Raw genomic sequence first — 144,179 nt, 5'->3', positions numbered from 1 at the left:
TCAGAAGTTATCAAAACGTTCAATAACTTGCCAAAACATAATCAAAACAAATGAAAGCAAACCAAAACACTCCAAATACACGCCAAAATATTTTAAAACCCGCCAAAAGGAATCCAAACGTTCCACAACCTGCCAAGACAATAAAAACAACACAAGAGAAAACAAAACATTCTAAAACACCACCAAAATATTCCGAAAACCCGCCAAAACATCATAAAAACAAATCAAAACAAACCAAACAATAAGAGGAACACGGCAACATATTGGCACACAAGAGACGGAGAGCGCGGCACCTTCTAGGAGGCCAAGAAGGAAGCCGCATAACACTTGCACTGTGTCTGCAACTTTCTGCTCAAAGCTAGTGGCTTGCCACTGGCCTGCCTCTTCAATTGCCATTAGCATTCCAATGGAAGGTATTCTTGGACAACTTTGCTCTGCTTGCTGCTAGTTCTGCCCCAGCCTACCATAGATAACCTTGCTCTTCCCTTGAGGCTCTGAGATGCCAAGAACTCGTCAACTTCAAAGGGCGGGCCGGGCTACATCTACTCAGCTGCCACAGTTTCTCCTTGCTAGACCTAGTGGCAAAGCATTTTGCTGAGATGCAGAAGGCAAGAAATGCAGAATACGGAGACGCGGAGCTGTCCCAAGTGCCGCTGCCAGGCGTCTTTCCGCAGAAGGAGCGCCCCGGAGCGCACCGCAACCGGCACCGTCATCTCTGCGCAAAGAGCCAAAATATTTTCAAATCCGCCAAAACTAATCCAAAAATATTTTCAAACCTGCCAAAATAGAAAACCAGACAGAAGTGATCAATACATTCGAAAAAACCTGACAAAACATGATCAAGCCCACCAAAGCTAATCCAAACACACCAAAAACTGGGCTAAACAGAATCAAAACAAATCAAACCAAATCTAAACATTCTAAAAACCGGCCAAAATATTTCAAAACCCGTCAAAAATAATCACAACATTCTAAACAACCGCCAAAACATTCCAAATACCCGCCAAAATATTTTAAAACCCGCCAAAACGAATCCAAACGTTCCAAAACCTGCCAACACAATAAAAACAACTCAAGAGAATACAAAACATTCTAAAACCCAACCAAAACGTTCCGAAAACCCGCCAAAACATCATAAAAGCAAATCAAAACCAACCAAAACAATCCAAAAACCAGCCAAAATATTCCGAAATCCGGCCAAAATATCATACAAACAAATCAAAACCAAGCCAAACATTCCAAAAACCCGACAAAATAGTTTAGAACCTGCCAAAACTGATCAAAACATTCTGAAAAGATGCCAAAATACTAGAAAACCAGTCAGAAGTTATCAAAACGTTCAATAACTTGCCAAAACATAATCAAAACAAATGAAAGCAAACCAAAACACTCCAAATACACGCCAAAATATTTTAAAACCCGCCAAAAGGAATCCAAACGTTCCACAACCTGCCAAGACAATAAAAACAACACAAGAGAAAACAAAACATTCTAAAACACCACCAAAATATTCCGAAAACCCGCCAAAACATCATAAAAACAAATCAAAACAAACCAAACAATAAGAGGAACACGGCAACATATTGGCACACAAGAGACGGAGAGCGCGGCACCTTCTAGGAGGCCAAGAAGGAAGCCGCATAACACTTGCACTGTGTCTGCAACTTTCTGCTCAAAGCTAGTGGCTTGCCACTGGCCTGCCTCTTCAATTGCCATTAGCATTCCAATGGAAGGTATTCTTGGACAACTTTGCTCTGCTTGCTGCTAGTTCTGCCCCAGCCTACCATAGATAACCTTGCTCTTCCCTTGAGGCTCTGAGATGCCAAGAACTCGTCAACTTCAAAGGGCGGGCCGGGCTACATCTACTCAGCTGCCACAGTTTCTCCTTGCTAGACCTAGTGGCAAAGCATTTTGCTGAGATGCAGAAGGCAAGAAATGCAGAATACGGAGACGCGGAGCTGTCCCAAGTGCCGCTGCCAGGCGTCTTTCCGCAGAAGGAGCGCCCCGGAGCGCACCGCCACCGGCACCGTCATCTCTGCGCAAAGAGCCAAAATATTTTCAAATCCGCCAAAACTAATCCAAAAATATTTTCAAACCTGCCAAAATAGAAAACCAGACAGAAGTGATCAAAACATGCAAAAAAACCTGCCAAAACATGATCAAGCCCACCAAAGCTAATCCAAACACACCAAAAACTGGGCTAATCATAATCAAAACAAATCAAACCAAATCTAAACATTCTAAAAACCGGCCAAAATATTTCAAAACCCGTCAAAAATAATCACAACATTCTAAACACCCGCCAAAACATTCCAAATACCCGCCAAAATATTTTAAAACCCGCCAAAACGAATCCAAACGTTCCAAAACCTGCCAACACAAGAAAAACAACTCAAGAGAATACAAAACATTCTAAAACCCAACCAAAACGTTCCGAAAACCCGCCAAAACATCATAAAAGCAAATCAAAACCAACCAAAACAATCCAAAAACCAGCCAAAATATTCCGAAATCCGGCCAAAATATCATACAAACAAATCAAAACCAAGCCAAACATTCCAAAAACCCGACAAAATAGTTTAGAACCTGCCAAAACTGATCAAAACATTCTGAAAAGATGCCAAAATACTAGAAAACCAGTCAGAAGTGATCAAAACGTTCAATAACTTGCCAAAACATAATCAAAACAAATGAAAGCAAACCAAAACACTCCAAATACACGCCAAAATATTTTAAAACCCGCCAAAAGGAATCCAAACGTTCCACAACCTGCCAACACAATAAAAACAACACAAGAGAAAACAAAACATTCTAAAACACCACCAAAATATTCCGAAAACCCGCCAAAACATCATAAAAACAAATCAAAACAAACCAAACAATAAGAGGAACACGGCAACATATTGGCACACAAGAGACGGAGAGCGCGGCACCTTCTAGGAGGCCAAGAAGGAAGCCGCATAACACTTGCACTGTGTCTGCAACTTTCAAACTGCTAGAAGCTAGTGGCTTGCCACTGGCCTGCCTCTTCAATTGCCATTAGCATTCCAATGGAAGGTATTCTTGGACAACTTTGCTCTGCTTGCTGCTAGTTCTGCCCCAGCCTACCATAGATAACCTTGCTCTTCCCTTGAGGCTCTGAGATGCCAAGAACTCGTCAACTTCAAAGGGCGGGCCGGGCTACATCTACTCAGCTGCCACAGTTTCTCCTTGCTAGACCTAGTGGGAAAGCATTTTGCTGAGATGCAGAAGGCAAGAAATGCAGAATACGGAGACGCGGAGCTGTCCCAAGTGCCGCTGCCAGGCGTCTTTCCGCAGAAGGAGCGCCCCGGAGCGCACCGCAACCGGCACCGTCATCTCTGCGCAAAGAGCCAAAATATTTTCAAATCCGCCAAAACTAATCCAAAAATATTTTCAAACCTGCCAAAATAGAAAACCAGACAGAAGTGATCAATACATTCGAAAAAACCTGACAAAACATGATCAAGCCCACCAAAGCTAATCCAAACACACCAAAAACTGGGCTAAACATAATCAAAACAAATCAAACCAAATCTAAACATTCTAAAAACCGGCCAAAATATTTCAAAACCCGTCAAAAATAATCACAGCATTCTAAACACCCGCCAAAACATTCCAAATACCCGCCAAAATATTTTAAAACCCGCCAAAACGAATCCAAACGTTCCAAAACCTGCCAACACAATAAAAACAACTCAAGAGAATACAAAACATTCTAAAACCCAACCAAAACATTCCAAAAACCTGCCAAAACATCATAAAAACAAATCAAAACCAACCAAAATATTCCAAAAACCCGCCAAAATAATTTAGACCCACAAAACTCATCAAAACATTCTGAAAAGATGCCAAAACATTAGAAAACCAGTCAGAACTGATCAAAACATTCAAAAAACTTGGCAAAACATCATAAAAACAAATCAAATCCAACCAAAACATTCCAAAAACCCGCCAAAATACTTTAGAACCTGCCAAACCTGATCAAAACATTCTGAAAAGATGCCAAAATACTAGAAAACCAGTCAGAAGTGATCAAAACGTTCAATAACTTGCCAAAACATAATCAAAACAAATGAAAGCAAACCAAAACATTCCAAATACCCGCCAAAATATTTTAAAACCTGCCAAAAGGAATCCAAACGTTCCACAACCTGCCAACACAATAAAAACAACACAAGAGAAAACAAAACATTCTAAAACACCACCAAAATATTCCGAAAACCCACCAAAACATCATAAAAACAAATCAAAAGAAACCAAACAATAAGAGGAACACGGCAACATATTGGCACGCAAGAGATGGAGAACGCGGCACCTTCTAGGAGGCCAAGAAGGAAGCCGCACAACACCTGCACTGTGTCTGCAACTTTCAAACTGCTAGAAGATAGTGGCTTGCCACTGGCCTGCCTCTTCAATTGCCATTAGCATTCCAATGGAAGGTATTCTTGGACAACTTTGCTCTGCTTGCTGCTAGTTCTGCCCCAGCCTACCATAGATAACCTTGCTCTTCCCTTGAGGCTCTGAGATGCCAAGAACTCGTCAACTTCAAAGGGCGGGCCGGGCTACATCTACTCAGCTGCCACAGTTTCTCCTTGCTAGACCTAGTGGGAAAGCATTTTGCTGAGATGCAGAAGGCAAGAAATGCACAATACGGAGACGCGGAGCTGTCCCAAGTGCCGCTGCCAGGCGTCTTTCCGCAGAAGGAGCGCCCCGGAGCGCACCGCCACCGGCACCGTCATCTCTGCGCAAAGAGCCAAAATATTTTCAAATCCGCCAAAACTAATCCAAAAATATTTTCAAACCTGCCAAAATAGAAAACCAGACAGAAGTGATCAAAACATGCAAAAAAACCTGCCAAAACATGATCAAGCCCACCAAAGCTAATCCAAACACACCAAAAACTGGGCTAATCATAATCAAAACAAATCAAACCAAATCTAAACATTCTAAAAACCGGCCAAAATATTTCAAAACCCGTCAAAAATAATCACAACATTCTAAACAACCGCCAAAACATTCCAAATACCCGCCAAAATATTTTAAAACCCGCCAAAACGAATCCAAACGTTCCAAAACCTGCCAACACAATAAAAACAACTCAAGAGAATACAAAACATTCTAAAACCCAACCAAAACGTTCCGAAAACCCGCCAAAACATCATAAAAGCAAATCAAAACCAACCAAAACAATCCAAAAACCAGCCAAAATATTCCGAAATCCGGCCAAAATATCATACAAACAAATCAAAACCAAGCCAAACATTCCAAAAACCCGACAAAATAGTTTAGAACCTGCCAAAACTGATCAAAACATTCTGAAAAGATGCCAAAATACTAGAAAACCAGTCAGAAGTTATCAAAACGTTCAATAACTTGCCAAAACATAATCAAAACAAATGAAAGCAAACCAAAACACTCCAAATACACGCCAAAATATTTTAAAACCCGCCAAAAGGAATCCAAACGTTCCACAACCTGCCAAGACAATAAAAACAACACAAGAGAAAACAAAACATTCTAAAACACCACCAAAATATTCCGAAAACCCGCCAAAACATCATAAAAACAAATCAAAACAAACCAAACAATAAGAGGAACACGGCAACATATTGGCACACAAGAGACGGAGAGCGCGGCACCTTCTAGGAGGCCAAGAAGGAAGCCGCATAACACTTGCACTGTGTCTGCAACTTTCTGCTCAAAGCTAGTGGCTTGCCACTGGCCTGCCTCTTCAATTGCCATTAGCATTCCAATGGAAGGTATTCTTGGACAACTTTGCTCTGCTTGCTGCTAGTTCTGCCCCAGCCTACCATAGATAACCTTGCTCTTCCCTTGAGGCTCTGAGATGCCAAGAACTCGTCAACTTCAAAGGGCGGGCCGGGCTACATCTACTCAGCTGCCACAGTTTCTCCTTGCTAGACCTAGTGGCAAAGCATTTTGCTGAGATGCAGAAGGCAAGAAATGCAGAATACGGAGACGCGGAGCTGTCCCAAGTGCCGCTGCCAGGCGTCTTTCCGCAGAAGGAGCGCCCCGGAGCGCACCGCCACCGGCACCGTCATCTCTGCGCAAAGAGCCAAAATATTTTCAAATCCGCCAAAACTAATCCAAAAATATTTTCAAACCTGCCAAAATAGAAAACCAGACAGAAGTGATCAAAACATGCAAAAAAACCTGCCAAAACATGATCAAGCCCACCAAAGCTAATCCAAACACACCAAAAACTGGGCTAATCATAATCAAAACAAATCAAACCAAATCTAAACATTCTAAAAACCGGCCAAAATATTTCAAAACCCGTCAAAAATAATCACAACATTCTAAACAACCGCCAAAACATTCCAAATACCCGCCAAAATATTTTAAAACCCGCCAAAACGAATCCAAACGTTCCAAAACCTGCCAACACAATAAAAACAACTCAAGAGAATACAAAACATTCTAAAACCCAACCAAAACGTTCCGAAAACCCGCCAAAACATCATAAAAGCAAATCAAAACCAACCAAAACAATCCAAAAACCAGCCAAAATATTCCGAAATCCGGCCAAAATATCATACAAACAAATCAAAACCAAGCCAAACATTCCAAAAACCCGACAAAATAGTTTAGAACCTGCCAAAACTGATCAAAACATTCTGAAAAGATGCCAAAATACTAGAAAACCAGTCAGAAGTTATCAAAACGTTCAATAACTTGCCAAAACATAATCAAAACAAATGAAAGCAAACCAAAACACTCCAAATACACGCCAAAATATTTTAAAACCCGCCAAAAGGAATCCAAACGTTCCACAACCTGCCAAGACAATAAAAACAACACAAGAGAAAACAAAACATTCTAAAACACCACCAAAATATTCCGAAAACCCGCCAAAACATCATAAAAACAAATCAAAACAAACCAAACAATAAGAGGAACACGGCAACATATTGGCACACAAGAGACGGAGAGCGCGGCACCTTCTAGGAGGCCAAGAAGGAAGCCGCATAACACTTGCACTGTGTCTGCAACTTTCTGCTCAAAGCTAGTGGCTTGCCACTGGCCTGCCTCTTCAATTGCCATTAGCATTCCAATGGAAGGTATTCTTGGACAACTTTGCTCTGCTTGCTGCTAGTTCTGCCCCAGCCTACCATAGATAACCTTGCTCTTCCCTTGAGGCTCTGAGATGCCAAGAACTCGTCAACTTCAAAGGGCGGGCCGGGCTACATCTACTCAGCTGCCACAGTTTCTCCTTGCTAGACCTAGTGGCAAAGCATTTTGCTGAGATGCAGAAGGCAAGAAATGCAGAATACGGAGACGCGGAGCTGTCCCAAGTGCCGCTGCCAGGCGTCTTTCCGCAGAAGGAGCGCCCCGGAGCGCACCGCAACCGGCACCGTCATCTCTGCGCAAAGAGCCAAAATATTTTCAAATCCGCCAAAACTAATCCAAAAATATTTTCAAACCTGCCAAAATAGAAAACCAGACAGAAGTGATCAATACATTCGAAAAAACCTGACAAAACATGATCAAGCCCACCAAAGCTAATCCAAACACACCAAAAACTGGGCTAAACAGAATCAAAACAAATCAAACCAAATCTAAACATTCTAAAAACCGGCCAAAATATTTCAAAACCCGTCAAAAATAATCACAACATTCTAAACACCCGCCAAAACATTCCAAATACCCGCCAAAATATTTTAAAACCCGCCAAAACGAATCCAAACGTTCCAAAACCTGCCAACACAATAAAAACAACTCAAGAGAATACAAAACATTCTAAAACCCAACCAAAACATTCCAAAAACCTGCCAAAACATCATAAAAACAAATCAAAACCAACCAAAATATTCCAAAAACCCGCCAAAATAATTTAGACCCACAAAACTCATCAAAACATTCTGAAAAGATGCCAAAACATTAGAAAACCAGTCAGAACTGATCAAAACATTCAAAAAACTTGGCAAAACATCATAAAAACAAATCAAAACCAACCAAAACATTCCAAAAACCCGCCAAAATACTTTAGAACCTGCCAAACCTGATCAAAACATTCTGAAAAGATGCCAAAATACTAGAAAACCAGTCAGAAGTGATCAAAACGTTCAATAACTTGCCAAAACATAATCAAAACAAATGAAAGCAAACCAAAACATTCCAAATACCCGCCAAAATATTTTAAAACCTGCCAAAAGGAATCCAAACGTTCCACAACCTGCCAACACAATAAAAACAACACAAGAGAAAACAAAACATTCTAAAACACCACCAAAATATTCCGAAAACCCACCAAAACATCATAAAAACAAATCAAAACAAACCAAACAATAAGAGGAACACGGCAACATATTGGCACGCAAGAGATGGAGAACGCGGCACCTTCTAGGAGGCCAAGAAGGAAGCCGCACAACACCTGCACTGTGTCTGCAACTTTCAAACTGCTAGAAGCTAGTGGCTTGCCACTGGCCTGCCTCTTCAATTGCCATTAGCATTCCAATGGAAGGTATTCTTGGACAACTGTGCTCTGCTTGCTGCTAGTTCTGCCCCAGCCTACCATAGATAACCTTGCTCTTCCCTTGAGGCTCTGAGATGCCAAGAACTCGTCAACTTCAAAGGGCGGGCCGGGCTACATCTACTCAGCTGCCACAGTTTCTCCTTGCTAGACCTAGTGGGAAAGCATTTTGCTGAGATGCAGAAGGCAAGAAATGCAGAATACGGAGACGCGGAGCTGTCCCAAGTGCCGCTGCCAGGCGTCTTTCCGCAGAAGGAGCGCCCCGGAGCGCACCGCCACCGGCACCGTCATCTCTGCGCAAAGAGCCAAAATATTTTCAAATCCGCCAAAACTAATCCAAAAATATTTTCAAACCTGCCAAAATAGAAAACCAGACAGAAGTGATCAATACATTCGAAAAAACCTGACAAAACATGATCAAGCCCACCAAAGCTAATCCAAACACACCAAAAACTGGGCTAAACATAATCAAAACAAATCAAACCAAATCTAAACATTCTAAAAACCGGCCAAAATATTTCAAAACCCGTCAAAAATAATCACAACATTCTAAACACCCGCCAAAACATTCCAAATACCCGCCAAAATATTTTAAAACCCGCCAAAACGAATCCAAACGTTCCAAAACCTGCCAACACAAGAAAAACAACTCAAGAGAATACAAAACATTCTAAAACCCAACCAAAACATTCCGAAAACCCACCAAAACATCATAAAAGCAAATCAAAACCAACCAAAACAATCCAAAAACCAGCCAAAATATTCCGAAATCCGGCCAAAATATCATACAAACAAATCAAAACCAAGCCAAACATTCCAAAAACCCGACAAAATAGTTTAGAACCTGCCAAAACTGATCAAAACCTTCTGAAAAGATGCCAAAATACTAGAAAACCAGTCAGAAGTGATCAAAACGTTCAATAACTTGCCAAAACATAATCAAAACAAATGAAAGCAAACCAAAACACTCCAAATACACGCCAAAATATTTTAAAACCCGCCAAAAGGAATCCAAACGTTCCACAACCTGCCAAGACAATAAAAACAACACAAGAGAAAACAAAACATTCTAAAACACCACCAAAATATTCCGAAAACCCGCCAAAACATCATAAAAACAAATCAAAACAAACCAAACAATAAGAGGAACACGGCAACATATTGGCACACAAGAGACGGAGATCGCGGCACCTTCTAGGAGGCCAAGAAGGAAGCCGCACAACACCTGCACTGTGTCTGCAACATTCTGCTCAAAGCTAGTGGCTTGCCACTGGCCTGCCTCTTCAATTGCCATTAGCATTCCAATGGAAGCTATTCTTGGACAACTTTGCTCTGCTTGCTGCTAGTTCTGCCCCAGCCTACCATAGATAACCTTGCTCTTCCCTTGAGGCTCTGAGATGCCAAGAACTCGTCAACTTCAAAGGGCGGGCCGGGCTACATCTACTCAGCTGCCACAGTTTCTCCTTGCTAGACCTAGTGGGAAAGCATTTTGCTGAGATGCAGAAGGCAAGAAACGCACAATACGGAGACGCGGAGCTGTCCCAAGTGCCGCTGCCAGGCGTCTTTCCGCAGAAGGAGCGCCCCGGAGCGCACCGCAACCGGCACCGTCATCTCTGCGCAAAGAGCCAAAATATTTGAAAACCCGCCAAAACTAATCCAAAAATATTTTCAAACCCGCCAAAATAGAAAACCAGACAGAAGTGATAAATACATTCGAAAAAACCTGACAAAACATGATCAAGCCCACCAAAGCTAATCCAAACACACCAAAAACTGGGCTAAACAGAATCAAAACAAATCAAAACCTTCTAAAAACCGGCCAAAATATTTCAAAACCCGCCAAAACTAAAAAAAATATTCCAAATACCCGCCAAAATATTTTAAAACCCGCCAAAAGGAATCCAAACATTTCAAAACCTGCCAACACAATAAAAACAACTCAAGAGAATACAAAACATTCTAAAACCCAACCAAAACATTCCAAAAACCTGCCAAAACATCATAAAAACAAATCAAAACCAACCAAAACATTCCAAAAACCCGACAAAATACTTTAGAACCTGCCAAAACTCATCAAAACATTCTGAAAAGATGCCAAAATACTAGAAAGCCAGTCAGAAGTGATCGAAACATTCAATAACTTGCCAAAACATAATCAAAACAAATGAAAGCAAACCAAAACATTCCAAATACACGCCAAAATATTTTAAAACCCGCCAAAACGAATCCAAACGTTCCACAACCTGCCAACACAAGAAAAACAACACAAGAGAAAACAAAACATTTTAAAACACCACTAAAACATTCCAAAAACCCGCCAAAACATCATAAAAACAAATGAAAAGAAACCAAACAATAGGAGGAACACGGCAACCTATTGGCAAGCAAGAGACGGAGAGCGCGGCACCTTCTAGGAGGCCAAGAAGGAAGCCGCACAACACCTGCACTGTGTCTGCAACTTTCAAACTGCTAGAAGATAGTGGCCTGCCTCTTCAATTGCCATTAGCATTCCAATGGAAGCTATTCTTGGACAACTTTGCTGTGCTTGTACCATCGATAACCTTGCTCTTCCCTTGAGGCTCTGCCATGCCAAGAACTTGTCAACTTCAAAGGGCGGGCCGGGCTACATCTACTCAGCTGGCACAGTTTCTCCTTGCTAGACCTAGTGGGAAAGCATTTTGCTGAGATGCAGAAGGCAAGAAACGCACAATACGGAGACGCGGAGCTGTCCCAAGTGCCGCTGCCAGGCGTCTTTCCGCAGAAGGAGCGCCCCGGAGCGCACCGCAACCGGCACCATCATCTCTGCGCAAAGAGCCAAAATATTTTAAATCCCGCCAAAACTAATCCAAAAATATTTTCAAACCTGCCAAAATAGAAAACCAGACAGAAGTGATCAATACATTCGAAAAAACCTGACAAAACATGATCAAGCCCACCAAAGCTAATCCAAACACACCAAAAACTGGGCTAAACAGAATCAAAACTCATCAAAACCTTCTAAAAACCGGCCAAAATATTTCAAAACCCGCCAAAACTAAACAAAATATTCCAAATACCCGCCAAAATATTTTAAAACCCGCCAAAACGAATCCAAACATTTCAAAACCTGCCAACACAATAAAAACAACTCAAGAGAATACAAAACATTCTAAAACCCAACCAAAACATTCCAAAAACCTGCCAAAACATCATAAAAACAAATCAAAACCAACCAAAATATTCCAAAAACCCGCCAAAATAATTTAGACCCACAAAACTCATCAAAACATTCTGAAAAGATGCCAAAACATTAGAAAACCAGTCAGAACTGATCAAAACATTCAAAAAACTTGGCAAAACATCATAAAAACAAATCAAAACCAACCAAAACATTCCAAAAACCCGCCAAAATACTTTAGAACCTGCCAAACCTGATCAAAACATTCTGAAAAGATGCCAAAATACTAGAAAACCAGTCAGAAGTGATCAAAACGTTCAATAACTTGCCAAAACATAATCAAAACAAATGAAAGCAAACCAAAACATTCCAAATACCCGCCAAAATATTTTAAAACCTGCCAAAAGGAATCCAAACGTTCCACAACCTGCCAACACAAGAAAAACAACACAAGAGAAAACAAAACATTCTAAAACACCACCAAAATATTCCGAAAACCCACCAAAACATCATAAAAACAAATCAAAACAAACCAAACAATAAGAGGAACACGGCAACATATTGGCACGCAAGAGATGGAGAACGCGGCACCTTCTAGGAGGCCAAGAAGGAAGCCGCACAACACCTGCACTGTGTCTGCAACTTTCAAACTGCTAGAAGCTAGTGGCTTGCCACTGGCCTGCCTCTTCAATTGCCATTAGCATTCCAATGGAAGGTATTCTTGGACAACTTTGCTCTGCTTGCTGCTAGTTCTGCCCCAGCCTACCATAGATAACCTTGCTCTTCCCTTGAGGCTCTGAGATGCCAAGAACTCCTCAACTTCAAAGGGCGGGCCGGGCTACATCTACTCAGCTGCCACAGTTTCTCCTTGCTAGACCTAGTGGCAAAGCATTTTGCTGAGATGCAGAAGGCAAGAAATGCAGAATACGGAGACGCGGAGCTGTCCCAAGTGCCGCTGCCAGGCGTCTTTCCGCAGAAGGAGCGCCCCGGAGCGCACCGCAACCGGCACCGTCATCTCTGCGCAAAGAGCCAAAATATTTGAAAACCCGCCAAAACTAATCCAAAAATATTTTCAAACCTGCCAAAATAGAAAACCAGACAGAAGTGATCAATACATTCGAAAAAACCTGACAAAACATGATCAAGCCCACCAAAGCTAATCCATACACACCAAAAACTGGGCTAATCATAATCAAAACAAATCAAACCAAATCTAAACATTCTAAAAACCGGCCAAAATATTTCAAAACCCGTCAAAAATAATCACAACATTCTAAACACCCGCCAAAACATTCCAAATACCCGCCAAAATATTTTAAAACCCGCCAAAACGAATCCAAACGTTCCAAAACCTGCCAACACAATAAAAACAACTCAAGAGAATACAAAACATCCTAAAACCCAACCAAAACGTTCCGAAAACCCACCAAAACATCATAAAAGCAAATCAAAACCAACCAAAACATTCCAAAAACCAGCCAAAATATTCCGAAATCCGGCCAAAATATCATACAAACAAATCAAAACCAAGCCAAACATTCCAAAAACCCGACAAAATACTTTAGAACCTGCCAAAACTGATCAAAACATTCTGAAAAGATGCCAAAATACTAGAAAACCAGTCAGAAGTGATCAAAACGTTCAATAACTTGCCAAAACATAATCAAAACAAATGAAAGCAAACCAAAACACTCCAAATACACGCCAAAATATTTTAAAACCCGCCAAAAGGAATCCAAACATTCCACAACCTGCCAAGACAATAAAAACAACACAAGAGAAAACAAAACATTCTAAAACACCACCAAAATATTCCAAAAACCCGCCAAAACATCATAAAAACAAATCAAAACAAACCAAACAATAAGAGGAACACGGCAACATATTGGCACACAAGAGACGGAGAGCGCGGCACCTTCTAGGAGGCCAAGAAGGAAGCCGCATAACACTTGCACTGTGTCTGCAACTTTCTGCTCAAAGCTAGTGGCTTGCCACTGGCCTGCCTCTTCAATTGCCATTAGCATTCCAATGGAAGGTATTCTTGGACAACTTTGCTCTGCTTGCTGCTAGTTCTGCCCCAGCCTACCATAGATAACCTTGCTCTTCCCTTGAGGCTCTGAGATGCCAAGAACTCGTCAACTTCAAAGGGCGGGCCGGGCTACATCTACTCAGCTGGCACAGTTTCTCCTTGCTAGACCTAGTGGGAAAGCATTTTGCTGAGATGCAGAAGGCAAGAAACGCAGAATACGGAGACGCGGAGCTGTCCCAAGTGCCGCTGCCAGGCGTCTTTCCGTAGAAGGAGCGCCCCGGAGCGCACCGCAACCGGCACCGTCATCTCTGTGCAAAGAGCCAAAATATTTGAAAACCCGCCAAAACTAATCCAAAAATATTTTCAAACCTGCCAAAATAGAAAACCAGACAGAAGTGATCAATACATTCGAAAAAACCTGACAAAACATGATCAAGCCCACCAAAGCTAATCCAAACACACCAAAAACTGGGCTAAACATAATCAAAACTCATCAAAACCTTCTAAAAACCGGCCAAAATATTTCAAAACCCGTCAAAAATAATCAAAATATTCCAAATACCCGCCAAAATATTTTAAAACCCGCCTAAACGAATCCAAACGTTCCACAACCTGCCAACACAAGAAAAACAACTCAAGAGAATACAAAACATTCTAAAACCCAAACAAAACATTCCGAAATCCCGCCAAAACATCATAAAAACAAATCAAAACCAACCAAAATATTCCAAAAACCCGCCAAAATAATTTAGACCCACAAAACTCATCAAAACATTCTGAAAAGATGCCAAAACATTAGAAAACCAGTCTGAACTGATCAAAACATTCAAAAAACTTGGCAAAACATCATAAAAACAAATCAAAACCAACCAAAACATTCCAAAAACCCGCCAAAATACATTAGAACCTGCCAAAACTGATCAAAACATTCTGAAAAGATGCCAAAATACTAGAAAACCAGTCAGAAGTGATCAAAACGTTCAATAACTTGCCAAAACATAATCAAAAGAAATGAAAGCAAACCAAAACACTCCAAATACACGCCAAAATATTTTAAAACCCGCCAAAAGGAATCCAAACGTTCCACAACCTGCCAACACAAGAAAAACAACACAAGAGAAAACAAAACATTCTAAAACACCACCAAAATATTCCAAAAACCCGCCAAAACATCATAAAAACAAATCAAAACAAACCAAACAATAAGAGGAACACGGCAACATATTGGCACACAAGAGACGGAGAGCGCGGCACCTTCTAGGAGGCCAAGAAGGAAGCCGCATAACACTTGCACTGTGTCTGCAACTTTCTGCTCAAAGCTAGTGGCTTGCCACTGGCCTGCCTCTTCAATTGCCATTAGCATTCCAATGGAAGGTATTCTTGGACAACTTTGCTCTGCTTGCTGCTAGTTCTGCCCCAGCCTACCATAGATAACCTTGCTCTTCCCTTGAGGCTCTGAGATGCCAAGAACTCGTCAACTTCAAAGGGCGGGCCGGGCTACATCTACTCAGCTGCCACAGTTTCTCCTTGCTAGACCTAGTGGCAAAGCATTTTGCTGAGATGCAGAAGGCAAGAAACGCAGAATACGGAGACGCGGAGCTGTCCCAAGTGCCGCTGCCAGGCGTCTTTCCGCAGAAGGAGCGCCCCGGAGCGCACCGCAACCGGCACCGTCATCTCTGCGCAAAGAGCCAAAATATTTGAAAACCCGCCAAAACTAATCCAAAAATATTTTCAAACCTGCCAAAATAGAAAACCAGACAGAAGTGATCAATACATTCGAAAAAACCTGACAAAACATGATCAAGCCCACCAAAGCTAATCCAAACACACCAAAAACTGGGCTAAACATAATCAAAACTCATCAAAACCTTCTAAAAACCGGCCAAAATATTTCAAAACCCGTCAAAAATAATCAAAATATTCCAAATACACGCCAAAATATTTTAAAACCCGCCTAAACGAATCCAAACATTCCAAAACCTGCCAACACAATAAAAACAACTCAAGAGAATACAAAACATTCTAAAACCCAAACAAAACATTCCGAAATCCCGCCAAAACATCATAAAAACAAATCAAAACCAACCAAAATATTCCAAAAACCCGCCAAAATAATTTAGACCCACAAAACTCATCAAAACATTCTGAAAAGATGCCAAAACATTAGAAAACCAGTCTGAACTGATCAAAACATTCAAAAAACTTGGCAAAACATCATAAAAACAAATCAAAACCAACCAAAACATTCCAAAAACCCGCCAAAATACTTTAGAACCTGCCAAAACTGATCAAAACATTCTGAAAAGATGCCAAAATACTAGAAAACCAGTCAGAAGTGATCAAAACATTCAATAACTTGCCAAAACATAATCAAAAGAAATGAAAGCAAACCAAAACATTCCAAATACCCGCCAAAATATTTTAAAACCTGCCAAAAGGAATCCAAACGTTCCACAACCTGCCAACACAAGAAAAACAACACAAGAGAAAACAAAACATTCTAAAACACCACCAAAATATTCCGAAAACCCACCAAAACATCATAAAAACAAATCAAAACAAACCAAACAATAAGAGGAACACGGCAACATATTGGCACGCAAGAGATGGAGAACGCGGCACCTTCTAGGAGGCCAAGAAGGAAGCCGCACAACACCTGCACTGTGTCTGCAACTTTCAAACTGCTAGAAGCTAGTGGCTTGCCACTGGCCTGCCTCTTCAATTGCCATTAGCATTCCAATGGAAGGTATTCTTGGACAACTTTGCTCTGCTTGCTGCTAGTTCTGCCCCAGCCTACCATAGATAACCTTGCTCTTCCCTTGAGGCTCTGAGATGCCAAGAACTCGTCAACTTCAAAGGGCGGGCCGGGCTACATCTACTCAGCTGCCACAGTTTCTCCTTGCTAGACCTAGTGGGAAAGCATTTTGCTGAGATGCAGAAGGCAAGAAATGCAGAATACGGAGACGCGGAGCTGTCCCAAGTGCCGCTGCCAGGCGTCTTTCCGCAGAAGGAGCGCCCCGGAGCGCACCGCAACCGGCACCGTCATCTCTGCGCAAAGAGCCAAAATATTTTCAAACCCGCCAAAACTAATCCAAAAATATTTTCAAACCTGCCAAAATAGAAAACCAGACAGAAGTGATCAATACATTCGAAAAAACCTGACAAAACATGATCAAGCCCACCAAAGCTAATCCAAACACACCAAAAACTGGGCTAATCATAATCAAAACAAATCAAACCAAATCTAAACATTCTAAAAACCGGCCAAAATATTTCAAAACCCGTCAAAAATAATCACAACATTCTAAACACCCGCCAAAACATTCCAAATACCCGCCAAAATATTTTAAAACCCGCCAAAACGAATCCAAACGTTCCAAAACCTGCCAACACAATAAAAACAACTCAAGAGAATACAAAACATTCTAAAACCCAACCAAAACGTTCTGAAAACCCGCCAAAACATCATAAAAGCAAATCAAAACCAACCAAAACAATCCAAAAACCAGCCAAAATATTCCGAAATCCGGCCAAAATATCATACAAACAAATCAAAACCAAGCCAAACATTCCAAAAACCCGACAAAATACTTTAGAACCTGCCAAAACTGATCAAAACATTCTGAAAAGATGCCAAAATACTAGAAAACCAGTCAGAAGTGATCAAAACGTTCAATAACTTGCCAAAACATAATCAAAACAAATGAAAGCAAACCAAAACACTCCAAATACACGCCAAAATATTTTAAAACCCGCCAAAAGGAATCCAAACGTTCCACAACCTGCCAAGACAATAAAAACAACACAAGAGAAAACAAAACATTCTAAAACACCACCAAAATATTCCGAAAACCCGCCAAAACATCATAAAAACAAATCAAAACAAACCAAACAATAAGAGGAACACGGCAACATATTGGCACACAAGAGACGGAGAGCGCGGCACCTTCTAGGAGGCCAAGAAGGAAGCCGCATAACACTTGCACTGTGTCTGCAACTTTCTGCTCAAAGCTAGTGGCTTGCCACTGGCCTGCCTCTTCAATTGCCATTAGCATTCCAATGGAAGGTATTCTTGGACAACTTTGCTCTGCTTGCTGCTAGTTCTGCCCCAGCCTACCATAGATAACCTTGCTCTTCCCTTGAGGCTCTGAGATGCCAAGAACTCGTCAACTTCAAAGGGCGGGCTGGGCTACATCTACTCAGCTGGCACAGTTTCTCCTTGCTAGACCTAGTGGGAAAGCATTTTGCTGAGATGCAGAAGGCAAGAAATGCAGAATACGGAGACGCGGAGCTGTCCCAAGTGCCGCTGCCAGGCGTCTTTCCGCAGAAGGAGCGCCCCGGAGCGCACCGCAACCGGCACCGTCATCTCTGCGCAAAGAGCCAAAATATTTTCAAATCCGCCAAAACTAATCCAAAAATATTTTCAAACCTGCCAAAATAGAAAACCAGACAGAAGTGATCAATACATTCGAAAAAACCTGACAAAACATGATCAAGCCCACCAAAGCTAATCCAAACACACCAAAAACTGGGCTAAACATAATCAAAACAAATCAAACCAAATCTAAACATTCTAAAAACCGGCCAAAATATTTCAAAACCCGTCAAAAATAATCACAACATTCTAAACACCCGCCAAAACATTCCAAATACCCGCCAAAATATTTTAAAACCCGCCAAAACGAATCCAAATGTTCCAAAACCTGCCAACACAATAAAAACAACTCAAGAGAATACAAAACATTCTAAAACCCAACCAAAACATTCCAAAAACCTGCCAAAACATCATAAAAACAAATCAAAACCAACCAAAATATTCCAAAAACCCGCCAAAATAATTTAGACCCACAAAACTCATCAAAACATTCTGAAAAGATGCCAAAACATTAGAAAACCAGTCTGAACTGATCAAAACATTCAAAAAACTTGGCAAAACATCATAAAAACAAATCAAAACCAACCAAAACATTCCAAAAACCCGCCAAAATACTTTAGAACCTGCCAAACCTGATCAAAACATTCTGAAAAGATGCCAAAATACTAGAAAACCAGTCAGAAGTGATCAAAACGTTCAATAACTTGCCAAAACATAATCAAAACAAATGAAAGCAAACCAAAACATTCCAAATACCCGCCAAAATATTTTAAAACCTGCCAAAAGGAATCCAAACGTTCCACAACCTGCCAACACAATAAAAACAACACAAGAGAAAACAAAACATTCTAAAACACCACCAAAATATTCCGAAAACCCACCAAAACATCATAAAAACAAATCAAAACAAACCAAACAATAAGAGGAACACGGCAACATATTGGCACGCAAGAGATGGAGAACGCGGCACCTTCTAGGAGGCCAAGAAGGAAGCCGCACAACACCTGCACTGTGTCTGCAACTTTCAAACTGCTAGAAGCTAGTGGCTTGCCACTGGCCTGCCTCTTCAATTGCCATTAGCATTCCAATGGAAGGTATTCTTGGACAACTGTGCTCTGCTTGCTGCTAGTTCTGCCCCAGCCTACCATAGATAACCTTGCTCTTCCCTTGAGGCTCTGAGATGCCAAGAACTCGTCAACTTCAAAGGGCGGGCCGGGCTACATCTACTCAGCTGCCACAGTTTCTCCTTGCTAGACCTAGTGGGAAAGCATTTTGCTGAGATGCAGAAGGCAAGAAATGCACAATACGGAGACGCGGAGCTGTCCCAAGTGCCGCTGCCAGGCGTCTTTCCGCAGAAGGAGCGCCCCGGAGCGCACCGCCACCGGCACCGTCATCTCTGCGCAAAGAGCCAAAATATTTTCAAATCCGCCAAAACTAATCCAAAAATATTTTCAAACCTGCCAAAATAGAAAACCAGACAGAAGTGATCAATACATTCGAAAAAACCTGACAAAACATGATCAAGCCCACCAAAGCTAATCCAAACACACCAAAAACTGGGCTAAACATAATCAAAACAAATCAAACCAAATCTAAACATTCTAAAAACCGGCCAAAATATTTCAAAACCCGTCAAAAATAATCACAACATTCTAAACACCCGCCAAAACATTCCAAATACCCGCCAAAATATTTTAAAACCCGCCAAAACGAATCCAAACGTTCCAAAACCTGCCAACACAATAAAAACAACTCAAGAGAATACAAAACATTCTAAAACCCAACCAAAACATTCCGAAAACCCACCAAAACATCATAAAAGCAAATCAAAACCAACCAAAACATTCCAAAAACCAGCCAAAATATTCCGAAATCCGGCCAAAATATCATACAAACAAATCAAAACCAAGCCAAACATTCCAAAAACCCGACAAAATAGTTTAGAACCTGCCAAAACTGATCAAAACCTTCTGAAAAGATGCCAAAATACTAGAAAACCAGTCAGAAGTGATCAAAACGTTCAATAACTTGCCAAAACATAATCAAAACAAATGAAAGCAAACCAAAACACTCCAAATACCCGCCAAAATATTTTAAAACCCGCCAAAAGGAATCCAAACGTTCCACAACCTGCCAAGACAATAAAAACAACACAAGAGAAAACAAAACATTCTAAAACACCACCAAAATATTCCGAAAACCCGCCAAAACATCATAAAAACAAATCAAAACAAACCAAACAATAAGAGGAACACGGCAACATATTGGCACACAAGAGACGGAGAGCGCGGCACCTTCTAGGAGGCCAAGAAGGAAGCCGCACAACACCTGCACTGTGTCTGCAACATTCTGCTCAAAGCTAGTGGCTTGCCACTGGCCTGCCTCTTCAATTGCCATTAGCATTCCAATGGAAGCTATTCTTGGACAACTTTGCTGTGCTTGTACCATCGATAACCTTGCTCTTCCCTTGAGGCTCTGCCATGCCAAGAACTTGTCAACTTCAAAGGGCGGGCCGGGCTACATCTACTCAGCTGCCACAGTTTCTCCTTGCTAGACCTAGTGGGAAAGCATTTTGCTGAGATGCAGAAGGCAAGAAACGCACAATACGGAGACGCGGAGCTGTCCCAAGTGCCGCTGCCAGGCGTCTTTCCGCAGAAGGAGCGCCCCGGAGCGCACCGCAACCGGCACCATCATCTCTGCGCAAAGAGCCAAAATATTTTAAATCCTGCCAAAACTAATCCAAAAATATTTTCAAACCTGCCAAAATAGAAAACCAGACAGAAGTGACCAATACATTTGAAAAAACCTGACAAAACATGATCAAGCCCACCAAAGCTAATCCAAACACACCAAAAACTGGGCTAAACAGAATCAAAACTCATCAAAACCTTCTAAAAACCCGCCAAAATATTTCAAAACCCGTCAAAAATAATCAAAATATTCCAAATACCCGCCAAAATATTTTAAAACCCGCCAAAACAAATCCAAACATTCCAAAACCTGCCAACACAATAAAAACAACTCAAGAGAATACAAAACATTCTAAAACCCAAACAAAACATTCCGAAATCCCGCCAAAACATCATAAAAACAAATCAAAACCAACCAAAATATTCCAAAAACCCGCCAAAATAATTTAGACCCACAAAACTCATCAAAACATTCTGAAAAGATGCCAAAACATTAGAAAACCAGTCAGAACTGATCAAAACATTCAAAAAACTTGGCAAAACATCATAAAAACAAATCAAAACCAACCAAAACATTCCAAAACCCCGACAAAATACTTTAGAACCTGCCAAACCTGATCAAAACATTCTGAAAAGATGCCAAAATACTAGAAAACCAGTCAGAAGTGATCAAAACGTTCAATAACTTGCCAAAACATAATCAAAAGAAATGAAAGCAAACCAAAACATTCCAAATACCCGCCAAAATATTTTAAAACCTGCCAAAAGGAATCCAAACGTTCCACAACCTGCCAAGACAATAAAAACAACACAAGAGAAAACAAAACATTCTAAAACACCACCAAAATATTCCGAAAACCCGCCAAAACATCATAAAAACAAATCAAAAGAAACCAAACAATAAGAGGAACACGGCAAAATATTGGCACACAAGAGACGGAGATCGCGGCACCTTCTAGGAGGCCAAGAAGGAAGCCGCACAACACCTGCACTGTGTCTGCAACTTTCAAACTGCTAGAAGATAGTGGCTTGCCACTGGCCTGCCTCTTCAATTGCCATTAGCATTCCAATGGAAGCTATTCTTGGACAACTTTGCTCTGCTTGCTGCTAGTTCTGCCCCAGCCTACCATAGATAACCTTGCTCTTCCCTTGAGGCTCTGAGATGCCAAGAACTCGTCAACTTCAAAGGGCGGGCCGGGCTACATCTACTCAGCTGCCACAGTTTCTCCTTGCTAGACCTAGTGGGAAAGCATTTTGCTGAGATGCAGAAGGCAAGAAATGCACAATACGGAGACGCGGAGCTGTCCCAAGTGCCGCTGCCAGGCGTCTTTCCGCAGAAGGAGCGCCCCGGAGCGCACCGCAACCGGCACCGTCATCTCTGCGCAAAGAGCCAAAATATTTTCAAATCCGCCAAAACTAATCCAAAAATATTTTCAAACCTGCCAAAATAGAAAACCAGACAGAAGTGATCAATACATTCGAAAAAACCTGACAAAACATGATCAAGCCCACCAAAGCTAATCCAAACACACCAAAAACTGGGCTAAACATAATCAAAACAAATCAAACCAAATCTAAACATTCTAAAAACCGGCCAAAATATTTCAAAACCCGTCAAAAATAATCACAACATTCTAAACACCCGCCAAAACATTCCAAATACCCGCCAAAATATTTTAAAACCCGCCAAAACGAATCCAAACGTTCCAAAACCTGCCAACACAATAAAAACAACTCAAGAGAATACAAAACATTCTAAAACCCAACCAAAACATTCCGAAAACCCACCAAAACATCATAAAAGCAAATCAAAACCAACCAAAACATTCCAAAAACCAGCCAAAATATTCCGAAATCCGGCCAAAATATCATACAAACAAATCAAAACCAAGCCAAACATTCCAAAAACCCGACAAAATACTTTAGAACCTGCCAAAACTCATCAAAACATTCTGAAAAGATGCCAAAATACTAGAAAACCAGTCAGAAGTGATCGAAACATTCAATAACTTGCCAAAACATAATCAAAACAAATGAAAGCAAACCAAAACACTCCAAATACACGCCAAAATATTTTAAAACCCGCCAAAAGGAATCCAAACGTTCCACAACCTGCCAAGACAATAAAAACAACACAAGAGAAAACAAAACATTCTAAAACACCACCAAAATATTCCGAAAACCCGCCAAAACATCATAAAAACAAATCAAAACAAACCAAACAATAGGAGGAACACGGCAACCTATTGGCAAGCAAGAGACGGAGAGCGCGGCACCTTCTAGGAGGCCAAGAAGGAAGCCGCACAACACCTGCACTGTGTCTGCAACTTTCAAACTGCTAGGAGATAGTGGCTTGCCACTGGCCTGCCTCTTCAATTGCCATTAGCATTCCAATGGAAGGTATTCTTGGACAACTTTGCTCTGCTTGCTGCTAGTTCTGCCCCAGCCTACCATAGATAACCTTGCTCTTCCCTTGAGGCTCTGAGATGCCAAGAACTCGTCAACTTCAAAGGGCGGGCCGGGCTACATCTACTCAGCTGCCACAGTTTCTCCTTGCTAGACCTAGTGGGAAAGCATTTTGCTGAGATGCAGAAGGCAAGAAATGCACAATACGGAGACGCGGAGCTGTCCCAAGTGCCGCTGCCAGGCGTCTTTCCGCAGAAGGAGCGCCCCGGAGCGCACCGCCACCGGCACCGTCATCTCTGCGCAAAGAGCCAAAATATTTTCAAATCCGCCAAAACTAATCCAAAAATATTTTCAAACCTGCCAAAATAGAAAACCAGACAGAAGTGATCAATACATTCGAAAAAACCTGACAAAACATGATCAAGCCCACCAAAGCTAATCCAAACACACCAAAAACTGGGCTAAACATAATCAAAACAAATCAAACCAAATCTAAACATTCTAAAAACCGGCCAAAATATTTCAAAACCCGTCAAAAATAATCACAACATTCTAAACACCCGCCAAAACATTCCAAATACCCGCCAAAATATTTTAAAACCCGCCAAAACGAATCCAAACGTTCCAAAACCTGCCAACACAATAAAAACAACTCAAGAGAATACAAAACATTCTAAAACCCAACCAAAACATTCCGAAAACCCACCAAAACATCATAAAAGCAAATCAAAACCAACCAAAACATTCCAAAAACCAGCCAAAATATTCCGAAATCCGGCCAAAATATCATACAAACAAATCAAAACCAAGCCAAACATTCCAAAAACCCGACAAAATAGTTTAGAACCTGCCAAAACTGATCAAAACCTTCTGAAAAGATGCCAAAATACTAGAAAACCAGTCAGAAGTGATCAAAACGTTCAATAACTTGCCAAAACATAATCAAAACAAATGAAAGCAAACCAAAACACTCCAAATACACGCCAAAATATTTTAAAACCCGCCAAAAGGAATCCAAACGTTCCACAACCTGCCAAGACAATAAAAACAACACAAGAGAAAACAAAACATTCTAAAACACCACCAAAATATTCCGAAAACCCGCCAAAACATCATAAAAACAAATCAAAAGAAACCAAACAATAAGAGGAACACGGCAACATATTGGCACGCAAGAGATGGAGAACGCGGCACCTTCTAGGAGGCCAAGAAGGAAGCCGCACAACACCTGCACTGTGTCTGCAACTTTTAAACTGCTAGAAGATTGTGGCTTGCCACTGGCCTGCCTCTTCAATTGCCATTAGCATTCCAATGGAAGGTATTCTTGGACAACTTTGCTCTGCTTGCTGCTAGTTCTGCCCCAGCCTACCATAGATAACCTTGCTCTTCCCTTGAGGCTCTGAGATGCCAAGAACTCGTCAACTTCAAAGGGCGGGCCGGGCTACATCTACTCAGCTGCCACAGTTTCTCCTTGCTAGACCTAGTGGGAAAGCAGTTTGCTGAGATGCAGAAGGCAAGAAACGCACAATACGGAGACGCGGAGCTGTCCCAAGTGCCGCTGCCAGGCGTCTTTCCGCAGAAGGAGCGCCCCGGAGCGCACCGCAACCGGCACCGTCATCTCTGCACAAAGAGCCAAAATATTTTCAAATCCGCCAAAACTAATCCAAAAATATTTTCAAACCCGCCAAAATAGAAAACCAGACAGAAGTGATAAATACATTCGAAAAAACCTGACAAAACATGATAAAGCCCACCAAAGCTAATCCAAACACACCAAAAACTGGGCTAAACAGAATCAAAACAAATCAAAACCTTCTAAAAACCGGCCAAAATATTTCAAAACCCGCCAAAACTAAACAAAATATTCCAAATACCCGCCAAAATATTTTAAAACCCGCCAAAAGGAATCCAAACATTTCAAAACCTGCCAACACAATAAAAACAACTCAAGAGAATACAAAACATTCTAAAACCCAACCAAAACATTCCAAAAACCTGCCAAAACATCATAAAAACAAATCAAAACCAACCAAAACATTCCAAAAACCCGACAAAATACTTTAGAACCTGCCAAAACTCATCAAAACATTCTGAAAAGATGCCAAAATACTAGAAAACCAGTCAGAAGTGATCGAAACATTCAATAACTTGCCAAAACATAATCAAAACAAATGAAAGCAAACCAAAACATTCCAAATACACGCCAAAATATTTTAAAACCCGCCAAAACGAATCCAAACGTTCCACAACCTGCCAACACAAGAAAAACAACACAAGAGAAAACAAAACATTTTAAAACACCACTAAAACATTCCAAAAACCCGCCAAAACATCATAAAAACAAATCAAAAGAAACCAAACAATAGGAGGAACACGGCAACCTATTGGCAAGCAAGAGACGGAGAGCGCGGCACCTTCTAGGAGGCCAAGAAGGAAGCCGCACAACACCTGCACTGTGTCTGCAACTTTCAAACTGCTAGAAGATAGTGGCCTGCCTCTTCAATTGCCATTAGCATTCCAATGGAAGCTATTCTTGGACAACTTTGCTGTGCTTGTACCATCGATAACCTTGCTCTTCCCTTGAGGCTCTGCCATGCCAAGAACTTGTCAACTTCAAAGGGCGGGCCGGGCTACATCTACTCAGCTGCCACAGTTTCTCCTTGCTAGACCTAGTGGGAAAGCATTTTGCTGAGATGCAGAAGGCAAGAAACGCACAATACGGAGACGCGGAGCTGTCCCAAGTGCCGCTGCCAGGCGTCTTTCCGCAGAAGGAGCGCCCCGGAGCGCACCGCAACCGGCACCATCATCTCTGCGCAAAGAGCCAAAATATTTTAAATCCTGCCAAAACTAATCCAAAAATATTTTCAAACCTGCCAAAATAGAAAACCAGACAGAAGTGACCAATACATTTGAAAAAACCTGACAAAACATGATCAAGCCCACCAAAGCTAATCCAAACACACCAAAAACTGGGCTAAACAGAATCAAAACTCATCAAAACCTTCTAAAAACCCGCCAAAATATTTCAAAACCCGTCAAAAATAATCAAAATATTCCAAATACCCGCCAAAATATTTTAAAACCCGCCAAAACAAATCCAAACATTCCAAAACCTGCCAACACAATAAAAACAACTCAAGAGAATACAAAACATTCTAAAACCCAAACAAAACATTCCGAAATCCCGCCAAAACATCATAAAAACAAATCAAAACCAACCAAAATATTCCAAAAACCCGCCAAAATAATTTAGACCCACAAAACTCATCAAAACATTCTGAAAAGATGCCAAAACATTAGAAAACCAGTCAGAACTGATCAAAACATTCAAAAAACTTGGCAAAACATCATAAAAACAAATCAAAACCAACCAAAACATTCCAAAACCCCGCCAAAATACTTTAGAACCTGCCAAACCTGATCAAAACATTCTGAAAAGATGCCAAAATACTAGAAAACCAGTCAGAAGTGATCAAAACGTTCAATAACTTGCCAAAACATAATCAAAAGAAATGAAAGCAAACCAAAACATTCCAAATACCCGCCAAAATATTTTAAAACCTGCCAAAAGGAATCCAAACGTTCCACAACCTGCCAAGACAATAAAAACAACACAAGAGAAAACAAAACATTCTAAAACACCACCAAAATATTCCGAAAACCCGCCAAAACATCATAAAAACAAATCAAAAGAAACCAAACAATAAGAGGAACACGGCAACATATTGGCACACAAGAGACGGAGATCGCGGCACCTTCTAGGAGGCCAAGAAGGAAGCCGCACAACACCTGCACTGTGTCTGCAACTTTCAAACTGCTAGAAGATAGTGGCTTGCCACTGGCCTGCCTCTTCAATTGCCATTAGCATTCCAATGGAAGCTATTCTTGGACAACTTTGCTCTGCTTGCTGCTAGTTCTGCCCCAGCCTACCATAGATAACCTTGCTCTTCCCTTGAGGCTCTGAGATGCCAAGAACTCGTCAACTTCAAAGGGCGGGCCGGGCTACATCTACTCAGCTGCCACAGTTTCTCCTTGCTAGACCTAGTGGGAAAGCATTTTGCTGAGATGCAGAAGGCAAGAAATGCACAATACGGAGACGCGGAGCTGTCCCAAGTGCCGCTGCCAGGCGTCTTTCCGCAGAAGGAGCGCCCCGGAGCGCACCGCAACCGGCACCGTCATCTCTGCGCAAAGAGCCAAAATATTTTCAAATCCGCCAAAACTAATCCAAAAATATTTTCAAACCTGCCAAAATAGAAAACCAGACAGAAGTGATCAATACATTCGAAAAAACCTGACAAAACATGATCAAGCCCACCAAAGCTAATCCAAACACACCAAAAACTGGGCTAAACATAATCAAAACAAATCAAACCAAATCTAAACATTCTAAAAACCGGCCAAAATATTTCAAAACCCGTCAAAAATAATCACAACATTCTAAACACCCGCCAAAACATTCCAAATACCCGCCAAAATATTTTAAAACCCGCCAAAACGAATCCAAACGTTCCAAAACCTGCCAACACAATAAAAACAACTCAAGAGAATACAAAACATTCTAAAACCCAACCAAAACATTCCGAAAACCCACCAAAACATCATAAAAGCAAATCAAAACCAACCAAAACATTCCAAAAACCAGCCAAAATATTCCGAAATCCGGCCAAAATATCATACAAACAAATCAAAACCAAGCCAAACATTCCAAAAACCCGACAAAATAGTTTAGAACCTGCCAAAACTGATCAAAACCTTCTGAAAAGATGCCAAAATACTAGAAAACCAGTCAGAAGTGATCAAAACGTTCAATAACTTGCCAAAACATAATCAAAACAAATGAAAGCAAACCAAAACACTCCAAATACCCGCCAAAATATTTTAAAACCCGCCAAAAGGAATCCAAACGTTCCACAACCTGCCAAGACAATAAAAACAACACAAGAGAAAACAAAACATTCTAAAACACCACCAAAATATTCCGAAAACCCGCCAAAACATCATAAAAACAAATCAAAACAAACCAAACAATAAGAGGAACACGGCAACATATTGGCACACAAGAGACGGAGAGCGCGGCACCTTCTAGGAGGCCAAGAAGGAAGCCGCACAACACCTGCACTGTGTCTGCAACATTCTGCTCAAAGCTAGTGGCTTGCCACGGGCCTGCCTCTTCAATTGCCATTAGCATTCCAATGGAAGCTATTCTTGGACAACTTTGCTGTGCTTGTACCATCGATAACCTTGCTCTTCCCTTGAGGCTCTGCCATGCCAAGAACTTGTCAACTTCAAAGGGCGGGCCGGGCTACATCTACTCAGCTGCCACAGTTTCTCCTTGCTAGACCTAGTGGGAAAGCATTTTGCTGAGATGCAGAAGGCAAGAAACGCACAATACGGAGACGCGGAGCTGTCCCAAGTGCCGCTGCCAGGCGTCTTTCCGCAGAAGGAGCGCCCCGGAGCGCACCGCAACCGGCACCATCATCTCTGCGCAAAGAGCCAAAATATTTTAAATCCTGCCAAAACTAATCCAAAAATATTTTCAAACCTGCCAAAATAGAAAACCAGACAGAAGTGACCAATACATTTGAAAAAACCTGACAAAACATGATCAAGCCCACCAAAGCTAATCCAAACACACCAAAAACTGGGCTAAACAGAATCAAAACTCATCAAAACCTTCTAAAAACCCGCCAAAATATTTCAAAACCCGTCAAAAATAATCAAAATATTCCAAATACCCGCCAAAATATTTTAAAACCCGCCAAAACAAATCCAAACATTCCAAAACCTGCCAACACAATAAAAACAACTCAAGAGAATACAAAACATTCTAAAACCCAAACAAAACATTCCGAAATCCCGCCAAAACATCATAAAAACAAATCAAAACCAACCAAAATATTCCAAAAACCCGCCAAAATAATTTAGACCCACAAAACTCATCAAAACATTCTGAAAAGATGCCAAAACATTAGAAAACCAGTCAGAACTGATCAAAACATTCAAAAAACTTGGCAAAACATCATAAAAACAAATCAAAACCAACCAAAACATTCCAAAACCCCGACAAAATACTTTAGAACCTGCCAAACCTGATCAAAACATTCTGAAAAGATGCCAAAATACTAGAAAACCAGTCAGAAGTGATCAAAACGTTCAATAACTTGCCAAAACATAATCAAAAGAAATGAAAGCAAACCAAAACATTCCAAATACCCGCCAAAATATTTTAAAACCTGCCAAAAGGAATCCAAACGTTCCACAACCTGCCAAGACAATAAAAACAACACAAGAGAAAACAAAACATTCTAAAACACCACCAAAATATTCCGAAAACCCGCCAAAACATCATAAAAACAAATCAAAAGAAACCAAACAATAAGAGGAACACGGCAACATATTGGCACACAAGAGACGGAGATCGCGGCACCTTCTAGGAGGCCAAGAAGGAAGCCGCACAACACCTGCACTGTGTCTGCAACTTTCAAACTGCTAGAAGATAGTGGCTTGCCACTGGCCTGCCTCTTCAATTGCCATTAGCATTCCAATGGAAGCTATTCTTGGACAACTTTGCTCTGCTTGCTGCTAGTTCTGCCCCAGCCTACCATAGATAACCTTGCTCTTCCCTTGAGGCTCTGAGATGCCAAGAACTCGTCAACTTCAAAGGGCGGGCCGGGCTACATCTACTCAGCTGCCACAGTTTCTCCTTGCTAGACCTAGTGGGAAAGCATTTTGCTGAGATGCAGAAGGCAAGAAATGCACAATACGGAGACGCGGAGCTGTCCCAAGTGCCGCTGCCAGGCGTCTTTCCGCAGAAGGAGCGCCCCGGAGCGCACCGCCACCGGCACCGTCATCTCTGCGCAAAGAGCCAAAATATTTTCAAATCCGCCAAAACTAATCCAAAAATATTTTCAAACCTGCCAAAATAGAAAACCAGACAGAAGTGATCAATACATTCGAAAAAACCTGACAAAACATGATCAAGCCCACCAAAGCTAATCCAAACACACCAAAAACTGGGCTAAACATAATCAAAACAAATCAAACCAAATCTAAACATTCTAAAAACCGGCCAAAATATTTCAAAACCCGTCAAAAATAATCACAACATTCTAAACACCCGCCAAAACATTCCAAATACCCGCCAAAATATTTTAAAACCCGCCAAAACGAATCCAAACGTTCCAAAACCTGCCAACACAATAAAAACAACTCAAGAGAATACAAAACATTCTAAAACCCAACCAAAACATTCCGAAAACCCACCAAAACATCATAAAAGCAAATCAAAACCAACCAAAACATTCCAAAAACCAGCCAAAATATTCCGAAATCCGGCCAAAATATCATACAAACAAATCAAAACCAAGCCAAACATTCCAAAAACCCGACAAAATAGTTTAGAACCTGCCAAAACTGATCAAAACCTTCTGAAAAGATGCCAAAATACTAGAAAACCAGTCAGAAGTGATCAAAACGTTCAATAACTTGCCAAAACATAATCAAAACAAATGAAAGCAAACCAAAACACTCCAAATACACGCCAAAATATTTTAAAACCCGCCAAAAGGAATCCAAACGTTCCACAACCTGCCAAGACAATAAAAACAACACAAGAGAAAACAAAACATTCTAAAACACCACCAAAATATTCCGAAAACCCGCCAAAACATCATAAAAACAAATCAAAAGAAACCAAACAATAAGAGGAACACGGCAACATATTGGCACGCAAGAGATGGAGAACGCGGCACCTTCTAGGAGGCCAAGAAGGAAGCCGCACAACACCTGCACTGTGTCTGCAACTTTTAAACTGCTAGAAGATTGTGGCTTGCCACTGGCCTGCCTCTTCAATTGCCATTAGCATTCCAATGGAAGGTATTCTTGGACAACTTTGCTCTGCTTGCTGCTAGTTCTGCCCCAGCCTACCATAGATAACCTTGCTCTTCCCTTGAGGCTCTGAGATGCCAAGAACTCGTCAACTTCAAAGGGCGGGCCGGGCTACATCTACTCAGCTGCCACAGTTTCTCCTTGCTAGACCTAGTGGGAAAGCATTTTGCTGAGATGCAGAAGGCAAGAAACGCACAATACGGAGACGCGGAGCTGTCCCAAGTGCCGCTGCCAGGCGTCTTTCCGCAGAAGGAGCGCCCCGGAGCGCACCGCAACCGGCACCGTCATCTCTGCGCAAAGAGCCAAAATATTTTAAAATCCGCCAAAACTAATCCAAAAATATTTTCAAACCCGCCAAAATAGAAAACCAGACAGAAGTGATAAATACATTCGAAAAAACCTGACAAAACATGATAAAGCCCACCAAAGCTAATCCAAACACACCAAAAACTGGGCTAAACAGAATCAAAACAAATCAAAACCTTCTAAAAACCGGCCAAAATATTTCAAAACCCGCCAAAACTAAACAAAATATTCCAAATACCCGCCAAAATATTTTAAAACCCGCCAAAAGGAATCCAAACATTTCAAAACCTGCCAACACAATAAAAACAACTCAAGAGAATACAAAACATTCTAAAACCCAACCAAAACATTCCAAAAACCTGCCAAAACATCATAAAAACAAATCAAAACCAACCAAAACCTTCCAAAAACCCGACAAAATACTTTAGAACCTGCCAAAACTCATCAAAACATTCTGAAAAGATGCCAAAATACTAGAAAACCAGTCAGAAGTGATCGAAACATTCAATAACTTGCCAAAACATAATCAAAACAAATGAAAGCAAACCAAAACATTCCAAATACACGCCAAAATATTTTAAAACCCGCCAAAACGAATCCAAACGTTCCACAACCTGCCAACACAAGAAAAACAACACAAGAGAAAACAAAACATTTTAAAACACCACTAAAACATTCCAAAAACCCGCCAAAACATCATAAAAACAAATCAAAAGAAACCAAACAATAGGAGGAACACGGCAACCTATTGGCAAGCAAGAGACGGAGAGCGCGGCACCTTCTAGGAGGCCAAGAAGGAAGCCGCACAACACCTGCACTGTGTCTGCAACTTTCAAACTGCTAGAAGATAGTGGCCTGCCTCTTCAATTGCCATTAGCATTCCAATGGAAGCTATTCTTGGACAACTTTGCTGTGCTTGTACCATCGATAACCTTGCTCTTCCCTTGAGGCTCTGCCATGCCAAGAACTTGTCAACTTCAAAGGGCGGGCCGGGCTACATCTACTCAGCTGCCACAGTTTCTCCTTGCTAGACCTAGTGGGAAAGCATTTTGCTGAGATGCAGAAGGCAAGAAACGCACAATACGGAGACGCGGAGCTGTCCCAAGTGCCGCTGCCAGGCGTCTTTCCGCAGAAGGAGCGCCCCGGAGCGCACCGCAACCGGCACCATCATCTCTGCGCAAAGAGCCAAAATATTTTAAATCCTGCCAAAACTAATCCAAAAATATTTTCAAACCTGCCAAAATAGAAAACCAGACAGAAGTGACCAATACATTTGAAAAAACCTGACAAAACATGATCAAGCCCACCAAAGCTAATCCAAACACACCAAAAACTGGGCTAAACAGAATCAAAACTCATCAAAACCTTCTAAAAACCCGCCAAAATATTTCAAAACCCGTCAAAAATAATCAAAATATTCCAAATACCCGCCAAAATATTTTAAAACCCGCCAAAACAAATCCAAACATTCCAAAACCTGCCAACACAATAAAAACAACTCAAGAGAATACAAAACATTCTAAAACCCAAACAAAACATTCCGAAATCCCGCCAAAACATCATAAAAACAAATCAAAACCAACCAAAATATTCCAAAAACCCGCCAAAATAATTTAGACCCACAAAACTCATCAAAACATTCTGAAAAGATGCCAAAACATTAGAAAACCAGTCAGAACTGATCAAAACATTCAAAAAACTTGGCAAAACATCATAAAAACAAATCAAAACCAACCAAAACATTCCAAAACCCCGACAAAATACTTTAGAACCTGCCAAACCTGATCAAAACATTCTGAAAAGATGCCAAAATACTAGAAAACCAGTCAGAAGTGATCAAAACGTTCAATAACTTGCCAAAACATAATCAAAAGAAATGAAAGCAAACCAAAACATTCCAAATACCCGCCAAAATATTTTAAAACCTGCCAAAAGGAATCCAAACGTTCCACAACCTGCCAAGACAATAAAAACAACACAAGAGAAAACAAAACATTCTAAAACACCACCAAAATATTCCGAAAACCCGCCAAAACATCATAAAAACAAATCAAAAGAAACCAAACAATAAGAGGAACACGGCAACATATTGGCACACAAGAGACGGAGATCGCGGCACCTTCTAGGAGGCCAAGAAGGAAGCCGCACAACACCTGCACTGTGTCTGCAACTTTCAAACTGCTAGAAGATAGTGGCTTGCCACTGGCCTGCCTCTTCAATTGCCATTAGCATTCCAATGGAAGCTATTCTTGGACAACTTTGCTCTGCTTGCTGCTAGTTCTGCCCCAGCCTACCATAGATAACCTTGCTCTTCCCTTGAGGCTCTGAGATGCCAAGAACTCGTCAACTTCAAAGGGCGGGCCGGGCTACATCTACTCAGCTGCCACAGTTTCTCCTTGCTAGACCTAGTGGGAAAGCATTTTGCTGAGATGCAGAAGGCAAGAAATGCACAATACGGAGACGCGGAGCTGTCCCAAGTGCCGCTGCCAGGCGTCTTTCCGCAGAAGGAGCGCCCCGGAGCGCACCGCAACCGGCACCGTCATCTCTGCGCAAAGAGCCAAAATATTTTCAAATCCGCCAAAACTAATCCAAAAATATTTTCAAACCTGCCAAAATAGAAAACCAGACAGAAGTGATCAATACATTCGAAAAAACCTGACAAAACATGATCAAGCCCACCAAAGCTAATCCAAACACACCAAAAACTGGGCTAAACATAATCAAAACAAATCAAACCAAATCTAAACATTCTAAAAACCGGCCAAAATATTTCAAAACCCGTCAAAAATAATCACAACATTCTAAACACCCGCCAAAACATTCCAAATACCCGCCAAAATATTTTAAAACCCGCCAAAACGAATCCAAACGTTCCAAAACCTGCCAACACAATAAAAACAACTCAAGAGAATACAAAACATTCTAAAACCCAACCAAAACATTCCGAAAACCCACCAAAACATCATAAAAGCAAATCAAAACCAACCAAAACATTCCAAAAACCAGCCAAAATATTCCGAAATCCGGCCAAAATATCATACAAACAAATCAAAACCAAGCCAAACATTCCAAAAACCCGACAAAATACTTTAGAACCTGCCAAAACTCATCAAAACATTCTGAAAAGATGCCAAAATACTAGAAAACCAGTCAGAAGTGATCGAAACGTTCAATAACTTGCCAAAACATAATCAAAACAAATGAAAGCAAACCAAAACACTCCAAATACACGCCAAAATATTTTAAAACCCGCCAAAAGGAATCCAAACGTTCCACAACCTGCCAAGACAATAAAAACAACACAAGAGAAAACAAAACATTCTAAAACACCACCAAAATATTCCGAAAACCCGCCAAAACATCATAAAAACAAATCAAAACAAACCAAACAATAGGAGGAACACGGCAACCTATTGGCAAGCAAGAGACGGAGAGCGCGGCACCTTCTAGGAGGCCAAGAAGGAAGCCGCACAACACCTGCACTGTGTCTGCAACTTTCAAACTGCTAGGAGATAGTGGCTTGCCACTGGCCTGCCTCTTCAATTGCCATTAGCATTCCAATGGAAGCTATTCTTGGACAACTTTGCTCTGCTTGCTGCTAGTTCTGCCCCAGCCTACCATAGATAACCTTGCTCTTCCCTTGAGGCTCTGAGATGCCAAGAACTCGTCAACTTCAAAGGGCGGGCCGGGCTACATCTACTCAGCTGCCACAGTTTCTCCTTGCTAGACCTAGTGGGAAAGCATTTTGCTGAGATGCAGAAGGCAAGAAATGCACAATACGGAGACGCGGAGCTGTCCCAAGTGCCGCTGCCAGGCGTCTTTCCGCAGAAGGAGCGCCCCGGAGCGCACCGCCACCGGCACCGTCATCTCTGCGCAAAGAGCCAAAATATTTTCAAATCCGCCAAAACTAATCCAAAAATATTTTCAAACCTGCCAAAATAGAAAACCAGACAGAAGTGATCAATACATTCGAAAAAACCTGACAAAACATGATCAAGCCCACCAAAGCTAATCCAAACACACCAAAAACTGGGCTAAACATAATCAAAACAAATCAAACCAAATCTAAACATTCTAAAAACCGGCCAAAATATTTCAAAACCCGTCAAAAATAATCACAACATTCTAAACACCCGCCAAAACATTCCAAATACCCGCCAAAATATTTTAAAACCCGCCAAAACGAATCCAAACGTTCCAAAACCTGCCAACACAATAAAAACAACTCAAGAGAATACAAAACATTCTAAAACCCAACCAAAACATTCCGAAAACCCACCAAAACATCATAAAAGCAAATCAAAACCAACCAAAACATTCCAAAAACCAGCCAAAATATTCCGAAATCCGGCCAAAATATCATACAAACAAATCAAAACCAAGCCAAACATTCCAAAAACCCGACAAAATAGTTTAGAACCTGCCAAAACTGATCAAAACCTTCTGAAAAGATGCCAAAATACTAGAAAACCAGTCAGAAGTGATCAAAACGTTCAATAACTTGCCAAAACATAATCAAAACAAATGAAAGCAAACCAAAACACTCCAAATACACGCCAAAATATTTTAAAACCCGCCAAAAGGAATCCAAACGTTCCACAACCTGCCAAGACAATAAAAACAACACAAGAGAAAACAAAACATTCTAAAACACCACCAAAATATTCCGAAAACCCGCCAAAACATCATAAAAACAAATCAAAAGAAACCAAACAATAAGAGGAACACGGCAACATATTGGCACGCAAGAGATGGAGAACGCGGCACCTTCTAGGAGGCCAAGAAGGAAGCCGCACAACACCTGCACTGTGTCTGCAACTTTTAAACTGCTAGAAGATTGTGGCTTGCCACTGGCCTGCCTCTTCAATTGCCATTAGCATTCCAATGGAAGGTATTCTTGGACAACTTTGCTCTGCTTGCTGCTAGTTCTGCCCCAGCCTACCATAGATAACCTTGCTCTTCCCTTGAGGCTCTGAGATGCCAAGAACTCGTCAACTTCAAAGGGCGGGCCGGGCTACATCTACTCAGCTGCCACAGTTTCTCCTTGCTAGACCTAGTGGGAAAGCATTTTGCTGAGATGCAGAAGGCAAGAAACGCACAATACGGAGACGCGGAGCTGTCCCAAGTGCCGCTGCCAGGCGTCTTTCCGCAGAAGGAGCGCCCCGGAGCGCACCGCAACCGGCACCGTCATCTCTGCGCAAAGAGCCAAAATATTTTAAAATCCGCCAAAACTAATCCAAAAATATTTTCAAACCCGCCAAAATAGAAAACCAGACAGAAGTGATAAATACATTCGAAAAAACCTGACAAAACATGATCAAGCCCACCAAAGCTAATCCAAACACACCAAAAACTGGGCTAAACAGAATCAAAACAAATCAAAACCTTCTAAAAACCGGCCAAAATATTTCAAAACCCGCCAAAACTAAACAAAATATTCCAAATACCCGCCAAAATATTTTAAAACCCGCCAAAAGGAATCCAAACATTTCAAAACCTGCCAACACAATAAAAACAACTCAAGAGAATACAAAACATTCTAAAACCCAACCAAAACATTCCAAAAACCTGCCAAAACATCATAAAAACAAATCAAAACCAACCAAAACATTCCAAAAACCCGACAAAATACTTTAGAACCTGCCAAAACTCATCAAAACATTCTGAAAAGATGCCAAAATACTAGAAAACCAGTCAGAAGTGATCGAAACATTCAATAACTTGCCAAAACATAATCAAAACAAATGAAAGCAAACCAAAACATTCCAAATACACGCCAAAATATTTTAAAACCCGCCAAAACGAATCCAAACGTTCCACAACCTGCCAACACAAGAAAAACAACACAAGAGAAAACAAAACATTTTAAAACACCACTAAAACATTCCAAAAACCCGCCAAAACATCATAAAAACAAATCAAAAGAAACCAAACAATAGGAGGAACACGGCAACCTATTGGCAAGCAAGAGACGGAGAGCGCGGCACCTTCTAGGAGGCCAAGAAGGAAGCCGCACAACACCTGCACTGTGTCTGCAACTTTCAAACTGCTAGAAGATAGTGGCCTGCCTCTTCAATTGCCATTAGCATTCCAATGGAAGCTATTCTTGGACAACTTTGCTGTGCTTGTACCATCGATAACCTTGCTCTTCCCTTGAGGCTCTGAGATGCCAAGAACGCGTCAACTTCAAAGGGCGGGCCGGGCTACATCTACTCAGCTGCCACAGTTTCTCCTTGCTAGACCTAGTGGGAAAGCATTTTGCTGAGATGCAGAAGGCAAGAAACGCACAATACGGAGACGCGGAGCTGTCCCAAGTGCCGCTGCCAGGCGTCTTTCCGCAGAAGGAGCGCCCCGGAGCGCACCGCAACCGGCACCGTCATCTCTGCGCAAAGAGCCAAAATATTTTAAATCCCGCCAAAACTAATCCAAAAATATTTTCAAACCTGCCAAAATAGAAAACCAGACAGAAGTGATCAATACATTCGAAAAAACCTGACAAAACATGATCAAGCCCACCAAAGCTAATCCAAACACACCAAAAACTGGGCTAATCATAATCAAAACAAATCAAACCAAATCTAAACATTCTAAAAACCGGCCAAAATATTTCAAAACCCGTCAAAAATAATCACAACATTCTAAACAACCGCCAAAACATTCCAAATACCCGCCAAAATATTTTAAAACCCGCCAAAACGAATCCAAACGTTCCAAAACCTGCCAACACAATAAAAACAACTCAAGAGAATACAAAACATTCTAAAACCCAACCAAAACGTTCTGAAAACCCGCCAAAACATCATAAAAGCAAATCAAAACCAACCAAAACAATCCAAAAACCAGCCAAAATATTCCGAAATCCGGCCAAAATATCATACAAACAAATCAAAACCAAGCCAAACATTCCAAAAACCCGACAAAATACTTTAGAACCTGCCAAAACTGATCAAAACATTCTGAAAAGATGCCAAAATACTAGAAAACCAGTCAGAAGTGATCAAAACGTTCAATAACTTGCCAAAACATAATCAAAACAAATGAAAGCAAACCAAAACACTCCAAATACACACCAAAATATTTTAAAACCCGCCAAAAGGAATCCAAACGTTCCACAACCTGCCAAGACAATAAAAACAACACAAGAGAAAACAAAACATTCTAAAACACCACCAAAATATTCCGAAAACCCGCCAAAACATCATAAAAACAAATCAAAACAAACCAAACAATAAGAGGAACACGGCAACATATTGGCACACAAGAGACGGAGAGCGCAGCACCTTCTAGGAGGCCAAGAAGGAAGCCGCACAACACCTGCACTGTGTCTGCAACTTTCAAACTGCTAGAAGATAGTGGCTTGCCACTGGCCTGCCTCTTCAATTGCCATTAGCATTCCAATGGAAGGTATTCTTGGACAACTTTGCTCTGCTTGCTGCTAGTTCTGCCCCAGCCTACCATAGATAACCTTGCTCTTCCCTTGAGGCTCTGAGATGCCAAGAACTCGTCAACTTCAAAGGGCGGGCCGGGCTACATCTACTCAGCTGCCACAGTTTCTCCTTGCTAGACCTAGTGGCAAAGCATTTTGCTGAGATGCAGAAGGCAAGAAATGCAGAATACGGAGACGCGGAGCTGTCCCAAGTGCCGCTGCCAGGCGTCTTTCCGCAGAAGGAGCGCCCCGGAGCGCACCGCAACCGGCACCGTCATCTCTGCGCAAAGAGCCAAAATATTTTAAAATCCGCCAAAACTAATCCAAAAATATTTTCAAACCTGCCAAAATAGAAAACCAGACAGAAGTGATCAATACATTCGAAAAAACCTGACAAAACATGATCAAGCCCACCAAAGCTAATCCAAACACACCAAAAACTGGGCTAAACATAATCAAAACAAATCAAACCAAATCTAAACATTCTAAAAACCGGCCAAAATATTTCAAAACCCGTCAAAAATAATCACAACATTCTAAACACCCGCCAAAACATTCCAAATACCCGCCAAAATATTTTAAAACCCGCCAAAACGAATCCAAATGTTCCAAAACCTGCCAACACAATAAAAACAACTCAAGAGAATACAAAACATTCTAAAACCCAACCAAAACATTCCAAAAACCTGCCAAAACATCATAAAAACAAATCAAAACCAACCAAAATATTCCAAAAACCCGCCAAAATAATTTAGACCCACAAAACTCATCAAAACATTCTGAAAAGATGCCAAAACATTAGAAAACCAGTCTGAACTGATCAAAACATTCAAAAAACTTGGCAAAACATCATAAAAACAAATCAAAACCAACCAAAACATTCCAAAAACCCGCCAAAATACTTTAGAACCTGCCAAACCTGATCAAAACATTCTGAAAAGATGCCAAAATACTAGAAAACCAGTCAGAAGTGATCAAAACGTTCAATAACTTGCCAAAACATAATCAAAACAAATGAAAGCAAACCAAAACATTCCAAATACCCGCCAAAATATTTTAAAACCTGCCAAAAGGAATCCAAACGTTCCACAACCTGCCAACACAATAAAAACAACACAAGAGAAAACAAAACATTCTAAAACACCACCAAAATATTCCGAAAACCCACCAAAACATCATAAAAACAAATCAAAAGAAACCAAACAATAAGAGGAACACGGCAACATATTGGCACGCAAGAGATGGAGAACGCGGCACCTTCTAGGAGGCCAAGAAGGAAGCCGCACAACACCTGCACTGTGTCTGCAACTTTTAAACTGCTAGAAGATTGTGGCTTGCCACTGGCCTGCCTCTTCAATTGCCATTAGCATTCCAATGGAAGGTATTCTTGGACAACTTTGCTCTGCTTGCTGCTAGTTCTGCCCCAGCCTACCATAGATAACCTTGCTCTTCCCTTGAGGCTCTGAGATGCCAAGAACTCGTCAACTTCAAAGGGCGGGCCGGGCTACATCTACTCAGCTGCCACAGTTTCTCCTTGCTAGACCTAGTGGGAAAGCATTTTGCTGAGATGCAGAAGGCAAGAAACGCACAATACGGAGACGCGGAGCTGTCCCAAGTGCCGCTGCCAGGCGTCTTTCCGCAGAAGGAGCGCCCCGGAGCGCACCGCAACCGGCACCGTCATCTCTGCGCAAAGAGCCAAAATATTTTCAAATCCGCCAAAACTAATCCAAAAATATTTTCAAACCCGCCAAAATAGAAAACCAGACAGAAGTGATAAATACATTCGAAAAAACCTGACAAAACATGATCAAGCCCACCAAAGCTAATCCAAACACACCAAAAACTGGGCTAAACAGAATCAAAACAAATCAAAACCTTCTAAAAACCGGCCAAAATATTTCAAAACCCGCCAAAACTAAACAAAATATTCCAAATACCCGCCAAAATATTTTAAAACCCGCCAAAAGGAATCCAAACATTTCAAAACCTGCCAACACAATAAAAACAACTCAAGAGAATACAAAACATTCTAAAACCCAACCAAAACATTCCAAAAACCTGCCAAAACATCATAAAAACAAATCAAAACCAACCAAAACATTCCAAAAACCCGACAAAATACTTTAGAACCTGCCAAAACTCATCAAAACATTCTGAAAAGATGCCAAAATACTAGAAAACCAGTCAGAAGTGATCGAAACATTCAATAACTTGCCAAAACATAATCAAAACAAATGAAAGCAAACCAAAACATTCCAAATACACGCCAAAATATTTTAAAACCCGCCAAAACGAATCCAAACGTTCCACAACCTGCCAACACAAGAAAAACAACACAAGAGAAAACAAAACATTTTAAAACACCACTAAAACATTCCAAAAACCCGCCAAAACATCATAAAAACAAATCAAAAGAAACCAAACAATAGGAGGAACACGGCAACCTATTGGCAAGCAAGAGACGGAGAGCGCGGCACCTTCTAGGAGGCCAAGAAGGAAGCCGCACAACACCTGCACTGTGTCTGCAACTTTCAAACTGCTAGAAGATAGTGGCCTGCCTCTTCAATTGCCATTAGCATTCCAATGGAAGCTATTCTTGGACAACTTTGCTGTGCTTGTACCATCGATAACCTTGCTCTTCCCTTGAGGCTCTGCCATGCCAAGAACTTGTCAACTTCAAAGGGCGGGCCGGGCTACATCTACTCAGCTGCCACAGTTTCTCCTTGCTAGACCTAGTGGGAAAGCATTTTGCTGAGATGCAGAAGGCAAGAAACGCACAATACGGAGACGCGGAGCTGTCCCAAGTGCCGCTGCCAGGCGTCTTTCCGCAGAAGGAGCGCCCCGGAGCGCACCGCAACCGGCACCATCATCTCTGCGCAAAGAGCCAAAATATTTTAAATCCCGCCAAAACTAATCCAAAAATAATTTCAAACCTGCCAAAATAGAAAACCAGACAGAAGTGATCAATACATTCGAAAAAACCTGACAAAACATGATCAAGCCCACCAAAGCTAATCCAAACACACCAAAAACTGGGCTAAACAGAATCAAAACTCATCAAAACCTTCTAAAAACCCACCAAAATATTTCAAAACCCGTCAAAAATAATCAAAATATTCCAAATACCCGCCAAAATATTTTAAAACCCGCCAAAACAAATCCAAACATTCCAAAACCTGCCAACACAATAAAAACAACTCAAGAGAATACAAAACATTCTAAAACCCAAACAAAACATTCCGAAATCCCGCCAAAACATCATAAAAACAAATCAAAACCAACCAAAATATTCCAAAAACCCGCCAAAATAATTTAGACCCACAAAACTCATCAAAACATTCTGAAAAGATGCCAAAACATTAGAAAACCAGTCAGAACTGATCAAAACATTCAAAAAACTTGGCAAAACATCATAAAAACAAATCAAAACCAACCAAAACATTCCAAAAACCCGCCAAAATACTTTAGAACCTGCCAAACCTGATCAAAACATTCTGAAAAGATGCCAAAATACTAGAAAACCAGTCAGAAGTGATCAAAACGTTCAATAACTTGCCAAAACATAATCAAAACAAATGAAAGCAAACCAAAACATTCCAAATACCCGCCAAAATATTTTAAAACCTGCCAAAAGGAATCCAAACGTTCCACAACCTGCCAACACAAGAAAAACAACACAAGAGAAAACAAAACATTCTAAAACACCACCAAAATATTCCGAAAACCCACCAAAACATCATAAAAACAAATCAAAACAAACCAAACAATAAGAGGAACACGGCAACATATTGGCACGCAAGAGATGGAGAACGCGGCACCTTCTAGGAGGCCAAGAAGGAAGCCGCACAACACCTGCACTGTGTCTGCAACTTTCAAACTGCTAGAAGCTAGTGGCTTGCCACTGGCCTGCCTCTTCAATTGCCATTAGCATTCCAATGGAAGCTATTCTTGGACAACTTTGCTCTGCTTGCTGCTAGTTCTGCCCCAGCCTACCATAGATAACCTTGCTCTTCCCTTGAGGCTCTGAGATGCCAAGAACTCGTCAACTTCAAAGGGCGGGCCGGGCTACATCTACTCAGCTGCCACAGTTTCTCCTTGCTAGACCTAGTGGCAAAGCATTTTGCTGAGATGCAGAAGGCAAGAAATGCACAATACGGAGACGCGGAGCTGTCCCAAGTGCCGCTGCCAGGCGTCTTTCCGCAGAAGGAGCGCCCCGGAGCGCACCGCCACCGGCACCGTCATCTCTGCGCAAAGAGCCAAAATATTTTCAAATCCGCCAAAACTAATCCAAAAATATTTTCAAACCTGCCAAAATAGAAAACCAGACAGAAGTGATCAATACATTCGAAAAAACCTGACAAAACATGATCAAGCCCACCAAAGCTAATCCAAACACACCAAAAACTGGGCTAAACATAATCAAAACAAATCAAACCAAATCTAAACATTCTAAAAACCGGCCAAAATATTTCAAAACCCGTCAAAAATAATCACAACATTCTAAACACCCGCCAAAACATTCCAAATACCCGCCAAAATATTTTAAAACCCGCCAAAACGAATCCAAACGTTCCAAAACCTGCCAACACAATAAAAACAACTCAAGAGAATACAAAACATTCTAAAACCCAACCAAAACATTCCGAAAACCCACCAAAACATCATAAAAGCAAATCAAAACCAACCAAAACATTCCAAAAACCAGCCAAAATATTCCGAAATCCGGCCAAAATATCATACAAACAAATCAAAACCAAGCCAAACATTCCAAAAACCCGACAAAATAGTTTAGAACCTGCCAAAACTGATCAAAACCTTCTGAAAAGATGCCAAAATACTAGAAAACCAGTCAGAAGTGATCAAAACGTTCAATAACTTGCCAAAACATAATCAAAACAAATGAAAGCAAACCAAAACACTCCAAATACACGCCAAAATATTTTAAAACCCGCCAAAAGGAATCCAAACGTTCCACAACCTGCCAAGACAATAAAAACAACACAAGAGAAAACAAAACATTCTAAAACACCACCAAAATATTCCGAAAACCCGCCAAAACATCATAAAAACAAATCAAAACAAACCAAACAATAAGAGGAACACGGCAACATATTGGCACACAAGAGACGGAGAGCGCGGCACCTTCTAGGAGGCCAAGAAGGAAGCCGCACAACACCTGCACTGTGTCTGCAACATTCTGCTCAAAGCTAGTGGCTTGCCACTGGCCTGCCTCTTCAATTGCCATTAGCATTCCAATGGAAGGTATTCTTGGACAACTTTGCTCTGCTTGCTGCTAGTTCTGCCCCAGCCTACCATAGATAACCTTGCTCTTCCCTTGAGGCTCTGAGATGCCAAGAACTCGTCAACTTCAAAGGGCGGGCCGGGCTACATCTACTCAGCTGCCACAGTTTCTCCTTGCTAGACCTAGTGGCAAAGCATTTTGCTGAGATGCAGAAGGCAAGAAACGCACAATACGGAGACGCGGAGCTGTCCCAAGTGCCGCTGCCAGGCGTCTTTCCGCAGAAGGAGCGCCCCGGAGCGCACCGCAACCGGCACCGTCATCTCTGCGCAAAGAGCCAAAATATTTTCAAACCCGCCAAAACTAATCCAAAAATATTTTCAAACCCGCCAAAATAGAAAACCAGACAGAAGTGATAAATACATTCGAAAAAACCTGACAAAACATGATCAAGCCCACCAAAGCTAATCCAAACACACCAAAAACTGGGCTAAACAGAATCAAAACAAATCAAAACCTTCTAAAAACCGGCCAAAATATTTCAAAACCCGCCAAAACTAAACAAAATATTCCAAATACCCGCCAAAATATTTTAAAACCCGCCAAAAGGAATCCAAACATTTCAAAACCTGCCAACACAATAAAAACAACTCAAGAGAATACAAAACATTCTAAAACCCAACCAAAACATTCCAAAAACCTGCCAAAACATCATAAAAACAAATCAAAACCAACCAAAACATTCCAAAAACCCGACAAAATACTTTAGAACCTGCCAAAACTCATCAAAACATTCTGAAAAGATGCCAAAATACTAGAAAACCAGTCAGAAGTGATCGAAACATTCAATAACTTGCCAAAACATAATCAAAACAAATGAAAGCAAACCAAAACATTCCAAATACACGCCAAAATATTTTAAAACCCGCCAAAACGAATCCAAACGTTCCACAACCTGCCAACACAAGAAAAACAACACAAGAGAAAACAAAACATTTTAAAACACCACTAAAACATTCCAAAAACCCGCCAAAACATCATAAAAACAAATCAAAAGAAACCAAACAATAAGAGGAACACGGCAACCTATTGGCAAGCAAGAGACGGAGAGCGCGGCACCTTCTAGGAGGCCAAGAAGGAAGCCGCACAACACCTGCACTGTGTCTGCAACTTTCAAACTGCTAGAAGATAGTGGCCTGCCTCTTCAATTGCCATTAGCATTCCAATGGAAGCTATTCTTGGACAACTTTGCTGTGCTTGTACCATCGATAACCTTGCTCTTCCCTTGAGGCTCTGCCATGCCAAGAACTCGTCAACTTCAAAGGGCGGGCCGGGCTACATCTACTCAGCTGCCACAGTTTCTCCTTGCTAGACCTAGTGGGAAAGCATTTTGCTGAGATGCAGAAGGCAAGAAATGCAGAATACGGAGACGCGGAGCTGTCCCAAGTGCCGCTGCCAGGCGTCTTTCCGCAGAAGGAGCGCCCCGGAGCGCACCGCCACCGGCACCGTCATCTCTGCGCAAAGAGCCAAAATATTTTCAAATCCGCCAAAACTAATCTAAAAATATTTTCAAACCTGCCAAAATAGAAAACCAGACAGAAGTGATCAATACATTCGAAAAAACCTGACAAAACATGATCAAGCCCACCAAAGCTAATCCAAACACACCAAAAACTGGGCTAAACATAATCAAAACAAATCAAACCAAATCTAAACATTCTAAAAACCGGCCAAAATATTTCAAAACCCGTCAAAAATAATCACAACATTCTAAACACCCGCCAAAACATTCCAAATACCCGCCAAAATATTTTAAAACCCGCCAAAACGAATCCAAACGTTCCAAAACCTGCCAACACAATAAAAACAACTCAAGAGAATACAAAACATTCTAAAACCCAACCAAAACATTCCGAAAACCCACCAAAACATCATAAAAGCAAATCAAAACCAACCAAAACATTCCAAAAACCAGCCAAAATATTCCGAAATCCGGCCAAAATATCATACAAACAAATCAAAACCAAGCCAAACATTCCAAAAACCCGACAAAATAGTTTAGAACCTGCCAAAACTGATCAAAACCTTCTGAAAAGATGCCAAAATACTAGAAAACCAGTCAGAAGTGATCAAAACGTTCAATAACTTGCCAAAACATAATCAAAACAAATGAAAGCAAACCAAAACACTCCAAATACACGCCAAAATATTTTAAAACCCGCCAAAAGGAATCCAAACGTTCCACAACCTGCCAAGACAATAAAAACAACACAAGAGAAAACAAAACATTCTAAAACACCACCAAAATATTCCGAAAACCCGCCAAAACATCATAAAAACAAATCAAAACAAACCAAACAATAAGAGGAACACGGCAACATATTGGCACACAAGAGACGGAGAGCGCGGCACCTTCTAGGAGGCCAAGAAGGAAGCCGCACAACACCTGCACTGTGTCTGCAACATTCTGCTCAAAGCTAGTGGCTTGCCACTGGCCTGCCTCTTCAATTGCCATTAGCATTCCAATGGAAGGTATTCTTGGACAACTTTGCTCTGCTTGCTGCTAGTTCTGCCCCAGCCTACCATAGATAACCTTGCTCTTCCCTTGAGGCTCTGAGATGCCAAGAACTCGTCAACTTCAAAGGGCGGGCCGGGCTACATCTACTCAGCTGCCACAGTTTCTCCTTGCTAGACCTAGTGGCAAAGCATTTTGCTGAGATGCAGAAGGCAAGAAACGCACAATACGGAGACGCGGAGCTGTCCCAAGTGCCGCTGCCAGGCGTCTTTCCGCAGAAGGAGCGCCCCGGAGCGCACCGCAACCGGCACCGTCATCTCTGCACAAAGAGCCAAAATATTTTCAAACCCGCCAAAACTAATCCAAAAATATTTTCAAACCCGCCAAAATAGAAAACCAGACAGAAGTGATAAATACATTCGAAAAAACCTGACAAAACATGATCAAGCCCACCAAAGCTAATCCAAACACACCAAAAACTGGGCTAAACAGAATCAAAACAAATCAAAACCTTCTAAAAACCGGCCAAAATATTTCAAAACCCGCCAAAACTAAACAAAATATTCCAAATACCCGCCAAAATATTTTAAAACCCGCCAAAAGGAATCCAAACATTTCAAAACCTGCCAACACAATAAAAACAACTCAAGAGAATACAAAACATTCTAAAACCCAACCAAAACATTCCAAAAACCTGCCAAAACATCATAAAAACAAATCAAAACCAACCAAAACATTCCAAAAACCCGACAAAATACTTTAGAACCTGCCAAAACTCATCAAAACATTCTGAAAAGATGCCAAAATACTAGAAAACCAGTCAGAAGTGATCGAAACATTCAATAACTTGCCAAAACATAATCAAAACAAATGAAAGCAAACCAAAACATTCCAAATACATGCCAAAATATTTTAAAACCCGCCAAAACGAATCCAAACGTTCCACAACCTGCCAACACAAGAAAAACAACACAAGAGAAAACAAAACATTTTAAAACACCACTAAAACATTCCAAAAACCCGCCAAAACATCATAAAAACAAATCAAAAGAAACCAAACAATAGGAGGAACACGGCAACCTATTGGCACACAAGAGACGGAGAGCGCGGCACCTTCTAGGAGGCCAAGAAGGAAGCCGCACAACACCTGCACTGTGTCTGCAACTTTCAAACTGCTAGAAGATAGTGGCCTGCCTCTTCAATTGCCATTAGCATTCCAATGGAAGCTATTCTTGGACAACTTTGCTGTGCTTGTACCATCGATAACCTTGCTCTTCCCTTGAGGCTCTGCCATGCCAAGAACTTGTCAACTTCAAAGGGCGGGCCGGGCTACATCTACTCAGCTGCCACAGTTTCTCCTTGCTAGACCTAGTGGGAAAGCATTTTGCTGAGATGCAGAAGGCAAGAAACGCACAATACGGAGACGCGGAGCTGTCCCAAGTGCCGCTGCCAGGCGTCTTTCCGCAGAAGGAGCGCCCCGGAGCGCACCGCAACCGGCACCATCATCTCTGCGCAAAGAGCCAAAATATTTTAAATCCCGCCAAAACTAATCCAAAAATAATTTCAAACCTGCCAAAATAGAAAACCAGACAGAAGTGATCAATACATTCGAAAAAACCTGACAAAACATGATCAAGCCCACCAAAGCTAATCCAAACACACCAAAAACTGGGCTAAACAGAATCAAAACTCATCAAAACCTTCTAAAAACCCGCCAAAATATTTCAAAACCCGTCAAAAATAATCAAAATATTCCAAATACCCGCCAAAATATTTTAAAACCCGCCAAAACAAATCCAAACATTCCAAAACCTGCCAACACAATAAAAACAACTCAAGAGAATACAAAACATTCTAAAACCCAAACAAAACATTCCGAAATCCCGCCAAAACATCATAAAAACAAATCAAAACCAACCAAAACATTCCAAAAACCCGACAAAATACTTTAGAACCTGCCAAACCTGATCAAAACCTTCTGAAAAGATGCCAAAATACTAGAAAACCAGTCAGAAGTGATCAAAACGTTCAATAACTTGCCAAAACATAATCAAAACAAATGAAAGCAAACCAAAACACTCCAAATACACGCCAAAATATTTTAAAACCTGCCAAAAGGAGTCCAAACGTTCCACAACCTGCCAAGACAATAAAAACAACACAAGAGAAAACAAAACATTCTAAAACACCACCAAAATATTCCGAAAACCCGCCAAAACATCATAAAAACAAATCAAAACAAACCAAACAATAAGAGGAACACGGCAACATATTGGCACACAAGAGACGGAGAGCGCGGCACCTTCTAGGAGGCCAAGAAGGAAGCCGCACAACACCTGCACTGTGTCTGCAACTTTCAAACTGCTAGAAGATAGTGGCCTGCCTCTTCAATTGCCATTAGCATTCCAATGGAAGCTATTCTTGGACAACTTTGCTGTGCTTGTACCATCGATAACCTTGCTCTTCCCTTGAGGCTCTGCCATGCCAAGAACTTGTCAACTTCAAAGGGCGGGCCGGGCTACATCTACTCAGCCTCCACAGTTTCTCCTTGCTAGACCTAGTGGGAAAGCATTTTGCTGAGATGCAGAAGGCAAGAAACGCACAATACGGAGACACGGAGCTGTCCCAAGTGCCGCTGCCAGGCGTCTTTCCGCAGAAGGAGCGCCCCGGAGCGCACCGCAACCGGCACCATCATCTCTGCGCAAAGAGCCAAAATATTTTAAATCCCGCCAAAACTAATCCAAAAATATTTTCAAACCTGCCAAAATAGAAAACCAGACAGAAGTGATCAATACATTCGAAAAAACCTGACAAAACATGATCAAGCCCACCAAAGCTAATCCAAACACACCAAAAACTGGGCTAAACAGAATCAAAACTCATCAAAACCTTCTAAAAACCCGCCAAAATATTTCAAAACCGGTCAAAAATAATCAAAATATTCCAAATACCCGCCAAAATATTTTAAAACCCGCCAAAACAAATCCAAACATTCCAAAACCTGCCAACACAATAAAAACAACTCAAGAGAATACAAAACATTCTAAAACCCAAACAAAACATTCCGAAATCCCGCCAAAACATCATAAAAACAAATCAAAACCAACCAAAATATTCCAAAAACCCGCCAAAATAATTTAGACCCACAAAACTCATCAAAACATTCTGAAAAGATGCCAAAACATTAGAAAACCAGTCAGAACTGATCAAAACATTCAAAAAACTTGGCAAAACATCATAAAAACAAATCAAAACCAACCAAAACATTCCAAAAACCCGCCAAAATACTTTAGAACCTGCCAAACCTGATCAAAACCTTCTGAAAAGATGCCAAAATACTAGAAAACCAGTCAGAAGTGATCAAAACGTTCAATAACTTGCCAAAACATAATCAAAACAAATGAAAGCAAACCAAAACATTCCAAATACCCGCCAAAATATTTTAAAACCTGCCAAAAGGAATCCAAACGTTCCAAAACCTGCCAACACAATAAAAACAACACAAGAGAAAACAAAACATTCTAAAACACCACCAAAATATTCCGAAAACCCGCCAAAACACCATAAAAACAAATCAAAACAAACCAAACAATAAGAGGAACACGGCAACATATTGGCACGCAAGAGATGGAGAACGCGGCACCTTCTAGGAGGCCAAGAAGGAAGCCGCACAACACCTGCACTGTGTCTGCAACTTTCAAACTGCTAGAAGCTAGTGGCTTGCCACTGGCCTGCCTCTTCAATTGCCATTAGCATTCCAATGGAAGGTATTCTTGGACAACTTTGCTCTGCTTGCTGCTAGTTCTGCCCCAGCCTACCATAGATAACCTTGCTCTTCCCTTGAGGCTCTGAGATGCCAAGAACTCGTCAACTTCAAAGGGCGGGCCGGGCTACATCTACTCAGCTGCCACAGTTTCTCCTTGCTAGACCTAGTGGCAAAGCATTTTGCTGAGATGCAGAAGGCAAGAAATGCAGAATACGGAGACGCGGAGCTGTCCCAAGTGCCGCTGCCAGGCGTCTTTCCGCAGAAGGAGCGCCCCGGAGCGCACCGCCACCGGCACCGTCATCTCTGCGCAAAGAGCCAAAATATTTTAAAATCCGCCAAAACTAATCCAAAAATATTTTCAAACCTGCCAAAATAGAAAACCAGACAGAAGTGATCAATACATTCGAAAAAACCTGACAAAACATGATCAAGCCCACCAAAGCTAATCCAAACACACCAAAAACTGGGCTAATCATAATCAAAACAAATCAAACCAAATCTAAACATTCTAAAAACCGGCCAAAATATTTCAAAACCCGTCAAAAATAATCACAACATTCTAAACAACCGCCAAAACATTCCAAATACCCGCCAAAATATTTTAAAACCCGCCAAAACGAATCCAAACGTTCCAAAACCTGCCAACACAATAAAAACAACTCAAGAGAATACAAAACATTCTAAAACCCAACCAAAACATTCCGAAAACCCACCAAAACATCATAAAAGCAAATCAAAACCAACCAAAACAATCCAAAAACCAGCCAAAATATTCCGAAATCCGGCCAAAATATCATACAAACAAATCAAAACCAAGCCAAACATTCCAAAAACCCGACAAAATAGTTTAGAACCTGCCAAAACTGATCAAAACATTCTGAAAAGATGCCAAAATACTAGAAAACCAGTCAGAAGTGATCAAAACGTTCAATAACTTGCCAAAACATAATCAAAACAAATGAAAGCAAACCAAAACACTCCAAATACACGCCAAAATATTTTAAAACCCGCCAAAACGAATCCAAACGTTCCAAAACCTGCCAACACAATAAAAACAACTCAAGAGAATACAAAACATTCTAAAACCCAACCAAAACATTCCAAAAACCTGCCAAAACATCATAAAAACAAATCAAAACCAACCAAAATATTCCAAAAACCCGCCAAAATAATTTAGACCCACAAAACTCATCAAAACATTCTGAAAAGATGCCAAAACATTAGAAAACCAGTCAGAACTGATCAAAACATTCAAAAAACTTGGCAAAACATCATAAAAACAAATCAAAACCAACCAAAACATTCCAAAAACCCGCCAAAATACTTTAGAACCTGCCAAACCTGATCAAAACATTCTGAAAAGATGCCAAAATACTAGAAAACCAGTCAGAAGTGATCAAAACGTTCAATAACTTGCCAAAACATAATCAAAACAAATGAAAGCAAACCAAAACATTCCACATACCCGCCAAAATATTTTAAAACCTGCCAAAAGGAATCCAAACGTTCCACAACCTGCCAACACAATAAAAACAACACAAGAGAAAACAAAACATTCTAAAACACCACCAAAATATTCCGAAAACCCGCCAAAACATCATAAAAACAAATCAAAAGAAACCAAACAATAAGAGGAACACGGCAACATATTGGCACACAAGAGACGGAGAGCGCGGCACCTTCTAGGAGGCCAAGAAGGAAGCCGCACAACACCTGCACTGTGTCTGCAACATTCTGCTCAAAGCTAGTGGCTTGCCACTGGCCTGCCTCTTCAATTGCCATTAGCATTCCAATGGAAGGTATTCTTGGACAACTTTGCTCTGCTTGCTGCTAGTTCTGCCCCAGCCTACCATAGATAACCTTGCTCTTCCCTTGAGGCTCTGAGATGCCAAGAACTCGTCAACTTCAAAGGGCGGGCCGGGCTACATCTACTCAGCTGCCACAGTTTCTCCTTGCTAGACCTAGTGGGAAAGCATTTTGCTGAGATGCAGAAGGCAAGAAACGCAGAATACGGAGACGCGGAGCTGTCCCAAGTGCCGCTGCCAGGCGTCTTTCCGCAGAAGGAGCGCCCCGGAGCGCACCGCAACCGGCACCGTCATCTCTGCGCAAAGAGCCAAAATATTTTCAAACCCGCCAAAACTAATCCAAAAATATTTTCAAACCCGCCAAAATAGAAAACCAGACAGAAGTGATAAATACATTCGAAAAAACCTGACAAAACATGATAAAGCCCACCAAAGCTAATCCAAACACACCAAAAACTGGGCTAAACAGAATCAAAACAAATCAAAACCTTCTAAAAACCGGCCAAAATATTTCAAAACCCGCCAAAACTAAACAAAATATTCCAAATACCCGCCAAAATATTTTAAAACCCGCCAAAAGGAATCCAAACATTTCAAAACCTGCCAACACAATAAAAACAACTCAAGAGAATACAAAACATTCTAAAACCCAACCAAAACATTCCAAAAACCTGCCAAAACATCATAAAAACAAATCAAAACCAACCAAAACATTCCAAAAACCCGACAAAATACTTTAGAACCTGCCAAAACTCATCAAAACATTCTGAAAAGATGCCAAAATACTAGAAAACCAGTCAGAAGTGATCGAAACATTCAATAACTTGCCAAAACATAATCAAAACAAATGAAAGCAAACCAAAACATTCCAAATACACGCCAAAATATTTTAAAACCCGCCAAAACGAATCCAAACGTTCCACAACCTGCCAACACAAGAAAAACAACACAAGAGAAAACAAAACATTTTAAAACACCACTAAAACATTCCAAAAACCCACCAAAACATCATAAAAACAAATCAAAAGAAACCAAACAATAGGAGGAACACGGCAACCTATTGGCAAGCAAGAGACGGAGAGCGCGGCACCTTCTAGGAGGCCAAGAAGGAAGCCGCACAACACCTGCACTGTGTCTGCAACTTTCAAACTGCTAGAAGATAGTGGCCTGCCTCTTCAATTGCCATTAGCATTCCAATGGAAGCTATTCTTGGACAACTTTGCTGTGCTTGTACCATCGATAACCTTGCTCTTCCCTTGAGGCTCTGCCATGCCAAGAACTTGTCAACTTCAAAGGGCGGGCCGGGCTACATCTACTCAGCTGCCACAGTTTCTCCTTGCTAGACCTAGTGGGAAAGCATTTTGCTGAGATGCAGAAGGCAAGAAACGCACAATACGGAGACGCGGAGCTGTCCCAAGTGCCGCTGCCAGGCGTCTTTCCGCAGAAGGAGCGCCCCGGAGCGCACCGCAACCGGCACCATCATCTCTGCGCAAAGAGCCAAAATATTTTAAATCCCGCCAAAACTAATCCAAAAATATTTTCAAACCTGCCAAAATAGAAAACCAGACAGAAGTGATCAATACATTCGAAAAAACCTGACAAAACATGATCAAGCCCACCAAAGCTAATCCAAACACACCAAAAACTGGGCTAAACAGAATCAAAACTCATCAAAACCTTCTAAAAACCCGCCAAAATATTTCAAAACCTGTCAAAAATAATCAAAATATTCCAAATACCCGCCAAAATATTTTAAAACCCGCCAAAACAAATCCAAACATTCCAAAACCTGCCAACACAATAAAAACAACTCAAGAGAATACAAAACATTCTAAAACCCAAACAAAACATTCCGAAATCCCACCAAAACATCATAAAAACAAATCAAAACCAACCAAAATATTCCAAAAACCCGCCAAAATAATTTAGACCCACAAAACTCATCAAAACATTCTGAAAAGATGCCAAAACATTAGAAAACCAGTCTGAACTGATCAAAACATTCAAAAAACTTGGCAAAACATCATAAAAACAAATCAAAACCAACCAAAACATTCCAAAAACCCGCCAAAATACTTTAGAACCTGCCAAAACTCATCAAAACATTCTGAAAAGATGCCAAAATACTAGAAAACCAGTCAGAAGTGATCAAAACGTTCAATAACTTGCCAAAACATAATCAAAACAAATGAAAGCAAACCAAAACATTCCAAATACCCGCCAAAATATTTTAAAACCTGCCAAAAGGAATCCAAACGTTCCACAACCTGCCAAGACAATAAAAACAACACAAGAGAAAACAAAACATTCTAAAACACCACCAAAATATTCCGAAAACCCGCCAAAACATCATAAAAACAAATCAAAACAAACCAAACAATAAGAGGAACACGGCAACATATTGGCACGCAAGAGATGGAGAACGCGGCACCTTCTAGGAGGCCAAGAAGGAAGCCGCACAACACCTGCACTGTGTCTGCAACTTTCAAACTGCTAGAAGCTAGTGGCTTGCCACTGGCCTGCCTCTTCAATTGCCATTAGCATTCCAATGGAAGGTATTCTTGGACAACTTTGCTCTGCTTGCTGCTAGTTCTGCCCCAGCCTACCATAGATAACCTTGCTCTTCCCTTGAGGCTCTGAGATGCCAAGAACTCGTCAACTTCAAAGGGCGGGCCGGGCTACATCTACTCAGCTGCCACAGTTTCTCCTTGCTAGACCTAGTGGGAAAGCATTTTGCTGAGATGCAGAAGGCAAGAAATGCAGAATACGGAGACGCGGAGCTGTCCCAAGTGCCGCTGCCAGGCGTCTTTCCGCAGAAGGAGCGCCCCGGAGCGCACCGCAACCGGCACCGTCATCTCTGCGCAAAGAGCCAAAATATTTTCAAACCCGCCAAAACTAATCCAAAAATATTTTCAAACCTGCCAAAATAGAAAACCAGACAGAAGTGATCAATACATTCGAAAAAACCTGACAAAACATGATCAAGCCCACCAAAGCTAATCCAAACACACCAAAAACTGGGCTAATCATAATCAAAACAAATCAAACCAAATCTAAACATTCTAAAAACCGGCCAAAATATTTCAAAACCCGTCAAAAATAATCACAACATTCTAAACACCCGCCAAAACATTCCAAATACCCGCCAAAATATTTTAAAACCCGCCAAAACGAATCCAAACGTTCCAAAACCTGCCAACACAATAAAAACAACTCAAGAGAATACAAAACATCCTAAAACCCAACCAAAACGTTCCGAAAACCCACCAAAACATCATAAAAGCAAATCAAAACCAACCAAAACATTCCAAAAACCAGCCAAAATATTCCGAAATCCGGCCAAAATATCATACAAACAAATCAAAACCAAGCCAAACATTCCAAAAACCCGACAAAATAGTTTAGAACCTGCCAAAACTGATCAAAACCTTCTGAAAAGATGCCAAAATACTAGAAAACCAGTCAGAAGTGATCAAAACGTTCAATAACTTGCCAAAACATAATCAAAACAAATGAAAGCAAACCAAAACACTCCAAATACACGCCAAAATATTTTAAAACCCGCCAAAAGGAATCCAAACGTTCCACAACCTGCCAAGACAATAAAAACAACACAAGAGAAAACAAAACATTCTAAAACACCACCAAAATATTCCGAAAACCCGCCAAAACATCATAAAAACAAATCAAAACAAACCAAACAATAAGAGGAACACGGCAACATATTGGCACACAAGAGACGGAGAGCGCGGCACCTTCTAGGAGGCCAAGAAGGAAGCCGCACAACACCTGCACTGTGTCTGCAACTTTCTGCTCAAAGCTAGTGGCTTGCCACTGGCCTGCCTCTTCAATTGCCATTAGCATTCCAATGGAAGGTATTCTTGGACAACTTTGCTCTGCTTGCTGCTAGTTCTGCCCCAGCCTACCATAGATAACCTTGCTCTTCCCTTGAGGCTCTGAGATGCCAAGAACTCGTCAACTTCAAAGGGCGGGCCGGGCTACATCTACTCAGCTGCCACAGTTTCTCCTTGCTAGACCTAGTGGCAAAGCATTTTGCTGAGATGCAGAAGGCAAGAAACGCACAATACGGAGACGCGGAGCTGTCCCAAGTGCCGCTGCCAGGCGTCTTTCCGCAGAAGGAGCGCCCCGGAGCGCACCGCAACCGGCACCGTCATCTCTGCGCAAAGAGCCAAAATATTTTCAAACCCGCCAAAACTAATCCAAAAATATTTTCAAACCCGCCAAAATAGAAAACCAGACAGAAGTGATAAATACATTCGAAAAAACCTGACAAAACATGATAAAGCCCACCAAAGCTAATCCAAACACACCAAAAACTGGGCTAAACAGAATCAAAACAAATCAAAACCTTCTAAAAACCGGCCAAAATATTTCAAAACCCGCCAAAACTAAACAAAATATTCCAAATACCCGCCAAAATATTTTAAAACCCGCCAAAAGGAATCCAAACATTTCAAAACCTGCCAACACAATAAAAACAACTCAAGAGAATACAAAACATTCTAAAACCCAACCAAAACATTCCAAAAACCTGCCAAAACATCATAAAAACAAATCAAAACCAACCAAAACATTCCAAAAACCCGACAAAATACTTTAGAACCTGCCAAAACTCATCAAAACATTCTGAAAAGATGCCAAAATACTAGAAAACCAGTCAGAAGTGATCAAAACTTTCAATAACTTGCCAAAACATAATCAAAACAAATGAAAGCAAACCAAAACATTCCAAATACACGCCAAAATATTTTAAAACCCGCCAAAACGAATCCAAACGTTCCACAACCTGCCAACACAAGAAAAACAACACAAGAGAAAACAAAACATTCTAAAACACCACTAAAACATTACGAAAACCCGCCAAAACATCATAAAAACAAATCAAAAGAAACCAAACAATAGGAGGAACACGGCAACCTATTGGCAAGCAAGAGACGGAGAGCGCGGCACCTTCTAGGAGGCCAAGAAGGAAGCCGCACAACAGCTGCACTGTGTCTGCAACTTTCAAACTGCTAGAAGATAGTGGCCTGCCTCTTCAATTGCCATTAGCATTCCAATGGAAGCTATTCTTGGACAACTTTGCTGTGCTTGTACCATCGATAACCTTGCTCTTCCCTTGAGGCTCTGCCATGCCAAGAACTTGTCAACTTCAAAGGGCGGGCCGGGCTACATCTACTCAGCTGCCACAGTTTCTCCTTGCTAGACCTAGTGGGAAAGCATTTTGCTGAGATGCAGAAGGCAAGAAACGCACAATACGGAGACGCGGAGCTGTCCCAAGTGCCGCTGCCAGGCGTCTTTCCGCAGAAGGAGCGCCCCGGAGCGCACCGCAACCGGCACCATCATCTCTGCGCAAAGAGCCAAAATATTTTAAAACCCGCCAAAACTAATCCAAAAATATTTTCAAACCTGCCAAAATAGAAAACCAGACAGAAGTGATCAATACATTCGAAAAAACCTGACAAAACATGATCAAGCCCACCAAAGCTAATCCAAACACACCAAAAACTGGGCTAAACAGAATCAAAACTCATCAAAACCTTCCAAATACCCGCCAAAATATTTTAAAACCCGCCAAAACAAATCCAAACATTCCAAAACCTGCCAACACAATAAAAACAACTCAAGAGAATACAAAACATCCTAAAACCCAACCAAAACGTTCCGAAAACCCACCAAAACATCATAAAAGCAAATCAAAACCAACCAAAACATTCCAAAAACCAGCCAAAATATTCCGAAATCCGGCCAAAATATCATACAAACAAATCAAAACCAAGCCAAACATTCCAAAAACCCGACAAAATAGTTTAGAACCTGCCAAAACTGATCAAAACCTTCTGAAAAGATGCCAAAATACTAGAAAACCAGTCAGAAGTGATCAAAACGTTCAATAACTTGCCAAAACATAATCAAAACAAATGAAAGCAAACCAAAACACTCCAAATACACGCCAAAATATTTTAAAACCCGCCAAAAGGAATCCAAACGTTCCACAACCTGCCAAGACAATAAAAACAACACAAGAGAAAACAAAACATTCTAAAACACCACCAAAATATTCCGAAAACCCGCCAAAACATCATAAAAACAAATCAAAACAAACCAAACAATAAGAGGAACACGGCAACATATTGGCACACAAGAGACGGAGAGCGCGGCACCTTCTAGGAGGCCAAGAAGGAAGCCGCACAACACCTGCACTGTGTCTGCAACTTTCTGCTCAAAGCTAGTGGCTTGCCACTGGCCTGCCTCTTCAATTGCCATTAGCATTCCAATGGAAGGTATTCTTGGACAACTTTGCTCTGCTTGCTGCTAGTTCTGCCCCAGCCTACCATAGATAACCTTGCTCTTCCCTTGAGGCTCTGAGATGCCAAGAACTCGTCAACTTCAAAGGGCGGGCCGGGCTACATCTACTCAGCTGCCACAGTTTCTCCTTGCTAGACCTAGTGGGAAAGCATTTTGCTGAGATGCAGAAGGCAAGAAACGCACAATACGGAGACGCGGAGCTGTCCCAAGTGCCGCTGCCAGGCGTCTTTCCGCAGAAGGAGCGCCCCGGAGCGCACCGCCACCGGCACCGTCATCTCTGCGCAAAGAGCCAAAATATTTTCAAACCCGCCAAAACTAATCCAAAAATATTTTCAAACCCGCCAAAATAGAAAACCAGACAGAAGTGATAAATACATTCGAAAAAACCTGACAAAACATGATAAAGCCCACCAAAGCTAATCCAAACACACCAAAAACTGGGCTAAACAGAATCAAAACAAATCAAAACCTTCTAAAAACCGGCCAAAATATTTCAAAACCCGCCAAAACTAAACAAAATATTCCAAATACCCGCCAAAATATTTTAAAACCCGCCAAAAGGAATCCAAACATTTCAAAACCTGCCAACACAATAAAAACAACTCAAGAGAATACAAAACATTCTAAAACCCAACCAAAACATTCCAAAAACCTGCCAAAACATCATAAAAACAAATCAAAACCAACCAAAACATTCCAAAAACCCGACAAAATACTTTAGAACCTGCCAAAACTCATCAAAACATTCTGAAAAGATGCCAAAATACTAGAAAACCAGTCAGAAGTGATCAAAACTTTCAATAACTTGCCAAAACATAATCAAAACAAATGAAAGCAAACCAAAACATTCCAAATACACGCCAAAATATTTTAAAACCCGCCAAAACGAATCCAAACGTTCCACAACCTGCCAACACAAGAAAAACAACACAAGAGAAAACAAAACATTCTAAAACACCACTAAAACATTACGAAAACCCGCCAAAACATCATAAAAACAAATCAAAAGAAACCAAACAATAGGAGGAACACGGCAACCTATTGGCAAGCAAGAGACGGAGAGCGCGGCACCTTCTAGGAGGCCAAGAAGGAAGCCGCACAACAGCTGCACTGTGTCTGCAACTTTCAAACTGCTAGAAGATAGTGGCCTGCCTCTTCAATTGCCATTAGCATTCCAATGGAAGCTATTCTTGGACAACTTTGCTGTGCTTGTACCATCGATAACCTTGCTCTTCCCTTGAGGCTCTGCCATGCCAAGAACTTGTCAACTTCAAAGGGCGGGCCGGGCTACATCTACTCAGCTGCCACAGTTTCTCCTTGCTAGACCTAGTGGGAAAGCATTTTGCTGAGATGCAGAAGGCAAGAAACGCACAATACGGAGACGCGGAGCTGTCCCAAGTGCCGCTGCCAGGCGTCTTTCCGCAGAAGGAGCGCCCCGGAGCGCACCGCAACCGGCACCATCATCTCTGCGCAAAGAGCCAAAATATTTTAAAACCCGCCAAAACTAATCCAAAAATATTTTCAAACCTGCCAAAATAGAAAACCAGACAGAAGTGATCAATACATTCGAAAAAACCTGACAAAACATGATCAAGCCCACCAAAGCTAATCCAAACACACCAAAAACTGGGCTAAACAGAATCAAAACTCATCAAAACCTTCTAAAAACCCGCCAAAATATTTCAAAACCCGTCAAAAATAATCAAAATATTCCAAATACCCGCCAAAATATTTTAAAACCCGCCAAAACAAATCCAAACATTCCAAAACCTGCCAACACAATAAAAACAACTCAAGAGAATACAAAACATTCTAAAACCCAAACAAAACATTCCGAAATCCCGCCAAAACATCATAAAAACAAATCAAAACCAACCAAAATATTCCAAAAACCCGCCAAAATAATTTAGACCCACAAAACTCATCAAAACATTCTGAAAAGATGCCAAAACATTAGAAAACCAGTCAGAACTGATCAAAACATTCAAAAAACTTGGCAAAACATCATAAAAACAAATCAAAACCAAGCCAAACATTCCAAAAACCAGACAAAATAGTTTAGAACCAGCCAAAACTGATCAAAACATTCTGAAAAGATGCCAAAATACTAGAAAACCAGTCAGAAGTGATCAAAACTTTCAATAACTTGCCAAAACATAATCAAAACAAATGAAAGCAAACCAAAACATTCCAAATACCCGCCAAAATATTTGAAAACCCGCCTAAACGAATCCAAACGTTCCACAACCTGCCAAGACAATAAAAACAACACAAGAGAAAACAAAACATTCTAAAACACCACCAAAACATTCCGAAAACCCGCCAAAACATCATAAAAACAAATCAAAACAAACCAAACAATAGGAGGAACACGGCAACATATTCGCAAGCAAGAGACGGAGAGTGCGGCACCTTCTAGGAGGCCAAGAAGGAAGCCGCACAACACCTGCACTGTGTCTGCAGCTTTCAAACTGCTAGAAGCTAGTGGCTTGCCACTGGCCTGCCTCTTCAATTGCCATTAGCATTCCAATGGAAGGTATTCTTGGACAACTGTGCTCTGCTTGCTGCTAGTTCTGCCCCAGCCTACCATAGATAACCTTGCTCTTCCCTTGAGGCTCTGAGATGCCAAGAACTCGTCAACTTCAAAGGGCGGGCCGGGCTACATCTACTCAGCTGCCACAGTTTCTCCTTGCTAGACCTAGTGGGAAAGCATTTTGCTGAGATGCAGAAGGCAAGAAATGCAGAATACGGAGACGCGGAGCTGTCCCAAGTGCCGCTGCCAGGCGTCTTTCCGCAGAAGGAGCGCCCCGGAGCGCACCGCAACCGGCACCGTCATCTCTGCGCAAAGAGCCAAAATATTTTCAAACCCACCAAAACTAATCCAAAAATATTTTCAAACCTGCCAAAATAGAAAACCAGACAGAAGTGATCAATACATTCGAAAAAACCTGACAAAACATGATCAAGCCCACCAAAGCTAATCCAAACACACCAAAAACTGGGCTAATCATAATCAAAACAAATCAAACCAAATCTAAACATTCTAAAAACCGGCCAAAATATTTCAAAACCCGTCAAAAATAATCACAACATTCTAAACACCCGCCAAAACATTCCAAATACCCGCCAAAATATTTTAAAACCGGCCAAAACGAATCCAAACGTTCCACAACCTGCCAACACAATAAAAACAACTCAAGAGAATACAAAACATTCTAAAACCCAACCAAAACATTCCAAAAACCTGCCAAAACATCATAAAAACAAATCAAAACCAACCAAAATATTCCAAAAACCCGCCAAAATAATTTAGACCCACAAAACTCATCAAAACATTCTGAAAAGATGCCAAAACATTAGAAAACCAGTCAGAACTGATCAAAACATTCAAAAAACTTGGCAAAACATCATAAAAACAAATCAAAACCAACCAAAACATTCCAAAAACCCGCCAAAATACTTTAGAACCTGCCAAACCTGATCAAAACATTCTGAAAAGATGCCAAAATACTAGAAAACCAGTCAGAAGTGATCAAAACGTTCAATAACTTGCCAAAACATAATCAAAACAAATGAAAGCAAACCAAAACACTCCAAATACACGCCAAAATATTTTAAAACCCGCCAAAAGGAATCCAAACGTTCCACAACCTGCCAAGACAATAAAAACAACACAAGAGAAAACAAAACATTCTAAAACACCACCAAAATATTCCGAAAACCCACCAAAACATCATAAAAACAAATCAAAACAAACCAAACAATAAGAGGAACACGGCAACATATTGGCACACAAGAGACGGAGAGCGCGGCACCTTCTAGGAGGCCAAGAAGGAAGCCGCATAACACTTGCACTGTGTCTGCAACTTTCTGCTCAAAGCTAGTGGCTTGCCACTGGCCTGCCTCTTCAATTGCCATTAGCATTCCAATGGAAGGTATTCTTGGACAACTGTGCTCTGCTTGCTGCTAGTTCTGCCCCAGCCTACCATAGATAACCTTGCTCTTCCCTTGAGGCTCTGAGATGCCAAGAACTCGTCAACTTCAAAGGGCGGGCCGGGCTACATCTACTCAGCTGCCACAGTTTCTCCTTGCTAGACCTAGTGGCAAAGCATTTTGCTGAGATGCAGAAGGCAAGAAATGCAGAATATGGAGACGCGGAGCTGTCCCAAGTGCCGCTGCCAGGCGTCTTTCCGCAGAAGGAGCGCCCCGGAGCGCACCGCAACCGGCACCGTCATCTCTGCGCAAAGAGCCAAAATATTTTCAAACCCGCCAAAACTAATCCAAAACTATTTTCAAACCTGCCAAAATAGAAAACCAGACAGAAGTGATCAATACATTCGAAAAAACCTGACAAAACATGATCAAGCCCACCAAAGCTAATCCAAACACACCAAAAACTGGGCTAAACATAATCAAAACAAATCAAACCAAATCTAAACATTCTAAAAACCGGCCAAAATATTTCAAAACCCGTCAAAAATAATCACAACATTCTAAACACCCGCCAAAACATTCCAAATACCCGCCAAAATATTTTTAAACCCGCCAAAACAAATCCAAACATTCCAAAACCTGCCAACACAATAAAAACAACTCAAGAGAATACAAAACATTCTAAAACCCAAACAAAACATTCCGAAATCCCGCCAAAACATCATAAAAACAAATCAAAACCAACCAAAATATTCCAAAAACCCGCCAAAATAATTTAGACCCACAAAACTCATCAAAACATTCTGAAAAGATGCCAAAACATTAGAAAACCAGTCAGAACTGATCAAAACATTCAAAAAACTTGGCAAAACATCATAAAAACAAATCAAAACCAACCAAAACATTCCAAAAACCCGCCAAAATACTTTAGAACCTGCCAAACCTGATCAAAACATTCTGAAAAGATGCCAAAATACTAGAAAACCAGTCAGAAGTGATCAAAACGTTCAATAACTTGCCAAAACATAATCAAAACAAATGAAAGCAAACCAAAACATTCCAAATACCCGCCAAAATATTTTAAAACCTGCCAAAAGGAATCCAAACGTTCCACAACCTGCCAAGACAATAAAAACAACACAAGAGAAAACAAAACATTCTAAAACACCACCAAAATATTCCGAAAACCCGCCAAAACATCATAAAAACAAATCAAAAGAAACCAAACAATAGGAGGAACACGGCAACATATTGGCACGCAAGAGATGGAGAACGCGGCACCTTCTAGGAGGCCAAGAAGGAAGCCGCACAACACCTGCACTGTGTCTGCAACTTTCAAACTGCTAGAAGCTAGTGGCTTGCCACTGGCCTGCCTCTTCAATTGCCATTAGCATTCCAATGGAAGGTATTCTTGGACAACTTTGCTCTGCTTGCTGCTAGTTCTGCCCCAGCCTACCATAGATAACCTTGCTCTTCCCTTGAGGCTCTGAGATGCCAAGAACTCGTCAACTTCAAAGGGCGGGCCGGGCTACATCTACTCAGCTGCCACAGTTTCTCCTTGCTAGACCTAGTGGGAAAGCATTTTGCTGAGATGCAGAAGGCAAGAAATGCAGAATACGGAGACGCGGAGCTGTCCCAAGTGCCGCTGCCAGGCGTCTTTCCGCAGAAGGAGCGCCCCGGAGCGCACCGCAACCGGCACCGTCATCTCTGCGCAAAGAGCCAAAATATTTTCAAACCCGCCAAAACTAATCCAAAAATATTTTCAAACCTGCCAAAATAGAAAACCAGACAGAAGTGATCAATACATTCGAAAAAACCTGACAAAACATGATCACGCCCACCAAAGCTAATCCAAACACACCAAAAACTGGGCTAAACATAATCAAAACAAATCAAACCAAATCTAAACATTCTAAAAACCGGCCAAAATATTTCAAAACCCGTCAAAAATAATCACAACATTCTAAACACCCGCCAAAACATTCCAAATACCCGCCAAAATATTTTTAAACCGACCAAAACGAATCCAAACGTTCCAAAACCTGCCAACACAATAAAAACAACTCAAGAGAATACAAAACATTCTAAAACCCAACCAAAACATTCCAAAAACCTGCCAAAACATCATAAAAACAAATCAAAACCAACCAAAACATTCCAAAAACCAGCCAAAATATTCCGAAATCCGGCCAAAATATCATAAAAACAAATCAAAACCAAGCCAAACATTCCAAAAACCCGACAAAATAGTTTAGAACCTGCCAAAACTGATCAAAACCTTCTGAAAAGATGCCAAAATACTAGAAAACCAGTCAGAAGTGATCAAAACGTTCAATAACTTGCCAAAACATAATCAAAACAAATGAAAGCAAACCAAAACACTCCAAATACACGCCAAAATATTTTAAAACCCGCCAAAAGGAATCCAAACGTTCCACAACCTGCCAAGACAATAAAAACAACACAAGAGAAAACAAAACATTCTAAAACACCACCAAAATATTCCGAAAACCCGCCAAAACATCATAAAAACAAATCAAAACAAACCAAACAATAAGAGGAACACGGCAACATATTGGCACACAAGAGACGGAGAGCGCGGCACCTTCTAGGAGGCCAAGAAGGAAGCCGCACAACACCTGCACTGTGTCTGCAACTTTCTGCTCAAAGCTAGTGGCTTGCCACTGGCCTGCCTCTTCAATTGCCATTAGCATTCCAATGGAAGGTATTCTTGGACAACTTTGCTCTGCTTGCTGCTAGTTCTGCCCCAGCCTACCATAGATAACCTTGCTCTTCCCTTGAGGCTCTGAGATGCCAAGAACTCGTCAACTTCAAAGGGCGGGCCGGGCTACATCTACTCAGCTGCCACAGTTTCTCCTTGCTAGACCTAGTGGCAAAGCATTTTGCTGAGATGCAGAAGGCAAGAAACGCACAATACGGAGACGCGGAGCTGTCCCAAGTGCCGCTGCCAGGCGTCTTTCCGCAGAAGGAGCGCCCCGGAGCGCACCGCCACCGGCACCGTCATCTCTGCGCAAAGAGCCAAAATATTTTCAAACCCGCCAAAACTAATCCAAAAATATTTTCAAACCCGCCAAAATAGAAAACCAGACAGAAGTGATAAATACATTCGAAAAAACCTGACAAAACATGATAAAGCCCACCAAAGCTAATCCAAACACACCAAAAACTGGGCTAAACAGAATCAAAACAAATCAAAACCTTCTAAAAACCGGCCAAAATATTTCAAAACCCGCCAAAACTAAACAAAATATTCCAAATACCCGCCAAAATATTTTAAAACCCGCCAAAAGGAATCCAAACATTTCAAAACCTGCCAACACAATAAAAACAACTCAAGAGAATACAAAACATTCTAAAACCCAACCAAAACATTCCAAAAACCTGCCAAAACATCATAAAAACAAATCAAAACCAACCAAAACATTCCAAAAACCCGACAAAATACTTTAGAACCTGCCAAAACTCATCAAAACATTCTGAAAAGATGCCAAAATACTAGAAAACCAGTCAGAAGTGATCAAAACTTTCAATAACTTGCCAAAACATAATCAAAACAAATGAAAGCAAACCAAAACATTCCAAATACACGCCAAAATATTTTAAAACCCGCCAAAACGAATCCAAACGTTCCACAACCTGCCAACACAAGAAAAACAACACAAGAGAAAACAAAACATTCTAAAACACCACTAAAACATTACGAAAACCCGCCAAAACATCATAAAAACAAATCAAAAGAAACCAAACAATAGGAGGAACACGGCAACCTATTGGCAAGCAAGAGACGGAGAGCGCGGCACCTTCTAGGAGGCCAAGAAGGAAGCCGCACAACAGCTGCACTGTGTCTGCAACTTTCAAACTGCTAGAAGATAGTGGCCTGCCTCTTCAATTGCCATTAGCATTCCAATGGAAGCTATTCTTGGACAACTTTGCTGTGCTTGTACCATCGATAACCTTGCTCTTCCCTTGAGGCTCTGCCATGCCAAGAACTTGTCAACTTCAAAGGGCGGGCCGGGCTACATCTACTCAGCTGCCACAGTTTCTCCTTGCTAGACCTAGTGGGAAAGCATTTTGCTGAGATGCAGAAGGCAAGAAACGCACAATACGGAGACGCGGAGCTGTCCCAAGTGCCGCTGCCAGGCGTCTTTCCGCAGAAGGAGCGCCCCGGAGCGCACCGCAACCGGCACCATCATCTCTGCGCAAAGAGCCAAAATATTTTAAAACCCGCCAAAACTAATCCAAAAATATTTTCAAACCTGCCAAAATAGAAAACCAGACAGAAGTGATCAATACATTCGAAAAAACCTGACAAAACATGATCAAGCCCACCAAAGCTAATCCAAACACACCAAAAACTGGGCTAAACAGAATCAAAACTCATCAAAACCTTCTAAAAACCCGCCAAAATATTTCAAAACCCGTCAAAAATAATCAAAATATTCCAAATACCCGCCAAAATATTTTAAAACCCGCCAAAACAAATCCAAACATTCCAAAACCTGCCAACACAATAAAAACAACTCAAGAGAATACAAAACATTCTAAAACCCAAACAAAACATTCCGAAATCCCGCCAAAACATCATAAAAACAAATCAAAACCAACCAAAATATTCCAAAAACCCGCCAAAATAATTTAGACCCACAAAACTCATCAAAACATTCTGAAAAGATGCCAAAACATTAGAAAACCAGTCAGAACTGATCAAAACATTCAAAAAACTTGGCAAAACATCATAAAAACAAATCAAAACCAAGCCAAACATTCCAAAAACCAGACAAAATAGTTTAGAACCAGCCAAAACTGATCAAAACATTCTGAAAAGATGCCAAAATACTAGAAAACCAGTCAGAAGTGATCAAAACTTTCAATAACTTGCCAAAACATAATCAAAACAAATGAAAGCAAACCAAAACATTCCAAATACCCGCCAAAATATTTGAAAACCCGCCTAAACGAATCCAAACGTTCCACAACCTGCCAAGACAATAAAAACAACACAAGAGAAAACAAAACATTCTAAAACACCACCAAAACATTCCGAAAACCCGCCAAAACATCATAAAAACAAATCAAAACAAACCAAACAATAGGAGGAACACGGCAACATATTCGCAAGCAAGAGACGGAGAGTGCGGCACCTTCTAGGAGGCCAAGAAGGAAGCCGCACAACACCTGCACTGTGTCTGCAGCTTTCAAACTGCTAGAAGCTAGTGGCTTGCCACTGGCCTGCCTCTTCAATTGCCATTAGCATTCCAATGGAAGGTATTCTTGGACAACTGTGCTCTGCTTGCTGCTAGTTCTGCCCCAGCCTACCATAGATAACCTTGCTCTTCCCTTGAGGCTCTGAGATGCCAAGAACTCGTCAACTTCAAAGGGCGGGCCGGGCTACATCTACTCAGCTGCCACAGTTTCTCCTTGCTAGACCTAGTGGGAAAGCATTTTGCTGAGATGCAGAAGGCAAGAAATGCAGAATACGGAGACGCGGAGCTGTCCCAAGTGCCGCTGCCAGGCGTCTTTCCGCAGAAGGAGCGCCCCGGAGCGCACCGCAACCGGCACCGTCATCTCTGCGCAAAGAGCCAAAATATTTTCAAACCCGCCAAAACTAATCCAAAAATATTTTCAAACCTGCCAAAATAGAAAACCAGACAGAAGTGATCAATACATTCGAAAAAACCTGACAAAACATGATCAAGCCCACCAAAGCTAATCCAAACACACCAAAAACTGGGCTAATCATAATCAAAACAAATCAAACCAAATCTAAACATTCTAAAAACCGGCCAAAATATTTCAAAACCCGTCAAAAATAATCACAACATTCTAAACACCCGCCAAAACATTCCAAATACCCGCCAAAATATTTTAAAACCGGCCAAAACGAATCCAAACGTTCCACAACCTGCCAACACAAGAAAAACAACTCAAGAGAATACAAAACATTCTAAAACCCAACCAAAACATTCCAAAAACCTGCCAAAACATCATAAAAACAAATCAAAACCAACCAAAATATTCCAAAAACCCGCCAAAATAATTTAGACCCACAAAACTCATCAAAACATTCTGAAAAGATGCCAAAACATTAGAAAACCAGTCAGAACTGATCAAAACATTCAAAAAACTTGGCAAAACATCATAAAAACAAATCAAAACCAACCAAAACATTCCAAAAACCCGCCAAAATACTTTAGAACCTGCCAAACCTGATCAAAACATTCTGAAAAGATGCCAAAATACTAGAAAACCAGTCAGAAGTGATCAAAACGTTCAATAACTTGCCAAAACATAATCAAAACAAATGAAAGCAAACCAAAACACTCCAAATACACGCCAAAATATTTTAAAACCCGCCAAAAGGAATCCAAACGTTCCACAACCTGCCAAGACAATAAAAACAACACAAGAGAAAACAAAACATTCTAAAACACCACCAAAATATTCCGAAAACCCACCAAAACATCATAAAAACAAATCAAAACAAACCAAACAATAAGAGGAACACGGCAACATATTGGCACACAAGAGACGGAGAGCGCGGCACCTTCTAGGAGGCCAAGAAGGAAGCCGCATAACACTTGCACTGTGTCTGCAACTTTCTGCTCAAAGCTAGTGGCTTGCCACTGGCCTGCCTCTTCAATTGCCATTAGCATTCCAATGGAAGGTATTCTTGGACAACTGTGCTCTGCTTGCTGCTAGTTCTGCCCCAGCCTACCATAGATAACCTTGCTCTTCCCTTGAGGCTCTGAGATGCCAAGAACTCGTCAACTTCAAAGGGCGGGCCGGGCTACATCTACTCAGCTGCCACAGTTTCTCCTTGCTAGACCTAGTGGCAAAGCATTTTGCTGAGATGCAGAAGGCAAGAAATGCAGAATATGGAGACGCGGAGCTGTCCCAAGTGCCGCTGCCAGGCGTCTTTCCGCAGAAGGAGCGCCCCGGAGCGCACCGCAACCGGCACCGTCATCTCTGCGCAAAGAGCCAAAATATTTTCAAACCCGCCAAAACTAATCCAAAACTATTTTCAAACCTGCCAAAATAGAAAACCAGACAGAAGTGATCAATACATTCGAAAAAACCTGACAAAACATGATCAAGCCCACCAAAGCTAATCCAAACACACCAAAAACTGGGCTAAACATAATCAAAACAAATCAAACCAAATCTAAACATTCTAAAAACCGGCCAAAATATTTCAAAACCCGTCAAAAATAATCACAACATTCTAAACACCCGCCAAAACATTCCAAATACCCGCCAAAATATTTTTAAACCCGCCAAAACAAATCCAAACATTCCAAAACCTGCCAACACAATAAAAACAACTCAAGAGAATACAAAACATTCTAAAACCCAAACAAAACATTCCGAAATCCCGCCAAAACATCATAAAAACAAATCAAAACCAACCAAAATATTCCAAAAACCCGCCAAAATAATTTAGACCCACAAAACTCATCAAAACATTCTGAAAAGATGCCAAAACATTAGAAAACCAGTCAGAACTGATCAAAACATTCAAAAAACTTGGCAAAACATCATAAAAACAAATCAAAACCAACCAAAACATTCCAAAAACCCGCCAAAATACTTTAGAACCTGCCAAACCTGATCAAAACATTCTGAAAAGATGCCAAAATACTAGAAAACCAGTCAGAAGTGATCAAAACGTTCAATAACTTGCCAAAACATAATCAAAACAAATGAAAGCAAACCAAAACATTCCAAATACCCGCCAAAATATTTTAAAACCTGCCAAAAGGAATCCAAACGTTCCACAACCTGCCAAGACAATAAAAACAACACAAGAGAAAACAAAACATTCTAAAACACCACCAAAATATTCCGAAAACCCGCCAAAACATCATAAAAACAAATCAAAAGAAACCAAACAATAGGAGGAACACGGCAACATATTGGCACGCAAGAGATGGAGAACGCGGCACCTTCTAGGAGGCCAAGAAGGAAGCCGCACAACACCTGCACTGTGTCTGCAACTTTCAAACTGCTAGAAGCTAGTGGCTTGCCACTGGCCTGCCTCTTCAATTGCCATTAGCATTCCAATGGAAGGTATTCTTGGACAACTTTGCTCTGCTTGCTGCTAGTTCTGCCCCAGCCTACCATAGATAACCTTGCTCTTCCCTTGAGGCTCTGAGATGCCAAGAACTCGTCAACTTCAAAGGGCGGGCCGGGCTACATCTACTCAGCTGCCACAGTTTCTCCTTGCTAGACCTAGTGGGAAAGCATTTTGCTGAGATGCAGAAGGCAAGAAATGCAGAATACGGAGACGCGGAGCTGTCCCAAGTGCCGCTGCCAGGCGTCTTTCCGCAGAAGGAGCGCCCCGGAGCGCACCGCAACCGGCACCGTCATCTCTGCGCAAAGAGCCAAAATATTTTCAAACCCGCCAAAACTAATCCAAAAATATTTTCAAACCTGCCAAAATAGAAAACCAGACAGAAGTGATCAATACATTCGAAAAAACCTGACAAAACATGATCAAGCCCACCAAAGCTAATCCAAACACACCAAAAACTGGGCTAAACATAATCAAAACAAATCAAACCAAATCTAAACATTCTAAAAACCGGCCAAAATATTTCAAAACCCGTCAAAAATAATCACAACATTCTAAACACCCGCCAAAACATTCCAAATACCCGCCAAAATATTTTTAAACCGACCAAAACGAATCCAAACGTTCCAAAACCTGCCAACACAATAAAAACAACTCAAGAGAATACAAAACATTCTAAAACCCAACCAAAACATTCCAAAAACCTGCCAAAACATCATAAAAACAAATCAAAACCAACCAAAATATTCCAAAAACCCGCCAAAATAATTTAGACCCACAAAACTCATCAAAACATTCTGAAAAGATGCCAAAACATTAGAAAACCAGTCAGAACTGATCAAAACATTCAAAAAACTTGGCAAAACATCATAAAAACAAATCAAAACCAACCAAAACATTCCAAAAACCCGCCAAAATACTTTAGAACCTGCCAAACCTGATCAAAACATTCTGAAAAGATGCCAAAATACTAGAAAACCAGTCAGAAGTGATCAAAACGTTCAATAACTTGCCAAAACATAATCAAAACAAATGAAAGCAAACCAAAACATTCCAAATACCCGCCAAAATATTTTAAAACCTGCCAAAAGGAATCCAAACGTTCCACAACCTGCCAAGACAATAAAAACAACACAAGAGAAAACAAAACATTCTAAAACACCACCAAAATATTCCGAAAACCCGCCAAAACATCATAAAAACAAATCAAAAGAAACCAAACAATAGGAGGAACACGGCAACATATTGGCACGCAAGAGATGGAGAACGCGGCACCTTCTAGGAGGCCAAGAAGGAAGCCGCACAACACCTGCACTGTGTCTGCAACTTTCAAACTGCTAGAAGCTAGTGGCTTGCCACTGGCCTGCCTCTTCAATTGCCATTAGCATTCCAATGGAAGGTATTCTTGGACAACTTTGCTCTGCTTGCTGCTAGTTCTGCCCCAGCCTACCATAGATAACCTTGCTCTTCCCTTGAGGCTCTGAGATGCCAAGAACTCGTCAACTTCAAAGGGCGGGCCGGGCTACATCTACTCAGCTGCCACAGTTTCTCCTTGCTAGACCTAGTGGGAAAGCATTTTGCTGAGATGCAGAAGGCAAGAAATGCAGAATACGGAGACGCGGAGCTGTCCCAAGTGCCGCTGCCAGGCGTCTTTCCGCAGAAGGAGCGCCCCGGAGCGCACCGCCACCGGCACCGTCATCTCTGCGCAAAGAGCCAAAATATTTTAAAATCCGCCAAAACTAATCCAAAAATATTTTCAAACCTGCCAAAATAGAAAACCAGACAGAAGTGATCAATACATTCGAAAAAACCTGACAAAACATGATCAAGCCCACCAAAGCTAATCCAAACACACCAAAAACTGGGCTAATCATAATCAAAACAAATCAAACCAAATCTAAACATTCTAAAAACCGGCCAAAATATTTCAAAACCCGTCAAAAATAATCACAACATTCTAAACACCCGCCAAAACATTCCAAATACCCGCCAAAATATTTTAAAACCCGCCAAAACGAATCCAAACGTTCCAAAACCTGCCAACACAAGAAAAACAACTCAAGAGAATACAAAACATTCTAAAACCCAACCAAAACATTCCGAAAACCCACCAAAACATCATAAAAGCAAATCAAAACCAACCAAAACATTCCAAAAACCAGCCAAAATATTCCGAAATCCGGCCAAAATATCATACAAACAAATCAAAACCAAGCCAAACATTCCAAAAACCCGACAAAATAGTTTAGAACCTGCCAAAACTGATCAAAACATTCTGAAAAGATGCCAAAATACTAGAAAACCAGTCAGAAGTGATCAAAACGTTCAATAACTTGCCAAAACATAATCAAAACAAATGAAAGCAAACCAAAACATTCCAAATACCCGCCAAAATATTTTAAAACCCGCCAAAAGGAATCCAAACGTTCCACAACCTGCCAAGACAATAAAAACAACACAAGAGAAAACAAAACATTCTAAAACACCACCAAAATATTCCGAAAACCCGCCAAAACATCATAAAAACAAATCAAAACAAACCAAACAATAAGAGGAACACGGCAACATATTGGCACGCAAGAGATGGAGAACGCGGCACCTTCTAGGAGGCCAAGAAGGAAGCTGCACAACACCTGCACTGTGTCTGCAACTTTCAAACTGCTAGAAGCTAGTGGCTTGCCACTGGCCTGCCTCTTCAATTGCCATTAGCATTCCAATGGAAGGTATTCTTGGACAACTTTGCTCTGCTTGCTGCTAGTTCTGCCCCAGCCTACCATAGATAACCTTGCTCTTCCCTTGAGGCTCTGAGATGCCAAGAACTCGTCAACTTCAAAGGGCGGGCCGGGCTACATCTACTCAGCTGCCACAGTTTCTCCTTGCTAGACCTAGTGGCAAAGCATTTTGCTGAGATGCAGAAGGCAAGAAACGCACAATACGCAGACGCGGAGCTGTCCCAAGTGCCGCTGCCAGGCGTCTTTCCGCAGAAGGAGCGCCCCGGAGCGCACCGCAACCGGCACCGTCATCTCTGCGAAAAAAAAGCCAAAATATTTGAAAACCCGCCAAAACTAATCCAAAAATATTTTCAAACCTGCCAAAATAGAAAACCAGACAGAAGTGATCAATACATTCGAAAAAACCTGACAAAACATGATCAAGCCCACCAAAGCTAATCCAAACACACCAAAAACTGGGCTAATCATAATCAAAACAAATCAAACCAAATCTAAACATTCTAAAAACCGGCCAAAATATTTCAAAACCCGTCAAAAATAATCACAACATTCTAAACACCCGCCAAAACATTCCAAATACCCGCCAAAATATTTTAAAACCCGCCAAAACGAATCCAAACGTTCCAAAACCTGCCAACACAAGAAAAACAACTCAAGAGAATACAAAACATTCTAAAACCCAACCAAAACGTTCCGAAAACCCGCCAAAACATCATAAAAGCAAATCAAAACCAACCAAAACATTCCAAAAACCAGCCAAAATATTCCGAAATCCGGCCAAAATATCATACAAACAAATCAAAACCAAGCCAAACATTCCAAAAACCCGACAAAATAGTTTAGAACCTGCCAAAACTGATCAAAACATTCTGAAAAGATGCCAAAATACTAGAAAACCAGTCAGAAGTGATCAAAACTTTCAATAACTTGCCAAAACATAATCAAAACAAATGAAAGCAAAACAAAAGATTCCAAATACCCGCCAAAATATTTGAAAACCCGCCTAAACGAATCCAAACATTCCACAACCTGCCAACACAATAAAAACAACACAAGAGAAAACAAAACATTTTAAAACACCACTAAAACATTCCGAAAACCCGCCAAAACATCATAAAAACAAATCAAAACAAACCAAACAATAGGAGGAACACGGCAACCTATTGGCAAGCAAGAGACGGAGAGCGCGGCACCTTCTAGGAGGCCAAGAAGGAAGCCGCACAACACCTGCACTGTGTCTGCAACTTTCAAACTGCTAGAAGCTAGTGGCTTGCCACTGGCCTGCCTCTTCAATTGCCATTAGCATTCCAATGGAAGGTATTCTTGGACAACTTTGCTCTGCTTGCTGCTAGTTCTGCCCCAGCCTACCATAGATAACCTTGCTCTTCCCTTGAGGCTCTGAGATGCCAAGAACTCGTCAACTTCAAAGGGCGGGCCGGGCTACATCTACTCAGCTGCCACAGTTTCTCCTTGCTAGACCTAGTGGGAAAGCATTTTGCTGAGATGCAGAAGGCAAGAAATGCAGAATACGGAGACGCGGAGCTGTCCCAAGTGCCGCTGCCAGGCGTCTTTCCGCAGAAGGAGCGCCCCGGAGCGCACCGCCACCGGCACCGTCATCTCTGCGCAAAGAGCCAAAATATTTTAAAATCCGCCAAAACTAATCCAAAAATATTTTCAAACCTGCCAAAATAGAAAACCAGACAGAAGTGATCAATACATTCGGAAAAACCTGACAAAACATGATCAAGCCCACCAAAGCTAATCCAAACACACCAAAAACTGGGCTAATCAAAATCAAAACAAATCAAACCAAATCTAAACATTCTAAAAACCGGCCAAAATATTTCAAAACCCGTCAAAAATAATCACAACATTCTAAACACCCGCCAAAACATTCCAAATACCCGCCAAAATATTTTAAAACCCGCCAAAACGAATCCAAACGTTCCAAAACCTGCCAACACAAGAAAAACAACTCAAGAGAATACAAAACATTCTAAAACCCAACCAAAACATTCCGAAAACCCACCAAAACATCATAAAAGCAAATCAAAACAACCAAAACATTCCAAAAACCAGCCAAAATATTCCGAAATCCGGCCAAAATATCATACAAACAAATCAAAACCAAGCCAAACATTCCAAAAACCCGACAAAATAGTTTAGAACCTGCCAAAACTGATCAAAACATTCTGAAAAGATGCCAAAATACTAGAAAACCAGTCAGAAGTGATCAAAACGTTCAATAACTTGCCAAAACATAATCAAAAGAAATGAAAGCAAACCAAAACATTCCAAATACCCGCCAAAATATTTTAAAACCCGCCAAAAGGAATCCAAACGTTCCACAACCTGCCAAGACAATAAAAACAACACAAGAGAAAACAAAACATTCTAAAACACCACCAAAATATTCCGAAAACCCGCCAAAACATCATAAAAACAAATCAAAACAAACCAAACAATAAGAGGAACACGGCAACATATTGGCACGCAAGAGATGGAGAACGCGGCACCTTCTAGGAGGCCAAGAAGGAAGCCGCACAACACCTGCACTGTGTCTGCAACTTTCAAACTGCTAGAAGCTAGTGGCTTGCCACTGGCCTGCCTCTTCAATTGCCATTAGCATTCCAATGGAAGGTATTCTTGGACAACTTTGCTCTGCTTGCTGCTAGTTCTGCCCCAGCCTACCATAGATAACCTTGCTCTTCCCTTGAGGCTCTGAGATGCCAAGAACTCGTCAACTTCAAAGGGCGGGCCGGGCTACATCTACTCAGCTGCCACAGTTTCTCCTTGCTAGACCTAGTGGGAAAGCATTTTGCTGAGATGCAGAAGGCAAGAAATGCAGAATACGGAGACGCGGAGCTGTCCCAAGTGCCGCTGCCAGGCGTCTTTCCGCAGAAGGAGCGCCCCGGAGCGCACCGCAACCGGCACCGTCATCTCTGCGCAAAGAGCCAAAATATTTTCAAACCCGCCAAAACTAATCCAAAAATATTTTCAAACCTGCCAAAATAGAAAACCAGACAGAAGTGATCAATACATTCGAAAAAACCTGACAAAACATGATCAAGCCCACCAAAGCTAATCCAAACACACCAAAAACTGGGCTAATCATAATCAAAACAAATCAAACCAAATCTAAACATTCTAAAAACCGGCCAAAATATTTCAAAACCCGTCAAAAATAATCACAACATTCTAAACACCCGCCAAAACATTCCAAATACCCGCCAAAATATTTTAAAACCCGCCAAAATGAATCCAAACGTTCCAAAACCTGCCAACACAAGAAAAACAACTCAAGAGAATACAAAACATTCTAAAACCCAACCAAAACGTTCCGAAAACCCGCCAAAACATCATAAAAGCAAATCAAAACCAACCAAAACATTCCAAAAACCAGCCAAAATATTCCGAAATCCGGCCAAAATATCATACAAACAAATCAAAACCAAGCCAAACATTCCAAAAACCCGACAAAATAGTTTAGAACCTGCCAAAACTGATCAAAACATTCTGAAAAGATGCCAAAATACTAGAAAACCAGTCAGAAGTGATCAAAACGTTCAATAACTTGCCAAAACATAATCAAAACAAATGAAAGCAAAACAAAAGATTCCAAATACCCGCCAAAATATTTGAAAACCCGCCTAAACGAATCCAAACATTCCACAACCTGCCAACACAATAAAAACAACACAAGAGAAAACAAAACATTTTAAAACACCACTAAAACATTCCGAAAACCCGCCAAAACATCATAAAAACAAATCAAAAGAAACCAAACAATAGGAGGAACACGGCAACCTATTGGCAAGCAAGAGACGGAGAGCGCGGCACCTTCTAGGAGGCCAAGAAGGAAGCCGCACAACACCTGCACTGTGTCTGCAACTTTCAAACTGCTAGAAGCTAGTGGCTTGCCACTGGCCTGCCTCTTCAATTGCCATTAGCATTCCAATGGAAGGTATTCTTGGACAACTTTGCTCTGCTTGCTGCTAGTTCTGCCCCAGCCTACCATAGATAACCTTGCTCTTCCCTTGAGGCTCTGAGATGCCAAGAACTCGTCAACTTCAAAGGGCGGGCCGGGCTACATCTACTCAGCTGCCACAGTTTCTCCTTGCTAGACCTAGTGGGAAAGCATTTTGCTGAGATGCAGAAGGCAAGAAATGCAGAATACGGAGACGCGGAGCTGTCCCAAGTGCCGCTGCCAGGCGTCTTTCCGCAGAAGGAGCGCCCCGGAGCGCACCGCCACCGGCACCGTCATCTCTGCGCAAAGAGCCAAAATATTTTAAAATCCGCCAAAACTAATCCAAAAATATTTTCAAACCTGCCAAAATAGAAAACCAGACAGAAGTGATCAATACATTCGGAAAAACCTGACAAAACATGATCAAGCCCACCAAAGCTAATCCAAACACACCAAAAACTGGGCTAATCATAATCAAAACAAATCAAACCAAATCTAAACATTCTAAAAACCGGCCAAAATATTTCAAAACCCGTCAAAAATAATCACAACATTCTAAACACCCGCCAAAACATTCCAAATACCCGCCAAAATATTTTAAAACCCGCCAAAACGAATCCAAACGTTCCAAAACCTGCCAACACAAGAAAAACAACTCAAGAGAATACAAAACATTCTAAAACCCAACCAAAACATTCCGAAAACCCACCAAAACATCATAAAAGCAAATCAAAACCAACCAAAACATTCCAAAAACCAGCCAAAATATTCCGAAATCCGGCCAAAATATCATACAAACAAATCAAAACCAAGCCAAACATTCCAAAAACCCGACAAAATACTTTAGAACCTGCCAAAACTCATCAAAACATTCTGAAAAGATGCCAAAATACTAGAAAACCAGTCAGAAGTGATCAAAACTTTCAATAACTTGCCAAAACATAATCAAAACAAATGAAAGCAAACCAAAACATTCCAAATACACGCCAAAATATTTTAAAACCCGCCAAAACGAATCCAAACGTTCCACAACCTGCCAACACAAGAAAAACAACACAAGAGAAAACAAAACATTCTAAAACACCACTAAAACATTACGAAAACCCGCCAAAACATCATAAAAACAAATCAAAAGAAACCAAACAATAGGAGGAACACGGCAACCTATTGGCAAGCAAGAGACGGAGAGCGCGGCACCTTCTAGGAGGCCAAGAAGGAAGCCGCACAACAGCTGCACTGTGTCTGCAACTTTCAAACTGCTAGAAGATAGTGGCCTGCCTCTTCAATTGCCATTAGCATTCCAATGGAAGCTATTCTTGGACAACTTTGCTGTGCTTGTACCATCGATAACCTTGCTCTTCCCTTGAGGCTCTGCCATGCCAAGAACTTGTCAACTTCAAAGGGCGGGCCGGGCTACATCTACTCAGCTGCCACAGTTTCTCCTTGCTAGACCTAGTGGGAAAGCATTTTGCTGAGATGCAGAAGGCAAGAAACGCACAATACGGAGACGCGGAGCTGTCCCAAGTGCCGCTGCCAGGCGTCTTTCCGCAGAAGGAGCGCCCCGGAGCACACCGCAACCGGCACCATCATCTCTGCGCAAAGAGCCAAAATATTTTAAAACCCGCCAAAACTAATCCAAAAATATTTTCAAACCTGCCAAAATAGAAAACCAGACAGAAGTGATCAATACATTCGAAAAAACCTGACAAAACATGATCAAGCCCACCAAAGCTAATCCAAACACACCAAAAACTGGGCTAAACAGAATCAAAACTCATCAAAACCTTCCAAATACCCGCCAAAATATTTTAAAACCCGCCAAAACAAATCCAAACATTCCAAAACCTGCCAACACAATAAAAACAACTCAAGAGAATACAAAACATCCTAAAACCCAACCAAAACGTTCCGAAAACCCACCAAAACATCATAAAAGCAAATCAAAACCAACCAAAACATTCCAAAAACCAGCCAAAATATTCCGAAATCCGGCCAAAATATCATACAAACAAATCAAAACCAAGCCAAACATTCCAAAAACCCGACAAAATAGTTTAGAACCTGCCAAAACTGATCAAAACCTTCTGAAAAGATGCCAAAATACTAGAAAACCAGTCAGAAGTGATCAAAACGTTCAATAACTTGCCAAAACATAATCAAAACAAATGAAAGCAAACCAAAACACTCCAAATACACGCCAAAATATTTTAAAACCCGCCAAAAGGAATCCAAACGTTCCACAACCTGCCAACACAAGAAAAACAACACAAGAGAAAACAAAACATTCTAAAACACCACCAAAATATTCCGAAAACCCGCCAAAACATCATAAAAACAAATCAAAACAAACCAAACAATAAGAGGAACACGGCAACATATTGGCACACAAGAGACGGAGAGCGCGGCACCTTCTAGGAGGCCAAGAAGGAAGCCGCACAACACCTGCACTGTGTCTGCAACTTTCTGCTCAAAGCTAGTGGCTTGCCACTGGCCTGCCTCTTCAATTGCCATTAGCATTCCAATGGAAGGTATTCTTGGACAACTTTGCTCTGCTTGCTGCTAGTTCTGCCCCAGCCTACCATAGATAACCTTGCTCTTCCCTTGAGGCTCTGAGATGCCAAGAACTCGTCAACTTCAAAGGGCGGGCCGGGCTACATCTACTCAGCTGCCACAGTTTCTCCTTGCTAGACCTAGTGGCAAAGCATTTTGCTGAGATGCAGAAGGCAAGAAACGCACAATACGGAGACGCGGAGCTGTCCCAAGTGCCGCTGCCAGGCGTCTTTCCGCAGAAGGAGCGCCCCGGAGCGCACCGCAACCGGCACCGTCATCTCTGCGCAAAGAGCCAAAATATTTTCAAACCCGCCAAAACTAATCCAAAAATATTTTCAAACCCGCCAAAATAGAAAACCAGACAGAAGTGATAAATACATTCGAAAAAACCTGACAAAACATGATCAAGCCCACCAAAGCTAATCCAAACACACCAAAAACTGGGCTAAACAGAATCAAAACAAATCAAAACCTTCTAAAAACCGGCCAAAATATTTCAAAACCCGCCAAAACTAAACAAAATATTCCAAATACCCGCCAAAATATTTTAAAACCCGCCAAAAGGAATCCAAACATTTCAAAACCTGCCAACACAAGAAAAACAACTCAAGAGAATACAAAACATTCTAAAACCCAACCAAAACATTCCAAAAACCTGCCAAAACATCATAAAAACAAATCAAAACCAACCAAAACATTCCAAAAACCCGACAAAATACTTTAGAACCTGCCAAAACTCATCAAAACATTCTGAAAAGATGCCAAAATACTAGAAAACCAGTCAGAAGTGATCAAAACTTTCAATAACTTGCCAAAACATAATCAAAACAAATGAAAGCAAACCAAAACATTCCAAATACATGCCAAAATATTTTAAAACCCGCCAAAACGAATCCAAACGTTCCACAACCTGCCAACACAAGAAAAACAACACAAGAGAAAACAAAACATTCTAAAACACCACTAAAACATTACGAAAACCCGCCAAAACATCATAAAAACAAATCAAAAGAAACCAAACAATAGGAGGAACACGGCAACCTATTGGCAAGCAAGAGACGGAGAGCGCGGCACCTTCTAGGAGGCCAAGAAGGAAGCCGCACAACAGCTGCACTGTGTCTGCAACTTTCAAACTGCTAGAAGATAGTGGCCTGCCTCTTCAATTGCCATTAGCATTCCAATGGAAGCTATTCTTGGACAACTTTGCTGTGCTTGTACCATCGATAACCTTGCTCTTCCCTTGAGGCTCTGCCATGCCAAGAACTTGTCAACTTCAAAGGGCGGGCCGGGCTACATCTACTCAGCTGCCACAGTTTCTCCTTGCTAGACCTAGTGGCAAAGCATTTTGCTGAGATGCAGAAGGCAAGAAACGCACAATACGGAGACGCGGAGCTGTCCCAAGTGCCGCTGCCAGGCGTCTTTCCGCAGAAGGAGCGCCCCGGAGCGCACCGCAACCGGCACCATCATCTCTGCGCAAAGAGCCAAAATATTTTCAAACCCGCCAAAACTAATCCAAAAATATTTTCAAACCTGCCAAAATAGAAAACCAGACAGAAGTGATCAATACATTCGAAAAAACCTGACAAAACATGATCAAGCCCACCAAAGCTAATCCAAACACACCAAAAACTGGGCTAAACAGAATCAAAACTCATCAAAACCTTCTAAAAACCCGCCAAAATATTTCAAAACCCGTCAAAAATAATCAAAATATTCCAAATACCCGCCAAAATATTTTAAAACCGGCCAAAACAAATCCAAACATTCCAAAACCTGCCAACACAATAAAAACAACTCAAGAGAATACAAAACATTCTAAAACCCAAACAAAACATTCCGAAATCCCGCCAAAACATCATAAAAACAAATCAAAACCAACCAAAATATTCCAAAAACCCGCCAAAATAATTTAGACCCACAAAACTCATCAAAACATTCTGAAAAGATGCCAAAACATTAGAAAACCAGTCAGAACTGATCAAAACATTCAAAAAACTTGGCAAAACATCATAAAAACAAATCAAAACCAAGCCAAACATTCCAAAAACCAGACAAAATAGTTTAGAACCAGCCAAAACTGATCAAAACATTCTGAAAAGATGCCAAAATACTAGAAAACCAGTCAGAAGTGATCAAAACTTTCAATAACTTGCCAAAACATAATCAAAACAAATGAAAGCAAACCAAAACATTCCAAATACCCGCCAAAATATTTGAAAACCCGCCTAAACGAATCCAAACGTTCCACAACCTGCCAAGACAATAAAAACAACACAAGAGAAAACAAAACATTCTAAAACACCACCAAAACATTCCGAAAACCCGCCAAAACATCATAAAAACAAATCAAAAGAAACCAAACAATAGGAGGAACACGGCAACATATTCGCAAGCAAGAGACGGAGAGTGCGGCACCTTCTAGGAGGCCAAGAAGGAAGCCGCACAACACCTGCACTGTGTCTGCAACTTTCAAACTGCTAGAAGATAGTGGCTTGCCACTGGCCTGCCTCTTCAATTGCCATTAGCATTCCAATGGAAGGTATTCTTGGACAACTGTGCTCTGCTTGCTGCTAGTTCTGCCCCAGCCTACCATAGATAACCTTGCTCTTCCCTTGAGGCTCTGAGATGCCAAGAACTCGTCAACTTCAAAGGGCGGGCCGGGCTACATCTACTCAGCTGCCACAGTTTCTCCTTGCTAGACCTAGTGGGAAAGCATTTTGCTGAGATGCAGAAGGCAAGAAATGCAGAATACGGAGACGCGGAGCTGTCCCAAGTGCCGCTGCCAGGCGTCTTTCCGCAGAAGGAGCGCCCCGGAGCGCACCGCCACCGGCACCGTCATCTCTGCGCAAAGAGCCAAAATATTTTCAAACCCACCAAAACTAATCCAAAAATATTTTCAAACCTGCCAAAATAGAAAACCAGACAGAAGTGTTCAATACATTCGAAAAAACCTGACAAAACATGATCAAGCCCACCAAAGCTAATCCAAACACACCAAAAACTGGGCTAAACATAATCAAAACAAATCAAACCAAATCTAAACATTCTAAAAACCGGCCAAAATATTTCAAAACCCGTCAAAAATAATCACAACATTCTAAACACCCGCCAAAACATTCCAAATACCCGCCAAAATATTTTAAAACCCGCCAAAACGAATCCAAACGTTCCAAAACCTGCCAACACAAGAAAAACAACTCAAGAGAATACAAAACATTCTAAAACCCAACCAAAACATTCCAAAAACCTGCCAAAACATCATAAAAACAAATCAAAACCAACCAAAATATTCCAAAAACCCGCCAAAATAATTTAGACCCACAAAACTCATCAAAACATTCTGAAAAGATGCCAAAACATTAGAAAACCAGTCTGAACTGATCAAAACATTCAAAAAACTTGGCAAAACATCATAAAAACAAATCAAAACCAACCAAAACATTCCAAAAACCCGCCAAAATACTTTAGAACCTGCCAAACCTGATCAAAACATTCTGAAAAGATGCCAAAATACTAGAAAACCAGTCAGAAGTGATCAAAACGTTCAATAACTTGCCAAAACATAATCAAAACAAATGAAAGCAAACCAAAACATTCCAAATACCCGCCAAAATATTTTAAAACCTGCCAAAAGGAATCCAAACGTTCCACAACCTGCCAAGACAATAAAAACAACACAAGAGAAAACAAAACATTCTAAAACACCACCAAAATATTCCGAAAACCCGCCAAAACATCATAAAAACAAATCAAAACAAACCAAACAATAGGAGGAACACGGCAACATATTGGCACGAAAGAGATGGAGAACGCGGCACCTTCTAGGAGGCCAAGAAGGAAGCCGCACAACACCTGCACTGTGTCTGCAACTTTCAAACTGCTAGAAGCTAGTGGCTTGCCACTGGCCTGCCTCTTCAATTGCCATTAGCATTCCAATGGAAGGTATTCTTGGACAACTTTGCTCTGCTTGCTGCTAGTTCTGCCCCAGCCTACCATAGATAACCTTGCTCTTCCCTTGAGGCTCTGAGATGCCAAGAACTCGTCAACTTCAAAGGGCGGGCCGGGCTACATCTACTCAGCTGCCACAGTTTCTCCTTGCTAGACCTAGTGGGAAAGCATTTTGCTGAGATGCAGAAGGCAAGAAATGCAGAATACGGAGACGCGGAGCTGTCCCAAGTGCCGCTGCCAGGCGTCTTTCCGCAGAAGGAGCGCCCCGGAGCGCACCGCCACCGGCACCGTCATCTCTGCGCAAAGAGCCAAAATATTTTAAAATCCGCCAAAACTAATCCAAAAATATTTTCAAACCTGCCAAAATAGAAAACCAGACAGAAGTGATCAATACATTCGGAAAAACCTGACAAAACATGATCAAGCCCACCAAAGCTAATCCAAACACACCAAAAACTGGGCTAATCAAAATCAAAACAAATCAAACCAAATCTAAACATTCTAAAAACCGGCCAAAATATTTCAAAACCCGTCAAAAATAATCACAACATTCTAAACACCCGCCAAAACATTCCAAATACCCGCCAAAATATTTTAAAACCCGCCAAAACGAATCCAAACGTTCCAAAACCTGCCAACACAAGAAAAACAACTCAAGAGAATACAAAACATTCTAAAACCCAACCAAAACATTCCGAAAACCCACCAAAACATCATAAAAGCAAATCAAAACAACCAAAACATTCCAAAAACCAGCCAAAATATTCCGAAATCCGGCCAAAATATCATACAAACAAATCAAAACCAAGCCAAACATTCCAAAAACCCGACAAAATAGTTTAGAACCTGCCAAAACTGATCAAAACATTCTGAAAAGATGCCAAAATACTAGAAAACCAGTCAGAAGTGATCAAAACGTTCAATAACTTGCCAAAACATAATCAAAAGAAATGAAAGCAAACCAAAACATTCCAAATACCCGCCAAAATATTTTAAAACCCGCCAAAAGGAATCCAAACGTTCCACAACCTGCCAAGACAATAAAAACAACACAAGAGAAAACAAAACATTCTAAAACACCACCAAAATATTCCGAAAACCCGCCAAAACATCATAAAAACAAATCAAAACAAACCAAACAATAAGAGGAACACGGCAACATATTGGCACGCAAGAGATGGAGAACGCGGCACCTTCTAGGAGGCCAAGAAGGAAGCCGCACAACACCTGCACTGTGTCTGCAACTTTCAAACTGCTAGAAGCTAGTGGCTTGCCACTGGCCTGCCTCTTCAATTGCCATTAGCATTCCAATGGAAGGTATTCTTGGACAACTTTGCTCTGCTTGCTGCTAGTTCTGCCCCAGCCTACCATAGATAACCTTGCTCTTCCCTTGAGGCTCTGAGATGCCAAGAACTCGTCAACTTCAAAGGGCGGGCCGGGCTACATCTACTCAGCTGCCACAGTTTCTCCTTGCTAGACCTAGTGGGAAAGCATTTTGCTGAGATGCAGAAGGCAAGAAATGCAGAATACGGAGACGCGGAGCTGTCCCAAGTGCCGCTGCCAGGCGTCTTTCCGCAGAAGGAGCGCCCCGGAGCGCACCGCAACCGGCACCGTCATCTCTGCGCAAAGAGCCAAAATATTTTCAAACCCGCCAAAACTAATCCAAAAATATTTTCAAACCTGCCAAAATAGAAAACCAGACAGAAGTGATCAATACATTCGAAAAAACCTGACAAAACATGATCAAGCCCACCAAAGCTAATCCAAACACACCAAAAACTGGGCTAATCATAATCAAAACAAATCAAACCAAATCTAAACATTCTAAAAACCGGCCAAAATATTTCAAAACCCGTCAAAAATAATCACAACATTCTAAACACCCGCCAAAACATTCCAAATACCCGCCAAAATATTTTAAAACCCGCCAAAATGAATCCAAACGTTCCAAAACCTGCCAACACAAGAAAAACAACTCAAGAGAATACAAAACATTCTAAAACCCAACCAAAACGTTCCGAAAACCCGCCAAAACATCATAAAAGCAAATCAAAACCAACCAAAACATTCCAAAAACCAGCCAAAATATTCCGAAATCCGGCCAAAATATCATACAAACAAATCAAAACCAAGCCAAACATTCCAAAAACCCGACAAAATAGTTTAGAACCTGCCAAAACTGATCAAAACATTCTGAAAAGATGCCAAAATACTAGAAAACCAGTCAGAAGTGATCAAAACGTTCAATAACTTGCCAAAACATAATCAAAACAAATGAAAGCAAAACAAAAGATTCCAAATACCCGCCAAAATATTTGAAAACCCGCCTAAACGAATCCAAACATTCCACAACCTGCCAACACAATAAAAACAACACAAGAGAAAACAAAACATTTTAAAACACCACTAAAACATTCCGAAAACCCGCCAAAACATCATAAAAACAAATCAAAAGAAACCAAACAATAGGAGGAACACGGCAACCTATTGGCAAGCAAGAGACGGAGAGCGCGGCACCTTCTAGGAGGCCAAGAAGGAAGCCGCACAACACCTGCACTGTGTCTGCAACTTTCAAACTGCTAGAAGCTAGTGGCTTGCCACTGGCCTGCCTCTTCAATTGCCATTAGCATTCCAATGGAAGGTATTCTTGGACAACTTTGCTCTGCTTGCTGCTAGTTCTGCCCCAGCCTACCATAGATAACCTTGCTCTTCCCTTGAGGCTCTGAGATGCCAAGAACTCGTCAACTTCAAAGGGCGGGCCGGGCTACATCTACTCAGCTGCCACAGTTTCTCCTTGCTAGACCTAGTGGGAAAGCATTTTGCTGAGATGCAGAAGGCAAGAAATGCAGAATACGGAGACGCGGAGCTGTCCCAAGTGCCGCTGCCAGGCGTCTTTCCGCAGAAGGAGCGCCCCGGAGCGCACCGCCACCGGCACCGTCATCTCTGCGCAAAGAGCCAAAATATTTTAAAATCCGCCAAAACTAATCCAAAAATATTTTCAAACCTGCCAAAATAGAAAACCAGACAGAAGTGATCAATACATTCGGAAAAACCTGACAAAACATGATCAAGCCCACCAAAGCTAATCCAAACACACCAAAAACTGGGCTAATCATAATCAAAACAAATCAAACCAAATCTAAACATTCTAAAAACCGGCCAAAATATTTCAAAACCCGTCAAAAATAATCACAACATTCTAAACACCCGCCAAAACATTCCAAATACCCGCCAAAATATTTTAAAACCCGCCAAAACGAATCCAAACGTTCCAAAACCTGCCAACACAAGAAAAACAACTCAAGAGAATACAAAACATTCTAAAACCCAACCAAAACATTCCGAAAACCCACCAAAACATCATAAAAGCAAATCAAAACCAACCAAAACATTCCAAAAACCAGCCAAAATATTCCGAAATCCGGCCAAAATATCATACAAACAAATCAAAACCAAGCCAAACATTCCAAAAACCCGACAAAATACTTTAGAACCTGCCAAAACTCATCAAAACATTCTGAAAAGATGCCAAAATACTAGAAAACCAGTCAGAAGTGATCAAAACTTTCAATAACTTGCCAAAACATAATCAAAACAAATGAAAGCAAACCAAAACATTCCAAATACACGCCAAAATATTTTAAAACCCGCCAAAACGAATCCAAACGTTCCACAACCTGCCAACACAAGAAAAACAACACAAGAGAAAACAAAACATTCTAAAACACCACTAAAACATTACGAAAACCCGCCAAAACATCATAAAAACAAATCAAAAGAAACCAAACAATAGGAGGAACACGGCAACCTATTGGCAAGCAAGAGACGGAGAGCGCGGCACCTTCTAGGAGGCCAAGAAGGAAGCCGCACAACAGCTGCACTGTGTCTGCAACTTTCAAACTGCTAGAAGATAGTGGCCTGCCTCTTCAATTGCCATTAGCATTCCAATGGAAGCTATTCTTGGACAACTTTGCTGTGCTTGTACCATCGATAACCTTGCTCTTCCCTTGAGGCTCTGCCATGCCAAGAACTTGTCAACTTCAAAGGGCGGGCCGGGCTACATCTACTCAGCTGCCACAGTTTCTCCTTGCTAGACCTAGTGGGAAAGCATTTTGCTGAGATGCAGAAGGCAAGAAACGCACAATACGGAGACGCGGAGCTGTCCCAAGTGCCGCTGCCAGGCGTCTTTCCGCAGAAGGAGCGCCCCGGAGCACACCGCAACCGGCACCATCATCTCTGCGCAAAGAGCCAAAATATTTTAAAACCCGCCAAAACTAATCCAAAAATATTTTCAAACCTGCCAAAATAGAAAACCAGACAGAAGTGATCAATACATTCGAAAAAACCTGACAAAACATGATCAAGCCCACCAAAGCTAATCCAAACACACCAAAAACTGGGCTAAACAGAATCAAAACTCATCAAAACCTTCCAAATACCCGCCAAAATATTTTAAAACCCGCCAAAACAAATCCAAACATTCCAAAACCTGCCAACACAATAAAAACAACTCAAGAGAATACAAAACATCCTAAAACCCAACCAAAACGTTCCGAAAACCCACCAAAACATCATAAAAGCAAATCAAAACCAACCAAAACATTCCAAAAACCAGCCAAAATATTCCGAAATCCGGCCAAAATATCATACAAACAAATCAAAACCAAGCCAAACATTCCAAAAACCCGACAAAATAGTTTAGAACCTGCCAAAACTGATCAAAACCTTCTGAAAAGATGCCAAAATACTAGAAAACCAGTCAGAAGTGATCAAAACGTTCAATAACTTGCCAAAACATAATCAAAACAAATGAAAGCAAACCAAAACACTCCAAATACACGCCAAAATATTTTAAAACCCGCCAAAAGGAATCCAAACGTTCCACAACCTGCCAACACAAGAAAAACAACACAAGAGAAAACAAAACATTCTAAAACACCACCAAAATATTCCGAAAACCCGCCAAAACATCATAAAAACAAATCAAAACAAACCAAACAATAAGAGGAACACGGCAACATATTGGCACACAAGAGACGGAGAGCGCGGCACCTTCTAGGAGGCCAAGAAGGAAGCCGCACAACACCTGCACTGTGTCTGCAACTTTCTGCTCAAAGCTAGTGGCTTGCCACTGGCCTGCCTCTTCAATTGCCATTAGCATTCCAATGGAAGGTATTCTTGGACAACTTTGCTCTGCTTGCTGCTAGTTCTGCCCCAGCCTACCATAGATAACCTTGCTCTTCCCTTGAGGCTCTGAGATGCCAAGAACTCGTCAACTTCAAAGGGCGGGCCGGGCTACATCTACTCAGCTGCCACAGTTTCTCCTTGCTAGACCTAGTGGCAAAGCATTTTGCTGAGATGCAGAAGGCAAGAAACGCACAATACGGAGACGCGGAGCTGTCCCAAGTGCCGCTGCCAGGCGTCTTTCCGCAGAAGGAGCGCCCCGGAGCGCACCGCAACCGGCACCGTCATCTCTGCGCAAAGAGCCAAAATATTTTCAAACCCGCCAAAACTAATCCAAAAATATTTTCAAACCCGCCAAAATAGAAAACCAGACAGAAGTGATAAATACATTCGAAAAAACCTGACAAAACATGATCAAGCCCACCAAAGCTAATCCAAACACACCAAAAACTGGGCTAAACAGAATCAAAACAAATCAAAACCTTCTAAAAACCGGCCAAAATATTTCAAAACCCGCCAAAACTAAACAAAATATTCCAAATACCCGCCAAAATATTTTAAAACCCGCCAAAAGGAATCCAAACATTTCAAAACCTGCCAACACAAGAAAAACAACTCAAGAGAATACAAAACATTCTAAAACCCAACCAAAACATTCCAAAAACCTGCCAAAACATCATAAAAACAAATCAAAACCAACCAAAACATTCCAAAAACCCGACAAAATACTTTAGAACCTGCCAAAACTCATCAAAACATTCTGAAAAGATGCCAAAATACTAGAAAACCAGTCAGAAGTGATCAAAACTTTCAATAACTTGCCAAAACATAATCAAAACAAATGAAAGCAAACCAAAACATTCCAAATACATGCCAAAATATTTTAAAACCCGCCAAAACGAATCCAAACGTTCCACAACCTGCCAACACAAGAAAAACAACACAAGAGAAAACAAAACATTCTAAAACACCACTAAAACATTACGAAAACCCGCCAAAACATCATAAAAACAAATCAAAAGAAACCAAACAATAGGAGGAACACGGCAACCTATTGGCAAGCAAGAGACGGAGAGCGCGGCACCTTCTAGGAGGCCAAGAAGGAAGCCGCACAACAGCTGCACTGTGTCTGCAACTTTCAAACTGCTAGAAGATAGTGGCCTGCCTCTTCAATTGCCATTAGCATTCCAATGGAAGCTATTCTTGGACAACTTTGCTGTGCTTGTACCATCGATAACCTTGCTCTTCCCTTGAGGCTCTGCCATGCCAAGAACTTGTCAACTTCAAAGGGCGGGCCGGGCTACATCTACTCAGCTGCCACAGTTTCTCCTTGCTAGACCTAGTGGCAAAGCATTTTGCTGAGATGCAGAAGGCAAGAAACGCACAATACGGAGACGCGGAGCTGTCCCAAGTGCCGCTGCCAGGCGTCTTTCCGCAGAAGGAGCGCCCCGGAGCGCACCGCAACCGGCACCATCATCTCTGCGCAAAGAGCCAAAATATTTTCAAACCCGCCAAAACTAATCCAAAAATATTTTCAAACCTGCCAAAATAGAAAACCAGACAGAAGTGATCAATACATTCGAAAAAACCTGACAAAACATGATCAAGCCCACCAAAGCTAATCCAAACACACCAAAAACTGGGCTAAACAGAATCAAAACTCATCAAAACCTTCTAAAAACCCGCCAAAATATTTCAAAACCCGTCAAAAATAATCAAAATATTCCAAATACCCGCCAAAATATTTTAAAACCGGCCAAAACAAATCCAAACATTCCAAAACCTGCCAACACAATAAAAACAACTCAAGAGAATACAAAACATTCTAAAACCCAAACAAAACATTCCGAAATCCCGCCAAAACATCATAAAAACAAATCAAAACCAACCAAAATATTCCAAAAACCCGCCAAAATAATTTAGACCCACAAAACTCATCAAAACATTCTGAAAAGATGCCAAAACATTAGAAAACCAGTCAGAACTGATCAAAACATTCAAAAAACTTGGCAAAACATCATAAAAACAAATCAAAACCAAGCCAAACATTCCAAAAACCAGACAAAATAGTTTAGAACCAGCCAAAACTGATCAAAACATTCTGAAAAGATGCCAAAATACTAGAAAACCAGTCAGAAGTGATCAAAACTTTCAATAACTTGCCAAAACATAATCAAAACAAATGAAAGCAAACCAAAACATTCCAAATACCCGCCAAAATATTTGAAAACCCGCCTAAACGAATCCAAACGTTCCACAACCTGCCAAGACAATAAAAACAACACAAGAGAAAACAAAACATTCTAAAACACCACCAAAACATTCCGAAAACCCGCCAAAACATCATAAAAACAAATCAAAAGAAACCAAACAATAGGAGGAACACGGCAACATATTCGCAAGCAAGAGACGGAGAGTGCGGCACCTTCTAGGAGGCCAAGAAGGAAGCCGCACAACACCTGCACTGTGTCTGCAACTTTCAAACTGCTAGAAGATAGTGGCTTGCCACTGGCCTGCCTCTTCAATTGCCATTAGCATTCCAATGGAAGGTATTCTTGGACAACTGTGCTCTGCTTGCTGCTAGTTCTGCCCCAGCCTACCATAGATAACCTTGCTCTTCCCTTGAGGCTCTGAGATGCCAAGAACTCGTCAACTTCAAAGGGCGGGCCGGGCTACATCTACTCAGCTGCCACAGTTTCTCCTTGCTAGACCTAGTGGGAAAGCATTTTGCTGAGATGCAGAAGGCAAGAAATGCAGAATACGGAGACGCGGAGCTGTCCCAAGTGCCGCTGCCAGGCGTCTTTCCGCAGAAGGAGCGCCCCGGAGCGCACCGCCACCGGCACCGTCATCTCTGCGCAAAGAGCCAAAATATTTTCAAACCCACCAAAACTAATCCAAAAATATTTTCAAACCTGCCAAAATAGAAAACCAGACAGAAGTGTTCAATACATTCGAAAAAACCTGACAAAACATGATCAAGCCCACCAAAGCTAATCCAAACACACCAAAAACTGGGCTAAACATAATCAAAACAAATCAAACCAAATCTAAACATTCTAAAAACCGGCCAAAATATTTCAAAACCCGTCAAAAATAATCACAACATTCTAAACACCCGCCAAAACATTCCAAATACCCGCCAAAATATTTTAAAACCCGCCAAAACGAATCCAAACGTTCCAAAACCTGCCAACACAAGAAAAACAACTCAAGAGAATACAAAACATTCTAAAACCCAACCAAAACATTCCAAAAACCTGCCAAAACATCATAAAAACAAATCAAAACCAACCAAAATATTCCAAAAACCCGCCAAAATAATTTAGACCCACAAAACTCATCAAAACATTCTGAAAAGATGCCAAAACATTAGAAAACCAGTCTGAACTGATCAAAACATTCAAAAAACTTGGCAAAACATCATAAAAACAAATCAAAACCAACCAAAACATTCCAAAAACCCGCCAAAATACTTTAGAACCTGCCAAACCTGATCAAAACATTCTGAAAAGATGCCAAAATACTAGAAAACCAGTCAGAAGTGATCAAAACGTTCAATAACTTGCCAAAACATAATCAAAACAAATGAAAGCAAACCAAAACATTCCAAATACCCGCCAAAATATTTTAAAACCTGCCAAAAGGAATCCAAACGTTCCACAACCTGCCAAGACAATAAAAACAACACAAGAGAAAACAAAACATTCTAAAACACCACCAAAATATTCCGAAAACCCGCCAAAACATCATAAAAACAAATCAAAACAAACCAAACAATAGGAGGAACACGGCAACATATTGGCACGAAAGAGATGGAGAACGCGGCACCTTCTAGGAGGCCAAGAAGGAAGCCGCACAACACCTGCACTGTGTCTGCAACTTTCAAACTGCTAGAAGCTAGTGGCTTGCCACTGGCCTGCCTCTTCAATTGCCATTAGCATTCCAATGGAAGGTATTCTTGGACAACTTTGCTCTGCTTGCTGCTAGTTCTGCCCCAGCCTACCATAGATAACCTTGCTCTTCCCTTGAGGCTCTGAGATGCCAAGAACTCGTCAACTTCAAAGGGCGGGCCGGGCTACATCTACTCAGCTGCCACAGTTTCTCCTTGCTAGACCTAGTGGGAAAGCATTTTGCTGAGATGCAGAAGGCAAGAAATGCAGAATACGGAGACGCGGAGCTGTCCCAAGTGCCGCTGCCAGGCGTCTTTCCGCAGAAGGAGCGCCCCGGAGCGCACCGCCACCGGCACCGTCATCTCTGCGCAAAGAGCCAAAATATTTTAAAATCCGCCAAAACTAATCCAAAAATATTTTCAAACCTGCCAAAATAGAAAACCAGACAGAAGTGATCAATACATTCGGAAAAACCTGACAAAACATGATCAAGCCCACCAAAGCTAATCCAAACACACCAAAAACTGGGCTAATCAAAATCAAAACAAATCAAACCAAATCTAAACATTCTAAAAACCGGCCAAAATATTTCAAAACCCGTCAAAAATAATCACAACATTCTAAACACCCGCCAAAACATTCCAAATACCCGCCAAAATATTTTAAAACCCGCCAAAACGAATCCAAACGTTCCAAAACCTGCCAACACAAGAAAAACAACTCAAGAGAATACAAAACATTCTAAAACCCAACCAAAACATTCCGAAAACCCACCAAAACATCATAAAAGCAAATCAAAACAACCAAAACATTCCAAAAACCAGCCAAAATATTCCGAAATCCGGCCAAAATATCATACAAACAAATCAAAACCAAGCCAAACATTCCAAAAACCCGACAAAATAGTTTAGAACCTGCCAAAACTGATCAAAACATTCTGAAAAGATGCCAAAATACTAGAAAACCAGTCAGAAGTGATCAAAACGTTCAATAACTTGCCAAAACATAATCAAAAGAAATGAAAGCAAACCAAAACATTCCAAATACCCGCCAAAATATTTTAAAACCCGCCAAAAGGAATCCAAACGTTCCACAACCTGCCAAGACAATAAAAACAACACAAGAGAAAACAAAACATTCTAAAACACCACCAAAATATTCCGAAAACCCGCCAAAACATCATAAAAACAAATCAAAACAAACCAAACAATAAGAGGAACACGGCAACATATTGGCACGCAAGAGATGGAGAACGCGGCACCTTCTAGGAGGCCAAGAAGGAAGCCGCACAACACCTGCACTGTGTCTGCAACTTTCAAACTGCTAGAAGCTAGTGGCTTGCCACTGGCCTGCCTCTTCAATTGCCATTAGCATTCCAATGGAAGGTATTCTTGGACAACTTTGCTCTGCTTGCTGCTAGTTCTGCCCCAGCCTACCATAGATAACCTTGCTCTTCCCTTGAGGCTCTGAGATGCCAAGAACTCGTCAACTTCAAAGGGCGGGCCGGGCTACATCTACTCAGCTGCCACAGTTTCTCCTTGCTAGACCTAGTGGGAAAGCATTTTGCTGAGATGCAGAAGGCAAGAAATGCAGAATACGGAGACGCGGAGCTGTCCCAAGTGCCGCTGCCAGGCGTCTTTCCGCAGAAGGAGCGCCCCGGAGCGCACCGCAACCGGCACCGTCATCTCTGCGCAAAGAGCCAAAATATTTTCAAACCCGCCAAAACTAATCCAAAAATATTTTCAAACCTGCCAAAATAGAAAACCAGACAGAAGTGATCAATACATTCGAAAAAACCTGACAAAACATGATCAAGCCCACCAAAGCTAATCCAAACACACCAAAAACTGGGCTAATCATAATCAAAACAAATCAAACCAAATCTAAACATTCTAAAAACCGGCCAAAATATTTCAAAACCCGTCAAAAATAATCACAACATTCTAAACACCCGCCAAAACATTCCAAATACCCGCCAAAATATTTTAAAACCCGCCAAAATGAATCCAAACGTTCCAAAACCTGCCAACACAAGAAAAACAACTCAAGAGAATACAAAACATTCTAAAACCCAACCAAAACGTTCCGAAAACCCGCCAAAACATCATAAAAGCAAATCAAAACCAACCAAAACATTCCAAAAACCAGCCAAAATATTCCGAAATCCGGCCAAAATATCATACAAACAAATCAAAACCAAGCCAAACATTCCAAAAACCCGACAAAATAGTTTAGAACCTGCCAAAACTGATCAAAACATTCTGAAAAGATGCCAAAATACTAGAAAACCAGTCAGAAGTGATCAAAACGTTCAATAACTTGCCAAAACATAATCAAAACAAATGAAAGCAAAACAAAAGATTCCAAATACCCGCCAAAATATTTGAAAACCCGCCTAAACGAATCCAAACATTCCACAACCTGCCAACACAATAAAAACAACACAAGAGAAAACAAAACATTTTAAAACACCACTAAAACATTCCGAAAACCCGCCAAAACATCATAAAAACAAATCAAAAGAAACCAAACAATAGGAGGAACACGGCAACCTATTGGCAAGCAAGAGACGGAGAGCGCGGCACCTTCTAGGAGGCCAAGAAGGAAGCCGCACAACACCTGCACTGTGTCTGCAACTTTCAAACTGCTAGAAGCTAGTGGCTTGCCACTGGCCTGCCTCTTCAATTGCCATTAGCATTCCAATGGAAGGTATTCTTGGACAACTTTGCTCTGCTTGCTGCTAGTTCTGCCCCAGCCTACCATAGATAACCTTGCTCTTCCCTTGAGGCTCTGAGATGCCAAGAACTCGTCAACTTCAAAGGGCGGGCCGGGCTACATCTACTCAGCTGCCACAGTTTCTCCTTGCTAGACCTAGTGGGAAAGCATTTTGCTGAGATGCAGAAGGCAAGAAATGCAGAATACGGAGACGCGGAGCTGTCCCAAGTGCCGCTGCCAGGCGTCTTTCCGCAGAAGGAGCGCCCCGGAGCGCACCGCCACCGGCACCGTCATCTCTGCGCAAAGAGCCAAAATATTTTAAAATCCGCCAAAACTAATCCAAAAATATTTTCAAACCTGCCAAAATAGAAAACCAGACAGAAGTGATCAATACATTCGGAAAAACCTGACAAAACATGATCAAGCCCACCAAAGCTAATCCAAACACACCAAAAACTGGGCTAATCATAATCAAAACAAATCAAACCAAATCTAAACATTCTAAAAACCGGCCAAAATATTTCAAAACCCGTCAAAAATAATCACAACATTCTAAACACCCGCCAAAACATTCCAAATACCCGCCAAAATATTTTAAAACCCGCCAAAACGAATCCAAACGTTCCAAAACCTGCCAACACAAGAAAAACAACTCAAGAGAATACAAAACATTCTAAAACCCAACCAAAACATTCCGAAAACCCACCAAAACATCATAAAAGCAAATCAAAACCAACCAAAACATTCCAAAAACCAGCCAAAATATTCCGAAATCCGGCCAAAATATCATACAAACAAATCAAAACCAAGCCAAACATTCCAAAAACCCGACAAAATACTTTAGAACCTGCCAAAACTCATCAAAACATTCTGAAAAGATGCCAAAATACTAGAAAACCAGTCAGAAGTGATCAAAACTTTCAATAACTTGCCAAAACATAATCAAAACAAATGAAAGCAAACCAAAACATTCCAAATACACGCCAAAATATTTTAAAACCCGCCAAAACGAATCCAAACGTTCCACAACCTGCCAACACAAGAAAAACAACACAAGAGAAAACAAAACATTCTAAAACACCACTAAAACATTACGAAAACCCGCCAAAACATCATAAAAACAAATCAAAAGAAACCAAACAATAGGAGGAACACGGCAACCTATTGGCAAGCAAGAGACGGAGAGCGCGGCACCTTCTAGGAGGCCAAGAAGGAAGCCGCACAACAGCTGCACTGTGTCTGCAACTTTCAAACTGCTAGAAGATAGTGGCCTGCCTCTTCAATTGCCATTAGCATTCCAATGGAAGCTATTCTTGGACAACTTTGCTGTGCTTGTACCATCGATAACCTTGCTCTTCCCTTGAGGCTCTGCCATGCCAAGAACTTGTCAACTTCAAAGGGCGGGCCGGGCTACATCTACTCAGCTGCCACAGTTTCTCCTTGCTAGACCTAGTGGGAAAGCATTTTGCTGAGATGCAGAAGGCAAGAAACGCACAATACGGAGACGCGGAGCTGTCCCAAGTGCCGCTGCCAGGCGTCTTTCCGCAGAAGGAGCGCCCCGGAGCACACCGCAACCGGCACCATCATCTCTGCGCAAAGAGCCAAAATATTTTAAAACCCGCCAAAACTAATCCAAAAATATTTTCAAACCTGCCAAAATAGAAAACCAGACAGAAGTGATCAATACATTCGAAAAAACCTGACAAAACATGATCAAGCCCACCAAAGCTAATCCAAACACACCAAAAACTGGGCTAAACAGAATCAAAACTCATCAAAACCTTCCAAATACCCGCCAAAATATTTTAAAACCCGCCAAAACAAATCCAAACATTCCAAAACCTGCCAACACAATAAAAACAACTCAAGAGAATACAAAACATCCTAAAACCCAACCAAAACGTTCCGAAAACCCACCAAAACATCATAAAAGCAAATCAAAACCAACCAAAACATTCCAAAAACCAGCCAAAATATTCCGAAATCCGGCCAAAATATCATACAAACAAATCAAAACCAAGCCAAACATTCCAAAAACCCGACAAAATAGTTTAGAACCTGCCAAAACTGATCAAAACCTTCTGAAAAGATGCCAAAATACTAGAAAACCAGTCAGAAGTGATCAAAACGTTCAATAACTTGCCAAAACATAATCAAAACAAATGAAAGCAAACCAAAACACTCCAAATACACGCCAAAATATTTTAAAACCCGCCAAAAGGAATCCAAACGTTCCACAACCTGCCAACACAAGAAAAACAACACAAGAGAAAACAAAACATTCTAAAACACCACCAAAATATTCCGAAAACCCGCCAAAACATCATAAAAACAAATCAAAACAAACCAAACAATAAGAGGAACACGGCAACATATTGGCACACAAGAGACGGAGAGCGCGGCACCTTCTAGGAGGCCAAGAAGGAAGCCGCACAACACCTGCACTGTGTCTGCAACTTTCTGCTCAAAGCTAGTGGCTTGCCACTGGCCTGCCTCTTCAATTGCCATTAGCATTCCAATGGAAGGTATTCTTGGACAACTTTGCTCTGCTTGCTGCTAGTTCTGCCCCAGCCTACCATAGATAACCTTGCTCTTCCCTTGAGGCTCTGAGATGCCAAGAACTCGTCAACTTCAAAGGGCGGGCCGGGCTACATCTACTCAGCTGCCACAGTTTCTCCTTGCTAGACCTAGTGGCAAAGCATTTTGCTGAGATGCAGAAGGCAAGAAACGCACAATACGGAGACGCGGAGCTGTCCCAAGTGCCGCTGCCAGGCGTCTTTCCGCAGAAGGAGCGCCCCGGAGCGCACCGCAACCGGCACCGTCATCTCTGCGCAAAGAGCCAAAATATTTTCAAACCCGCCAAAACTAATCCAAAAATATTTTCAAACCCGCCAAAATAGAAAACCAGACAGAAGTGATAAATACATTCGAAAAAACCTGACAAAACATGATCAAGCCCACCAAAGCTAATCCAAACACACCAAAAACTGGGCTAAACAGAATCAAAACAAATCAAAACCTTCTAAAAACCGGCCAAAATATTTCAAAACCCGCCAAAACTAAACAAAATATTCCAAATACCCGCCAAAATATTTTAAAACCCGCCAAAAGGAATCCAAACATTTCAAAACCTGCCAACACAATAAAAACAACTCAAGAGAATACAAAACATTCTAAAACCCAACCAAAACATTCCAAAAACCTGCCAAAACATCATAAAAACAAATCAAAACCAACCAAAACATTCCAAAAACCCGACAAAATACTTTAGAACCTGCCAAAACTCATCAAAACATTCTGAAAAGATGCCAAAATACTAGAAAACCAGTCAGAAGTGATCAAAACTTTCAATAACTTGCCAAAACATAATCAAAACAAATGAAAGCAAACCAAAACATTCCAAATACATGCCAAAATATTTTAAAACCCGCCAAAACGAATCCAAACGTTCCACAACCTGCCAACACAAGAAAAACAACACAAGAGAAAACAAAACATTCTAAAACACCACTAAAACATTACGAAAACCCGCCAAAACATCATAAAAACAAATCAAAAGAAACCAAACAATAGGAGGAACACGGCAACCTATTGGCAAGCAAGAGACGGAGAGCGCGGCACCTTCTAGGAGGCCAAGAAGGAAGCCGCACAACAGCTGCACTGTGTCTGCAACTTTCAAACTGCTAGAAGATAGTGGCCTGCCTCTTCAATTGCCATTAGCATTCCAATGGAAGCTATTCTTGGACAACTTTGCTGTGCTTGTACCATCGATAACCTTGCTCTTCCCTTGAGGCTCTGCCATGCCAAGAACTTGTCAACTTCAAAGGGCGGGCCGGGCTACATCTACTCAGCTGCCACAGTTTCTCCTTGCTAGACCTAGTGGCAAAGCATTTTGCTGAGATGCAGAAGGCAAGAAACGCACAATACGGAGACGCGGAGCTGTCCCAAGTGCCGCTGCCAGGCGTCTTTCCGCAGAAGGAGCGCCCCGGAGCGCACCGCAACCGGCACCATCATGTCTGCGCAAAGAGCCAAAATATTTTCAAACCCGCCAAAACTAATCCAAAAATATTTTCAAACCTGCCAAAATAGAAAACCAGACAGAAGTGATCAATACATTCGAAAAAACCTGACAAAACATGATCAAGCCCACCAAAGCTAATCCAAACACACCAAAAACTGGGCTAAACAGAATCAAAACTCATCAAAACCTTCTAAAAACCCGCCAAAATATTTCAAAACCCGTCAAAAATAATCAAAATATTCCAAATACCCGCCAAAATATTTTAAAACCGGCCAAAACAAATCCAAACATTCCAAAACCTGCCAACACAATAAAAACAACTCAAGAGAATACAAAACATTCTAAAACCCAAACAAAACATTCCGAAATCCCGCCAAAACATCATAAAAACAAATCAAAACCAACCAAAACATTCCAAAAACCCGCCAAAATAATTTAGACCCACAAAACTCATCAAAACATTCTGAAAAGATGCCAAAACATTAGAAAACCAGTCAGAACTGATCAAAACATTCAAAAAACTTGGCAAAACATCATAAAAACAAATCAAAACCAAGCCAAACATTCCAAAAACCAGACAAAATAGTTTAGAACCAGCCAAAACTGATCAAAACATTCTGAAAAGATGCCAAAATACTAGAAAACCAGTCAGAAGTGATCAAAACTTTCAATAACTTGCCAAAACATAATCAAAACAAATGAAAGCAAACCAAAACATTCCAAATACCCGCCAAAATATTTGAAAACCCGCCTAAACGAATCCAAACGTTCCACAACCTGCCAAGACAATAAAAACAACACAAGAGAAAACAAAACATTCTAAAACACCACCAAAACATTCCGAAAACCCGCCAAAACATCATAAAAACAAATCAAAAGAAACCAAACAATAGGAGGAACACGGCAACATATTCGCAAGCAAGAGACGGAGAGTGCGGCACCTTCTAGGAGGCCAAGAAGGAAGCCGCACAACACCTGCACTGTGTCTGCAACTTTCAAACTGCTAGAAGATAGTGGCTTGCCACTGGCCTGCCTCTTCAATTGCCATTAGCATTCCAATGGAAGGTATTCTTGGACAACTGTGCTCTGCTTGCTGCTAGTTCTGCCCCAGCCTACCATAGATAACCTTGCTCTTCCCTTGAGGCTCTGAGATGCCAAGAACTCGTCAACTTCAAAGGGCGGGCCGGGCTACATCTACTCAGCTGCCACAGTTTCTCCTTGCTAGACCTAGTGGGAAAGCATTTTGCTGAGATGCAGAAGGCAAGAAATGCAGAATACGGAGACGCGGAGCTGTCCCAAGTGCCGCTGCCAGGCGTCTTTCCGCAGAAGGAGCGCCCCGGAGCGCACCGCCACCAGCACCGTCATCTCTGCGCAAAGAGCCAAAATATTTTCAAACCCACCAAAACTAATCCAAAAATATTTTCAAACCTGCCAAAATAGAAAACCAGACAGAAGTGTTCAATACATTCGAAAAAACCTGACAAAACATGATCAAGCCCACCAAAGCTAATCCAAACACACCAAAAACTGGGCTAAACATAATCAAAACAAATCAAACCAAATCTAAACATTCTAAAAACCGGCCAAAATATTTCAAAACCCGTCAAAAATAATCACAACATTCTAAACACCCGCCAAAACATTCCAAATACCCGCCAAAATATTTTAAAACCCGCCAAAACGAATCCAAACGTTCCAAAACCTGCCAACACAAGAAAAACAACTCAAGAGAATACAAAACATTCTAAAACCCAACCAAAACATTCCAAAAACCTGCCAAAACATCATAAAAACAAATCAAAACCAACCAAAATATTCCAAAAACCCGCCAAAATAATTTAGACCCACAAAACTCATCAAAACATTCTGAAAAGATGCCAAAACATTAGAAAACCAGTCTGAACTGATCAAAACATTCAAAAAACTTGGCAAAACATCATAAAAACAAATCAAAACCAACCAAAACATTCCAAAAACCCGCCAAAATACTTTAGAACCTGCCAAACCTGATCAAAACATTCTGAAAAGATGCCAAAATACTAGAAAACCAGTCAGAAGTGATCAAAACGTTCAATAACTTGCCAAAACATAATCAAAACAAATGAAAGCAAACCAAAACATTCCAAATACCCGCCAAAATATTTTAAAACCTGCCAAAAGGAATCCAAACGTTCCACAACCTGCCAAGACAATAAAAACAACACAAGAGAAAACAAAACATTCTAAAACACCACCAAAATATTCCGAAAACCCGCCAAAACATCATAAAAACAAATCAAAACAAACCAAACAATAGGAGGAACACGGCAACATATTGGCACGAAAGAGATGGAGAACGCGGCACCTTCTAGGAGGCCAAGAAGGAAGCCGCACAACACCTGCACTGTGTCTGCAACTTTCAAACTGCTAGAAGCTAGTGGCTTGCCACTGGCCTGCCTCTTCAATTGCCATTAGCATTCCAATGGAAGGTATTCTTGGACAACTTTGCTCTGCTTGCTGCTAGTTCTGCCCCAGCCTACCATAGATAACCTTGCTCTTCCCTTGAGGCTCTGAGATGCCAAGAACTCGTCAACTTCAAAGGGCGGGCCGGGCTACATCTACTCAGCTGCCACAGTTTCTCCTTGCTAGACCTAGTGGGAAAGCATTTTGCTGAGATGCAGAAGGCAAGAAATGCAGAATACGGAGACGCGGAGCTGTCCCAAGTGCCGCTGCCAGGCGTCTTTCCGCAGAAGGAGCGCCCCGGAGCGCACCGCCACCGGCACCGTCATCTCTGCGCAAAGAGCCAAAATATTTTAAAATCCGCCAAAACTAATCCAAAAATATTTTCAAACCTGCCAAAATAGAAAACCAGACAGAAGTGATCAATACATTCGAAAAAACCTGACAAAACATGATCAAGCCCACCAAAGCTAATCCAAACACACCAAAAACTGGGCTAATCATAATCAAAACAAATCAAACCAAATCTAAACATTCTAAAAACCGGCCAAAATATTTCAAAACCCGTCAAAAATAATCACAACATTCTAAACACCCGCCAAAACATTCCAAATACCCGCCAAAATATTTTAAAACCCGCCAAAACGAATCCAAACGTTCCAAAACCTGCCAACACAAGAAAAACAACTCAAGAGAATACAAAACATTCTAAAACCCAACCAAAACATTCCGAAAACCCACCAAAACATCATAAAAGCATATCAAAACCAACCAAAACATTCCAAAAACCAGCCAAAATATTCCGAAATCCGGCCAAAATATCATACAAACAAATCAAAACCAAGCCAAACATTCCAAAAACCCGACAAAATAGTTTAGAACCTGCCAAAACTGATCAAAACCTTCTGAAAAGATGCCAAAATACTAGAAAACCAGTCAGAAGTGATCAAAACTTTCAATAACTTGCCAAAACATAATCAAAACAAATGAAAGCAAACCAAAACATTCCAAATACCCGCCAAAATATTTTAAAACCCGCCAAAAGGAATCCAAACGTTCCACAACCTGCCAAGACAATAAAAACAACACAAGAGAAAACAAAACATTCTAAAACACCACCAAAATATTCCGAAAACCCGCCAAAACATCATAAAAACAAATCAAAACAAACCAAACAATAAGAGGAACACGGCAACATATTGGCACGCAAGAGATGGAGAACGCGGCACCTTCTAGGAGGCCAAGAAGGAAGCTGCACAACACCTGCACTGTGTCTGCAACTTTCAAACTGCTAGAAGCTAGTGGCTTGCCACTGGCCTGCCTCTTCAATTGCCATTAGCATTCCAATGGAAGGTATTCTTGGACAACTTTGCTCTGCTTGCTGCTAGTTCTGCCCCAGCCTACCATAGATAACCTTGCTCTTCCCTTGAGGCTCTGAGATGCCAAGAACTCGTCAACTTCAAAGGGCGGGCCGGGCTACATCTACTCAGCTGCCACAGTTTCTCCTTGCTAGACCTAGTGGCAAAGCATTTTGCTGAGATGCAGAAGGCAAGAAACGCACAATACGCAGACGCGGAGCTGTCCCAAGTGCCGCTGCCAGGCGTCTTTCCGCAGAAGGAGCGCCCCGGAGCGCACCGCAACCGGCACCGTCATCTCTGCGCAAAGAGCCAAAATATTTTCAAACCCGCCAAAACTAATCCAAAAATATTTTCAAACCTGCCAAAATAGAAAACCAGACAGAAGTGATCAATACATTCGAAAAAACCTGACAAAACATGATCAAGCCCACCAAAGCTAATCCAAACACACCAAAAACTGGGCTAATCATAATCAAAACAAATCAAACCAAATCTAAACATTCTAAAAACCGGCCAAAATATTTCAAAACCCGTCAAAAATAATCACAACATTCTAAACACCCGCCAAAACATTCCAAATACCCGCCAAAATATTTTAAAACCCGCCAAAACGAATCCAAACGTTCCAAAACCTGCCAACACAAGAAAAACAACTCAAGAGAATACAAAACATTCTAAAACCCAACCAAAACGTTCCGAAAACCCGCCAAAACATCATAAAAGCAAATCAAAACCAACCAAAACATTCCAAAAACCAGCCAAAATATTCCGAAATCCAGCCAAAATATCATACAAACAAATCAAAACCAAGCCAAACATTCCAAAAACCCGACAAAATAGTTTAGAACCTGCCAAAACTGATCAAAACATTCTGAAAAGATGCCAAAATACTAGAAAACCAGTCAGAAGTGATCAAAACTTTCAATAACTTGCCAAAACATAATCAAAACAAATGAAAGCAAAACAAAAGATTCCAAATACCCGCCAAAATATTTGAAAACCCGCCTAAACGAATCCAAACATTCCACAACCTGCCAACACAATAAAAACAACACAAGAGAAAACAAAACATTTTAAAACACCACTAAAACATTCCGAAAACCCGCCAAAACATCATAAAAACAAATCAAAACAAACCAAACAATAGGAGGAACACGGCAACCTATTGGCAAGCAAGAGACGGAGAGCGCGGCACCTTCTAGGAGGCCAAGAAGGAAGCCGCACAACACCTGCACTGTGTCTGCAACTTTCAAACTGCTAGAAGCTAGTGGCTTGCCACTGGCCTGCCTCTTCAATTGCCATTAGCATTCCAATGGAAGGTATTCTTGGACAACTTTGCTCTGCTTGCTGCTAGTTCTGCCCCAGCCTACCATAGATAACCTTGCTCTTCCCTTGAGGCTCTGAGATGCCAAGAACTCGTCAACTTCAAAGGGCGGGCCGGGCTACATCTACTCAGCTGCCACAGTTTCTCCTTGCTAGACCTAGTGGGAAAGCATTTTGCTGAGATGCAGAAGGCAAGAAATGCAGAATACGGAGACGCGGAGCTGTCCCAAGTGCCGCTGCCAGGCGTCTTTCCGCAGAAGGAGCGCCCCGGAGCGCACCGCCACCGGCACCGTCATCTCTGCGCAAAGAGCCAAAATATTTTAAAATCCGCCAAAACTAATCCAAAAATATTTTCAAACCTGCCAAAATAGAAAACCAGACAGAAGTGATCAATACATTCGGAAAAACCTGACAAAACATGATCAAGCCCACCAAAGCTAATCCAAACACACCAAAAACTGGGCTAATCAAAATCAAAACAAATCAAACCAAATCTAAACATTCTAAAAACCGGCCAAAATATTTCAAAACCCGTCAAAAATAATCACAACATTCTAAACACCCGCCAAAACATTCCAAATACCCGCCAAAATATTTTAAAACCCGCCAAAACGAATCCAAACGTTCCAAAACCTGCCAACACAAGAAAAACAACTCAAGAGAATACAAAACATTCTAAAACCCAACCAAAACATTCCGAAAACCCACCAAAACATCATAAAAGCAAATCAAAACAACCAAAACATTCCAAAAACCAGCCAAAATATTCCGAAATCCGGCCAAAATATCATACAAACAAATCAAAACCAAGCCAAACATTCCAAAAACCCGACAAAATAGTTTAGAACCTGCCAAAACTGATCAAAACATTCTGAAAAGATGCCAAAATACTAGAAAACCAGTCAGAAGTGATCAAAACGTTCAATAACTTGCCAAAACATAATCAAAAGAAATGAAAGCAAACCAAAACATTCCAAATACCCGCCAAAATATTTTAAAACCCGCCAAAAGGAATCCAAACGTTCCACAACCTGCCAAGACAATAAAAACAACACAAGAGAAAACAAAACATTCTAAAACACCACCAAAATATTCCGAAAACCCGCCAAAACATCATAAAAACAAATCAAAACAAACCAAACAATAAGAGGAACACGGCAACATATTGGCACGCAAGAGATGGAGAACGCGGCACCTTCTAGGAGGCCAAGAAGGAAGCCGCACAACACCTGCACTGTGTCTGCAACTTTCAAACTGCTAGAAGCTAGTGGCTTGCCACTGGCCTGCCTCTTCAATTGCCATTAGCATTCCAATGGAAGGTATTCTTGGACAACTTTGCTCTGCTTGCTGCTAGTTCTGCCCCAGCCTACCATAGATAACCTTGCTCTTCCCTTGAGGCTCTGAGATGCCAAGAACTCGTCAACTTCAAAGGGCGGGCCGGGCTACATCTACTCAGCTGCCACAGTTTCTCCTTGCTAGACCTAGTGGGAAAGCATTTTGCTGAGATGCAGAAGGCAAGAAATGCAGAATACGGAGACGCGGAGCTGTCCCAAGTGCCGCTGCCAGGCGTCTTTCCGCAGAAGGAGCGCCCCGGAGCGCACCGCAACCGGCACCGTCATCTCTGCGCAAAGAGCCAAAATATTTTCAAACCCGCCAAAACTAATCCAAAAATATTTTCAAACCTGCCAAAATAGAAAACCAGACAGAAGTGATCAATACATTCGAAAAAACCTGACAAAACATGATCAAGCCCACCAAAGCTAATCCAAACACACCAAAAACTGGGCTAATCATAATCAAAACAAATCAAACCAAATCTAAACATTCTAAAAACCGGCCAAAATATTTCAAAACCCGTCAAAAATAATCACAACATTCTAAACACCCGCCAAAACATTCCAAATACCCGCCAAAATATTTTAAAACCCGCCAAAACGAATCCAAACGTTCCAAAACCTGCCAACACAAGAAAAACAACTCAAGAGAATACAAAACATTCTAAAACCCAACCAAAACGTTCCGAAAACCCGCCAAAACATCATAAAAGCAAATCAAAACCAACCAAAACATTCCAAAAACCAGCCAAAATATTCCGAAATCCGGCCAAAATATCATACAAACAAATCAAAACCAAGCCAAACATTCCAAAAACCCGACAAAATAGTTTAGAACCTGCCAAAACTGATCAAAACATTCTGAAAAGATGCCAAAATACTAGAAAACCAGTCAGAAGTGATCAAAACGTTCAATAACTTGCCAAAACATAATCAAAACAAATGAAAGCAAAACAAAAGATTCCAAATACCCGCCAAAATATTTGAAAACCCGCCTAAACGAATCCAAACATTCCACAACCTGCCAACACAATAAAAACAACACAAGAGAAAACAAAACATTTTAAAACACCACTAAAACATTCCGAAAACCCGCCAAAACATCATAAAAACAAATCAAAAGAAACCAAACAATAGGAGGAACACGGCAACCTATTGGCAAGCAAGAGACGGAGAGCGCGGCACCTTCTAGGAGGCCAAGAAGGAAGCCGCACAACACCTGCACTGTGTCTGCAACTTTCAAACTGCTAGAAGCTAGTGGCTTGCCACTGGCCTGCCTCTTCAATTGCCATTAGCATTCCAATGGAAGGTATTCTTGGACAACTTTGCTCTGCTTGCTGCTAGTTCTGCCCCAGCCTACCATAGATAACCTTGCTCTTCCCTTGAGGCTCTGAGATGCCAAGAACTCGTCAACTTCAAAGGGCGGGCCGGGCTACATCTACTCAGCTGCCACAGTTTCTCCTTGCTAGACCTAGTGGGAAAGCATTTTGCTGAGATGCAGAAGGCAAGAAATGCAGAATACGGAGACGCGGAGCTGTCCCAAGTGCCGCTGCCAGGCGTCTTTCCGCAGAAGGAGCGCCCCGGAGCGCACCGCCACCGGCACCGTCATCTCTGCGCAAAGAGCCAAAATATTTTCAAATCCGCCAAAACTAATCCAAAAATATTTTCAAACCTGCCAAAATAGAAAACCAGACAGAAGTGATCAATACATTCGGAAAAACCTGACAAAACATGATCAAGCCCACCAAAGCTAATCCAAACACACCAAAAACTGGGCTAATCATAATCAAAACAAATCAAACCAAATCTAAACATTCTAAAAACCGGCCAAAATATTTCAAAACCCGTCAAAAATAATCACAACATTCTAAACACCCGCCAAAACATTCCAAATACCCGCCAAAATATTTTAAAACCCGCCAAAACGAATCCAAACGTTCCAAAACCTGCCAACACAAGAAAAACAACTCAAGAGAATACAAAACATTCTAAAACCCAACCAAAACATTCCGAAAACCCACCAAAACATCATAAAAGCAAATCAAAACCAACCAAAACATTCCAAAAACCAGCCAAAATATTCCGAAATCCGGCCAAAATATCATACAAACAAATCAAAACCAAGCCAAACATTCCAAAAACCCGACAAAATACTTTAGAACCTGCCAAAACTCATCAAAACATTCTGAAAAGATGCCAAAATACTAGAAAACCAGTCAGAAGTGATCAAAACTTTCAATAACTTGCCAAAACATAATCAAAACAAATGAAAGCAAACCAAAACATTCCAAATACACGCCAAAATATTTTAAAACCCGCCAAAACGAATCCAAACGTTCCACAACCTGCCAACACAAGAAAAACAACACAAGAGAAAACAAAACATTCTAAAACACCACTAAAACATTACGAAAACCCGCCAAAACATCATAAAAACAAATCAAAAGAAACCAAACAATAGGAGGAACACGGCAACCTATTGGCAAGCAAGAGACGGAGAGCGCGGCACCTTCTAGGAGGCCAAGAAGGAAGCCGCACAACAGCTGCACTGTGTCTGCAACTTTCAAACTGCTAGAAGATAGTGGCCTGCCTCTTCAATTGCCATTAGCATTCCAATGGAAGCTATTCTTGGACAACTTTGCTGTGCTTGTACCATCGATAACCTTGCTCTTCCCTTGAGGCTCTGCCATGCCAAGAACTTGTCAACTTCAAAGGGCGGGCCGGGCTACATCTACTCAGCTGCCACAGTTTCTCCTTGCTAGACCTAGTGGGAAAGCATTTTGCTGAGATGCAGAAGGCAAGAAACGCACAATACGGAGACGCGGAGCTGTCCCAAGTGCCGCTGCCAGGCGTCTTTCCGCAGAAGGAGCGCCCCGGAGCACACCGCAACCGGCACCATCATCTCTGCGCAAAGAGCCAAAATATTTTAAAACCCGCCAAAACTAATCCAAAAATATTTTCAAACCTGCCAAAATAGAAAACCAGACAGAAGTGATCAATACATTCGAAAAAACCTGACAAAACATGATCAAGCCCACCAAAGCTAATCCAAACACACCAAAAACTGGGCTAAACAGAATCAAAACTCATCAAAACCTTCCAAATACCCGCCAAAATATTTTAAAACCCGCCAAAACAAATCCAAACATTCCAAAACCTGCCAACACAATAAAAACAACTCAAGAGAATACAAAACATCCTAAAACCCAACCAAAACGTTCCGAAAACCCACCAAAACATCATAAAAGCAAATCAAAACCAACCAAAACATTCCAAAAACCAGCCAAAATATTCCGAAATCCGGCCAAAATATCATACAAACAAATCAAAACCAAGCCAAACATTCCAAAAACCCGACAAAATAGTTTAGAACCTGCCAAAACTGATCAAAACCTTCTGAAAAGATGCCAAAATACTAGAAAACCAGTCAGAAGTGATCAAAACGTTCAATAACTTGCCAAAACATAATCAAAACAAATGAAAGCAAACCAAAACACTCCAAATACACGCCAAAATATTTTAAAACCCGCCAAAAGGAATCCAAACGTTCCACAACCTGCCAAGACAATAAAAACAACACAAGAGAAAACAAAACATTCTAAAACACCACCAAAATATTCCGAAAACCCGCCAAAACATCATAAAAACAAATCAAAACAAACCAAACAATAAGAGGAACACGGCAACATATTGGCACACAAGAGACGGAGAGCGCGGCACCTTCTAGGAGGCCAAGAAGGAAGCCGCACAACACCTGCACTGTGTCTGCAACTTTCTGCTCAAAGCTAGTGGCTTGCCACTGGCCTGCCTCTTCAATTGCCATTAGCATTCCAATGGAAGGTATTCTTGGACAACTTTGCTCTGCTTGCTGCTAGTTCTGCCCCAGCCTACCATAGATAACCTTGCTCTTCCCTTGAGGCTCTGAGATGCCAAGAACTCGTCAACTTCAAAGGGCGGGCCGGGCTACATCTACTCAGCTGCCACAGTTTCTCCTTGCTAGACCTAGTGGCAAAGCATTTTGCTGAGATGCAGAAGGCAAGAAACGCACAATACGGAGACGCGGAGCTGTCCCAAGTGCCGCTGCCAGGCGTCTTTCCGCAGAAGGAGCGCCCCGGAGCGCACCGCAACCGGCACCGTCATCTCTGCGCAAAGAGCCAAAATATTTTCAAACCCGCCAAAACTAATCCAAAAATATTTTCAAACCCGCCAAAATAGAAAACCAGACAGAAGTGATAAATACATTCGAAAAAACCTGACAAAACATGATCAAGCCCACCAAAGCTAATCCAAACACACCAAAAACTGGGCTAAACAGAATCAAAACAAATCAAAACCTTCTAAAAACCGGCCAAAATATTTCAAAACCCGCCAAAACTAAACAAAATATTCCAAATACCCGCCAAAATATTTTAAAACCCGCCAAAAGGAATCCAAACATTTCAAAACCTGCCAACACAATAAAAACAACTCAAGAGAATACAAAACATTCTAAAACCCAACCAAAACATTCCAAAAACCTGCCAAAACATCATAAAAACAAATCAAAACCAACCAAAACATTCCAAAAACCCGACAAAATACTTTAGAACCTGCCAAAACTCATCAAAACATTCTGAAAAGATGCCAAAATACTAGAAAACCAGTCAGAAGTGATCAAAACTTTCAATAACTTGCCAAAACATAATCAAAACAAATGAAAGCAAACCAAAACATTCCAAATACATGCCAAAATATTTTAAAACCCGCCAAAACGAATCCAAACGTTCCACAACCTGCCAACACAAGAAAAACAACACAAGAGAAAACAAAACATTCTAAAACACCACTAAAACATTACGAAAACCCGCCAAAACATCATAAAAACAAATCAAAAGAAACCAAACAATAGGAGGAACACGGCAACCTATTGGCAAGCAAGAGACGGAGAGCGCGGCACCTTCTAGGAGGCCAAGAAGGAAGCCGCACAACAGCTGCACTGTGTCTGCAACTTTCAAACTGCTAGAAGATAGTGGCCTGCCTCTTCAATTGCCATTAGCATTCCAATGGAAGCTATTCTTGGACAACTTTGCTGTGCTTGTACCATCGATAACCTTGCTCTTCCCTTGAGGCTCTGCCATGCCAAGAACTTGTCAACTTCAAAGGGCGGGCCGGGCTACATCTACTCAGCTGCCACAGTTTCTCCTTGCTAGACCTAGTGGGAAAGCATTTTGCTGAGATGCAGAAGGCAAGAAACGCGCAATACGGAGACGCGGAGCTGTCCCAAGTGCCGCTGCCAGGCGTCTTTCCGCAGAAGGAGCGCCCCGGAGCGCACCGCAACCGGCACCATCATCTCTGCGCAAAGAGCCAAAATATTTTCAAACCCGCCAAAACTAATCCAAAAATATTTTCAAACCTGCCAAAATAGAAAACCAGACAGAAGTGATCAATACATTCGAAAAAACCTGACAAAACATGATAAAGCCCACCAAAGCTAATCCAAACACACCAAAAACTGGGCTAAACAGAATCAAAACTCATCAAAACCTTCTAAAAACCCGCCAAAATATTTCAAAACCCGTCAAAAATAATCAAAATATTCCAAATACCCGCCAAAATATTTTAAAACCGGCCAAAACAAATCCAAACATTCCAAAACCTGCCAACACAATAAAAACAACTCAAGAGAATACAAAACATTCTAAAACCCAAACAAAACATTCCGAAATCCCGCCAAAACATCATAAAAACAAATCAAAACCAACCAAAATATTCCAAAAACCCGCCAAAATAATTTAGACCCACAAAACTCATCAAAACATTCTGAAAAGATGCCAAAACATTAGAAAACCAGTCAGAACTGATCAAAACATTCAAAAAACTTGGCAAAACATCATAAAAACAAATCAAAACCAAGCCAAACATTCCAAAAACCAGACAAAATAGTTTAGAACCAGCCAAAACTGATCAAAACATTCTGAAAAGATGCCAAAATACTAGAAAACCAGTCAGAAGTGATCAAAACTTTCAATAACTTGCCAAAACATAATCAAAACAAATGAAAGCAAACCAAAACATTCCAAATACCCGCCAAAATATTTGAAAACCCGCCTAAACGAATCCAAACGTTCCACAACCTGCCAAGACAATAAAAACAACACAAGAGAAAACAAAACATTCTAAAACACCACCAAAACATTCCGAAAACCCGCCAAAACATCATAAAAACAAATCAAAAGAAACCAAACAATAGGAGGAACACGGCAACATATTCGCAAGCAAGAGACGGAGAGTGCGGCACCTTCTAGGAGGCCAAGAAGGAAGCCGCACAACACCTGCACTGTGTCTGCAACTTTCAAACTGCTAGAAGATAGTGGCTTGCCACTGGCCTGCCTCTTCAATTGCCATTAGCATTCCAATGGAAGGTATTCTTGGACAACTGTGCTCTGCTTGCTGCTAGTTCTGCCCCAGCCTACCATAGATAACCTTGCTCTTCCCTTGAGGCTCTGAGATGCCAAGAACTCGTCAACTTCAAAGGGCGGGCCGGGCTACATCTACTCAGCTGCCACAGTTTCTCCTTGCTAGACCTAGTGGGAAATCATTTTGCTGAGATGCAGAAGGCAAGAAATGCAGAATACGGAGACGCGGAGCTGTCCCAAGTGCCGCTGCCAGGCGTCTTTCCGCAGAAGGAGCGCCCCGGAGCGCACCGCCACCGGCACCGTCATCTCTGCGCAAAGAGCCAAAATATTTTCAAACCCACCAAAACTAATCCAAAAATATTTTCAAACCTGCCAAAATAGAAAACCAGACAGAAGTGTTCAATACATTCGAAAAAACCTGACAAAACATGATCAAGCCCACCAAAGCTAATCCAAACACACCAAAAACTGGGCTAAACATAATCAAAACAAATCAAACCAAATCTAAACATTCTAAAAACCGGCCAAAATATTTCAAAACCCGTCAAAAATAATCACAACATTCTAAACACCCGCCAAAACATTCCAAATACCCGCCAAAATATTTTAAAACCCGCCAAAACGAATCCAAACGTTCCAAAACCTGCCAACACAAGAAAAACAACTCAAGAGAATACAAAACATTCTAAAACCCAACCAAAACATTCCAAAAACCTGCCAAAACATCATAAAAACAAATCAAAACCAACCAAAATATTCCAAAAACCCGCCAAAATAATTTAGACCCACAAAACTCATCAAAACATTCTGAAAAGATGCCAAAACATTAGAAAACCAGTCAGAACTGATCAAAACATTCAAAAAACTTGGCAAAACATCATAAAAACAAATCAAAACCAACCAAAACATTCCAAAAACCCGCCAAAATACTTTAGAACCTGCCAAACCTGATCAAAACATTCTGAAAAGATGCCAAAATACTAGAAAACCAGTCAGAAGTGATCAAAACGTTCAATAACTTGCCAAAACATAATCAAAACAAATGAAAGCAAACCAAAACACTCCAAATACACGCCAAAATATTTTAAAACCCGCCAAAAGGTATCCAAACGTTCCACAACCTGCCAAGACAATAAAAACAACACAAGAGAAAACAAAACATTCTAAAACACCACCAAAATATTCCGAAAACCCGCCAAAACATCATAAAAACAAATCAAAAGAAACCAAACAATAGGAGGAACACGGCAACATATTGGCACGCAAGAGATGGAGAACGCGGCACCTTCTAGGAGGCCAAGAAGGAAGCCGCACAACACCTGCACTGTGTCTGCAACTTTCAAACTGCTAGAAGCTAGTGGCTTGCCACTGGCCTGCCTCTTCAATTGCCATTAGCATTCCAATGGAAGGTATTCTTGGACAACTTTGCTCTGCTTGCTGCTAGTTCTGCCCCAGCCTACCATAGATAACCTTGCTCTTCCCTTGAGGCTCTGAGATGCCAAGAACTCGTCAACTTCAAAGGGCGGGCCGGGCTACATCTACTCAGCTGCCACAGTTTCTCCTTGCTAGACCTAGTGGGAAAGCATTTTGCTGAGATGCAGAAGGCAAGAAATGCAGAATACGGAGACACGGAGCTGTCCCAAGTGCCGCTGCCAGGCGTCTTTCCGCAGAAGGAGCGCCCCGGAGCGCACCGCAACCGGCACCGTCATCTCTGCGCAAAGAGCCAAAATATTTTCAAACCCGCCAAAACTAATCCAAAAATATTTTCAAACCCGCCAAAATAGAAAACCAGACAGAAGTGATCAATACATTCGAAAAAACCTGACAAAACATGATCAAGCCCACCAAAGCTAATCCAAACACACCAAAAACTGGGCTAAACATAATCAAAACAAATCAAACCAAATCTAAACATTCTAAAAACCGGCCAAAATATTTCAAAACCCGTCAAAAATAATCACAACATTCTAAACACCCGCCAAAACATTCCAAATACCCGCCAAAATATTTTTAAACCGGCCAAAACGAATCCAAACGTTCCAAAACCTGCCAACACAATAAAAACAACTCAAGAGAATACAAAACATTCTAAAACCCAACCAAAACATTCCAAAAACCTGCCAAAACATCATAAAAACAAATCAAAACCAACCAAAATATTCCAAAAACCCGCCAAAATAATTTAGACCCACAAAACTCATCAAAACATTCTGAAAAGATGCCAAAACATTAGAAAACCAGTCAGAACTGATCAAAACATTCAAAAAACTTGGCAAAACATCATAAAAACAAATCAAAACCAACCAAAACATTCCAAAAACCCGCCAAAATACTTTAGAACCTGCCAAACCTGATCAAAACATTCTGAAAAGATGCCAAAATACTAGAAAACCAGTCAGAAGTGATCAAAACGTTCAATAACTTGCCAAAACATAATCAAAACAAATGAAAGCAAACCAAAACATTCCAAATACCCGCCAAAATATTTTAAAACCTGCCAAAAGGAATCCAAACGTTCCACAACCTGCCAACACAAGAAAAACAACACAAGAGAAAACAAAACATTCTAAAACACCACCAAAATATTCCGAAAACCCGCCAAAACATCATAAAAACAAATCAAAAGAAACCAAACAATAGGAGGAACACGGCAACATATTGGCACGCAAGAGATGGAGAACGCGGCACCTTCTAGGAGGCCAAGAAGGAAGCCGCACAACACCTGCACTGTGTCTGCAACTTTCAAACTGCTAGAAGCTAGTGGCTTGCCACTGGCCTGCCTCTTCAATTGCCATTAGCATTCCAATGGAAGGTATTCTTGGACAACTTTGCTCTGCTTGCTGCTAGTTCTGCCCCAGCCTACCATAGATAACCTTGCTCTTCCCTTGAGGCTCTGAGATGCCAAGAACTCGTCAACTTCAAAGGGCGGGCCGGGCTACATCTACTCAGCTGCCACAGTTTCTCCTTGCTAGACCTAGTGGGAAAGCATTTTGCTGAGATGCAGAAGGCAAGAAATGCAGAATACGGAGACGCGGAGCTGTCCCAAGTGCCGCTGCCAGGCGTCTTTCCGCAGAAGGAGCGCCCCGGAGCGCACCGCCACCGGCACCGTCATCTCTGCGCAAAGAGCCAAAATATTTTAAAATCCGCCAAAACCAATCCAAAAATATTTTCAAACCTGCCAAAATAGAAAACCAGACAGAAGTGATCAATACATTCGAAAAAACCTGACAAAACATGATCAAGCCCACCAAAGCTAATCCAAACACACCAAAAACTGGGCTAATCATAATCAAAACAAATCAAACCAAATCTAAACATTCTAAAAACCGGCCAAAATATTTCAAAACCCGTCAAAAATAATCACAACATTCTAAACACCCGCCAAAACATTCCAAATACCCGCCAAAATATTTTAAAACCCGCCAAAACGAATCCAAACGTTCCAAAACCTGCCAACACAAGAAAAACAACTCAAGAGAATACAAAACATTCTAAAACCCAACCAAAACATTCCGAAAACCCACCAAAACATCATAAAAGCAAATCAAAACCAACCAAAACATTCCAAAAACCAGCCAAAATATTCCGAAATCCGGCCAAAATATCATACAAACAAATCAAAACCAAGCCAAACATTCCAAAAACCCGACAAAATAGTTTAGAACCTGCCAAAACTGATCAAAACATTCTGAAAAGATGCCAAAATACTAGAAAACCAGTCAGAAGTGATCAAAACGTTCAATAACTTGCCAAAACATAATCAAAAGAAATGAAAGCAAACCAAAACATTCCAAATACCCGCCAAAATATTTTAAAACCCGCCAAAAGGAATCCAAACGTTCCACAACCTGCCAAGACAATAAAAACAACACAAGAGAAAACAAAACATTCTAAAACACCACCAAAACATTCCGAAAACCCGCCAAAACATCATAAAAACAAATCAAAAGAAACCAAACAATAGGAGGAACACGGCAACATATTCGCAAGCAAGAGACGGAGAGTGCGGCACCTTCTAGGAGGCCAAGAAGGAAGCCGCACAACACCTGCACTGTGTCTGCAACTTTCAAACTGCTAGAAGATAGTGGCTTGCCACTGGCCTGCCTCTTCAATTGCCATTAGCATTCCAATGGAAGGTATTCTTGGACAACTGTGCTCTGCTTGCTGCTAGTTCTGCCCCAGCCTACCATAGATAACCTTGCTCTTCCCTTGAGGCTCTGAGATGCCAAGAACTCGTCAACTTCAAAGGGCGGGCCGGGCTACATCTACTCAGCTGCCACAGTTTCTCCTTGCTAGACCTAGTGGCAAAGCATTTTGCTGAGATGCAGAAGGCAAGAAATGCAGAATACGGAGACGCGGAGCTGTCCCAAGTGCCGCTGCCAGGCGTCTTTCCGCAGAAGGAGCGCCCCGGAGCGCACCGCCACCGGCACCGTCATCTCTGCGCAAAGAGCCAAAATATTTTCAAACCCACCAAAACTAATCCAAAAATATTTTCAAACCTGCCAAAATAGAAAACCAGACAGAAGTGTTCAATACATTCGAAAAAACCTGACAAAACATGATCAAGCCCACCAAAGCTAATCCAAACACACCAAAAACTGGGCTAAACATAATCAAAACAAATCAAACCAAATCTAAACATTCTAAAAACCGGCCAAAATATTTCAAAACCCGTCAAAAATAATCACAACATTCTAAACACCCGCCAAAACATTCCAAATACCCGCCAAAATATTTTAAAACCGGCCAAAACGAATCCAAACGTTCCACAACCTGCCAACACAATAAAAACAACTCAAGAGAATACAAAACATTCTAAAACCCAACCAAAACATTCCAAAAACCTGCCAAAACATCATAAAAACAAATCAAAACCAACCAAAATATTCCAAAAACCCGCCAAAATAATTTAGACCCACAAAACTCATCAAAACATTCTGAAAAGATGCCAAAACATTAGAAAACCAGTCAGAACTGATCAAAACATTCAAAAAACTTGGCAAAACATCATAAAAACAAATCAAAACCAACCAAAACATTCCAAAAACCCGCCAAAATACTTTAGAACCTGCCAAACCTGATCAAAACATTCTGAAAAGATGCCAAAATACTAGAAAACCAGTCAGAAGTGATCAAAACGTTCAATAACTTGCCAAAACATAATCAAAACAAATGAAAGCAAACCAAAACACTCCAAATACACGCCAAAATATTTTAAAACCCGCCAAAAGGAATCCAAACGTTCCACAACCTGCCAAGACAATAAAAACAACACAAGAGAAAACAAAACATTCTAAAACACCACCAAAATATTCCGAAAACCCGCCAAAACATCATAAAAACAAATCAAAACAAACCAAACAATAAGAGGAACACGGCAACATATTGGCACACAAGAGACGGAGAGCGCGGCACCTTCTAGGAGGCCAAGAAGGAAGCCGCATAACACTTGCACTGTGTCTGCAACTTTCTGCTCAAAGCTAGTGGCTTGCCACTGGCCTGCCTCTTCAATTGCCATTAGCATTCCAATGGAAGGTATTCTTGGACAACTGTGCTCTGCTTGCTGCTAGTTCTGCCCCAGCCTACCATAGATAACCTTGCTCTTCCCTTGAGGCTCTGAGATGCCAAGAACTCGTCAACTTCAAAGGGCGGGCCGGGCTACATCTACTCAGCTGCCACAGTTTCTCCTTGCTAGACCTAGTGGCAAAGCATTTTGCTGAGATGCAGAAGGCAAGAAACGCACAATACGGAGACGCGGAGCTGTCCCAAGTGCCGCTGCCAGGCGTCTTTCCGCAGAAGGAGCGCCCCGGAGCGCACCGCAACCGGCACCGTCATCTCTGCGCAAAGAGCCAAAATATTTTCAAACCCGCCAAAACTAATCCAAAACTATTTTCAAACCTGCCAAAATAGAAAACCAGACAGAAGTGATCAATACATTCGAAAAAACCTGACAAAACATGATAAAGCCCACCAAAGCTAATCCAAACACACCAAAAACTGGGCTAAACAGAATCAAAACAAATCAAAACCTTCTAAAAACCGGCCAAAATATTTCAAAACCCGCCAAAACTAAACAAAATATTCCAAATACCCGCCAAAATATTTTAAAACCCGCCAAAAGGAATCCAAACATTTCAAAACCTGCCAACACAATAAAAACAACTCAAGAGAATACAAAACATTCTAAAACCCAACCAAAACATTCCAAAAACCTGCCAAAACATCATAAAAACAAATCAAAACCAACCAAAACATTCCAAAAACCCGACAAAATACTTTAGAACCTGCCAAAACTCATCAAAACATTCTGAAAAGATGCCAAAATACTAGAAAACCAGTCAGAAGTGATCGAAACATTCAATAACTTGCCAAAACATAATCAAAACAAATGAAAGCAAACCAAAACATTCCAAATACACGCCAAAATATTTTAAAACTCGCCAAAAGGAATCCAAACGTTCCACAACCTGCCAAGACAATAAAAACAACACAAGAGAAAACAAAACATTCTAAAACACCACCAAAATATTCCGAAAACCCGCCAAAACATCATAAAAACAAATCAAAACAAACCAAACAATAAGAGGAACACGGCAACATATTGGCACGCAAGAGATGGAGAACGCGGCACCTTCTAGGAGGCCAAGAAGGAAGCCGCACAACACCTGCACTGTGTCTGCAACTTTCAAACTGCTAGAAGCTAGTGGCTTGCCACTGGCCTGCCTCTTCAATTGCCATTAGCATTCCAATGGAAGGTATTCTTGGACAACTTTGCTCTGCTTGCTGCTAGTTCTGCCCCAGCCTACCATAGATAACCTTGCTCTTCCCTTGAGGCTCTGAGATGCCAAGAACTCGTCAACTTCAAAGGGCGGGCCGGGCTACATCTACTCAGCTGCCACAGTTTCTCCTTGCTAGACCTAGTGGCAAAGCATTTTGCTGAGATGCAGAAGGCAAGAAATGCAGAATACGGAGACGCGGAGCTGTCCCAAGTGCCGCTGCCAGGCGTCTTTCCGCAGAAGGAGCGCCCCGGAGCGCACCGCCACCGGCACCGTCATCTCTGCGCAAAGAGCCAAAATATTTTAAAATCCGCCAAAACCAATCCAAAAATATTTTCAAACCTGCCAAAATAGAAAACCAGACAGAAGTGATCAATACATTCGAAAAAACCTGACAAAACATGATCAAGCCCACCAAAGCTAATCCAAACACACCAAAAACTGGGCTAATCATAATCAAAACAAATCAAACCAAATCTAAACATTCTAAAAACCGGCCAAAATATTTCAAAACCCGTCAAAAATAATCACAACATTCTAAACACCCGCCAAAACATTCCAAATACCCGCCAAAATATTTTAAAACCCGCCAAAACGAATCCAAACGTTCCAAAACCTGCCAACACAAGAAAAACAACTCAAGAGAATACAAAACATTCTAAAACCCAACCAAAACATTCCGAAAACCCACCAAAACATCATAAAAGCAAATCAAAACCAACCAAAACATTCCAAAAACCAGCCAAAATATTCCGAAATCCGGCCAAAATATCATACAAACAAATCAAAACCAAGCCAAACATTCCAAAAACCCGACAAAATACTTTAGAACCTGCCAAAACTCATCAAAACATTCTGAAAAGATGCCAAAATACTAGAAAACCAGTCAGAAGTGATCAAAACGTTCAATAACTTGCCAAAACATAATCAAAAGAAATGAAAGCAAACCAAAACATTCCAAATACCCGCCAAAATATTTTAAAACCCGCCAAAAGGAATCCAAACGTTCCACAACCTGCCAAGACAATAAAAACAACACAAGAGAAAACAAAACATTCTAAAACACCACCAAAATATTCCGAAAACCCGCCAAAACATCATAAAAACAAATCAAAACAAACCAAACAATAAGAGGAACACGGCAACATATTGGCACGCAAGAGATGGAGAACGCGGCACCTTCTAGGAGGCCAAGAAGGAAGCCGCACAACACCTGCACTGTGTCTGCAACTTTCAAACTGCTAGAAGCTAGTGGCTTGCCACTGGCCTGCCTCTTCAATTGCCATTAGCATTCCAATGGAAGGTATTCTTGGACAACTTTGCTCTGCTTGCTGCTAGTTCTGCCCCAGCCTACCATAGATAACCTTGCTCTTCCCTTGAGGCTCTGAGATGCCAAGAACTCGTCAACTTCAAAGGGCGGGCCGGGCTACATCTACTCAGCTGCCACAGTTTCTCCTTGCTAGACCTAGTGGCAAAGCATTTTGCTGAGATGCAGAAGGCAAGAAATGCAGAATACGGAGACGCGGAGCTGTCCCAAGTGCCGCTGCCAGGCGTCTTTCCGCAGAAGGAGCGCCCCGGAGCGCACCGCAACCGGCACCGTCATCTCTGCGCAAAGAGCCAAAATATTTTCAAACCCGCCAAAACTAATCCAAAAATATTTTCAAACCTGCCAAAATAGAAAACCAGACAGAAGTGATCAATACATTCGAAAAAACCTGACAAAACATGATCAAGCCCACCAAAGCTAATCCAAACACACCAAAAACTGGGCTAATCATAATCAAAACAAATCAAACCAAATCTAAACATTCTAAAAACCGGCCAAAATATTTCAAAACCCGTCAAAAATAATCACAACATTCTAAACACCCGCCAAAACATTCCAAATACCCGCCAAAATATTTTAAAACCCGCCAAAATGAATCCAAACGTTCCAAAACCTGCCAACACAAGAAAAACAACTCAAGAGAATACAAAACATTCTAAAACCCAACCAAAACGTTCCGAAAACCCGCCAAAACATCATAAAAGCAAATCAAAACCAACCAAAACATTCCAAAAACCAGCCAAAATATTCCGAAATCCGGCCAAAATATCATACAAACAAATCAAAACCAAGCCAAACATTCCAAAAACCCGACAAAATAGTTTAGAACCTGCCAAAACTGATCAAAACATTCTGAAAAGATGCCAAAATACTAGAAAACCAGTCAGAAGTGATCAAAACGTTCAATAACTTGCCAAAACATAATCAAAACAAATGAAAGCAAAACAAAAGATTCCAAATACCCGCCAAAATATTTGAAAACCCGCCTAAACGAATCCAAACATTCCACAACCTGCCAACACAATAAAAACAACACAAGAGAAAACAAAACATTTTAAAACACCACTAAAACATTCCGAAAACCCGCCAAAACATCATAAAAACAAATCAAAACAAACCAAACAATAGGAGGAACACGGCAACCTATTGGCAAGCAAGAGACGGAGAGCGCGGCACCTTCTAGGAGGCCAAGAAGGAAGCCGCACAACACCTGCACTGTGTCTGCAACTTTCAAACTGCTAGAAGCTAGTGGCTTGCCACTGGCCTGCCTCTTCAATTGCCATTAGCATTCCAATGGAAGCTATTCTTGGACAACTTTGCTCTGCTTGCTGCTAGTTCTGCCCCAGCCTACCATAGATAACCTTGCTCTTCCCTTGAGGCTCTGAGATGCCAAGAACTCGTCAACTTCAAAGGGCGGGCCGGGCTACATCTACTCAGCTGCCACAGTTTCTCCTTGCTAGACCTAGTGGGAAAGCATTTTGCTGAGATGCAGAAGGCAAGAAATGCAGAATACGGAGACGCGGAGCTGTCCCAAGTGCCGCTGCCAGGCGTCTTTCCGCAGAAGGAGCGCCCCGGAGCGCACCGCCACCGGCACCGTCATCTCTGCGCAAAGAGCCAAAATATTTTAAAATCCGCCAAAACTAATCCAAAAATATTTTCAAACCTGCCAAAATAGAAAACCAGACAGAAGTGATCAATACATTCGAAAAAACCTGACAAAACATGATCAAGCCCACCAAAGCTAATCCAAACACACCAAAAACTGGGCTAATCATAATCAAAACAAATCAAACCAAATCTAAACATTCTAAAAACCGGCCAAAATATTTCAAAACCCGTCAAAAATAATCACAACATTCTAAACACCCGCCAAAACATTCCAAATACCCGCCAAAATATTTTAAAACCCGCCAAAACGAATCCAAACGTTCCAAAACCTGCCAACACAAGAAAAACAACTCAAGAGAATACAAAACATTCTAAAACCCAACCAAAACATTCCGAAAACCCACCAAAACATCATAAAAGCAAATCAAAACCAACCAAAACATTCCAAAAACCAGCCAAAATATTCCGAAATCCGGCCAAAATATCATACAAACAAATCAAAACCAAGCCAAACATTCCAAAAACCCGACAAAATAGTTTAGAACCTGCCAAAACTGATCAAAACATTCTGAAAAGATGCCAAAATACTAGAAAACCAGTCAGAAGTGATCAAAACGTTCAATAACTTGCCAAAACATAATCAAAAGAAATGAAAGCAAACCAAAACATTCCAAATACCCGCCAAAATATTTTAAAACCCGCCAAAAGGAATCCAAACGTTCCACAACCTGCCAAGACAATAAAAACAACACAAGAGAAAACAAAACATTCTAAAACACCACCAAAATATTCCGAAAACCCGCCAAAACATCATAAAAACAAATCAAAACAAACCAAACAATAAGAGGAACACGGCAACATATTGGCACGCAAGAGATGGAGAACGCGGCACCTTCTAGGAGGCCAAGAAGGAAGCTGCACAACACCTGCACTGTGTCTGCAACTTTCAAACTGCTAGAAGCTAGTGGCTTGCCACTGGCCTGCCTCTTCAATTGCCATTAGCATTCCAATGGAAGGTATTCTTGGACAACTTTGCTCTGCTTGCTGCTAGTTCTGCCCCAGCCTACCATAGATAACCTTGCTCTTCCCTTGAGGCTCTGAGATGCCAAGAACTCGTCAACTTCAAAGGGCGGGCCGGGCTACATCTACTCAGCTGCCACAGTTTCTCCTTGCTAGACCTAGTGGGAAAGCATTTTGCTGAGATGCAGAAGGCAAGAAATGCAGAATACGGAGACGCGGAGCTGTCCCAAGTGCCGCTGCCAGGCGTCTTTCCGCAGAAGGAGCGCCCCGGAGCGCACCGCAACCGGCACCGTCATCTCTGCGCAAAGAGCCAAAATATTTTCAAACCCGCCAAAACTAATCCAAAAATATTTTCAAACCTGCCAAAATAGAAAACCAGACAGAAGTGATCAATACATTCGAAAAAACCTGACAAAACATGATCAAGCCCACCAAAGCTAATCCAAACACACCAAAAACTGGGCTAATCATAATCAAAACAAATCAAACCAAATCTAAACATTCTAAAAACCGGCCAAAATATTTCAAAACCCGTCAAAAATAATCACAACATTCTAAACACCCGCCAAAACATTCCAAATACCCGCCAAAATATTTTAAAACCCGCCAAAATGAATCCAAACGTTCCAAAACCTGCCAACACAAGAAAAACAACTCAAGAGAATACAAAACATTCTAAAACCCAACCAAAACGTTCCGAAAACCCGCCAAAACATCATAAAAGCAAATCAAAACCAACCAAAACATTCCAAAAACCAGCCAAAATATTCCGAAATCCGGCCAAAATATCATACAAACAAATCAAAACCAAGCCAAACATTCCAAAAACCCGACAAAATAGTTTAGAACCTGCCAAAACTGATCAAAACATTCTGAAAAGATGCCAAAATACTAGAAAACCAGTCAGAAGTGATCAAAACGTTCAATAACTTGCCAAAACATAATCAAAACAAATGAAAGCAAAACAAAAGATTCCAAATACCCGCCAAAATATTTGAAAACCCGCCTAAACGAATCCAAACATTCCACAACCTGCCAACACAATAAAAACAACACAAGAGAAAACAAAACATTTTAAAACACCACTAAAACATTCCGAAAACCCGCCAAAACATCATAAAAACAAATCAAAACAAACCAAACAATAGGAGGAACACGGCAACCTATTGGCAAGCAAGAGACGGAGAGCGCGGCACCTTCTAGGAGGCCAAGAAGGAAGCCGCACAACACCTGCACTGTGTCTGCAACTTTCAAACTGCTAGAAGCTAGTGGCTTGCCACTGGCCTGCCTCTTCAATTGCCATTAGCATTCCAATGGAAGCTATTCTTGGACAACTTTGCTCTGCTTGCTGCTAGTTCTGCCCCAGCCTACCATAGATAACCTTGCTCTTCCCTTGAGGCTCTGAGATGCCAAGAACTCGTCAACTTCAAAGGGCGGGCCGGGCTACATCTACTCAGCTGCCACAGTTTCTCCTTGCTAGACCTAGTGGGAAAGCATTTTGCTGAGATGCAGAAGGCAAGAAATGCAGAATACGGAGACGCGGAGCTGTCCCAAGTGCCGCTGCCAGGCGTCTTTCCGCAGAAGGAGCGCCCCGGAGCGCACCGCCACCGGCACCGTCATCTCTGCGCAAAGAGCCAAAATATTTTAAAATCCGCCAAAACTAATCCAAAAATATTTTCAAACCTGCCAAAATAGAAAACCAGACAGAAGTGATCAATACATTCGAAAAAACCTGACAAAACATGATCAAGCCCACCAAAGCTAATCCAAACACACCAAAAACTGGGCTAATCATAATCAAAACAAATCAAACCAAATCTAAACATTCTAAAAACCGGCCAAAATATTTCAAAACCCGTCAAAAATAATCACAACATTCTAAACACCCGCCAAAACATTCCAAATACCCGCCAAAATATTTTAAAACCCGCCAAAACGAATCCAAACGTTCCAAAACCTGCCAACACAAGAAAAACAACTCAAGAGAATACAAAACATTCTAAAACCCAACCAAAACATTCCGAAAACCCACCAAAACATCATAAAAGCAAATCAAAACCAACCAAAACATTCCAAAAACCAGCCAAAATATTCCGAAATCCGGCCAAAATATCATACAAACAAATCAAAACCAAGCCAAACATTCCAAAAACCCGACAAAATAGTTTAGAACCTGCCAAAACTGATCAAAACATTCTGAAAAGATGCCAAAATACTAGAAAACCAGTCAGAAGTGATCGAAACGTTCAATAACTTGCCAAAACATAATCAAAAGAAATGAAAGCAAACCAAAAGATTCCAAATACCCGCCAAAATATTTGAAAACCCGCCAAAAGGAATCCAAACGTTCCACAACCTGCCAAGACAATAAAAACAACACAAGAGAAAACAAAACATTCTAAAACACCACCAAAATATTCCGAAAACCCGCCAAAACATCATAAAAACAAATCAAAACAAACCAAACAATAAGAGGAACACGGCAACATATTGGCACGCAAGAGATGGAGAACGCGGCACCTTCTAGGAGGCCAAGAAGGAAGCTGCACAACACCTGCACTGTGTCTGCAACTTTCAAACTGCTAGAAGCTAGTGGCTTGCCACTGGCCTGCCTCTTCAATTGCCATTAGCATTCCAATGGAAGGTATTCTTGGACAACTTTGCTCTGCTTGCTGCTAGTTCTGCCCCAGCCTACCATAGATAACCTTGCTCTTCCCTTGAGGCTCTGAGATGCCAAGAACTCGTCAACTTCAAAGGGCGGGCCGGGCTACATCTACTCAGCTGCCACAGTTTCTCCTTGCTAGACCTAGTGGCAAAGCATTTTGCTGAGATGCAGAAGGCAAGAAATGCAGAATACGGAGACGCGGAGCTGTCCCAAGTGCCGCTGCCAGGCGTCTTTCCGCAGAAGGAGCGCCCCGGAGCGCACCGCAACCGGCACCGTCATCTCTGCGCAAAGAGCCAAAATATTTTCAAACCCGCCAAAACTAATCCAAAAATATTTTCAAACCTGCCAAAATAGAAAACCAGACAGAAGTGATCAATACATTCGAAAAAACCTGACAAAACATGATCAAGCCCACCAAAGCTAATCCAAACACACCAAAAACTGGGCTAATCATAATCAAAACAAATCAAACCAAATCTAAACATTCTAAAAACCGGCCAAAATATTTCAAAACCCGTCAAAAATAATCACAACATTCTAAACACCCGCCAAAACATTCCAAATACCCGCCAAAATATTTTAAAACCCGCCAAAATGAATCCAAACGTTCCAAAACCTGCCAACACAAGAAAAACAACTCAAGAGAATACAAAACATTCTAAAACCCAACCAAAACGTTCCGAAAACCCGCCAAAACATCATAAAAGCAAATCAAAACCAACCAAAACATTCCAAAAACCAGCCAAAATATTCCGAAATCCGGCCAAAATATCATACAAACAAATCAAAACCAAGCCAAACATTCCAAAAACCCGACAAAATAGTTTAGAACCTGCCAAAACTGATCAAAACATTCTGAAAAGATGCCAAAATACTAGAAAACCAGTCAGAAGTGATCGAAACTTTCAATAACTTGCCAAAACATAATCAAAACAAATGAAAGCAAACCAAAACATTCCAAATACCCGCCAAAATATTTGAAAACCCGCCTAAACGAATCCAAACGTTCCACAACCTGCCAACACAATAAAAACAACACAAGAGAAAACAAAACATTTTAAAACACCACTAAAACATTCCGAAAACCCGCCAAAACATCATAAAAACAAATCAAAACAAACCAAACAATAGGAGGAACACGGCAACCTATTGGCAAGCAAGAGACGGAGAGCGCGGCACCTTCTAGGAGGCCAAGAAGGAAGCCGCACAACACCTGCACTGTGTCTGCAACTTTCAAACTGCTAGAAGCTAGTGGCTTGCCACTGGCCTGCCTCTTCAATTGCCATTAGCATTCCAATGGAAGGTATTCTTGGACAACTTTGCTCTGCTTGCTGCTAGTTCTGCCCCAGCCTACCATAGATAACCTTGCTCTTCCCTTGAGGCTCTGAGATGCCAAGAACTCGTCAACTTCAAAGGGCGGGCCGGGCTACATCTACTCAGCTGCCACAGTTTCTCCTTGCTAGACCTAGTGGGAAAGCATTTTGCTGAGATGCAGAAGGCAAGAAATGCAGAATACGGAGATGCGGAGCTGTCCCAAGTGCCGCTGCCAGGCGTCTTTCCGCAGAAGGAGCGCCCCGGAGCGCACCGCCACCGGCACCGTCATCTCTGCGCAAAGAGCCAAAATATTTTAAAATCCGCCAAAACTAATCCAAAAATATTTTCAAACCTGCCAAAATAGAAAACCAGACAGAAGTGATCAATACATTCGAAAAAACCTGACAAAACATGATCAAGCCCACCAAAGCTAATCCAAACACACCAAAAACTGGGCTAATCATAATCAAAACAAATCAAACCAAATCTAAACATTCTAAAAACCGGCCAAAATATTTCAAAACCCGTCAAAAATAATCACAACATTCTAAACACCCGCCAAAACATTCCAAATACCCGCCAAAATATTTTAAAACCCGCCAAAACGAATCCAAACGTTCCAAAACCTGCCAACACAAGAAAAACAACTCAAGAGAATACAAAACATTCTAAAACCCAACCAAAACATTCCGAAAACCCACCAAAACATCATAAAAGCAAATCAAAACCAACCAAAACATTCCAAAAACCAGCCAAAATATTCCGAAATCCGGCCAAAATATCATACAAACAAATCAAAACCAAGCCAAACATTCCAAAAACCCGACAAAATAGTTTAGAACCTGCCAAAACTGATCAAAACATTCTGAAAAGATGCCAAAATACTAGAAAACCAGTCAGAAGTGATCGAAACTTTCAATAACTTGCCAAAACATAATCAAAACAAATGAAAGCAAACCAAAACATTCCAAATACCCGCCAAAATATTTTAAAACCCGCCAAAAGGAATCCAAACGTTCCACAACCTGCCAACACAATAAAAACAACACAAGAGAAAACAAAACATTTTAAAACACCACTAAAACATTCCGAAAACCCGCCAAAACATCATAAAAACAAATCAAAACAAACCAAACAATAGGAGGAACACGGCAACCTATTGGCAAGCAAGAGACGGAGAGCGCGGCACCTTCTAGGAGGCCAAGAAGGAAGCCGCACAACACCTGCACTGTGTCTGCAACTTTCAAACTGCTAGAAGCTAGTGGCTTGCCACTGGCCTGCCTCTTCAATTGCCATTAGCATTCCAATGGAAGGTATTCTTGGACAACTTTGCTCTGCTTGCTGCTAGTTCTGCCCCAGCCTACCATAGATAACCTTGCTCTTCCCTTGAGGCTCTGAGATGCCAAGAACTCGTCAACTTCAAAGGGCGGGCCGGGCTACATCTACTCAGCTGCCACAGTTTCTCCTTGCTAGACCTAGTGGCAAAGCATTTTGCTGAGATGCAGAAGGCAAGAAATGCAGAATACGGAGACGCGGAGCTGTCCCAAGTGCCGCTGCCAGGCGTCTTTCCGCAGAAGGAGCGCCCCGGAGCGCACCGCCACCGGCACCGTCATCTCTGCGCAAAGAGCCAAAATATTTTCAAATCCGCCAAAACTAATCCAAAAATATTTTCAAACCTGCCAAAATAGAAAACCAGACAGAAGTGATCAATACATTCGAAAAAACCTGACAAAACATGATCAAGCCCACCAAAGCTAATCCAAACACACCAAAAACTGGGCTAATCATAATCAAAACAAATCAAACCAAATCTAAACATTCTAAAAACCGGCCAAAATATTTCAAAACCCGTCAAAAATAATCACAACATTCTAAACACCCGCCAAAACATTCCAAATACCCGCCAAAATATTTTAAAACCCGCCAAAACGAATCCAAACGTTCCAAAACCTGCCAACACAAGAAAAACAACTCAAGAGAATACAAAACATTCTAAAACCCAACCAAAACGTTCCGAAAACCCGCCAAAACATCATAAAAGCAAATCAAAACCAACCAAAACATTCCAAAAACCAGCCAAAATATTCCGAAATCCGGCCAAAATATCATACAAACAAATCAAAACCAAGCCAAACATTCCAAAAACCCGACAAAATAGTTTAGAACCTGCCAAAACTGATCAAAACATTCTGAAAAGATGCCAAAATACTAGAAAACCAGTCAGAAGTGATCGAAACTTTCAATAACTTGCCAAAACATAATCAAAACAAATGAAAGCAAACCAAAACATTCCAAATACCCGCCAAAATATTTGAAAACCCGCCTAAACGAATCCAAACGTTCCACAACCTGCCAACACAATAAAAACAACACAAGAGAAAACAAAACATTTTAAAACACCACTAAAACATTCCGAAAACCCGCCAAAACATCATAAAAACAAATCAAAACAAACCAAACAATAGGAGGAACACGGCAACCTATTGGCAAGCAAGAGACGGAGAGCGCGGCACCTTCTAGGAGGCCAAGAAGGAAGCCGCACAACACCTGCACTGTGTCTGCAACTTTCAAACTGCTAGAAGCTAGTGGCTTGCCACTGGCCTGCCTCTTCAATTGCCATTAGCATTCCAATGGAAGGTATTCTTGGACAACTTTGCTCTGCTTGCTGCTAGTTCTGCCCCAGCCTACCATAGATAACCTTGCTCTTCCCTTGAGGCTCTGAGATGCCAAGAACTCGTCAACTTCAAAGGGCGGGCCGGGCTACATCTACTCAGCTGCCACAGTTTCTCCTTGCTAGACCTAGTGGCAAAGCATTTTGCTGAGATGCAGAAGGCAAGAAATGCAGAATACGGAGACGCGGAGCTGTCCCAAGTGCCGCTGCCAGGCGTCTTTCCGCAGAAGGAGCGCCCCGGAGCGCACCGCCACCGGCACCGTCATCTCTGCGCAAAGAGCCAAAATATTTTAAAATCCGCCAAAACTAATCCAAAAATATTTTCAAACCTGCCAAAATAGAAAACCAGACAGAAGTGATCAATACATTCGAAAAAACCTGACAAAACATGATCAAGCCCACCAAAGCTAATCCAAACACACCAAAAACTGGGCTAATCATAATCAAAACAAATCAAACCAAATCTAAACATTCTAAAAACCGGCCAAAATATTTCAAAACCCGTCAAAAATAATCACAACATTCTAAACACCCGCCAAAACATTCCAAATACCCGCCAAAATATTTTAAAACCCGCCAAAACGAATCCAAACGTTCCAAAACCTGCCAACACAAGAAAAACAACTCAAGAGAATACAAAACATTCTAAAACCCAACCAAAACGTTCTGAAAACCCGCCAAAACATCATAAAAGCAAATCAAAACCAACCAAAACATTCCAAAAACCAGCCAAAATATTCCGAAATCCGGCCAAAATATCATACAAACAAATCAAAACCAAGCCAAACATTCCAAAAACCCGACAAAATAGTTTAGAACCTGCCAAAACTGATCAAAACATTCTGAAAAGATGCCAAAATACTAGAAAACCAGTCAGAAGTGATCGAAACTTTCAATAACTTGCCAAAACATAATCAAAACAAATGAAAGCAAACCAAAACATTCCAAATACCCGCCAAAATATTTGAAAACCCGCCTAAACGAATCCAAACGTTCCACAACCTGCCAACACAATAAAAACAACACAAGAGAAAACAAAACATTTTAAAACACCACTAAAACATTCCGAAAACCCGCCAAAACATCATAAAAACAAATCAAAAGAAACCAAACAATAGGAGGAACACGGCAACCTATTGGCAAGCAAGAGACGGAGAGCGCGGCACCTTCTAGGAGGCCAAGAAGGAAGCCGCACAACACCTGCACTGTGTCTGCAACTTTCAAACTGCTAGAAGCTAGTGGCTTGCCACTGGCCTGCCTCTTCAATTGCCATTAGCATTCCAATGGAAGGTATTCTTGGACAACTTTGCTCTGCTTGCTGCTAGTTCTGCCCCAGCCTACCATAGATAACCTTGCTCTTCCCTTGAGGCTCTGAGATGCCAAGAACTCGTCAACTTCAAAGGGCGGGCCGGGCTACATCTACTCAGCTGCCACAGTTTCTCCTTGCTAGACCTAGTGGCAAAGCATTTTGCTGAGATGCAGAAGGCAAGAAATGCAGAATACGGAGACGCGGAGCTGTCCCAAGTGCCGCTGCCAGGCGTCTTTCCGCAGAAGGAGCGCCCCGGAGCGCACCGCCACCGGCACCGTCATCTCTGCGCAAAGAGCCAAAATATTTTAAAATCCGCCAAAACTAATCCAAAAATATTTTCAAACCTGCCAAAATAGAAAACCAGACAGAAGTGATCAATACATTCGAAAAAACCTGACAAAACATGATCAAGCCCACCAAAGCTAATCCAAACACACCAAAAACTGGGCTAATCATAATCAAAACAAATCAAACCAAATCTAAACATTCTAAAAACCGGCCAAAATATTTCAAAACCCGTCAAAAATAATCACAACATTCTAAACACCCGCCAAAACATTCCAAATACCCGCCAAAATATTTTAAAACCCGCCAAAACGAATCCAAACGTTCCAAAACCTGCCAACACAAGAAAAACAACTCAAGAGAATACAAAACATTCTAAAACCCAACCAAAACGTTCCGAAAACCCACCAAAACATCATAAAAGCAAATCAAAACCAACCAAAACATTCCAAAAACCAGCCAAACTATTCCGAAATCCGGCCAAAATATCATACAAACAAATCAAAACCAAGCCAAACATTCCAAAAACCCGACAAAATAGTTTAGAACCTGCCAAAACTGATCAAAACATTCTGAAAAGATGCCAAAATACTAGAAAACCAGTCAGAAGTGATCAAAACGTTCAATAACTTGCCAAAACATAATCAAAACAAATGAAAGCAAACCAAAACATTCCAAATACCCGCCAAAATATTTTAAAACCCGCCAAAAGGAATCCAAACGTTCCACAACCTGCCAAGACAATAAAAACAACACAAGAGAAAACAAAACATTCTAAAACACCACCAAAATATTCCGAAAACCCGCCAAAACATCATAAAAACAAATCAAAACAAACCAAACAATAAGAGGAACACGGCAACATATTGGCACGCAAGAGATGGAGAACGCGGCACCTTCTAGGAGGCCAAGAAGGAAGCTGCACAACACCTGCACTGTGTCTGCAACTTTCAAACTGCTAGAAGCTAGTGGCTTGCCACTGGCCTGCCTCTTCAATTGCCATTAGCATTCCAATGGAAGGTATTCTTGGACAACTTTGCTCTGCTTGCTGCTAGTTCTGCCCCAGCCTACCATAGATAACCTTGCTCTTCCCTTGAGGCTCTGAGATGCCAAGAACTCGTCAACTTCAAAGGGCGGGCCGGGCTACATCTACTCAGCTGCCACAGTTTCTCCTTGCTAGACCTAGTGGCAAAGCATTTTGCTGAGATGCAGAAGGCAAGAAATGCAGAATACGGAGACGCGGAGCTGTCCCAAGTGCCGCTGCCAGGCGTCTTTCCGCAGAAGGAGCGCCCCGGAGCGCACCGCAACCGGCACCGTCATCTCTGCGCAAAGAGCCAAAATATTTTCAAACCCGCCAAAACTAATCCAAAAATATTTTCAAACCTGCCAAAATAGAAAACCAGACAGAAGTGATCAATACATTCGAAAAAACCTGACAAAACATGATCAAGCCCACCAAAGCTAATCCAAACACACCAAAAACTGGGCTAATCATAATCAAAACAAATCAAACCAAATCTAAACATTCTAAAAACCGGCCAAAATATTTCAAAACCCGTCAAAAATAATCACAACATTCTAAACACCCGCCAAAACATTCCAAATACCCGCCAAAATATTTTAAAACCCGCCAAAATGAATCCAAACGTTCCAAAACCTGCCAACACAAGAAAAACAACTCAAGAGAATACAAAACATTCTAAAACCCAACCAAAACGTTCCGAAAACCCGCCAAAACATCATAAAAGCAAATCAAAACCAACCAAAACATTCCAAAAACCAGCCAAAATATTCCGAAATCCGGCCAAAATATCATACAAACAAATCAAAACCAAGCCAAACATTCCAAAAACCCGACAAAATAGTTTAGAACCTGCCAAAACTGATCAAAACATTCTGAAAAGATGCCAAAATACTAGAAAACCAGTCAGAAGTGATCGAAACTTTCAATAACTTGCCAAAACATAATCAAAACAAATGAAAGCAAACCAAAACATTCCAAATACCCGCCAAAATATTTGAAAACCCGCCTAAACGAATCCAAACGTTCCACAACCTGCCAACACAATAAAAACAACACAAGAGAAAACAAAACATTTTAAAACACCACTAAAACATTCCGAAAACCCGCCAAAACATCATAAAAACAAATCAAAACAAACCAAACAATAGGAGGAACACGGCAACCTATTGGCAAGCAAGAGACGGAGAGCGCGGCACCTTCTAGGAGGCCAAGAAGGAAGCCGCACAACACCTGCACTGTGTCTGCAACTTTCAAACTGCTAGAAGCTAGTGGCTTGCCACTGGCCTGCCTCTTCAATTGCCATTAGCATTCCAATGGAAGGTATTCTTGGACAACTTTGCTCTGCTTGCTGCTAGTTCTGCCCCAGCCTACCATAGATAACCTTGCTCTTCCCTTGAGGCTCTGAGATGCCAAGAACTCGTCAACTTCAAAGGGCGGGCCGGGCTACATCTACTCAGCTGCCACAGTTTCTCCTTGCTAGACCTAGTGGGAAAGCATTTTGCTGAGATGCAGAAGGCAAGAAATGCAGAATACGGAGATGCGGAGCTGTCCCAAGTGCCGCTGCCAGGCGTCTTTCCGCAGAAGGAGCGCCCCGGAGCGCACCGCCACCGGCACCGTCATCTCTGCGCAAAGAGCCAAAATATTTTAAAATCCGCCAAAACTAATCCAAAAATATTTTCAAACCTGCCAAAATAGAAAACCAGACAGAAGTGATCAATACATTCGAAAAAACCTGACAAAACATGATCAAGCCCACCAAAGCTAATCCAAACACACCAAAAACTGGGCTAATCATAATCAAAACAAATCAAACCAAATCTAAACATTCTAAAAACCGGCCAAAATATTTCAAAACCCGTCAAAAATAATCACAACATTCTAAACACCCGCCAAAACATTCCAAATACCCGCCAAAATATTTTAAAACCCGCCAAAACGAATCCAAACGTTCCAAAACCTGCCAACACAAGAAAAACAACTCAAGAGAATACAAAACATTCTAAAACCCAACCAAAACATTCCGAAAACCCACCAAAACATCATAAAAGCAAATCAAAACCAACCAAAACATTCCAAAAACCAGCCAAAATATTCCGAAATCCGGCCAAAATATCATACAAACAAATCAAAACCAAGCCAAACATTCCAAAAACCCGACAAAATAGTTTAGAACCTGCCAAAACTGATCAAAACATTCTGAAAAGATGCCAAAATACTAGAAAACCAGTCAGAAGTGATCGAAACTTTCAATAACTTGCCAAAACATAATCAAAACAAATGAAAGCAAACCAAAACATTCCAAATACCCGCCAAAATATTTGAAAACCCGCCAAAAGGAATCCAAACGTTCCACAACCTGCCAACACAATAAAAACAACACAAGAGAAAACAAAACATTTTAAAACACCACTAAAACATTCCGAAAACCCGCCAAAACATCATAAAAACAAATCAAAACAAACCAAACAATAGGAGGAACACGGCAACCTATTGGCAAGCAAGAGACGGAGAGCGCGGCACCTTCTAGGAGGCCAAGAAGGAAGCCGCACAACACCTGCACTGTGTCTGCAACTTTCAAACTGCTAGAAGCTAGTGGCTTGCCACTGGCCTGCCTCTTCAATTGCCATTAGCATTCCAATGGAAGGTATTCTTGGACAACTTTGCTCTGCTTGCTGCTAGTTCTGCCCCAGCCTACCATAGATAACCTTGCTCTTCCCTTGAGGCTCTGAGATGCCAAGAACTCGTCAACTTCAAAGGGCGGGCCGGGCTACATCTACTCAGCTGCCACAGTTTCTCCTTGCTAGACCTAGTGGCAAAGCATTTTGCTGAGATGCAGAAGGCAAGAAATGCAGAATACGGAGACGCGGAGCTGTCCCAAGTGCCGCTGCCAGGCGTCTTTCCGCAGAAGGAGCGCCCCGGAGCGCACCGCCACCGGCACCGTCATCTCTGCGCAAAGAGCCAAAATATTTTCAAATCCGCCAAAACTAATCCAAAAATATTTTCAAACCTGCCAAAATAGAAAACCAGACAGAAGTGATCAATACATTCGAAAAAACCTGACAAAACATGATCAAGCCCACCAAAGCTAATCCAAACACACCAAAAACTGGGCTAATCATAATCAAAACAAATCAAACCAAATCTAAACATTCTAAAAACCGGCCAAAATATTTCAAAACCCGTCAAAAATAATCACAACATTCTAAACACCCGCCAAAACATTCCAAATACCCGCCAAAATATTTTAAAACCCGCCAAAACGAATCCAAACGTTCCAAAACCTGCCAACACAAGAAAAACAACTCAAGAGAATACAAAACATTCTAAAACCCAACCAAAACGTTCCGAAAACCCGCCAAAACATCATAAAAGCAAATCAAAACCAACCAAAACATTCCAAAAACCAGCCAAAATATTCCGAAATCCGGCCAAAATATCATACAAACAAATCAAAACCAAGCCAAACATTCCAAAAACCCGACAAAATAGTTTAGAACCTGCCAAAACTGATCAAAACATTCTGAAAAGATGCCAAAATACTAGAAAACCAGTCAGAAGTGATCGAAACTTTCAATAACTTGCCAAAACATAATCAAAACAAATGAAAGCAAACCAAAACATTCCAAATACCCGCCAAAATATTTGAAAACCCGCCTAAACGAATCCAAACGTTCCACAACCTGCCAACACAATAAAAACAACACAAGAGAAAACAAAACATTTTAAAACACCACTAAAACATTCCGAAAACCCGCCAAAACATCATAAAAACAAATCAAAACAAACCAAACAATAGGAGGAACACGGCAACCTATTGGCAAGCAAGAGACGGAGAGCGCGGCACCTTCTAGGAGGCCAAGAAGGAAGCCGCACAACACCTGCACTGTGTCTGCAACTTTCAAACTGCTAGAAGCTAGTGGCTTGCCACTGGCCTGCCTCTTCAATTGCCATTAGCATTCCAATGGAAGGTATTCTTGGACAACTTTGCTCTGCTTGCTGCTAGTTCTGCCCCAGCCTACCATAGATAACCTTGCTCTTCCCTTGAGGCTCTGAGATGCCAAGAACTCGTCAACTTCAAAGGGCGGGCCGGGCTACATCTACTCAGCTGCCACAGTTTCTCCTTGCTAGACCTAGTGGCAAAGCATTTTGCTGAGATGCAGAAGGCAAGAAATGCAGAATACGGAGACGCGGAGCTGTCCCAAGTGCCGCTGCCAGGCGTCTTTCCGCAGAAGGAGCGCCCCGGAGCGCACCGCCACCGGCACCGTCATCTCTGCGCAAAGAGCCAAAATATTTTAAAATCCGCCAAAACTAATCCAAAAATATTTTCAAACCTGCCAAAATAGAAAACCAGACAGAAGTGATCAATACATTCGAAAAAACCTGACAAAACATGATCAAGCCCACCAAAGCTAATCCAAACACACCAAAAACTGGGCTAATCATAATCAAAACAAATCAAACCAAATCTAAACATTCTAAAAACCGGCCAAAATATTTCAAAACCCGTCAAAAATAATCACAACATTCTAAACACCCGCCAAAACATTCCAAATACCCGCCAAAATATTTTAAAACCCGCCAAAACGAATCCAAACGTTCCAAAACCTGCCAACACAAGAAAAACAACTCAAGAGAATACAAAACATTCTAAAACCCAACCAAAACGTTCTGAAAACCCGCCAAAACATCATAAAAGCAAATCAAAACCAACCAAAACATTCCAAAAACCAGCCAAAATATTCCGAAATCCGGCCAAAATATCATACAAACAAATCAAAACCAAGCCAAACATTCCAAAAACCCGACAAAATAGTTTAGAACCTGCCAAAACTGATCAAAACATTCTGAAAAGATGCCAAAATACTAGAAAACCAGTCAGAAGTGATCGAAACTTTCAATAACTTGCCAAAACATAATCAAAACAAATGAAAGCAAACCAAAACATTCCAAATACCCGCCAAAATATTTGAAAACCCGCCTAAACGAATCCAAACGTTCCACAACCTGCCAACACAATAAAAACAACACAAGAGAAAACAAAACATTTTAAAACACCACTAAAACATTCCGAAAACCCGCCAAAACATCATAAAAACAAATCAAAACAAACCAAACAATAGGAGGAACACGGCAACCTATTGGCAAGCAAGAGACGGAGAGCGCGGCACCTTCTAGGAGGCCAAGAAGGAAGCCGCACAACACCTGCACTGTGTCTGCAACTTTCAAACTGCTAGAAGCTAGTGGCTTGCCACTGGCCTGCCTCTTCAATTGCCATTAGCATTCCAATGGAAGGTATTCTTGGACAACTTTGCTCTGCTTGCTGCTAGTTCTGCCCCAGCCTACCATAGATAACCTTGCTCTTCCCTTGAGGCTCTGAGATGCCAAGAACTCGTCAACTTCAAAGGGCGGGCCGGGCTACATCTACTCAGCTGCCACAGTTTCTCCTTGCTAGACCTAGTGGCAAAGCATTTTGCTGAGATGCAGAAGGCAAGAAATGCAGAATACGGAGACGCGGAGCTGTCCCAAGTGCCGCTGCCAGGCGTCTTTCCGCAGAAGGAGCGCCCCGGAGCGCACCGCCACCGGCACCGTCATCTCTGCGCAAAGAGCCAAAATATTTTAAAATCCGCCAAAACTAATCCAAAAATATTTTCAAACCTGCCAAAATAGAAAACCAGACAGAAGTGATCAATACATTCGAAAAAACCTGACAAAACATGATCAAGCCCACCAAAGCTAATCCAAACACACCAAAAACTGGGCTAATCATAATCAAAACAAATCAAACCAAATCTAAACATTCTAAAAACCGGCCAAAATATTTCAAAACCCGTCAAAAATAATCACAACATTCTAAACACCCGCCAAAACATTCCAAATACCCGCCAAAATATTTTAAAACCCGCCAAAACGAATCCAAACGTTCCAAAACCTGCCAACACAAGAAAAACAACTCAAGAGAATACAAAACATTCTAAAACCCAACCAAAACGTTCCGAAAACCCACCAAAACATCATAAAAGCAAATCAAAACCAACCAAAACATTCCAAAAACCAGCCAAACTATTCCGAAATCCGGCCAAAATATCATACAAACAAATCAAAACCAAGCCAAACATTCCAAAAACCCGACAAAATAGTTTAGAACCTGCCAAAACTGATCAAAACATTCTGAAAAGATGCCAAAATACTAGAAAACCAGTCAGAAGTGATCAAAACGTTCAATAACTTGCCAAAACATAATCAAAACAAATGAAAGCAAACCAAAACATTCCAAATACCCGCCAAAATATTTTAAAACCCGCCAAAAGGAATCCAAACGTTCCACAACCTGCCAAGACAATAAAAACAACACAAGAGAAAACAAAACATTCTAAAACACCACCAAAATATTCCGAAAACCCGCCAAAACATCATAAAAACAAATCAAAACAAACCAAACAATAAGAGGAACACGGCAACATATTGGCACGCAAGAGATGGAGAACGCGGCACCTTCTAGGAGGCCAAGAAGGAAGCCGCACAACACCTGCACTGTGTCTGCAACTTTCAAACTGCTAGAAGCTAGTGGCTTGCCACTGGCCTGCCTCTTCAATTGCCATTAGCATTCCAATGGAAGGTATTCTTGGACAACTTTGCTCTGCTTGCTGCTAGTTCTGCCCCAGCCTACCATAGATAACCTTGCTCTTCCCTTGAGGCTCTGAGATGCCAAGAACTCGTCAACTTCAAAGGGCGGGCCGGGCTACATCTACTCAGCTGCCACAGTTTCTCCTTGCTAGACCTAGTGGCAAAGCATTTTGCTGAGATGCAGAAGGCAAGAAATGCAGAATACGGAGACGCGGAGCTGTCCCAAGTGCCGCTGCCAGGCGTCTTTCCGCAGAAGGAGCGCCCCGGAGCGCACCGCAACCGGCACCGTCATCTCTGCGCAAAGAGCCAAAATATTTTAAAATCCGCCAAAACTAATCCAAAAATATTTTCAAACCTGCCAAAATAGAAAACCAGACAGAAGTGATCAATACATTCGAAAAAACCTGACAAAACATGATCAAGCCCACCAAAGCTAATCCAAACACACCAAAAACTGGGCTAATCATAATCAAAACAAATCAAACCAAATCTAAACATTCTAAAAACCGGCCAAAATATTTCAAAACCCGTCAAAAATAATCACAACATTCTAAACACCCGCCAAAACATTCCAAATACCCGCCAAAATATTTTAAAACCCGCCAAAACGAATCCAAACATTCCAAAACCTGCCAACACAAGAAAAACAACTCAAGAGAATACAAAACATTCTAAAACCCAACCAAAACGTTCCGAAAACCCGCCAAAACATCATAAAAGCAAATCAAAACCAACCAAAACATTCCAAAAACCAGCCAAAATATTCCGAAATCCGGCCAAAATATCATACAAACAAATCAAAACCAAGCCAAACATTCCAAAAACCCGACAAAATAGTTTAGAACCTGCCAAAACTGATCAAAACATTCTGAAAAGATGCCAAAATACTAGAAAACCAGTCAGAAGTGATCAAAACGTTCAATAACTTGCCAAAACATAATCAAAACAAATGAAAGCAAACCAAAACATTCCAAATACCCGCCAAAATATTTTAAAACCTGCCAAAAGGAATCCAAACGTTCCACAACCTGCCAACACAAGAAAAACAACACAAGAGAAAACAAAACATTCTAAAACACCACCAAAATATTCCGAAAACCCGCCAAAACATCATAAAAACAAATCAAAAGAAACCAAACAATAGGAGGAACACGGCAACATATTGGCACGCAAGAGATGGAGAACGCGGCACCTTCTAGGAGGCCAAGAAGGAAGCCGCACAACACCTGCACTGTGTCTGCAACTTTCAAACTGCTAGAAGCTAGTGGCTTGCCACTGGCCTGCCTCTTCAATTGCCATTAGCATTCCAATGGAAGGTATTCTTGGACAACTTTGCTCTGCTTGCTGCTAGTTCTGCCCCAGCCTACCATAGATAACCTTGCTCTTCCCTTGAGGCTCTGAGATGCCAAGAACTCGTCAACTTCAAAGGGCGGGCCGGGCTACATCTACTCAGCTGCCACAGTTTCTCCTTGCTAGACCTAGTGGGAAAGCATTTTGCTGAGATGCAGAAGGCAAGAAATGCAGAATACGGAGACACGGAGCTGTCCCAAGTGCCGCTGCCAGGCGTCTTTCCGCAGAAGGAGCGCCCCGGAGCGCACCGCAACCGGCACCGTCATCTCTGCGCAAAGAGCCAAAATATTTTCAAACCCGCCAAAACTAATCCAAAAATATTTTCAAACCTGCCAAAATAGAAAACCAGACAGAAGTGATCAATACATTCGAAAAAACCTGACAAAACATGATCAAGCCCACCAAAGCTAATCCAAACACACCAAAAACTGGGCTAAACATAATCAAAACAAATCAAACCAAATCTAAACATTCTAAAAACCGGCCAAAATATTTCAAAACCCGTCAAAAATAATCACAACATTCTAAACACCCGCCAAAACATTCCAAATACCCGCCAAAATATTTTTAAACCGGCCAAAACGAATCCAAACGTTCCAAAACCTGCCAACACAATAAAAACAACTCAAGAGAATACAAAACATTCTAAAACCCAACCAAAACATTCCAAAAACCTACCAAAACATCATAAAAACAAATCAAAACCAACCAAAATATTCCAAAAACCCGCCAAAATAATTTAGACCCACAAAACTCATCAAAACATTCTGAAAAGATGCCAAAACATTAGAAAACCAGTCAGAACTGATCAAAACATTCAAAAAACTTGGCAAAACATCATAAAAACAAATCAAAACCAACCAAAACATTCCAAAAACCCGCCAAAATACTTTAGAACCTGCCAAACCTGATCAAAACATTCTGAAAAGATGCCAAAATACTAGAAAACCAGTCAGAAGTGATCAAAACGTTCAATAACTTGCCAAAACATAATCAAAACAAATGAAAGCAAACCAAAACATTCCAAATACCCGCCAAAATATTTTAAAACCTGCCAAAAGGAATCCAAACGTTCCACAACCTGCCAACACAATAAAAACAACACAAGAGAAAACAAAACATTCTAAAACACCACCAAAATATTCCAAAAACCCGCCAAAACATCATAAAAACAAATCAAAAGAAACCAAACAATAGGAGGAACACGGCAACCTATTGGCACGCAAGAGATGGAGAACGCGGCACCTTCTAGGAGGCCAAGAAGGAAGCCGCACAACACCTGCACTGTGTCTGCAACTTTCAAACTGCTAGAAGCTAGTGGCTTGCCACTGGCCTGCCTCTTCAATTGCCATTAGCATTCCAATGGAAGCTATTCTTGGACAACTTTGCTCTGCTTGCTGCTAGTTCTGCCCCAGCCTACCATAGATAACCTTGCTCTTCCCTTGAGGCTCTGAGATGCCAAGAACTCGTCAACTTCAAAGGGCGGGCCGGGCTACATCTACTCAGCTGCCACAGTTTCTCCTTGCTAGACCTAGTGGCAAAGCATTTTGCTGAGATGCAGAAGGCAAGAAATGCAGAATACGGAGACGCGGAGCTGTCCCAAGTGCCGCTGCCAGGCGTCTTTCCGCAGAAGGAGCGCCCCGGAGCGCACCGCCACCGGCACCGTCATCTCTGCGCAAAGAGCCAAAATATTTTAAAATCCGCCAAAACCAATCCAAAAATATTTTCAAACCTGCCAAAATAGAAAACCAGACAGAAGTGATCAATACATTCGAAAAAACCTGACAAAACATGATCAAGCCCACCAAAGCTAATCCAAACACACCAAAAACTGGGCTAATCATAATCAAAACAAATCAAACCAAATCTAAACATTCTAAAAACCGGCCAAAATATTTCAAAACCCGTCAAAAATAATCACAACATTCTAAACACCCGCCAAAACATTCCAAATACCCGCCAAAATATTTTAAAACCCGCCAAAACGAATCCAAACGTTCCAAAACCTGCCAACACAAGAAAAACAACTCAAGAGAATACAAAACATTCTAAAACCCAACCAAAACATTCCGAAAACCCACCAAAACATCATAAAAGCAAATCAAAACCAACCAAAACATTCCAAAAACCAGCCAAAATATTCCGAAATCCGGCCAAAATATCATACAAACAAATCAAAACCAAGCCAAACATTCCAAAAACCCGACAAAATAGTTTAGAACCTGCCAAAACTGATCAAAACATTCTGAAAAGATGCCAAAATACTAGAAAACCAGTCAGAAGTGATCAAAACGTTCAATAACTTGCCAAAACATAATCAAAAGAAATGAAAGCAAACCAAAACATTCCAAATACCCGCCAAAATATTTTAAAACCCGCCAAAAGGAATCCAAACGTTCCACAACCTGCCAAGACAATAAAAACAACACAAGAGAAAACAAAACATTCTAAAACACCACCAAAATATTCCGAAAACCCGCCAAAACATCATAAAAACAAATCAAAACAAACCAAACAATAAGAGGAACACGGCAACATATTGGCACGCAAGAGATGGAGAACGCGGCACCTTCTAGGAGGCCAAGAAGGAAGCTGCACAACACCTGCACTGTGTCTGCAACTTTCAAACTGCTAGAAGCTAGTGGCTTGCCACTGGCCTGCCTCTTCAATTGCCATTAGCATTCCAATGGAAGGTATTCTTGGACAACTTTGCTCTGCTTGCTGCTAGTTCTGCCCCAGCCTACCATAGATAACCTTGCTCTTCCCTTGAGGCTCTGAGATGCCAAGAACTCGTCAACTTCAAAGGGCGGGCCGGGCTACATCTACTCAGCTGCCACAGTTTCTCCTTGCTAGACCTAGTGGCAAAGCATTTTGCTGAGATGCAGAAGGCAAGAAATGCAGAATACGGAGACGCGGAGCTGTCCCAAGTGCCGCTGCCAGGCGTCTTTCCGCAGAAGGAGCGCCCCGGAGCGCACCGCAACCGGCACCGTCATCTCTGCGCAAAGAGCCAAAATATTTTCAAACCCGCCAAAACTAATCCAAAAATATTTTCAAACCTGCCAAAATAGAAAACCAGACAGAAGTGATCAATACATTCGAAAAAACCTGACAAAACATGATCAAGCCCACCAAAGCTAATCCAAACACACCAAAAACTGGGCTAATCATAATCAAAACAAATCAAACCAAATCTAAACATTCTAAAAACCGGCCAAAATATTTCAAAACCCGTCAAAAATAATCACAACATTCTAAACACCCGCCAAAACATTCCAAATACCCGCCAAAATATTTTAAAACCCGCCAAAATGAATCCAAACGTTCCAAAACCTGCCAACACAAGAAAAACAACTCAAGAGAATACAAAACATTCTAAAACCCAACCAAAACGTTCCGAAAACCCGCCAAAACATCATAAAAGCAAATCAAAACCAACCAAAACATTCCAAAAACCAGCCAAAATATTCCGAAATCCGGCCAAAATATCATACAAACAAATCAAAACCAAGCCAAACATTCCAAAAACCCGACAAAATAGTTTAGAACCTGCCAAAACTGATCAAAACATTCTGAAAAGATGCCAAAATACTAGAAAACCAGTCAGAAGTGATCGAAACTTTCAATAACTTGCCAAAACATAATCAAAACAAATGAAAGCAAACCAAAACATTCCAAATACCCGCCAAAATATTTGAAAACCCGCCTAAACGAATCCAAACGTTCCACAACCTGCCAACACAATAAAAACAACACAAGAGAAAACAAAACATTTTAAAACACCACTAAAACATTCCGAAAACCCGCCAAAACATCATAAAAACAAATCAAAACAAACCAAACAATAGGAGGAACACGGCAACCTATTGGCAAGCAAGAGACGGAGAG

Source organism: Passer domesticus, chromosome 3 (assembly GCF_036417665.1).
Source record: "Passer domesticus isolate bPasDom1 chromosome 3, bPasDom1.hap1, whole genome shotgun sequence".
NCBI lineage: Eukaryota > Metazoa > Chordata > Aves > Passeriformes > Passeridae > Passer > Passer domesticus.
Note: the sequence above shows the minus strand (reverse complement) of the source record.